Below are 121,896 nucleotides of genomic sequence, written 5' to 3' on the forward strand. Positions count from 1 at the left end.
TAAAATTTAATTATCATCCAGTCATTCAATTTTCTCTTAGGATTATGAAACTAGAGACTCTACATTATGGCGTGTATCCACATATATATGCCTATATATCTGTGCTTCAGTGTAAAAAATATGGGCCTAGCTCTTCTGCTGGTGAAATGCTACTGGACCATTTTCCATTACTTTGAAGGACACACGTCAGCTCACAGTCTTGCAAACACCTACAGCAGCTAATCTCTGTTTACACCAGCAGCCTTTGAGAATGAAGGCAGAAAATACACGAATTGCTGCTGCCCTCCTCAGAAGGTAGAGAACATGTACATACACTAAAGAATCTGGCGAATGCAAGAAATAGGTGAGGTATGTCAAACTGTTTTATTGGGGAGGACTGTGGTAACGGCAGGACTTCCTTCCACTGCCAGAGGGAAATCCTATAATATCAATTGACCCCTGCTGCAGGAAGGTGTGTCTTTGTGTTTTCATTCAGTGGCCAATAACAGTAAGTTAGTTTACAACATTTTGCACAAGGCTGACAGGAAAAAAATGGAACCTGGGAGCTTAATTAAAAAAATTTTAAAAAATAGAGAGAAAGAGAGAAAGAAAGAGGAAGGAAGGAAGGAAGGAAGGAAGGAAGGAAGGAAGGAAGGAAGGAAGATGAGAGAGAGACACAATTATTTAATTTTTATATTTATTTTTCACTTGGTATTTAAGAAGATGTTTTTGTCTTCCACACAGATTAGAAAAGGCACAGTAAATTAAATGAACAATATTCTCATTACTAGTGACATGTGACTGTATGAAATAAATATTTTATTTCTAATATATATCTCATTTATAAAGTTGGCTGGCATTACAGGTGTGACTACCCTAAGGTTATCTGACAACTGCCACAGTACAATCTTACTTTCACTCACTTTGCGAAATACTAACTGGGGCTGAAACCTTCCATCTGGATGGGAGCAGGGGTGATTGCTTTGCATTTCGATCAGATTAGTTTCACTATTTCTAGGCAAAAGATAATGTTCTGCCAATGTTAATGCAATCTGATAACCTTTCTTTGAGAAGATGTACTGTCCCTGTTTCTTTCATGAAGAAGTAAAACACAGCGTTTGAGTGGTTTATGTATCAGGGTTATGCTTTTTTTCTGCGTTTTTGAAAACTTGCCCAAATCTCTCAAAATTTCATAAAATCAGTCTGCACACGTTCATTAAGGCCACCAGATTTTATCAGCTAAAATCTCTGAAGAGTCTTTTTATAGTTTTATGCTAATACTCTACACTGTAAGGGACTAAACAGAAGTTTTCCTGTATCTGTAAACCCGCACACATGTGGGCAGTATTTTTTTTTTTTTTTTAAATAAAAAAGACATGGGCAGAAGGGCTGACTGAGGGGACACACAGGCAAGGGGCAAAGTAGGCTAATGTGAAGTATGGTGCAAGGTGAACCTTGACTGGCCTGGGAAGAAGTGTGGGACAGGACGGCAGTGAGAGCAGCTGAAAGCACTTGCAGAAAGAGAAGGGACACAATGAAGCACAGATGAGCTGGGGCAGAGCTGAGTAGAGGGAACAAGGAGGTTGGGACTGTCATGAAGTTGCATGAGCATCTACACTTTATCACGATGCACAAGTTGCATTTCAATGTCCTTTCAATAACTGTGCCTTTGTGTATACATTCTAACTAAACATGTGAATGTACCAGATGGAACAGTGAAGACTCATGAGAAAGAAAAGAGGACAGAGTGATCACCTTTTGTAACCTAGCTGTCAGAAAATAATAGCAATATTAATTCAGAACATCTTTAATTCAAGCTAAATGTCAAATATTATTGTACACTTCTAAACATTCATTGGTGATTAAATTTTACACAGAAGAACTTGTGTGTTAAAATCTGATGTCTTTTTGTAAAATGTGCCATACGCACAAAATTATTCTCAGAAATTAAGTACCTGAAAAGCCAAGTACCTTATCCTCCCATAAAAGAGCAATCTTCTTCAGTCCAGTGGACCGGCTTCTTATTATTCATATCTCCCTGTTCCTTAAAGGCCCAGGAAAAAAAAAAAAAAAAAAGAAAAGAAAAACAAAAAGAAATAACATGCATTAAAAAAAAAAAAGGGCAAACCAGTGCAGCTACCACACAGCAATCCAAGCCCTTACAGATCAAAGGAGAGAGAGCACATTGCAAAAGTAAAGGGCTACGGTAGGAAAGCCTCTCTCTTCTCATATCAGTGAGACTTGAAATCAGACAGTTCTGCTGGTTGCAATTGTGGCAACATAATGTGAGAGAAAATAGTTGCATAGGTCAAATTATACATCACTGAAATCAGTGAGGCATACAGTAGCACTGAAAGCAAGGCTTCTGCCAAGTATGTTTAAGACCAAGCCAACTAAATACATTCAGACTGTATCCCTATAAATAGTCATTGCTCTTTAAAGGCCCATCATTCTAATAATCTCCCAAATATTTTAATCTTTTTCTTTCTGCTTACGCTATAGTATACCACAGAGAGCAAAGAATCCAATCTAATAGAAAACAGATGAATCTGTAGCCCAGGTTGCTAGATCACTTTTCCCCTGAGGTTTTTCATTTGTAGGCTGAGCATATTTGATCTGGAAGCTACAGAAATCCAAACACAGAATTCTGAAATGCCATTCTTTGAAATCCCTTTTCAAAATACATGTTAGCAAACATGTCTTTCTGCTAGATTTTCCATTCAATGTAAGAGCAATTTCCAAAAGCTTCAAAAAACATATGGTGATCTCCCTCAAACCTACAAGGCTGTGTGTTTGCGTGCCTGTTGCTGTAATAAGAGCTTTTGTGTGGTTCAATATCCAGTTAACACTGGATTTTCAGATCATGACTTAGAGGCAATTACTGTCTGCTCTTAAAAAGTTGGAAGCTGAATGCTATATTCCCTCTGATTATATATCCAGAAAGTATATACCAACAACAATCTGAGCATTGATTTCACATTGATTAATACCAGCAGTGAAATATAAAAGGGCATCACTCAATATGCAAGCTCATCTGTCAGCTTATAACAAAGTGCTGTCTTGAAGAACATCTCAAGAAAAACCTCTAAGTATATGACTATACCACAGGTCTGCTTACAGGTTGATTTTACTGTTAATTTGCAATTTAAGCGTGAAATCCAGAAACTCGGTCCTGTGCCCAGTCAGATGGCAGAAAGAGATGTATAAGTGATCGATAGTTTCCTAATTCATGTTGAAAGTATTGAACATGCTCTGTCTTTTGATATGATGAGAAGTAGCATCTAAAGGGATGAGCATATGGGGAATAATGGATTCTTACATTATTTGGAAGGGCTTTTGGAGCCCAGGGCTTGCCTTCCTTTAATAAGTTCTTACTTATCACTGTGCAGAAAAAAAGAATACTAAACAGGAACCAAACTATGTTTTGGAGCTAACGTGCTCTCTTAATTCAGAACACGTTCTTTTAAAATTTCAAGTTGGTCTTTAAAGCTGTCAAAATAAGTACGATTGACTATCAGAGTCAATCCACATCTCAGAGACTTCATGGGCAGCATGAAGAAGAAAAGGGAGACATTTTCTCTTGTTTGGTCTTTATATGTGAATATTATCTGAATGCATAAAAAAAACAAACAACACTCTGACTTGAATTTTGCCACCATTGCATTGTAAAACTGACAACATTCTCCTGAAACAAGGTAATTCATTTCAGATTGATCTGTCTGTGACAGAACAGAATCTGCAAATCAACACTATTAAATAAGCTTCTATTTAACTTGTCCCTTTGTGCTTCTCTTTACTTTGCATTATACTTAAGAAATTTACGGATTTGTCACAAGAGAGATATATTAAAATTTGAAACAGTGGCATGAAAATCTATTAGTCTACCTTAAAAAGAGCATATTAGGTTGAAAACGTACATAATTTCAGCTTTTCTAGGAATATTTCTAGTACTTCAACCCATTTATTTACATGCTTAACACCAAAGAGGGTATGCAAATCACAATCCATTTCCCAGCCAGCAGAGATGTAGTTAGGTCTTGCTGACCTTTCTTGACTTTGCATCATGAGCATCTGACAGCTGTAGATGCCATGATGTCCTTGTTTCCTCATAATGAGAAACATCTTTTTCTCAGTCAAAGGCCTCAACAAATTTCAAAGCAGTTTATGACCTCAAATACGTATAATGCATTTGTAATTTTGAGTGACCTGCATTTCATACAGCTATATGAAAACTTGTCAGTTCAGTCTCTTTCACAGCTTAAGAGAGATTGGTTTGCCCATTTTATATATTCCAAATGTATGGTGGCTAGACAGGACAATCCTGACCTTAGTATTCAAGCCTTTGAATGTACTGCTGTTAGACTTCTAAACTCCCCTTCCATAAATTAAGACTATGGGAATCCTCTGACTTACAGAGAGAAAGGTGGGACTCGATCAGTCCTCTGACATTTAGCTGTCTGGCCAACTTGGAACCCTTATGATAACAAGTATAATTCCACAGTCACTTGTAATTTCCTTTCCCCTCAAAGCCTTTTCAGTAGAGTCTGATGGAAGAAAGAGCTTTTATAGTTCAAATCTTCACGCTGCCTTTTTCAGTGTATTCATTCTTCCTTCCAAACTCTCATATTTCAGGGTAGAACAGAACTAGAAATGGTACAGAGAAGGGCAATCAGTATGACCAAAGATCATATATGAAGAACAGTCTGCTGTAGACTGCAATAGAAGCAGCTGAGGCAGGACACACTCAGTGCATAAGGAATAATGAATGATGGTGAAAACGTGAATAGGGAGAGCTTATGCAAAGTTTCTCAAAGTACAAAAGCTAGGTAGCATCAAAAACCTGTGGGGAAAAAAAAAAAGAAAGAAGATGGAACTGTAAAAAGAAAAGTATTTTCTTCTGTTTGTGTGCAACTCAGCTGTGGAACTTGCTGCCATAGGATGACTGTGAAAAGGTTCAAAAGGAATTAGATACATTCAAAGAAGAAAAATCTGTCAGGTATTACTGAATCTATGATGACAAAACCACTGTCTCAGGAAGTACCTTGTCTGCAAGTTAACAGAAAATGGGAGAGTTTACCAGAGGAAGGGGCACTATATCCTTTCTACCCTTTGTTTAAGAATCCCCAACTGACTTTTGTCAGAAATAAGCTACTAGGTAAAAAGGACCTTGATCTGACAGAGAATAGCCGTTCTGCATTCTTGATACCCTCTTCGATTGCCTTTGCAATTCCTCAGGGAGAGGAGAAGATTATGGTAGATTGAAGGCAGTCAAGGGGATTTTTGGTTTTCCTCTGTCTTGGCAGAAAGTATGTCTCCGCAGGGCCAGAGAGTCTTGTCTCTTATTTCTGTCTTGGCATGGATCTCAAGACTTTGCTTTTGTTTCAACTGTTCTTTACAGAACAAACGATGCGAGGTTATGTTGAACAGACAGTGCTGAACACATGCTAGCTGTATTCACAGCTCCCACTGCAGAGGGTTTTTCTCCTCACCTCCGTAATCCCTGCACTCAGCAGCACCCATCATTGCTGTGCTTCACCTTTGTTCAGCAAGGTCACACTGTGGAGGCTGCAGAAGGCAGCACCTGCTCTGGAGCGACTTCACTGAGCACTCAGCAAGCCTCTGGTAACTCACTGTGCAGTCAGGCAAACAGTGACAGATGCCACCCTATCAGTGATGATGTGGTTACAGCCTAGACAACCAAAACCACAACCAAACCCTGACAAGGTTCTTGCTTGTCCAAGACTTGCTGCCCTCTGGGAGAGGGTAGGAAGGATACCTGCCTCTGATATCATGTGTCATGAAGGTGCTGATGGGGCCATGTCACCCAAGCTTCTTTTGCAAGTCTGGTCAGTCCAGTCATGGGGGTGCTTCTGGGAAAACAGTAATTTTGAAAAATCTCACTAAGTGCCATTTTTGAACCATGGAACAAGGTGGTTTTCCTGTCATTAAGGGTATCTCCTGGTATTTTGTAATTAAACTGAAAGTTCTCAGGGACACAGCTCATTTCTTTGGTCCACATTGTCCAGCATCCACAGTGTACAATGAGATCCCGACCAAGCACACTGGTAAAATAGCCAAAGCACAGATAATAAATGAGTGATAACTACTAGCAAATATATGCAGTTATCTCACAGCCTAACATGCCCTTGTCTCATACTTTTCCACTGTACATTTGGTTCTTTTTTAGGATCTCAAAGGCTACAGTGACAGGGCAGGTGTGTGCCTGGGCAATATGGCTATATGCTATGGGAAGAGATTTAAAATAGCACCACATCGCCTTCCTTGGCTACAAGAAGGAGCAGAGCCACAGCAGCATGTGGATGTCTGAATGCAAGCATATGCTGCTCCTGAACTCTGCTCACTAGCTTGCAGAGAACTGTACAAGTAGAACTTTGTCACTCTGGGTATCTTGAGTAGTTTGGCTTTGCTTACACGCTTTTTGGCTGTGTTCGGAACTGTAGATAATAGCCTCAGATATAATCTGCATGCCTGTAATGCAAACAATCAGTAGCACTGCCAGGTGAGAGTCCCATCCCGAAAGCACACTGCATATCTCCCACTGCATCTTAGTGATCCATAACCACTGCATCCTGAAGGTACCAGATCTGCACAGGATCCTTCTGACTTCCAGATGGACAAAGTTTGAGCTGTGCAGGGGAACATCAGAGCTGAGTCCTAGGTAGCCCCTACCACTGTAGGAAGCTGCTGGCTTTCAACACCCAGGACATGGCAAGTAGGACTTATGAGCTGTAGGAGTGACTATAGAAGCTTAGTTGTCTCTTCATGGCAGAAGATAGAAGGTTTTTACTCCATCATCTCTACTCTGTAACTAGACCTCCAAACCTTCTAGGCCACTTGTCTTGAAGCGGAGCCCAAATCACACGATTAAATGTGATCTCCTCCCTGTTCAAGGCACATTCAGTGACTGACTTCCAGCAAGACATGACTACTGTGTGTGTATTTATGAGCTTATGACAGACAACAGAGACAAGGACTGATGGACTCTGGTTCATTTGGAGATGGAAGGACTTACCAGAAAAGTGTCAGCAACATGACTCATGGCACTCACACACATGGGCTTGGGAAGATTCATCATGGCCTGCTTGTTTTTCCATCTGCATAATCTTATAGACAGGCCTTAAGATGCTCTAGAGAGCCTGAACATGATTTTTATTTCTCTCACTCTGATGACATAACTACTGGGAAAAAGTGTTAGCAGCACAGAATCCATTTTGCCTGAAGACATTGGACAGTGACTAAAACACACATAAATGCAAATCTTGGCTCAGTGACATCAGCATCTATGAAAACTCTGTAGCTCTGGTGAGGATTTCAGCTACAAAGGGCTTCCTTTAGAGACCACAGAGGCATTAACTAGTGAGTTGATGATGCATGTAGCTATAAAATAATCTCAAATTAGAAATTAATTGACTTTAATCAGTGGCTTCCTGAAAATAAGCAATTAATTATTTACTGTTAATAGATACACATTTATATTTTAGTATTCCACAGGTCCAGATGATCCCTGGTACATAATTTCTACATTAAAAATACCTTAAACACCATCACAACCCTTCTTGTTGTTTTCACACCAAGGAAAAAAATAAAATCAAAGACTTGAACAGACAAAAACCATCCCTATGTTCATTTCCACTAAGCACACCATGGAATACAGAGGAAGAACACAGGTGGGAAATAACTCATCATCACTTCAGTTTTCAAGCCTTGACTTACAGCACCAGGGTTCACTGATAACTGTGGCCACTAACTATTTCCAGTTTTTCATTCCAAGGAAGGTAGCAGAGCACAGTCAGGTAAGAAACTTCGGGAAACTACTTCCAGTTTCTTAGATGTTGGTTTATGCCCTGGAATCTGAATGGTCTATCAGAGTTGTTTGGTTTTTTTTAATCCTCAGTATTGTAGCTCATGGCATTCCCTAACCATCTCCAGACCTTTCTGGCATCATTTTAAATCCTTTTCTTCAGATATGAGTTTTACGCTTTGGCCTTAAAATGCAACTGTGGATTATGCATTCATTATACTTTGAACACAAGCAGGATCAACCCTTGTAAGTATTTGGATAAAGGACAGCCTTTGAAAGCCCAATATCCTATGGGAAATGCTATAAGTGATTCACCAGGTGCCAATATTCTGTCTGGTAATTCACAATTGGTACTCTTCCAATTAGCAGTAGGGGACATAACCGCTAATACTTCCAGCTGCTGCCTGCACTGCCTTTTTTTATCTGTTGTCTTTTTCTTTTCCTAGACTGCTTGTCCTCTTGTATCTTCTGAGAGATATTCTGCAGGGAGACAACGTCATTGAAACACTCAGTTAACATTAACTGATGTAGTTGCAAAAAAAAGACGAAGTAGCATATCCTAGAGATAAGGCACTAAAACAACAAACTAAAGAAGGCAGGAGCTTTGCTGGGTAAAAAGCATTTGGGCTGTGAGGAGGAATGTCTGAGGTAGTAGAGTGTTCTCCCTCCCAGGGATTGCCTTGTTGGGGGAACACAGGTGAGTAGGTTAAGTCAAGACCTTCAGCAAGTGCCAGGTGGGAACGAAGTTGTAGACCCTTTAGGGCACACTGACGTTTATTTGATGTCACTGATTTCAGAGGATGAGTGGCCCCTGCACAGGTGTCGGTGTGCAGGCCTGGTTCCACAGGCTGGAGCGAGGGCTTGCCCTGCAGCAGGACTGCAGGAAAAGGACCGCCGGGCTGCCCCGCCCGGGTGAGAGATCTCCACGCCGCGCTCCGTAGCGGGGCTGGCGGGAGGCCGGGCGGGCCCAGGAACAGGCCCCCACCTCAGCTCCGCAAAGCTCAGACAGCGTCTTCCAGCCCCCGGACGCGGAAACGCCGCCCGACCCCGCAAGGCGCCCGGCTCGAACCGCTCAGCCGCCGCAGGCAGACACCAAGCGCCCTCCCGCACCCTTCCCGGGGCAGGCAGGTCTGCCGGCGCCCCCCGCCCGCCCGTCGCCATGGCAACCGGACAGGCCGCAGCCCGCCAGTGCCGTGTTTCTCCCCAGGGGCGGCTGCCGCCGCAGGGGCCGGGTCTGGCGGCGCCGTTCACCGCTCCGCTCCCCAGGCGCAGCAGCCGCTGCCTCTCCCCGCGGCGCCGGGAAGGGACGCCCTGCGTCCCTGGGGCTGAGAGAAGCCGTGGCCGCCGGGCTGTGCCCGCGGCGGGCGGGGCCAGGCTCGGCCCCAGCCTGGCTGCGCCACCGCGGGGGAGCAGAGGAGGAGGAGGCAGAGGAGGGACTCTGCAGCGGCAACAACTGACGTGTCCCCGCCATGGAACTCGGCGTGATTCATCAGCCGCGGCGGGGCGGCAGCGAGGTGCCGCGCTCCGTCCCCGCGTAGGCACGGCCGCGGCGGGGGCAGCCCCGGCACCGTTCTGCCGCCCGCACCGCCCTCTGCTCCTCGGCGTCTGTCCCTCTGCCCCCGCGGCTACGCGAGGATCCCGGGGGAGGCAAGATGGAAGAAATCCTGCGAAAGCTGCAGAAGGAGGCGTCGGGGAGCAAGCACAGGGCCATCAAGGAGAGCTGCACCTGGGCCATCGGTAAGGGGCGGGGGGCGCAGGCAGCGGCGGCGGGCTGACCCTGCCGCGGCCGGGCTGCTGGCGGGGAGTGGAGCAGAGCACGGCCCGGCCATCCCAGTGCCCTTAGCGGTGCGGGGTAGGAGCCGCCGGCGGGGAGGTTTGATAACGACGGGGGCAGGGGGACCTCAACAAACTTGTTCCGCGCTGGCCGCTGAGCCTCCAGCGGGCGGGGAGGGACCGGAGCGCCTCGGGCGGCTGGAAATACCCGGAGCTCCGCGCTGCTGGGGGGGCTGTGGTCCCGGAGCATCCGCGTCCCCCGCCGCCTTCTGGGTCTTGAGAGGCAGATATGGGTATCAGTGGCTGTCAGTTTCTGTGTATGTTGGGCGTGTGTATGTGTCTTTTCTCTGAAAACCCTCATTCCTTTCCTGAATCTTCATAAAAAAATGTCCAGTACAGTTTTCACTGCTGGCTCACGTTCAGGCACCTATTTTAAAAGCTGGATTTTTTTTTTTAACTGGACTCCATAAGCTCTTTTAACCTTGCTATGTAATGGAAATCATGATCAATAAAATGAGATGTTCTTTTAAGGGAATATGAGTTTAGTTACATTTCAGCATCCACCCATTTTCAGAGATTGACTGAGGCTTAAAGTGCTTTTGATACTAACTGCCTGGAGCATTAGTCAACAAGACCCTTAACTTACATCAGCATAACTGTAGTACTTAAAATTGCTTTAAATTTTTGTTTTTCACCCATACATAGTTACAGCAATCTCTGATAGTTCATACCTGTTGCTGTATCATTACTGCCCTTTCAGCTTGATGTTCCCTGGGCTTCATTTTGTGTTATCCTTGCACAGCAGCCATACTAATACCATCTGTACTGTTCCAGTTTTGGTATATGTGCTGCTGAAGTGCTGATATGTTGAAAGGGAGTTCACTGAGGAGAAGATGGTACCCGGTACCTTCTCATTGGGCATGCAGTGTCCTGATTCATGTAAATCTTTGAAGACTCAGAGCAGCAGTGATTGTTCTTCTGCCAGCTGGAGTAGGTATAAACTTTAGGATTGTTGGTTCAGAGATTGTAGCCAAATGTATTACTATGATTGAACTCAAAAGTTTCTTTTAAAAGCCCAATTTTTTCCTTTGGTTCTACAGAAACGTTGGATTCTCCTGATGCTGCTATCAAGATACCTCCATACCAGCTAAGGTAAGAAGATTTAATGTTGAATCTGTGGAGCTGTGTTACTAAAATTAGAGTAAAATTTTGAATTAAAAATGAGATAGACAGAGGAGAGGGATGAATCTATGTGATTTCTTTAGTTTGTAGATATACATATCTGGGTTGGTAGTAGTCAGTAATTTGCTCATGAGCTTTTGGCCTCTAGCCGTGAATGAAATGTGAGGAAATGTGTTAAAATGGGCATGAGTATGTATAATGGTGACACTTGGTTAGAAAGGAGAGCTGTTTTATGATCTGGAGAGTTTTCCTTCTAAATTACAGCATTCAGTACAAGTGATGATGCTTTTCACTGTGTTTGTTTTCTTTTAAATCCAGATTAGTTTTTGTTTACTGAAAATAAATATTCTCGAAACTGAAAGGTTATATTACGGTAGAGCTAGGACACTGGGTATGAATTAACATAATACAGTTTCTATGCCTATTTCTTCCTTTAGCCTGCTAGATTATCTTAAGTAAGCCTTTTCCCTTCTTCCTGTCTCCATTTGTACACCTGTAAAATGGGGGAGGTGGCACTGCCCTCAGTTTTAGAGCTATTTAAGATCTCATTTTGGAGATTCTCATTGCTATGGAGAAAGTAAATAGTCAAGATTATTCACTGTCTCTTCTGACAGAACGGTTAGGAAGCATCAAAAGAAACTAGCAAGTGCACTGTTCAAAACAGGACGCTATTTCACACAGCTTATAGTTAAGGTGTGAAATGGTTAGGCTTGACTTTAATAAGAATGTAATGGATGCTAAAAATTTGCATGGGTTCAGGAAGCACCTCAACAAATCCATTGAAGAAATTAATTGAAGTCTATCAGATGCAAAGGTATCCCTTCTTATTCAGAAGTACTCTAGTCAGAGGTGATTGAGTTTCTAAGAAAGTATGTAAAAATGTTGCCATAAATTTGGCCTGTCCTGTCCTAGATATCTGCTATTAGGTGCTGACAGAGGTGACACTTTTTTACCACAATATTACTATCTTGAGAGTATTTTTATCACCTCGTTACTCCTCACTGCTCCTTTCAGGTATGCTTGGTGCAGCTTTGTGCAAGGAAAATTAGGGACTGAAGAGCTAGTTATTTCAGAGCGGTCACCAGACAGGGAAGGAATAAGAGCAGTTCTTTTGCTGCTCTAAAAACCTGCCAGCTGCAGCCTGAGGGGGCCTCAAGTCAATGGGGAGTGGATGTAACACAGGTCTGACATGACCAGTGCCTGACATATTCATTTCCAACACAGGCTGGGCAGCTGAGAACAGCTGGAGAAGTAATTCCCAGTAGTTTCATTAGACTTAGATTATGGTTGCTGTTGGCACTGTGGTTGGAGAAAACTGGCTTTTTCTCTTCCTGTTTATCACCCTTCATCTTTACAGTATATGGTCTCTCTGTTTTTAAGTACTATTCTCATTCCCTATGAATTAGTTAGCTAGCTGTTATTACATCTTCCTTTTTCACTGCCTCTTTATAGATATGCCTTTTTCTTTTCTTCATCTAATATTCTTAAAGTTGTATTTGTTTTGTTTGGTTTTTTGTTTTTGTTTTTTTTTTTTCCTACTGTAAATACTCATCTTTCCAAACAAAGCTAATACCTTCACAGGTCTAGCTATGATGAAGTAAGCTCTTAACATTAGATTTGCCAGTAACAATGTACTCAGTATTAGTGGATGTTTTACAAAATTGAGGCTGCACTAGAGAATTTGAATAAAAGCTTTGGTTGTGGGATCCTTGGTAGGGTTCTGCCATACAGCCTCAGACAGTGTGGGAGATGTCACTGTCCCCAGTACTCTGAGCTTATTCTTCATTCTCTGCTAGCAAGCTACTGCAAGACTCCAGATCAGCACACTAGGCTGCATCTTGGGCTGGAGTTTGCCTGCATGATGTGCAAACCAGAAAAAAGTTCATCTTTGCTTAGTATTGTTAAAGAACGGCACCATGACAGCTTGTTTCCTAACACTGGAAAAGAATAGCCTTGAAAACGGAGCAATGGCAAAGACCAGAAATACAGACAAGATGGGTGCAGGATGGGCAATCCTGACCATGTCCTTCTCTTCTTTCGTTTTGATGAGGTGCAGATTGCATCATCTGCTGTAACACATCAAACCCTGGCCGTTCATCCACTTTGAATCTGCCATTCACCCTTTCTGTTGTAATATTTTTGAGGTGTAGTAGCAGAGCTTGGGGATGTGGTCTGGAATATTCTGTGATACTGTAGATAGAGTGAAGGTATGTGGTGTCTTTCTACCAAGTGACCCTAATCCACAACTCTGATCTGAGGTATATAGTGGTAACATACTGGAAGCATTAAAGGCAGCGTGCCAAATTGTTTAGGAGAAAAACAGATATTTGTGAGATTTCTTCCAAGAGCAGCAGCTGAAAAGAGTATTTAGGGTATGTCATGAGGGGGAAAATGTTCCAGCTTGTTTAGTAGGAAAGTTTGCTGTGTCCTTAGAATATGCTGGATAAAACTAAAGTATATCAGCATTTGTCTGCAGTATGTTTGGGGATTTATCTGGGGCACATCTATACTGCATAGGAATGGGGAACAGAGATTTATGATCTCCCCTGTCCAGTTGACGTAAATACTGACTCAGTTTCAGAAATAGTGACTCTAGTAGGTACCCCAATCATTATTGTTTCTGTTTCTCCATGAAGCAGCATCTGGCTTCCACTAGCAAGTTGTGCTGTTTTTACTGCTGTTTAACAGGATGGCTATGCCCTTACTCAGGTCCTTCTTTTCATTCTGGAACTGAAGAATGAAGTCTGCTCATCAGAAGGTGTAAACTGCATACTCCCCTTTTCCCCCTTAAAAAGTAAATGGCCATTTGCTCGTTTCAAAACCGTGGTTCTAGATGAATAGAGGTTCTTCATAATGTATTATTTTAAGACAGTGATCCTAGTGTGAGAATGGGGAGGACAAGTTATCTTTTTTCATTTCCTCAGACTATGACTAGTTGAGTTCAGGCATTGTTATGTGTGTTGTATTAGCCACATACTTATCTTCACCATAGTGTTGGGGTAGATTAATCCTATGTTCTGGCTTGTTCCTGAGCTACTCATAGTATCCTCTCTTGTGTTTGGGTTCTGTTACTGAGCACCAGAGAGGCCACATGGTAGTTTCCTCAAGTCTGTGCTATTAGTTGGGTGGTTCAGCTGTGGCATTTGTCTGGGAACTGTTTCCAGCACTTGTCTGGTAACTGCTTAGACAGCAAGTGCCTGGTATGTTTGAGAGCACCTGGGAGTGCAGTGACCGGACACTCAGCCTGGAATGTTATTCTTTAGTTTGATAGAGATCTGTTGAGTATATCTTCAGGTAGTTAAATGAATGCAAATCCTAGTTGATGACCTAGCATATTGTGTGATTCTGTGATATTGATTCTAGTGGGGGACATTAGTTGAATGTCTCACTTTCTAAAGAAATACAAATCTCCAACAAATACAGACTTCCCTACAGAGTTCTGCCAGCCTCTGCCTGAGGAGGGGTATGAAATAGTAAAGATTAAAGTGAACCAGGATGGAAATAACCTTAAGCTAGTTGAAGGCTTTGCCATAGATGTCCTGTGAATTCTTGAGAAGGGAGAGTCACGTAACCCATTGGAAACTGGTCCGTTGTTGCCTCCCCTAGTATGATGTTTGTCTCTGAACAGGTGTTGTGAAGGTTAGATATATGCTAAGTGCTTGAGGAGGCTGAATGGATGACTTATAAATAATGAATTAGATAAAAAGAAATTGATGTGCTGATGTTTTAATTGGTGAGCTGACCACATGGAAAATAGCTAGAAAGAGCTTAATGTTGTCTGCTAGCAAACAATTGTTTGCTACTAAGTTGAGCTGCATTCACTTCAGTATTTTCAAGTGGACAAATTCTGCCCTAGGGCCAACCACCTACACTGAGCAACTCTCTCTTCTTGGCTAATTCCTGGCCAGTTTCTCCATTGTGGTTTTAGAGGCTGAAATGTGATCCATAAAAGGCAACTGAACAGACAAAAAAATGAGCCTTGAAAGAGAATGTTTGATCAGAGCGGTTTAATACTCATGAGGATTATATACATAGCGGAGAATAAAATAGGAGGCCGGGAAGCACTTGTCAGTCACAGTGTTTTGAAAAAACTTTGGTATACCGGAGTTTCTTGGAATGCTTTATGCAATTAAGTCGTGCCTCATAGGATATATAGAATTTAGTGGCTTTCTGTCAGCATGGTGCTGAAAAGAGGAGGTAGGTTTGGATTTTTGAGGGAGGCTGTGGTTTGGTGGGTAGTTTAGCTGTTGTGTTTTGGTGTTTCTGTCCTTACTGGAACCTGGAGTCTTATCTACAGAATTTCTTACCACGTCCCTACCATTCTTCATTTATGTTTTTATTATCCTAAAGAGGCTTTCTCATAGTTCCAAGAGATTTCCTGTAATTTCCAGGTCTCTCTACTATCCTGTTACTACTTTTCTTCTGACCAGAACATTGACAAGATATGTTTTTTGCTCTTTTGTCAGTATAGCAGGAGCATCGCTGCAGATTTGAGTCTGAGCTGTTCTGTGGAGCTTATGTGGCTATTGTCTCTTTACTCTCAGAGAAATGTGGCTGAGTGCAGAAGATGCTTATGCAAGACTCAGTAGTTTAAATTGCTCTTCATGCCAGCTTAAAGTTTCCCCTGTGGACTTTAAAGTAATGGCCATGAGACATGCTGATGAGTGAAGTGTTCTGGCGTAATAATGTATGTAATTTACATCCCTTCTTAGAGGAAGAGCCAGAAGGGCTTTCCAAATGCTTGCTTATCTGTTCAGCATATCTGTACACTGCACATCTCTGTACCTAAAAGTTGCAGAAAGTAATTGAAATCAAGTGGGGGCACAGGCTCAAGCCTTCCTTTTTGTGTTGGTAGCAGGTCTTGTGTTCGTCACTGCGAAAGCTTGCATCTCTCTGGTATTTCACATCAGCCTTTCAAAAATAACCAGTGTTTCCAGGGATTAGAGCTGGAGAGTCAGAAGTCAGTGGTGAGCAGGGTCCTCAGTAATAACTGGTTTATGTCCAGTTCTGTCTCCCCTGTCTGTGTTCCAGTATTATTCATCTTGGTGCTGGTTTTTGAGGGCAGTTTGTTAACTTCAGGAGCGCAGTGCAATGAAGAGCAGTCAGGAACAGAAGTAAGCCTTAAATTTAGCTGAACTCCAAAATATCTGTCCTCCTAACATTTTTTTTTCCTATAATCATGGGAATTTGGGGATGAAGTTGGTTCTACTCTGCCATTTGTTTTTTCATCTCTAACTTTGCATCTGACCTACTTCTTGGGAAGTAGATACAGCTTACAAACTCTTAAATAAAACAACATGCTCACACATTTTAGCTTGTGCTCAACAAATAATAAAAGCAGTAAGTGCAGTGTGATCATCACCAAACATCCAATGCCATGGAGACTTCCAGTCCACTTAGCTTTGCAGATAATTCACTTAAATAGTCTTGAGGCTTGGAATGAATTTTGACTTCTCCATTGTGAAGAAATATTTGTGATTTCCTGATTTCTTTCTTCTCCCATCTACTTAATTTTGTTCATCATTTCTGTTAGTTTCTTTCCACTGGGAGCAGATAGGGAAGCTTATCTGTCTATCTCTGTATTAATCAGATCCCCTGACGAGAAGAAAGGAGGAGGGAGGGAGGAATGACTGTCTCTGAGTTTTTTGGGGTGGTGTTTTTAGCATACACCTCTCTACTAGATTTTTCTTATTTGTAATGCACTTTGCTTCCTGCTTGTGCTGCCACAGCCACCTGGCATTAAGCACTCCTGTGCTTTCCTCCTGAACCTGACTGCTGGGTATGTGACTCATGCTGCTCAACCATTACACAGTTGCTATCTGGCATTCAGTAAGTGGATGATGAGTTCCCTGGCTGGCACCCGGCCAAGAAGAGATTATAGTGGCGGTGTGGACTGCTGAGCTGCATCTACTCTGCTGGCAGTTTACAGACTGCATCCAGACTTTTGGGGGGGCATTTACGTAGCCTGTTTGGTGTTTTGAATGGTGTACATGCTCTTGTCTTGATTCAAAATGTTGCATTCCTAGTTCTGTTATTGGAGGATGGGTGAGGCGAGGTGATTAATGTTTAGAAAGGCAGGGTGGCACTCTCTAATACAGTATTTGGATCAATCTGCATGTTTAATCTGGTGTATGTAACTGGCCCTATTTCTGTCTGATGGGCGGGTATTTTTATGTCAGCAAGAGCTTCACATCTGCTCTGGGGCCCCAAAGACAGCAGTGTTGGTGAGGAAAGGGGTGTATAGGGCCAGTTTCCATCACGCATGTCTGAACTCTTGCTGCCAAGGAAAGATTCCCAAAGTGTTGGAAGGCCTCTAGATCTAGGAGTCCCTAAAAACCTGTCAGCTGAGGTTATGACTCTTGAAGGTATCGAAGAAGGATTGATACTGTCATGGGAAAAGGTGCATGGTTTCTGAAATATTATTTCTGTCACTCTTTTTTAATGGATTTTTTGGTGTTTGTTTGGCATTTTTGTTTTGGTTTGTGTTTGCTTGTTTGGTTTGGGGGTTTGTTTTGGATTTTGTTGTTGCTGGGGTTTGTTTGGTTGTTTTTTTTTTGTTTGGTTGGGTTTTGTTGTTGTTATTTTGTTGGTTGGTTGGGTTTTTTTAAGGCAGTGCTTGCTGTTTCTGAAACTAACTTTCTACCCCTCCTGACATTCTTTGTAGTAGCAAACCTTAATATTCACCAGTGCTTTGGGTCGTTGTTCATTTTACAGATTCTTCTGAAACTCAATTCTAGATTTGTGAGAAAAGCCTGCTGTATATTGGTTTTGGCTGGGCTAGAGTTGATTTTATTCATAGAAGCTGGTAGATTGGGAGTGCGGAGCAGCTGGGTGAGGCTGAGCTGCCTTTTGAGGTTAACCCCCAACATACGGTTACTGTGCAATGTATGCAATTAATTCAGTACAGGAATAGCACCAATAAAAAATGAGAACCGCCTTAATTTTGAGTGTTTGTTTAATTTCTAACAACAAATGCAGCTACAATCTTGCCCCAAGAGTCTAAGGATGATAGTGGGATAGCTGTGTGTGTGTTTGTTTCAAACATCTGATCGGTTTTAGTGCTTGCAAAGGAGAAGAAAGTGAGAACATCAGGAGGCTGTTGATAATTGCCGTAGAGAATAAAATATGGTTGGGCGGGGAAACCAGGGAATGGAAGAGAAGTGACACTGAAACAGGGAGGATTCTTTTCCTACTAAATGAGGTTGACTCTGCTGTGGTCTTTGTGTGATGCTGTGCAAGTCATGACTTTTCTTTGTTTTGGAATTGAAGGGGTGAGTGGGAATAACAACTCTCTTCTCACAGTTCTTTTATTTATATTCTGTGAAAAGTAACTAAGCTGCAGGAAATAGACTGCCTTTGGTTTCCTTAAGTGTTTGTTTGCTTAAGAAATTGACTATGTTAAGGTGCAGTGAGTATAAAATTACATAATGCATTGCAAATGTAGGGATATTTTTAACAACCGTCCCTTAGGTCTGTCAAGATTTAGCATTACACTGCTGTGAAAGTTGAACAGAATTCCAGATTGCAGCATTAACCTTCAAAACGTAACTAGTAATAACCAGAAATATACCTTATCCTCCTGTTTCTTCATCAAACTGTTTTGTAAATAACTCTAGGCCATCCAACTGTAATGGAGACAATAAGTTCATTTGCAAGATGTCTGTGGTATAGTACCTCTGTCCCTCTTTTCTGTCTCCTCAATCCTACCCTGTTTCAGCGTTGTAAAACTTCTTCTGATGGAAGTTCAGTTCTCGTAAGATGCTTTACTTGTTCTTCTCAGTGTACTGAAATTTTGAAACAAAAATGTTTCCACTAGAAAAATCCTCAGCTTCCCTTCCAGGCTTACCCAATATAGGGAAAAGAGGTTTTGTGGAACAGCTTGATAAGCTTTTGAAATCGTGGGCTGAGCCAAGTCCAGTGTGTGCTCTAATTCAGGCCAGGAGGTGTACACTAGGCATGGATACTCTGCTCCTCACCTCATCTTCATTATGTGTTTCAAATGATAATCAATAAAATAAAATAAAAAAATCGATCAATAAAAAAATAAAGAGTACAGATTGCTTTATAATTAAGACCTTGTGAGGTTTACATGTGTTATTCAATTCCTTAAGAGCAGAGTTAGTAAGTGGCTGTCATACCTTGTGCAAAGGGCAAAAATCTACTGGGGTGGATGTTCTAGGGAGAGTGATGATAATGTGTCACAGATTACGCTACAGCTTTGGAGACTGGAAGCATCTTGATTATTATTTTGGCCTTTTCCACTTTAATATTATGTAGAATCTTTTGTTATCTCTCTTCCTCTTCTCTCAAGCAAAGGTGCATTTTGTTCTGTTTCGGTTTTGCCTTGACAACAGTATCAGGCTCCTATCTAGGAACTTTGTGTTGAAATCAAGATGTTATTAGTGAGTATAGCGAAGAAGCAAATGACTTAAAGTGCTCTCCAGCCGAGTGACTGTGCTGAGCTATTTCATTATGATTGTATGAAGTCTCTGGTCTTGGCTGCATTAGGCTGGGTGGAAGATTAAATTGTTAACATTTGCCTTTCCCATGAGTAGAGCTATACTTCTGCTGCTATGGCAAATCCATGTACCTTGGAAAGTAAGTAAATAAATAAAAAAAAAAATAGAAATGCCACTATGTCACTTTAATACCAAGCAGTATTAAATTGCAATCTCATTCAATATTCTAGGTTGAAAAATTCTTAAAGTCATAGCTAACAAACTGTACAAATTTACATTTAGGCATTATTCCTCACTTGCTTTTTTCCTGTATTGTTAAGTGTCCTCTGATAAGCAACTCTTATGCTTCCCTCCAGAGGCAGGTTTATTTTAGCATTGGGAGAAGTGATTACTTTCTGTCTTGGTTTGAAAAGCAAAGGGAGTCAAGGGAAGAGGGGAATATATGTACATGAAAGAAAGAGGATGGAAAAAGGAAATACTTAGCTGGAAGGGAGACCCAGAGGGAAGTCCAAGAGAGAGCTGATGTTGGCAGCAGAGGTGAGAGAGAATCAGATTCAGAGAGTTAAACCTCAAGTCATATGAAAAGAAGTCTTCCCACTGTAACTGAATAAAAGTGAAGAGTTTTGTACTGTCTGGGGAGAAAAAGAATAAGAGGTTTTGTTTTGTTTAAAAGAAAAAAACAAAACCAAAGTTCCAAGTGATTAGGAAATAAAATAAAAATCATAGAATAGTTTGGGTTGAAAGGGACCTTCAGAAGTGACCTAGTCCAACCCACCTGCAAAGAGCAGGGGCATCTTCAACTAGATCAGGTTGCTCAGAACCTTGTCCAACCTGACCTGGCTTTCAACCAGAAATTATGAAGTTATTAGTAAAGGTGGAACCTCACCTGGTTATGTGAGAGGCAAATCTCTTGACATGGGAAACATGCACACAAGTGTCTCTGTGCTTGTGAGTAACTGGGGTAAAATCTTGCCTCTGCTGAAGCATGTCAGAATTTATATCAACAGTTGATGGTAGGCTCTCAACTGTTTTTGTTTGTTTTTCAAGACCTGAAAACTGCAACGCTAAGTGCTTGTTTGTTCTTATGAAGTGCTGTAGCATCAAAGTTGTATAACAGTGTATGGTTATCTTGCAGTGGTACAGCATCATAAAGATAACTTACTGTTGGGGGAGGGTTTCTTTGGGGTGTTTTTTGTTTTATTTGTTTGGGGTTTTATGTTGTTGTTGTTGTTCTTGAAAAGGATGGTTCTAACTAGAAGGCTTCAGATTTTGTCTTTCGTTATATTGCTCTAAGAAGTCTCTAAGTACTATTAACAAACTTGTATTTGCATAGTGATAGACATTTTAGTGCTGGAGGGCTCTGTTGTAGTCATCTGGTCCAAACTTGCCATATATTTGTACGCTGCAAGCTCCAGACTTCTGAGCTTGACTGTAATACTCTTCATAAGTGGGATGGTCATAATAATTTCTCTAGACTCTGAGCAAGGACTTAAAATCTGCTTTCTTCTTGAAGAGCTTTTGCTTGAAAAAGGATGTATTTATTTCCTGTTCCTCCTCCAAGTTTTAAGTACTTCCATTGTGAACCATAAAGTTGTTGGTGGGTTCTTTTATCAACTTTCTCTAAGCTTAGCACAAGAGAAGAACAGTTACAGATATTTCTACTTTATATGTACATGTGTTCATATATACACTGCTGGATTTGTTTTACACAAATCACACCACTTTGTGGTTTTTTTGTAGAGGGACAGTATTTGCTCCTTTTTGGTTTATTTAAGGGTAGCAGCTGGGAGTACCTCCAGAATTTTGAGAATTCATCTTTCCCATTTATTTTCTCATGGTGGGCCAACTTTTCTGCTTGAATGAGTGAGGCTAATGGAGTTACACACTGTGACACTTTGTTCATTTTAAACAGCCAAGACGGAGCAGCAGTTCTGAACTGTCAGTGTTACTCTGACTGAAAAAGTCAGATTCTGGCTATGACTGTTATCCTGCCTAACAAACAGCGTATCAGAAAATGGCAACAGCCGTGAATCAAATTCTTATCTGTTCTTTGACTGGGCTGTGAATTATGCTATGGAATACAAATTACATGCTGATAAGGCCTTGAGGTTCTGAATTTTGCTTCTGCTATGTAATTTTCAGGGGGAAGATAACGCAGAGAGATGTCTTATTTTTAATCTCTACTTTTAATCCCATTTCTGAAAGTTAATATGGTTATTGCAATTTGCATGAAGGCAAATAACTTCTAGAGTGGTGACAAATACTTCATTTATAGTGCCCCCTTCTCTAAGTCAGAATTGTGGAGGTGAAGCTGGGCCAGGAGACTGTGTTCCAGGCACTAACAAGAAGGAGTTAAGACTGGGCCATTTCCTACCTTCATTATAATTTGTATTATGAGAGTGAATTAATGAACCATTATTCTCCTCTCACTAAAGACTTTTTCTGCTACAATGAGGATAGAAAGATTTTTATTATCTCTTACTTACAATAGTAATCTGTCTTGCTCTGACCTTTTTGGCAGTCTGTTTTGACTGACCTGTCATAGTACCCCTTGTGACAGACCTGCAGGGCAAGAGGTAAGTTGATGAGCCATGGCAAACTCCAGTGACTAGAAAGGTTGTTATAACCCAGTGTGCTGAATATAGAGGGTGTTTAGGTTCTTGTGACTCATTCTGCAGCTTACGAAGCTGACAGTCGTGTAGTGGAGTGGCTCAGGAAGGACAACCTGTGCTCCTGGAGACACTGGTCCTGGATTCTGGGTTCTGTCTCTGACCTTTTTGCTTGATCCTGGGCAGGTGACTTGGGATTCAGTTAAGATACCATGGAGGCCTAGTGACAAAACTCTAGGTAGCTTCAGTAGGAACAGGGCTGAATTTTTGTCCTTGGTGCTCTCTGCTTACTCTGTTTTGCACGTAACAAGGTCTGCACTTAACAAATGCTGTTTTCTCTAATGACGTGCCAGTTAGTGCAAATGGCTACTGGTTTCTAGTGACCTTAGAATATATATTTACATATATATATATATATATATATTTTGTTTGTTTGTTTTTAATTCGCCTTCTGGGTCAGAACAGGAGAGTTGTTGGCACTATTTGTTTTGAAGGGAGGAGACTTCCATCATGTTGTACTCATTCAATATTTGTGTGTTATACCAGATTTTAATGGAAACACTGTGACTAAGAAAGCTGCTTCATGACTCTGCAGTTACTTTCTGTGCATTAAAATAGTTCTTCCAGACTCTCTTGTGCTGTCAGGTAAAGAACACTACATAAAGAACACTACAGCCAGGATCTGTTATTGGCACCTCTCTCTTCTTTGTCTTCCCCCCCAAACCCCCCCTGCTTCTTCCTCTTTGGGAGGGTGGTTCCTTTGGTTTGGTTTGGTTTTTAAACTGAGCTGTCTTTTGAGAGCACTGCTATATGGACATATGCGAACAATGCAATTAGCATGGATTTCAGCATAGTACAGTACTTGGATCTGAACACATCCTTTTTCTTCACTACCATTCCTTCTTTACACCCTCACAACTTCTTCCTTCCCTCTAGATTCTGCTTTAATTGCTTTGTTTCATCTGTCAATGCCCAGCATACCTTATTCCAAAGCTTTTGGCAGCTTCCCCTCTTCTAAGTCAAAGGTGCTCCCTTCCTTTCATACCCACGTTGTGTTGTACTTGACTTGTCTCATGCAGGGTTAAATTGGTATGTGTGCCTAAAACTGTATTTGTATGTGTGTCCCCACCTGCATGGATCAGTATGGAAGTATAAGAGTTCCAGTGTGAAACTAGTTTCTGTACACTAACGTAAATGGAAAACATTCTTCAACTTGAAGTATATGGTTGTGTACTAGTTTATTCCGAGAGCATCACATGGGTGAACTGTGACTTGACAGTATGGAACTGCAAAGAGTGGAGTAAGCAATGAGATCCGATGTTGTGAGACCACTCAAAATTGTAAAAGGAGTAAGGTATTAGAGGAAACCTCAATCCCTTTCTTTATTACATTCCAAGACCAAATTCTGGTCTGCATTATCTCTTGTGCAGCCTTATTTAACCCAGTTCTTAAGTGGCAGACCTTAGCAGGGACCAGTTGTGTTAGTTTACATCATCCTCTCCCATTCTGTCTGAGGATTGTCTGCTGTGTCCTGTGTTCTCATATTAGCAGATGATGCATTTAAATAGCAGGTTGAACTGAAGTGTGGAAGATGCTCAGGCTAATCAGCATTGTGAGGTATCTCTGCAGGTGTTTTATAGCTGTAGCATGGAAATGCTAAAGATTTAATTGACTGAGTGTGTAACAAGAACAGGAAATGACACAATGGCAATTCATTTTCTCCAAGAATACAGTGGAAGCACAGGCTGCAGCAACCTTAATTAGGTTTTCACTTAAACATTTTAAGCAAGGATGGGAAGTTCAGCTAATTGAGTCTGTCCTGATTTCCATCCTCCTGTTTGTCATTGTTTGCTCTTCATTTCGGGAGATATCTCAAGAAACAGCTCTTGTTGTTTTCTGCTCATTACAGTATGTGATGACAGATGGTAGGCAACACACTGATGTGCGGAGTAGCTACACGTAAGCCATAGGAGCTCCAACCTGTCTTCATTATAATGAAACTGAACTGGATCCAGTCCAGTGACTTCTGACTGCCTTCTCTTTCCCCTCTCCTCCCTGTCTCCATCCACTTTAATGTGAGAAGAAATTTGTTGTGCATTAATAATACCCCAAACTTTTACATGCTGTTGCAGTGAACTGTAGAAAGTCTAAAAGAAACATGATGTTCTGCCCTGAAGAGGTGCAGGTCCAAATAAACATCAGCTTTTAGCATCCCTGCAGTTAGTACTATAAGCTATTGTGATTTTTTTTTTTTTCTTCCCTTCTTTTTCTCCTGTGTGTGCCTGACTGACTGACTACCAGTTAATGCACAGGTACCTTGTTTTGGCACCTGTTGATCTACTAATTTCAAATGTGAGTTCTCTCCCAGAGGGTGATAATGACAACTTATTTTAAAAGAGAAGAGGCAGCATAGAAGTTGGCACTTAAAGGTGCTTTGTGGGTTAGAGATGAATTGCTGTGGCACATCTCTAAACTTCAAAGTCCTATCAAAATTGCCTGCATGCTACAAATGTTCCCAGGTCCAGGCAAAGCTGGCAGTAAATACACAGGCAGTAGCCAGCTCTGTACTGGCTAGAGGATTACTGTCTGAACCTGGGAGTCAATGTTTTGGCAGATTCTGTAGATCTGGATCATATGACACTCTATGAGGAAATATTTCCTAGATTTCTGTAATTCAAGCTGTTGGCTGCTAAACTTGCAGGTGTTAAGAGTCCTTTTAGTTAAATTGATTCAAGAAACATTCAAGAAAGGAGCTTCTGAGAAAATCGGGCTTTGTGCCTGTTTGTTTCTCAGAATATCCTAAGTGAAGCAAATGGTTAGCTTTTAGTTAGAAACCTATTTCAAGACACACATGTAGTCATCTTCTAGCTTTTTAGAAGTCTGTATAATTCATGTTTCTTTTAAAAAGCTTCTTGTGGTGTTATGCCGAATGGCCTTTTACAAACCTGGAAATATGAAAAGAACTGCAGATTCTCAAGAGGTCTTTGCCAAGTACAGAAGCTTGCTGGATTGCTTACCTGAGCTTGTGACTCTCAACTCTTTGTCATTAAAGGCAGGGGTTGCATTTCAAAGAGTAAACAGCAGAATTGTGCCCCTTGGGGTAGCTTGTGATTTGTGCTTTTTTGGGAAAGGTGGAGAGAAGGGAATACCAACTGAACACACCCAAAACAGAGTTAACTTTTCAGAGTGGACATTCAGTCTCCTCTGCAAGCAGGATCCACTGAAGGAGTACAAGCCAGGTTCGCCAAAGCTGGGATGGTCAGTGTTTGGTAATTTACATTTAAATTTTTTTAAAAGCAAGTTCTGGTTGTAGACTGCCAGTTTTGGGGGGAGGTTGGCAGGTTATGGGCAAACTGTGATAAAGCATGACTTTAGGCAGCATTGACAGTGCATCTGAAACTCTGGTAATCAGTATTGCTCTAACCCAGGGCTTCTCTTTAGCTAGTTATCGAAGGGAGGATGTGCAAGAGGAGCAGACTGTGCACACTGGTCTACTGCATGTGTTTCATTCATGTCCGAACTTGAACCTTTAAAATTGTAGGAGAGTTAGTCAACTGAAACTAAGTGAATTCAGGTAAAAAGCAGTTCACAGGGGCTAAAGAGGAAAAACTCTTCATTTTGGTATATTTAGAAATTAAACATCTTTGACCCTACTTTGAAAAGACAGGGGGTTTGTATGTTTGTTTGAATGCATTGAGACTTGACAAAGAAGAATAGTTCAAATGGAACAAGTCAGGGCTTTTTGGTTTCCAGTGAGGTAAGAAAAGACTCAACTGGTTCTTCCTTCTTACCTTGCACATACTTGTTTCCATGGGGAGGAAATTAATACAATTCTGAAAGGGCTCCTTGGGGTACAATGCAGATAGCTGGAGAACTAATACTCTTAAGGGCTGGCACAGAATGGTTTGCCAGAAGCAAGTGTGTCTATACAAATGCAAAAATAGACTCTGTATGAAGAGATAAGAGCCTCTTATGATATGTGACCTAATGAAGTGTTGCAAACCTCTAGGGGCACTGTAGTTGGACATCAGCTGAGTATCTCTGATCAGCAATGGGTTCCTTGCCAACTAGCAGGATTTGCTGAAAGGGCTTGTGGTTACTAGGTGCTCCTCAGATGCTGCAGCCCTCCTCTGATAAGGAACAAGGAGTAAAGTGGGAAGTCATAGCTCCAGACACTCTTTGGTTTGGTCGCCAAATTAGAAAAACTCAGTATGTGAGCACTGAGTCGAAAGCATCTAAAATATTATCCTAGTTAGTTATTTTAATATTTTTAAAAAGGTGTTATTCTGTAATCAAAGTGCAGCTTAGTCATAGTTGTTGTGCATGCTACATGTACAGGTGTACATTTGCTTTTGTCTACAGCATTTATAATTGGAGGGAGCTAAAATGACAGGGCATACTGTACTGTAAAGGAGACCATAGACCAAAACTTGACTAATAGAAAGTGAATTATGAAACTACTTTTTTAGCAATTTGAGTATTAAACAGAAGGTGACTGAAGTGTAATGCCCATCATGCTGAGTTGAAGGACCACCATTGATGTGTGAATCCCTTCATTATGCGTTGCACATTCATGTATGCACACAGAGGGCTAACAGTTGGGAAATATTTTGTGGGATTTGAATTAAAAGACCATTCTTAACAGTATGTGAAGAAATATGCCAGCTCTCTTTAGAGGGTAAATGTTCTTCCCTGAGTTGTGAAATTCTCCTTGATTCCTGTATGCATTATCTTACTGAAAACGATACGGCCCTTCTGGAATGTTCCTCCTTTGAATACCAGTTTCAGTTCCATTGTTCCCTCTCATTTTTACTGTTTTTAATTTTCTGCAGGGAGAAGTGTCTCCTTCCTCTCCAACTGGCTCTGGAATCGAAGAGCATGAAACTGGCCCAACAGGCTCTAGCAGGCATGCAGGTATGGCTTTCGAGTGAGTGTGTTAGTGGGTAGTGGGTGTCATGGAAATCTAGGCTTTTCTTTTGAAAAATACTGCAGGAAAAGTGTCTGTCCTCAGGTGGACCTAACAATAATGTTTGTGTTTCTGTAACAGTGTTCAGAAGTTAGGATGCAAGTAAAGGCCAGTGATTCCGCAGAAGCTAAAAATGTTCTGCAGATAGGTGGAAGTTCCTGGCTTTCAGTGCTGAAATGGAGATGTACTCTTCCTTGTATGGCCTTGTGCTACCCTCAGTAAGCCTTGCCACTTCTAAATGTCTTGGAAACTAATCTGAGTCAAGTTTTTTCTGTTTTATTTAATTAGAAGAGAGGACTGCAGTGCTTGAAAGATTGAGAGGCTAACAAAGGATCTGGGAGCTGTGTTCTCTATGTGTGGGCGCTTTCCATGCTTTTTGTACACTGAAAACAGTAGGAGTAGCATCTGATTTGAAAGTTTAAGGAACTGCGAAAGAAAACAGCACTGCAGCATAAGCAATAAAATGACTCTTGGGTTTGACGGTATAAAAACTAAATTAGTTTAGCTTTCTTTTAGTTCAACAAATGAGTATCAGTAAATACTTAGCACTAGGGGAGTGCTAGTTGTGGAAAAAGCTGGTACGCTGCTGGGGTGTAAAATGCATACCACCATTTTCCAAAAAGAAATTTCTCCCTCCAAGGGCAAGCATGAAGTTGTTTTGGGCGTATAAGGATGTAAGCGGTCATTCAAATTCACTTAATTCAGCATAGGATGTGTCAGGCATTTGTTTAGACAGTGCCCCGTACTGGGATGTGACATAGCTGTGGGAGGCTCTAGCTAAGGGAAGAAGATACTTTCTGAAGGGTCACTGCAATTATTGGGCTCTGCCAGAAGACACATGTTGCTTTCTTGCAGCATAGTCCTCTGGTCCCACTTGGAGGTCCTGTGCCCTGTGTTTCAGATATATGAGCAGTGGGAGGACGAGTAGGGGAGGGAGAGGGGGTTGCTTTTAAAATGAAAGCAACAGTAGACTAGTGGGATTTGAACATATGTTTGCTCTTGTACCAGTGCAGGTATGCCTGTTAGAAGAACTCTGTAGAGTGATGATTGACTAAGATTAGTGGAAGAATTATGAATGTCTCCCTATCCGCTCCAGTATAACTTCCTTGAAAACACTCGGTGAAGATAAATTTTATTTTTTTACTCTTCTAACTTGCTGCACATATGCTTGAGTTCTGTAGGAACTGGAATTGCCAAGCTGTGTATTTGCAGCATGGCACCTTAAATGAGTGTTACCTCCTATCTAGAAGCCTAATAAAGTAATCCAGGCAAAAATACAGTCCTTCATCTGCATTTATGGTATGTGAACTTTTAGGAAGGACATAACAGCACGCCATGCAACTGATGTTAGGGAGATAGGTTAAAAAATAGGCTAAAAGACAAAAATGAGATGAAGTACAACTTTCATCTACCAAAAGTAGGTCACAGGATAGTGGAGATTAGGAGATACCTCAGGAAACCATCTGGTCCAGCCCCCCTGCTCAGGTAGGGTCACCTAGAGGAGGTTGCCCAGAACCATATCCAGATGGCTTTTGAATATTTCCAGGGAGGGAGACTCCACAACCTCCCTGGGCAACCTGTGCCAGTGCTCAGTCACCTTCACATTAAAGTGTTTCCTGCTGTTCAGGAGGGACCTTCTGTGCTTCAGTTTGTGCCCATTCCTTCTTGTCCTGTCAGTGGGCACCACTGAAAACAGCCCACCTCGGTTCACTTTGTACCTTCCCTTTAGGTACTTTGATGAGACCCCCCCCCTCCAAACCTTTTCTCCAAGGTAAACAGTCCCAGCTTTGTCAGCCTTTCCTCATGGGAAGCTCCAGTCCCTTCATTATCATAGTGGCCTTTCCTTGGATTCTCTCCAGGAGCTCTATATCTCTCATACCAAACTAAACACTCTCCTTTATATAGAAAAACATATCATTTTCCTTGTAAGTTGAGTTAAGTCTCAACAGGCTGTACAGTGCTAAAGCACTTGCTATATTGCTATGTGGGAAATTCTTAAAATGTTGTTGTGGGTTATCCCTGGCTGTCAGCTCAGCCCTACCCAGCCGCTTACTCGTGCCCTCTTAATGGGGTGGAGGAGAGAATCGGAAGGGTAGATTTGAGAAAACTCATGGTCTAAGACAGAGTTTGATAGGGAAAGCAGAGCTGCATGTGCAAGCACAAGAATATTAGGGATTCATTCACTCCTTCCCATGGGCAGGCAGGTTTTCAGCCATCTCCAGGAAAGCCGGGCTCCATCACATGCAATGGTTACTTGGGAAGACAAATGCCTTAACTCTGAGTGTCTTGATCGCATACCTGATTAGTCAACTTCTGAATGACATAAAAAACATCTTGTCAGTGATCAGAAGTGCCACCTCCACAGTGCTTGTGCTCTGTTGGAGAAAGCAGGATGACAGCTGAGTCTTGTGTCCTGCTGGATAGGGTATCTGATAGCACTAGTTTGAGGCCAGGATACCAGACTGAGTGGGATTTTTTTTGGCATTGTTCTTTGCATTTGCAGGGAGTGTGAGGGTTCCACCCTCTCCCCATTTGTTGAGAGATTTTGCTGAGAGCATTACTTGGAATGGTTTGTGATCTCTCACATCAGTTGCTGATGTCTGCTTTCTTCTGGACACTGGAGAAGTGGGATGGGGAAATGGAATGGCAGCTGATTCAAAAGATGTTAATTGTCTTCATATGGTGGCACAGATCTCCTGGTTTTTGCTGTAGTTTTGTATTTTGTATTATTAGATCAATTTGAAATTTGTACATAGAAAACCTAGCCACCATAGTACCAAACACTAATAGGTTTAGGTGTAGTAGTTTACAGCAGAATTGGGCAGAGGCAATTTTGTCTCAACCTGTACTTTGCCATTTTTTCTCTGCAGAAGCTACTATCTGATGAGAGGTTTGTATCCGTGGAAACAGACTCAGATGAGAAACAGTTGCTTAATCAGATGCTGAATGCCGTCAAAGTGACTCCTTCACTCAACGAAGACCTACAGGTTGAAGTGATGAAGGTTAGTGTTTCACACACATCAGTGCTTGCAACGAAGGCTGCGTGACCAAATGCTGTGGTTAGCAAACAAATTAGCTGTTGCCCTGGAAATCTTCACCTTAGAATGGTATTTGATTCTCTCCTTCCTGCAGGCAGATGTCAGTTGTTTTCATTTCTACTTGGTTTGTTTTTCCCTGGCTTAAATAAGAGACAGTTATATTAAGAGTCAGTGCACTGGTGGTCCCAGTTTTTGCAGACTGAAACAGAACAATCAGTTCACCTCATGAGAGTTCGCAGGTAAATGACTTGTAGATTTGGAAGTTTGTGTTTGGTATTGAGCTTTAGTGCTCATGGAGTGGGGTGTGCAGGTATGTAATTTTGAATTATGTGTGCACAGGTGCTTTCTAGCTTGTTAGTTGTATGTTCTCTTTGTAAAATGCTAATAATGGAGCATGATTTGTTTAGGCACCCAAATGTCCCTAGACTAGTGCATGAGAGAAATTGTTTTCCATACTCAGTGAAAACTTTCATTTTTAGAAATGCTTTAGCATTCTTCTGTGTGTGTTATGAAGTGTAGCTGCTGGGAGATCCTGTTTTGGAGGGGAGTTGCTGTCAAATTTCTTTGCCCTGTTATTGGGTTGATTGTATGACTTGCCAGTGCTGCCATAAAAAAGTGACTTTCAATATCTGTATTTGTGTGAAGCAGTACAGTGGTGTGTAGTTCTCAGATGTTTGGGTGTAAACTCTGTACTACAGGGTTTGTTGTGCTATAGCTGATTTTTGGAACAAACCTGGTGGTCCTTTTTGCATGTTTACTATACCTAGCCCTGACTGATATATTTAAGTCTACTTACTGGACTGTCCTTTACTTCTAAGTGCATAGATTAGGTATTTTATTTCTTTCTTGCATGTGATATCGTTGTTCTAATGAATATATATTATCCACTCTGAAACTGCTCTGGACTAGTTGTTCTTTTTGCCCCTGCAGATGCCTACCTCGGTGCAATATAAACTCTGTGTCAGAACATGCAGAATGGTGGGCCTAGCCGCAGAAAAAAGGGAGGAATATTGGTGTGGACTGTTACACAGTTTATGGGAGCAGGCTTCTGCCCACATAGGGGCTGAACTGGTGACACCCAGATCTGCATCCCTAACCCAGCATGCCTTCTTCCTGCCTTTTGTCTCTCTGGTGGGAAAAGGGAAGAGTTAACTAGTACTACTGAACTAGCAAGTCTCTCTTGCTATGCAGTAATGTTTTGCAAGTCGCTTTTTTTACCTTCTTGAGTGCTTCAGATTCAGAATCTCCCTGCACACAATTTCTTTGAAAGCCATGACATGTATCTGTGATGCGTTTCTCCCACACTGCAAAGAATGTGAGCACTGTATTTTACTACAGTTACAAGTGAATATCTTTTCAAGTTGTCTTGATATGTGAGAAGGAAAAAAAAAATCCAAACCACATAAAACCAAAGCCAACATGTTCAGTTCCATTTTAAGCGCAAAAGAGGGGAACATCGTTCTCATTCAACGAAGTGAAATTTTGATGTACAAATCCTTTTCTGGCTAAAAGCAGAGCATGTATGGTAAAAGTCAGGCTACGTCTTTGTATCCTGAGAACAAAGCAAAACCTCTATTTCGATTTAAGTATTTCAAGAGACAAGAGGATCAAAACATACTGTAATCAGGGCAGTTAAAACTCAGAGGCATTAAATCTGAGCCTTGCCTAAAAGTCAAATCAAGTAGAGAGCTTTTTACATTGTAACCTGGAGGTTTCAGATGCCACTGTAACACTTGAAAATGTTGTAGCTAACCCAGATCTGTTGGAATGGCTGAAGCCTTCAAGGGTTTTTCAAGCAGCTGGTCTCAGCAATGCATTTATACCCCTGGATCTGCTAAAATGTGTCCTCCAGGCAGTGTATGATTGTACATTAAACTCTGTTACTCCATTCCAAGGAGATTAAATACATCTTTATCCAGGGCAGATATTAGACACTACTAAAGATGAGCAGGTTTGTGTGAAACTGGGTCAGCAGTGATACTGGCTGGCTGCTTTGTGACTTGATACACAGTTGCACCAGTCTTGCAGATGTTAAGAATGCAACCATCAAAGAATTCACAAAAGCTTTCAGTTGTGCAAAATAGATGTGAAAATAGAGGTGTGGTAGTACAGACTTTGTTGTAAGTTGCTGGCACGTCAGCTCCTAAATCACTTAAATGTTGTGGTTTGGGTTTGGTGGGGGTTTTTTGTTTTTAATCCTACCCAAAATTTCTGCTGTTGTTCCCAATAATTGTGCACCAGAAATTCACACTTCATGCATTATCCAAAATAAATGTTTTGGATATTTATTTTAATGTTTTATTGTCACCCACCTGTATTGCAGATGTCAATGTGAAGGGATTTGATTAACTCTTTACATTCAGGTAACTGGAAGTTGGAATTGGCAGTGAAAAGAAGAGTGCAGGAAAGAGGCATAAGTGCAGTTAGTTGCCTTGCTTGATAGGCTTTTGGAATCTGTCAAATATTATTGTGACGTGGCAGCATTAGACAGGAAAGACATAGAGTAACTGAAATGGTTACTGTAAATAAATGGAAAGGAGTGCTAGCTGGACCTCCTCTGGAACTGAAAACCATGCAGTTGGGGCCACTGCTGTGGAAGTGAAACAGCACTCGCTAATTTATGCCTAGATGTCAAATCCTATTTATTTTTAAAGGATGAGTGTCATGGCATGTTCTACAGATTCCTGAATTGGAGGATCACAAAACCAGCAAGCTGACAGTGTCCAGGCTGAAGGGCCAGGGCTGGGGATTGTGCTGGAGGGCATCCTGGGCAGCCAGGGAAGATCAATACTGCTGAAATGCAGCTGCCAATATGACCTCAAAGCCTTCATTTTTCACAGTACCTCTCTCCTCTGTGCTAGGTGAGGTACTCCGCATCCTTATTATGAACTTTAAATCAAAGGGGAATTTTACTTTTTGTAATAAGCAAATATTAAACTAAACTCCAAGTTAGGGACTGCTGCCAGTATCTCCAGTTCTTCAGAATACCAGTTGTGAATTGCATCTTTCTCTTAGATGCTCATATAGAGTGCTTATGTAGGGAAATTCCCCCCTTGAATTTCCAGAGTAGAAGTGATAGTCTGAAGTCCTTGTTTATCTTTTTGCAGGACACCCTTATTGTTACTAAGCACTGGGTAATTCTTATGTCATCAGCACTTTTGTGCCCAAAAGAAGGCAGTGGTCTTTTCATTGAGGAAGGGGAAAAGACTGTGGTTTCTCTGAGACATGAATGGGTACCCATAACAAACACAGGTGTACTAACTGTATTTGATTTCTTGCATAATGAAGCAAGCTGTCTGGGCTGTATAAATTTTGCATTCAGAATTGCATGTTATTTAACTGCTGAGCCTAGTATTTCTTTAGAATATCTCAATGACTGTGCTCTGTATTCTCTGTACCTCTGACACATTTTATGACAGAGATTTATTAGTATTTTCACACTGGGGAATTGAGGCTATTTAGATGCTTTAAATCATATTAAGAAATACTGAGAAACCAGGTAGTCCAGGAAGTATAACCAGAGGGAGCAGTGTAGCTGACATAAGGCCACTTTAGCATTCACCTTTGCTGTTGCCATGATACTTTGCTATCACACTGAAAATTCCCACTAACTTATGTAATATCATTTTGTGTCTTTACTATGCTTAGCTGGCTGTACCAAGGGAATGGAAAATCACACAATCATACAGTGCCTTGTTGTTGATCTTGTAATACATCAATAGTTTCATTGCAGTTTCAAACAAAAAATCTAAATATTTTTACTTATGAATATTGTAAAGAAAATACATGTGAGTTGGGAAGGAAGATATATTGATTACTATCAAATTCAGTGTTTAATCAGTGAGGTACCAAAGTGGCTCACTGCTCTATGAAGTTGCCGATATATACAATAAATGGGGAGGCAGTAATTCAGCACTTACCTTAGAGGAACATGATCATGCAATATGGCTTGCCCAGAATTGGGAAGACTTCTGTTGTGTGACATGAGGCCATATTATAACTGAGTGAAATGCAAGGGTATATCTCATGTTGACAAGTAGGGACCTTTTGTTGATCTTAGGCACTAGATTGGCAAGCAAATTGATGGTCTGCAGCAGAAAGGGGTATCAGACGTGTTCTGGATTGAAGATTAATATAATGGGTTTGGGTTTGGTTGTGGAGTGGGGAGGATCTTATTTTCTCTCCTGGTTTGATGCTTTTAAATTCTGGCTTCAGATGTTTTTGAAATGGCTGAAGCACTTCTGCTTCATTCAATTAGACCTTTGTTTGCAGGAACACATATAGTATTGACAAAAGCACTATCAGATATGGTCACAGCAGCAGTGGAAAAATAAACTGATCTATAGCTGAGCCTCTAGATAGAGGTCCCTTTTAGCTTTAACATTTCTGTGGGTTTTACTTTCTCTCTTTGATTTTTGTTTTTTACCCATAACCCTGACTCTAAAATCCAGTTCCTTCAGGAAAGGCTCCTGGAAGAACTGGAACTCAGCTTTGAACATAACTATGGATTTGAAGCCGGTCAAACCAAATACGAAGGAAGTGAGGAGGGTGGAAAGAACAGAGAACAGCAAGGACTTTTTTTTTTTTGTCATCTCACTAATGTTATGGTGACTTTAATTTATAAGTTGACAGCCTTCCTGATAATGCAGTACCCCTCTCTAACTATGAGAACCTTACTTTCAAATAACAAAAAAAAGTAGAGTTTAGTGAATAATTGCAAATTAGTGGATGAGTCCTCACCCAAAAATAAGCTGTCTAGATAAACCGGATACACTGTAATGTAACGGGTTCTGTGAGTAAACTAGTTGTTCTTAAAAAGAAAGGCATGATTGATCATTTAGAATTTTCCTTTCTCCTGCCTCCTTTAGTTCTCTTCAGTCACAGATGAAGCTGTGTCATGTAATCCAGGTCATGTCAGTTCAGTCTGTGCCCAGATTTCCCAACAAATTTACAGCTAGCAAGACAAATTTTCAAGCAAGAATGAGAATAATTGCCTTTTATTAAGGAAACTCAGTGTTCTGATTTGATGTCTTTTAAAATATTTAGCCTTTATTTCACTGTTCTAATTAATGGTGTTATGATATGCTGGACAAGTCACAAATATATATTACATTTCTGTCAGTGGAGCTTCCAAACTTTGTTTCTTATTACCTCAGAGAAGATTTCATAGTATTTATGGCTACTCTACTTGTGGTGTTTTTTGAAATAAACTTGAGGTTTTTCTGAAACCAAAGAATATTCTGCCAAAGTGGCTTGTGAGAGAGAACACTCTTCCAATTCCCATTATTTACCTATTTTCCATGGTGAACAGCTATTTCATTTTTTATTCCCAGTGACTCCAGCTTGCACTTTTTGATGAATTAGGTGTACTTCTTGCTGATGGGCTAAAGTTTTATGGCTTTCTTCTGCAGGCTTTCGGTGAGGAGTCAGCCAGAAGTTGTCTTAATCTGTGAATAAGGCTTAATGATCCATTGCTAAATATGTTGTGTTAAGGCAATTTTTTCTTTGTCTCTTCACTGATCCATTAATACAGTGTTTAGGATCTCTCCATAATAATACTAGACAGCTCTTTTTGTGATTTCAGTTTTTGTTTTGGATATATTCAGAACGGAAATCTGAATTAGAGTTCTGTGGTAAAACTGAGCTTGTGTAAGGTTGGTAAAAAAGGCGAGCAAATAGCTCTGCCTCTGAAATGCTGTCTTTGGGTTGGATATTTGTAATTGTTCTTTTCAAGATTGTAGCAATAATGCTTTAAAGATGCAAAGTGATTCTTTGAGTACTAAAAGCCATCTCCTAGTCCTCATTTTCAGTTTTTTAACAGTCACGGTTGACCTGTTTTAGGTTCTGCACAAACATGCATTACAGGTTCAAGGAGATAGACCTGATCTAATGCAAATATTGGATTAAGCTGGATTGTGCTGGAGCAACCAGGCAAAATTTATTGTTAACTGCTTCAGAAAACTTGGCAGGAACTTTGTTTCTGTTGAACAGGAAGACTAACTGTTTTATTTTTCCAAGATGTGGGATGTTTGATGGGGAACTAGTTAATTTTCTTTCTTTGGCCCTCCATGACAGAGAACAAATTATATGATATATTTGAAAAATAGTTCTAAACTGGTTGATTCGAAATGTTTACAGAACACAACCGTAAAATCCCGCCTCTGTGGATGATTATATTCTGCAGCTTTTTCTTGGATACTGATAAATGAGCTGGTTGCTATAATAAACTCTCAGAAATATATAGATCTTGTCATTGTTTTAAGATTAATGTTTATGAAAAGTGTCTTTCCACATAAAACTTGGTTATGCTTAATAGAATATTATTTGCAACTGTTCTGCTTTGTCTTGAACTGTTAAATTAAATGGAGGAGGAAGCTGAACTTGAAATAACTTGATTTAAAGGTATGTGTAAACTATGTTATTCGCTATGGTGCCTCTTTGAGGCAAGGCATGTATAATAGTTCTGTATAGGAACAAAAAGAGTGATTTCATTGCCCATTAAAAATAATAATGAATTGGTGCAACAGTAAAAATGGAAATGGAGGAGAGAGACATTATCAGGATGAGAATCAGCAACCCAATTGTTGATAATTGCTGTTAATCTACATATTTTATTTACTATATGATTTTGGAATAACAGATCACTTTTTCCCCTCAATATATTTTATGTACTGCGTTATTGCAAACATTTTTCAGCATCATTTGCAATATAAATTTCAATCCAATCTCTTGCTGAGCAAAGAAGGACTATGCTTCAAATAAAGTAAAAAATAAAAGCCATTACTCAACTTTGTATACTTCAATCCAGAACTGGTTTAAAATCTATATTAATACGAAAAAATTAATGAAATGCTGAAAAATTCTGGAAAATGTTTCACCTGAATGTGTTCATTAGTTCTTGTGACAGTGGTGCCTGATAGAAGCTGTCATAGGCAATAACTGATTTTTTTGTCCAGCCCATAGTTCAGAGATGTTTTGGCAGTCTACACTGTCAAAGAGGCCAGTCTGAAAAGACTTGCACAATATAATGCAGATAAGACTCTTTTCTTCATTCCTGCCCAGGAATCTAGCTAGAATTCTTAGTGCTTCCTCTGCTTAGTCTTTTTATAAGTTAAATTGCTATAATGTAGGCCAACTACAAATCCAGACTCTCTTGGGTTTACTTCTTTTTTCTGGTTACTTTTAAAAGTCATGTTATGCATGTGCTTAGTTACAAGTAACCAGGTTAATTCCAATGGATTGAGTGACCTACCTTGTGTGTTTCAAGATGAGCTCAGCCTTTCCCAAATTAATTAGAACTATGGTAAATGCCTACTGCTAATACTTAAGATTGTGATTAAAGAACTCCCCTGGTTCTTAGGTGCCTGGCTGGCATAGCAGAATTCAAAGCCTTGAATTAAATACCTGAGCTTTCGCCTTAATGGGTACAACTGAATGAAGATGGTAGCAGCCTGGATATGGCCGAATGGGTGCTGGATGGGAGCTGCCTTAACCAGTCAGCAGTGAATGCAGTATCTCATAAATCCAGCCTCTTTGCAGGCCTGTGGCTTTTCCTCAGTGCTTGAATTCATAGCCCTGGACAACCTCTGTGGGTCCAGACAGCCATGAGGCTTTAAAAATCTGAGCGAAGGGTCAGTCCTGTCTCTTAAAAGGTTTGCAGGAGTAGAAAAGTAGGCTTAGTTTCTTGCCTGAAGAAATTCTAATGCAAAAATTTTAACTTTCTCAGCACTTCCTCAGCTGCAAGGTTGTGGAAGTGTTTTTGGACAGAGAACATGCTTGTTCTGTCTTATTTCTTAATTTTTAAGCTAACATTCTTTGTAGCATGGACAAAATGAAAATATATCATTTAATATTAAAAAGCATGAAAAATAGTATGAAAAACTAATTTTGCTTATCTGTATGTAAAATGATTGCCTTAAAATATTTTTGTAGTATTTTTGTATACTCCTTAAGTAGATGGATTTTATTTTTTTTTTGAGTTTACTTTTATTTTAAAGATGCTTCCTGAAAATTTCCTTTGTATAATTTTCTTCCTTTTGGTTTATACTACTTTCCTACTTAAGATTTTTATACGGTCATAGTCTTTCTTTTCTCCGCATTTTCTTTACTTTGCTTGTTGCATAATGCTACCCACTTGTATTTCAGGGGAGGTTTCAAGCACTCTGAGCAGACCAAATAGCACTTTATTTCATGACTGATCTACTTGAATCTCCCTTTATTGTGTCATTCTTTGTTAATGAGAAAAGGAGCATTAGAGCTTTAACTTTTTATTTATTTAAGGTTTTAAGCTGTATGTTGGTATTTTTCAATTCTGTATTTCTATGTTTTTTCAGTTTTGTTTTGCTCAGTTATAGATCTTCTAATTCATAAAGTAATGCAGTATACCTAAATAGGCTGTAACTTGTCAAGTGGGAAATGCCATCCGAGCAGTGCTAGTCAGCCTTTTTTTAATCTTACCTGCTTTTAAGTGTTAAATTCTAAAGATAAAAGCCGCTGTCAGAGCTGTTAAGAAAACCTGTTAAATATCTATTAAGCAATTGCTTTAAATCATTTATTTCCCTTCTATAACTGTACTACATAAGCAGAAGTTTCACTTGGTTTCATACCATAAATAGTGTTGAGCGGTAGTTCTGTTTTAGCCTAGTGAACTAATGGGCATTGTCTTCTGGGAGCACTCAGCCTGTCACCGCTGATGATGTGTGAGGTTCTTCTATACCAGATACAGCCCTTCTGTTTGAAGCCCTTGTGCATCCGTAACGCTAAGCACAAGTTGCTGCTGTGATAGCAACACATCTTAGGGGTTTACTGATTCATGGGAGACACTGTCTCCTTTCTCTGTGTAATTAAAATCTGCCATTTTCTACGGTGATACATGGTGACACAATGTACATGAGTTCATTATACACTTCGTTTCTCTTGCCCTTGTTTTCCTTCAAGGCCGAAGCATGCAACATGAGCAGCTTACTAGTTACTCTGCCAAGTGTAAGGATACCTGCTGTTCAAACTGTTTCGCAGAAATACTGGATGCCTGCTTTAAATGTTGAATTACTGAACAAGATAAAAAGTTGTTCTGCCTTGCTTTCTGGCTGGGTTTTTCCTCCTAGGGGTGGGGAGTTGGGTGTGAGAGAGAGGAGGATTTGAGAATCATTCAAGCACACGTTGCATCCACATTTACTAGCCTGCAATTAAAGCAAGTCAGGATTCCTTTATGAATCCCACAAAGGGATTAGAGGTGGCTGTAAAATTCAGCATTCTGAGGACTAAAGTGGCTACATGCATTCCATCTAGAGAAACACAAATGTTCAAAGGATTTTGCCAATGGGACTTTGTGTGTTGCAATAGAAAAAGGAGTGCAGAAGCACGTGGCTGTGCAGTGAGGTGTTGAAGCATCCTCAGGTGATGACAGATTACAGTTGCTTTCAAGTTTTATACCCTTCCCCTTTTTTTCCATCTTGGGGGATACTGCTTGCTTTCTTGTGCACCTTGTTTATTTTATGTGACTTCACCATAAGCTCTTCTGTGTGAGAATTGCCTTTTACTACAGATGTGTACTAAGCACTTGGGGAGCTTGGCTGGCAACACTTCACAGTATTACAATCTAAAATTTTCCCTCTTTAAGAGACCTCTTTTAAGCTATGAGTGGACATTTTAGTGTCAGTTCAATTACATTGCAATTTAAATAATGTACATTTTGTGTCAATTGACCATTATATAATCTGAAACACTTTTCAAGGGGGGGGGGGCGGTTGTGGGGTTTTTTTAATTGTTTTTATTTATCGTGAAAACTGTCTGTACATGCACTCTAATATAAGAGTTGAGACCCTGGGACTCCAGGGAGTAGGAATTGTGTTTCTTGTTCCATGACAGTCAAAGCTTCAACAGTAATTAAAATGAATACTTTCATTATGGATAAGCCATTTATGGAGATGTGATCTCATCTGGGCATTTGCAAGATAGTTCAAACCAATTAAAAGATCCTGGAGGTTGTGTGAGTCTGAATCTATCTCTATAGTCATCTGAGTTTGAGGGTTTTTTTTTTTTAAGAAAAAGAAGGTATGTTTTAAAGTTTGTACCAATTAAGATCTAATCACACAGAGTGAAAACTGATTTTTAGTGGGGTTTTTGTACTACAGGTGTTACTGGGAATTGCTTTGTAATTTTGCTTCTGCTTGCACTACCAGTCATTGCAAAAATAAAATGCCATTGCACAAAAAAATATATATTTCTTGTTTAATTTTTTTTTACATACAGACTACTTGAGTTAGTGTCATGGGTAGTTAAACAGCCTATGGGATATGCTTTCTGGACACTCAATGCTTTTAGTGGATCTGAATGATTATGATTTTGTTTGTTTTTAATCCTGTTTTTCATCCCATGATCTCAAAGAGATGCCTGCTGTCTTACTGTTTGTTTGACGTGAATGGGAAGACACACAAGTTGAGTGTCTGGAACATTGCCAAGACTGTAAACGAGCCCTGCAGTGGAAGTCACAGCTGAGAGCTGTCTTGTGCGGTGGTCAGAGACCATCTTTCGCATCTCACAAATGATTTGTGAGTGAAGACTCTAGCCAGCAGACCAAGCCAAGAATATGCTGGCTGATAACTTCTTATGCTTCTGTGATTTGATTATATCCAATCATTTGCCCTTGCTCTAGCTAGTAAGCTCCCAGATCTCATTTTATTAAAAAGTAGCAGTCAAAACTCAGCAGTCTTTTTGCTGAAATTCTCTATCGCTTTATAGCAAGGTTTTGATCATAATTACTGTGCTTGGTGTTTGACTTTTCTATCATTCTCCTGTCACAAGCAGATTGTTGGCACTTGTGTCAATGGATTAGGCATATATGTGCTAATTTTTCACAGTTCAGCTCTATAAAGGTAGGATTTTTTTCTTAAAAAAAAAAAAAAAAGAGGGAGGGAGGGCTGCTCTCAATACATTCTCCACCCAACCTGTATTTGTGCTTGGGATTAGCCTGACCCATGTGCAGGACCTTGCACTTGGCCTTGCTGAGCTTCATAAGGTTCACACAGTCTTACCACTCAAGTCTGTCAAGGTCCCTCTGGATGGCATCACTTCCTTCCAGCATGTCAACTGCACCACACAGCTTGGTGTCATTGGCAAACTTGCTGATGGTGCTCTCAGTCCCACTGTCCACGTCACCAATGAAGATGTTAAGCAGTGCCAGTCCCAATACCCACCTCTGAGGAATGCCGCTCCTCACTGATCTCCATTTGGACATCGAGCCATTAACTGCAACTCTTTGTGTGCAACCATCCAGCCAATTCCTTATCCACCAAGTGGTCCATCCGTCTAATCCAATTTAGAGACATAGTGTCATGCAGGACAGTGCCAAATACTTTGCACAAGTCCAGGTAGATGACGTCAGTTGCTCTTCCCTTATCCACCAGTGCTGTAACCACTTCATAGGCGGCCACCAAATGTGTCAGGCATGATGTGCCCTTAGCAAAGCCTTGTTGGCTGTCACAGATTGCCTCGTTATTTTCTGTGTGCCTTAGCATAGTTTCCAGAAGGATCTGCACCATGATCTTGCTGGGCGAAGAGGTGAGATTGACTGGTCTGTAGTTCCCTGGGTTCTTCCTTTTTTCCCTTTTGCACAGTGGAAACTGCATGAAGCAATAAAAGGTCAAAAAAATGACACATTACAGGGACCTAAGGGTAATAATCTTCCTCAGCGTATGTATCTTTGGCACCTTTTTTTCTGTTTGTTTAATTTGCAAGCTCTCATCAGAAACACTGTGGCAAAGTTGTTTGTTTGTTTTGCATTCTGGGCTAAGGAGATTACACCATGGTGTCTTGCATTGGTAGCTGTTAAGGAACCTACCCATAAAATAAAAACCTAGTACCACTGAGAAACATGTAATAAATAACAGAGATGGTTAATAGCCAGTAATGCTAACTTATCTAATGCACCAATTTTCCTTGCAAAGCAGAGAACAGTAGTTCTTAGGGGCTGAGAAGATGTAGGGACCAATACATTAGTGTTAATGTGACCGATATTTGCTGGCACACTCTTCCCAAGAAACTCATACTGTTTCTGACCAAGCAAAGCATAAATTCTGGCGATGGGGGTATTTTATGCTTTGAAGGAGAGGACAACAGCTCAGATTCTCTCAGTCTTCTGTGGGTCAGAAAGGACTGGAAAGGAGGATAAGGAAGTAGGACATTTCCAGACACTAAAGGCATCACACCACAGCACCTCTCACCACGTTGCCCTGCTCACCACACTACCCTGGTAGATCACATAAAATTCCCACTCCCCTTCTCTTCAAAGTAAGGTGTTGGACGGGGCTTTTAGTTCCTATTGCTTGTGCTGAGTTCAAGACAGGACAAGCATTCTCTCATGAGCTGGGGGTTATGAATTGTTTTTTAGCTGCTCATTATCAAGTGACTATAATGCGCTTATGGGAGATATCCTAGGCTGGGAAATCCTCATCTCAAGCAGTAATTATGGCTTGTTTCACATAATACATATGTATCTATGTCATCTAAGTAGTAACTTGTATTGTATGCATTTTTCTTTCATCCTCCTCCTTTGTTATACTAATAGAACTGAATTGAAAGACTGATTATAAATCATGCAAAGCTTGTGGATAAAATATGAATGGATTCTGGCTACCGAGCCCAAGGCCAGTGTTGATCACTGGATTGCCTTTGCTTCTGTGGTCAAATGTAGGAGACAGCAGTAACTAATCCATGGGGCTGTACCCCTGGGACAGAAATTGCAACTTTTCAGGAAGAAGTAACTTGATTGTGCCATCTCCTTTATCCCTCACTTTATCCCTCACATGGTGTTAAGAAGCTTCTGATATATGCTCAAAAAATGGAAGGAGCATGGGTGGGAAAGGGAGTCAATAACAGATGAAACTTTTTTTTTCTTTTCTCCCTCTATTTTGATTCAAGGTCTTGCTCTGTATAACATATACCTCCACATTTGAGCTGAATGGGAGTTCAGTATTGAAGATTGCTGAGGTAAGTGCCTCTGTCATACCAGTGCTTGTGTCACTTGATGTTCTCCTGCTACCTAGACTATGTCTTCCACACATACTCTGAAACTGAATTAATCCAAATCATAACTACCGTCTTAAGGACTGGTATTACTTTATGTCCAGTGTGAAGAAATAGCTGCAAGTTGGGCAGGGCTGATGGGCTTGCATGGGAAGGCACTTTTGGAAACTGACTGACAGTTATATATTACAACATTGCACATTTACTACTCCTCATATTTACTTTGCCATGTGCAATAGAAAAATTTCCTTGGGTTCTTTATAAGTCTAAAGTCTAAAGTCTAAAACTAATGAAGTTTCCTCAAGAGAGAGGTGTAGGCCATAATGTGCCTCCTCTGGTGCAACTTGAGGCCATTTCCTCTTGTTCTATCACTTGCTACTTGGGAGAAGAGACCAACATCCTCCATGCTACAACCTCCTTTCAGGTAGTTGTAGACAGCGATAAGGTCTCCCTTCAGCTAAACAGCCCCAGTTCCCTCAATTGCTCCTCATCAGACATGTGCTGCAGACCCTTCACCATCCTTGTAGCCCTCCTCTGCACTCTTTCCAGCACCTCAACGTCTTTCCTATAATGAGGGGCCCAAAAACCAACACAGTATTTGAGGCAGGGCCTCACCAGTGCTGAGTACAGTGGCACAATCACTTCTCTAGTCCTGCTGGCCACACTATTTCTGATACAAGCCAGGATGCTGTTGGCCTTTTTGGCCACCTGGGCACACTGCTGGCTCATATTCAGCCAGCTGTCAATCAACACCCCCAGATTCCTCTCTGCCAGGCAGCTTTCCAGACACTTTTCTCTGAGCCTGTAGCACTGCCTGGGGTTGTTGTGACCCAAGTGCAGGACCTGGCACTTGGTCTTGTTAAACCTCATACAATTGGTCTTGGCCCATCAATCCAAGTGGTCCAGATCCCTCTGTAGAGCCTTCCCATCCTTATGCAGATCAACATTCCCACCCAACTTGGTGTGTCTGCAGGCTGACTGAGGGTGCACTCAATCCCCTCATCCAGATCATTGATAAAGAGATCAAACAGAACTGGCCCCAGTACTGAGCTCTGGGGAACACCACTTGTGACCGACTGCCAACTGGATTTGCCTCTGTTCACCACAACTCTTTGGGCCTGGCCAGCCAGCCAGTTTTTTACCCAGTAAAGCATATGCCTGTCCAAGCCAGTTTCTCCAGGAGAATGCTGTGCGAAACAGTGTCAAAAGCTTTGCTAAAGTCTAGGTAGACATGTACAGCCTTTCGCTCATCCACTAAGCGGGTCACCTTGTCACAGAAGGAGATCAGGTTAGGCAAGCAGGACCTGCCTTTCATAAACCTCTGCTGACTGGGCCTGATTGCCTGGTTGTCCTGGTTTCCCTCGCTGGGAAAAGTATTTAATGGCTCTAAAGCTTTCTGGTTTCAATCTTTAAGAGCACTGCCTAAGACTCGTGGAAAATGATCAGTCATGTTGTGTGTGCTATAAACTGTATCAGAAATAATTTTCTGTTCTCCCAGTAAATTTCAGTAAGAATAGGCCTATTATTCATGTAAAGCATTCTGAATAATGGCAGTTTTCTTTCATAGTCTGGAGTTAAACTCTACTGTTCTTGGTAGTTGCACTTCACTGTCATTCCCAAAAGGCTACCCTGGCTCTTAAAAACCTTTGGGGGTATAGTGGTACAAGTTAGCACAATCATAGTTTGGCCTTTTTCTTTTAAAGTGAACAGTGGCTCTGAAAGCAAACAAAAATTTAATTTCCTTCAGGAAACTGGAACAAGCAGTAATATAGGACATGCGTGTTTCTATTTGGAGTGTTCAGACATACAACTATCTTCCTCATGCTCCCTGAGAAACCATCACTTCAGTGAATACCTAGGTCTTTCTAATTAGCAAGTCCCACTGGGCATGTACATGCTTCCCAGGTTTCTCCTGGCCAGGTTTTAGGTAAGGCAAAGACTTAACAGCTGGACTCAATGTGCCTTTGTATCTGAATTTTGCAATGTATAAGCAGTAGGAAACATAAAGTTATTTCTGAGTTCAGTATTTGCTTAGCCTTAGCATTTATTTTTCTGATGTGCTTTAATGGAAAGGTGGCAAAGAGGAGCTTTCTGCTCCAGTGCCCCTGCTATTTGGCATTTCTTTCCAAGTCAGTCCCTTAGTTTTCCTAGCCTGCCCTCTATAGCAAAGTGGAGCTACTGCAGAATTGTCAAGGTGCTGCCTGTGTTAGTGGTAGAACTTTCCGAGGACCCTGACAAACAAGGCTATGGTCTGGCTGTTTTGTGCTATCTGATTGTTCTAAATTCATGTGTACAAAATAATGGCACCCCAAATCTTTCTGAATATTATCAGCTTCAAATTAAGAAAGCATCCAACACAAAGAGTGCTCTATTTTGTGGGTTGAGTATTAATAGTATTGAAGTATTAGTAGTATTGAAGTATTGAATAGTATTGAAGACAAACTAAACCTTGCTCTGTGCACCTTCCCATGCTTGCCTAGACCTACACAAGAAAGTTTAGTTCATGCTGTTGCTTGGTTTTGTGTGTGTATTTGTTACTCTCATCTACCTTATGGAGGTTTGCTTTGTTTGACTCTGTTGTGTTTATTGGCTAACCCTTCTGTGTTTTGCTCGTAGTTGTGTTTTGCATGCCATAGAGCTGGAAGTCCCCGAATGCATGAAATGATCAAAATGTCCATTGCACACCTCCTTGGGGCCCTGAGCTCTCGCATTTTTACTGGTGCTTCTTCATCAATGGCTTTTCACAAGGTACCTTGCCCAGCCATTTTAGAACACAGGCCTTCTGTAAGACTGGAGCTCAGGTGGCTGGTACTGTTTCTTATTAGCTGGCATGGGGAGGGGAGACAAGAAGGAGATACCAACCATGCTCTTTCCAGAAAGTCAGCCTACCTCTAAAAATGGTATTTCATCAATTAATTCATGTACTCTAGAAAAGACTTACACAACAACAGAATGATATCAGCAGCACTGGAATGGTTTGGCCTCTGCAAATGGCTGTACCTGTTTAACAGACTTCAGGGGTTTTTTGTGCATTGGAGTTCAGGTGAATGATAGGCAAAGTTGGTTGGGGCCTTCTTTTAACTGATAAGACCATCTTCATCACTGACTGATTGATCTCAAGCTATATAAAATCCTGTGGATTTGGAGGTTATTAATGGGTGAGGGGGAAGATCTTGGACTCTTGAAGAAGGGCAACAAGAATGAGATATGCAGTCAATTCAGTCCCTTTTATTCTGCAAATGTGTATAACTGTGACCTGTTCTAGTGTATTGTCAAAAGACATATAATCAGTCTGAGTTTGATGTTTGCATAGTGTTTCTAGCTTAACAAGTTATATACATGCACTTAAAAAGCTCCCTATTGATGTCTCTCAGTGTAGTTGGGAAATAGGGACAAATAAGGCAAGAGCCATAATTAAATAACTTTCGTGTGTGATGTCTTAGATCTCCCACTTAAGATACAGTTTGTATCTGAGAAAGTAATGTTTTCTTGTGTTTGTGGCTTTATTGAAATGCTGAGATGTGAGGTCACCCAATGTAAGGAGGTCAAAAGGGTCTTAGGAACATACTTACATTGTTTTCCACTCTACTCTAACAAATGCAGAATTGTGCCACATTCATCTTAAACTTTATAGCCTGTAGCCCACAGGCTTTGTCTTAGTCAATGGAATAGCTTGGTTTCGTTTCAGTAGGAGTTAGAAACAATCAAGAGTTTTGTCCATCTGCCTGTTCCAGTACTGATTAGCCTGTGTATTTAGATCACTTTAATCTTTTCCTCTTAAAACCTCATCCTCACTGGGGAACTATAAAAATGTCTTTACATCATATAATATCCTTCTCATTCGAAAACATACACCAGATGAATTTATGTATACTCCTCATGCATATCATTTATACTATATTTTTTCACAGTTTATTCATTGTTCTTCTCACTAGCTATAGATCTGAATGATGGCAGAATAAATAAAAAAAAGACTGAGAAGTATATGAATAGTCATTCTTTTTTTTTTTTTAATAGTCATTGTTAATGACAAAGCTCAGTGTGGGCCAAAGGACCAAAACTGCTTCTTCAGATTACAGTCTGAGAATATTGTACAGTATGTACAATCTGTACAATACAAATTGTATTGTACAGTTCTGTTGCAAACCCACTCAGCTCCATCAAGACTGTTACCCACTTAGTAGCTCCTGTGCAGTAGTTACAGTGGTTACTACAGTTCTAGACGCTCTTGCAGAGACCGACACCTCCCACTGAAAATCTGATCAAGGATAGAAACTGTGTCTTTTGGTGTGTTGTCCCCAGCATCCTAGCTGCATTACACTTTGGCATCTACTTGGATAACATGATCTGGGAACTGAATGATCCATCAGTTGCCTTGGCTCCTCTGGGATCTCAGAGTTGAGGAGCCCTCAGGTTGATTGCCAGTTATTGAAAGGCAATCATCTGTGTGTTATTTATGGTAAAATGCTATGGTATTTTTCTGTATTAGGAAAGGTCTTCAGAGGCTTTCAGATGTGCTGCAGCATATGATAATTAATTGTAGAAAAAGTGGCAAATGCCTATACAACAGAAGCAACAACTTTAAAGAACTGGAGAGTATTCACATTGCAGATACTGACTTGCAGAGTCATAGTTAAAAATAAGAATCCAGAATTGAACAATCAAAGCTGCATTTAGGGAATTAACTACGGAGCAACAGAAGTGCCAGAAATCACCTGTGACAGAAGGGGAAGATTTTGCCAATTTTGCCTCACCATTACTGCAGCTGTGAGCCTGATGAATTGAGTGCTGCTTCTAAATGCTACTTACTCGGTTTTCCATGTTGCCGAAAACTTTTAATGTGCTAATAAAGCAATATGAAATAGTAAGCAAGGCTGACTATCTGTATGCAAGAGACTTTGGTATCCTCCTAAAATGCGCTACTGGTAAGTGACAGTTCATATCTATGTATTGCTATCTTGTTTCCTCATCAGGTTTGCATTGAGACATATGTATCTAGCTATCACCAGCGGAGCATTAACACCGCTGTGCGGGCAACCCTCAGCCAAATGTTGAGTGACTTGACTTTACAGTTACGACAAAAGCAAGAAAATATGGTGAGCCTTCTGGCATCAACAAATGGTTCCATGTCCATGGCTGCCTACTTTTTGTTTCTCTGAATGCCGTGTATTGTGCTGGCTTGTTGTGCCTTATGGCTTTTATTTGACACTTCCACAATTAATCGTGTTTAGAAGCTTTTTTGGGCTCTGACTCCGTGCCTGCCTCAGAGCCATGTATCGGAAATGCAGCTCTCACATTGTCAGCTCTATTTGGCTGTTCATTATTTTTCTCCTTCCATTAACCAAAAGAGGCTTTGTTCTGCTGTCAGGCTGCCTTGGTCTTTTCCTTTTCCATTCTTTATTTTGTTTGCTTGTTTTCGTAAGGTTCATTGAAATCCTTTTGCCAATGGTTTTTTGCATGACAAAAATTCACATAAACAAAACAAATTCTCAACCAAGAAAGTGTAACTGAGGTTTTCTTCTACTTTTTTTTGGAGAAGATCATTTAAGATCATGAGATTCTTTGCTTGATTTTTAGCAAAAAAGTAAATTCTGTTTATTGAATTATTATAATCCATGATAGCTGCTGTTTAGATGAAATCCCAGCACATCATCAGCAAAACTGTAAATGTCCTGGGCACATGTGAAATTACATTGGCTTCTTATGTTCATTTGTGCTCCTTTGTTTATTATCATATTATCAAAAAAGTAGTCTTTGTAAAAGTCTGTTTCTATTTTTTAGGAAATTTTAAGGACTTTAGTTTTACAGATTATTTTCCTTGCATCTGTTTTGGGTTAAGATGATCACCTCTATTTTGGATTATTAGACTAGATTACTTTCATCCTAATGAGCAACTGCAGAACAAAATTAATTGGTTTACTTAAACTTACCTTCTGTCTGTGCTAAGTAGGTTCATTTTACAAGCCAAAACATTTAAAGAAAAAAAAAAGTTTTGAAATTTCATTTTGGGTCTGAAAGCTGAATTCTTTTAGTTCCATTCTTAGCTGAGGAGTAGGAGAAAGCATATGAGAGCTGCATTTGATTCCTGGCAGTTTGTTGTTTACGCTAGAGAGAAGAATTTGGCTTGACCCCTTTGTGCACTGATAGGAAGAATCCTATACCACAGCTGAACCAAATTATGCAAGAGGTCTTTTCCATTTCCTGACTGCCATTAATTTTATTGGCACTGTGACATTAACAGTGACAATGTGATAAAATCTCTAACACCCAAATGATTTTGTTTTTTTAGTACTTTGTGAAATCTAGACTGTGGTTTCCTCTGTTATTTTCAGTGCGACTTACATGTCTAGTTATTGCTGAGTTCTTTTAGGTGTAGAAAATCCCTTAGGGACTTAAAAAATCCTAATTCAATTCAATGAGATGTGAGTTCTTTTAAGTCTACAAGACTGTTAAAACAGATTTTAAGGGAATTTTGAAAACGTTTTGCAAAGGCTTCACCTAAAAAAAAAAAAAAATACAAACAAAAAACCCAAAACAGAGGACATGGATATGTTAAGAAAGGTCTGCTGTTCAAGTATTACTTCTACAGTGGTTTTCCACCCCTTGCACCAATTGTATCACCTTTGTCTTTTCTCAACAGACAATTGAAAACCATGACACCTTGCAGAAATTCAAGAGTCAAGGTATTTGTAACACTTTTTTAATGACTCCTTCAAATTCAGCTTTTTTACTCTTCACTTTCCTTTCATCAGCACAATACTGTTTGATGTCACAGGAATTGCATATTCAGGACTTCTTACATTCTCCGTAGCTTGATGTTCTCTGTGTTACCCGTGGTAAGAACTGGGACAGCCCTGTTAGCTCCTGACATTTTCAGTCATGTCTTAATTTGAGACATAGTAATGGTGTTGCACTCAACGTAGTAATAAATGTTTGTTTTGAGGTGCTAACTTCTGTAATTAAGGAGTTTCAGTGCTCTGGAGAAAGCCTTAGTAAGTGGCTTTCTTTCTTAAATTGAAACAGATTCTTGGAGGAGGATGTGGAATCAGGAAATGATTGTGTTACTGTATTTCAGGCCAGAGACATGGTTTATATAATGGCAGCTTTTGAAAGTGCATCACTAGCAAAGGTGTGTTCATGCTTACCAAATTATTGTATTACAAGAGAATATTTTCTGCTCCCATCCTGGCCTAACTTCCAAGATCTTCCCTGGTAGGTAAAAATAATCTCTGCTTTTGACCTTCTCACTGGATTTCTGCAGGAGAACTTGTGTGGATGAAGGATAAAATCTTTGAAGTGCACAAGCATCCTCTTTTAAGATCAGAACCTGATCAGACATCAGAAGCTGCATAGTGGAGACAAAATGCAGGGAGAGATATAGAAATTTTAGCTGCCTTTTAGAAGTACTGGAGACAGTTCTCTTTTATTTATTTGTATACTTATTATCTGAATTGAATTTCACCTAAACTTCTATGTAAGCAATTAATGCTTTCTCTGGATTTAATGCTACTGCTTTTTCATTGTGTGGAGATCACTTTCTGATCTAGGACTTGGCCTGCTGCATCTTCTCTATGAATTTTGGCAGCCCTGCTCATTGTTTAGAAGCACTGACCATCTCTGAAAGTCCATAAAGTAAACTGAGGTTGTAATCCAGCTGCACATACGTAATGCCTCTGATCTCTGTCCTTTTTGGAGGTACTGCAACTGAGTCTCTTTGTGATGATGTTGTATCTGTCCTCACTGTGCTCTGTGAGAAGCTCCAGGCTGTCATAAAGTGAGTTACTTCAGTTTATAATTTGAATGTATTAGCTGGAGATTGATAGTTTCACTGATACTTGTGATTGTACTGTTGTAGTGCTGGGATTATGGAGCAAAACTGTGCTTAAATGAAGTGTTTATTAGAGGAAATATTGTTCTTGATTTGAGATGAGAAGCTAATTTGCCTTCTTTGTGCACCATTGGGCTTTAAAGAGCTTCCAGTAAATCTAATCTATAAGTAATTTCCATACAGCAGCAAAACACTTGTCAAAGGATAAATTTTCTGGTTTGAAAGCAACCGCTGCAGAAAGAACAATTACAATAGACATGGAAAAGCCCAGAGGAAACAATATGTGAAATGAATTAATATGTCCTTAGAAAAGCAGCATTTATCCAACTCAAATAATTTGCATTACCAAACATTCCTTAAATTTAGGAATATCATACACTCTACCTACTTGGAAATGCACGAGCCTAACTTTTAAAATGCAGATATTATGGGCAGTAATAGAGTGTTACTCTGTTCTATACACTGCATTAAAATACTGGAGTCTCTTGTTGGCCAGTACTGTAAGATTAAATGTTTACTCATGAGTTAAAAATTACTTGCTGTGGCATTCCAGCATAGCTCAACTAATGGTCTGTTAAGAAATGAGCCAAAAAAAAGCCTTAGGTCTTGAAGAGGTAACAAAGCAACCAAAAGCTGTGCAAACACAGCAATTATTTAAAAAATAGAAATATAGCAAGCCAGAAAAAATTAGAAACTTCTAAGGGAAAAACAAGCTCTCACTTTACAACATTGTTTCTGTATCAGTGAAATAAGATTTAAATTGCTGCTACTGCCAGTTGCAAATCACCTGAGTTGTAGTGGAAACCCAATCTGAAACTATTTTAAATGTAGCGTAATGTCTCTTAGGTTGGATCGCATGTCTGTGGAAGTAGCCTGTGATGAACTTGAGGAAATGGGAGATACACAAAACAAGCATGTGTTGGTGTTTTCCTTTTTCTACCACTTTGAGAAAAACTATGGCGTAGGAACTACCAGAGCCATAGACAGCACAGACGTCTTTGTGTGCAGTTCTCCTATAAAATGCCCTGCCATGACTATCTCTAATTACAACAAGATTTGAAAGGGAAGAGTGCCTCGCTTAGCATTATTTGATCAGTGTTAGCATTTGGGGAAAAAAAAAAGCTTGTTTCTGAATCTTCTAAAGGAATATTTATTTTCTTTTAGTTGTGTGCATAGATACAGAACAGTAAGAAGAGACCTTCAAAAGTGTGTGTCTAACAATATCAAGTGGCAAAACCAGTTTAAAGATTAATTATTTATATCCAATTTTGCCCACATGTAAAGCTATAAACAGCTATCATCTGATAAGCATTGTCCACCAAATGTTAATGACTTTGGAATACTGGATATGAAATATCAAAACTAAACTACCTAACAAGATCTCTCAAAAATCACTGAAAGTCTTTTAAAAATTATCTGCTATCCCAGCTCCCCATAAAACTGTACTAAATTAGAACAGTTTGAGTCATGCTGTAAATAAAGTATAGTAAGAAATTCAGAAGACTTAAAAATACTCACTGAGCCATAATTTACTTCATGCTTGTAATTAGGTACCCAGACTGTTAGAATCTCTATGAGCAAAGCATTGTAAAGCATTCTGATTGAATCTGAGGGAGATAAATTTAATTAGGGTGGCTTGTTAAAGAACTAACTCCATGAATGAAAAGCCTTTATTTTTTTCAAGGCAAATTTTGGTATCTCCTTCAAAACACTTTGTTGTCAGCAACTTAACTTTTGAACCTCCAGGTCAGTGAGGTGAGGTTTTAGTTTGCTATACTGGAGTGCTGGAATGGAAGGGTACAGGCTTTTTAGGAAGGACAGACCTGGAAGACAAGGAGAGGGCATCACCCAGTATGTCAGTGACCAGCTGGAGTGCGTGGAGCTCTGCCTCAGGATGGATGAGAAGCTTACAGGTCAGGTTTAAAGGGCGGGCAGGCACAGGTGACATTATAGTGGGGGTCTGCTACAGGCCCCCCAACCAGGAAGAGAATTGGGGTTGTTCAGCCTGGAGATGAGAAGGCTCCAGGGAGACCTTAGAGGAGCCTTCCACTGCCTAAAAGAGACCTACAAAAAGGCTGAAGAGAGACATTTTACAAGGGCATGTAGCGATAGAAGAAGGGGTAATGGTTTTAAACTGAATGAGAATAGATTTAAATTAGATATCAGGAAGAAATTCTTCACCATGCGGGTGGTGAGGCACAGGAACAGGCTGCCCAGAGAAGCTGTGGATCCCCCATCCCTGGGAGTGTTCAAGGCCAGGTTGGATGGGGCTTTGAGCAGCCTGCTCTAGTGGAAGGTGTCCCTGCCCATGGCAGCGGGCTTGGAACTAGATGATCTTTAAGGTCCCTTCCAACCCAAACCATTCTATGGTATTGCCATGTTCTAATTTCTTAGTCTGAAGACTGCACTAATTTAAATTTTAAGCTCACTAGAATTTGTGTTTGAGGGAGGCACAGCTATGTGTGATGAAGAAGAGTTCAGGAAGACAAGTTTTGCATCAGAACCTCTGGATTTTGTGGCAGCAGTGATGTGAACACGACAGCTACGCTGAGTTGTGCAGGAGTGCAGTATTAATTTGTTACCTGCAGGAAAAGAATTGGTAGTAAGAGGCATCAGAGCAGTCAAGAGTGGAGGGACAGCCTGTACATGCCCATGCAAGTGTCAACTGCAAGATGTTGATGATATACATTAAGATACGTTGTAAGAAAAGCTGTCAAGAAATAAGGCAATTGTATCTGGAATGTGTACATTTTTCCATATAGGTGTGGACTGTTCTGAGGAAGAGGCTATTACCTTTAAAATGTATAACCAACCAGCAGTTTTAAAGCCTCCATAGCATGTAGTTATAATAGAAATCTAGCTTTGAGCCTTGGAATTCACTATTTTCTGCATGTCATGTGAAACAGATACTGTTCTACTTGGATGAAAATTCATCTATGTGAACAAAAGGAATTCAGGCAGTGACAGAAGAACAGACATTTCTCATTCCTTAATTTCAGTTAAGATAAATCCATTCTTTACAGCTTCCTTTACGTACCATCATACATCAGAAAATACATTCCTCTAGTTCTTACCTTGAAACAAAAAAATAATGATTAAATCCTAGCTGTCTTAGGAATAAAAAACAGAATGTGAATGCAGTTGACATGGGGAGATCCTTTCATAAGGCAGAGCTCAGCTTTACTTGTCTCCTGAATCCCGCAGCTAATTCTATGAGTAGGTACAAGCACGTTGTACATTACAAGTGTGTTAGTTCCAGGTGTCCACAGGATCTTGGACATTCTTTCTCATGAAACTCGCTTTGTATTTATGGTTTTGACAGAGTAACTGTCAAGGCCCTGAAAGGTAGCTATGTCATCAGGCAACTTTCTGCCTGTAGACATTGACTTTTGACCATGGTGGCTGTCACCGAGAAAAGAGAAAAAATAACCAGAAGAGAGCAGCTTAAATGCCCTTCAGAGTGCCCAAAGAGACGACCCAATTTGAATGATTATTTCTGTTTTCTTCCTTCTCTTTTTTCACATGGATTTTTTATTTAATTCCTTACTCTGAAATTTGATCGATTAAATCTATTTTCTTTCTATTACTTACAAAAAGTAGCAGATCACTGCATGCGAACAGTACAAAATGAATGGGATGATAAGGGTGACCACACCATTGTAAATCCGTAGGAAGAAGCAAAATAAATCACTTCTGTAAATTGTGGTGTGATTTTCAAGTGAACTAATGTAATTATTTTAGAAAATTAAATAATCTTTGTTTTAATGTGACATGAATGGCATATTTTCTCTTTGCCAGTGACAATCGGCAACTTCAGCTTCTTTACTTGGAGTGCATCCTCTCCATGTTAAACAGCTCCTCTCCCAGCATGCACCAGCACAAAGGGTTCACTGATCTCATATGGTGAGTACATTGGCAAACTAATGCATATATTCAGTTTGTAAGTATTAAAAGGACCTTCTCCCCTCAGCCATGCAAACAAATCTGTAATAAATCTCCAGACGTGAGAAGAGCTTGCTGTTAACCTACTATTAGTTCATTCTGTGCATCATATAAGGTTGGTTAGGACCTCATGCTCAGCTAGCACATTAAATCCCTGTAGTGAATTATCACTGTAATGAAGTCTAATGTACTTAGCCAGAACAGAAAATCTCTTAGGCTTTCTGCAATAGTTTGAATTTGTGTGTGGCTTTAAACACACACAAATATTCTGCTTGCCGTGGGAGGGTGCTGTAGAGATTCATAGGATCATGTTACTGCTCTGATGCAGTAATACAGGAAGATAAGCAGAATTAATGTCAGATGCTGTGCTGGTGACCAGAAATGCTCATGACCTGCATTGTATAAGGACTGAGGCTAAATGATCTTTTTAGTGATTCCACTTTATCAAAAAATCCTCTTTTTAATACACTTCGCCAGAAAGGCTTCACGCCTTTAGTGTTCATATCTGCCTCTAAATTGTTCGATACCATCACCTCAGAGCACCTGAAATAATCCTTTTCCCTCTTTTTGTTTGCAATTGTGCTTTTTTTTTTTTTTAGTAGCATATGGATAACAGAGTCTTAGTAACAAAGCAAGAATGTAACTGATACGCAATTCCTTGTGATCCATGCCCATCCTGTGACCTTTATGGGTGATTTTGTTAAGAAAAGATATACATGACTGTTAATGACAAATGTATTTCTTGTGCTCTTACCCTGTAATTTTTGAAGTGGAACTGTTTGACTTAGTCCCAATTCTAAGGATGCACTATGTAGAGGCACCTGTAACTTCCCTTGCTGTCCCAGGAAAATCAGTGGCTGCGGGACTGGGAGGTCTTCAGGTTCATAATACTTGGCAGGGTTGCACAGGGACCCTGTGCTGGGGTGTCTGGGAGCTCTAATGTCAAAGCAGAATTCTCTCTCTCACGGCAAACCCATTTCAGGAGTTTCTGTTCTTGAATTTCACCCAACCCTTTGTTTATGCTTGTGTGACTGACTGTGGGGCCATCCTATAAGCAAGGTCACTGAAATGATCTCTGTTAAAAGAAAACAATTCCCGTTTTATTTTCAATTTACATCATTTTGATGATCCAGCTTACGCTGCAAATCTATAGATGTTTATATTTGTATCTATGTGTCATTGGGGCAAGACTTCTTAACCTGCATTGCTGCCAAGGAATATGCATCCTCCAGATACATGCTTAAGATGAAGTGGAACAAAAAAAAAAAAAAGGAAGACATGAAACAGTTTAAACTGCAAACATCATTTTGAATATATAGCAGTGTAAGTACAGACTAATCCAGTAGCTGTCTAGTGAAGTTGTGAACCAAACTGATAGTTGTCTTTGTTCTTTAAGGAGCTCTTGCCTACAGGCACAGAACTTTTTCCTCTGTCTGGCACTTTGTAGTCAGTTCTCAACAGAAGACAAAGAAGGGAGCAGACAGAAGATTTAGCCCTATGTTCTTCTGACAGTGTTCTCCATAGTTTAATACAGAAGCACTTTGATGGGACTAACGTGTGTGCAATATATTGCTGTTGCAACCTGTGATTATGCCTGCTTAGAGGCAAGCACATTTCTTAAGCAGTGAATTGATATGTTTTGAAGCATACCTGATTGGAGAAAGAAATGGAATAAGCAGACTCAAAGTTATTATCTGGTATCTGATTAAAAGACAGTTTTCTTTCTCTGACTTCAGGAAGCTGAGCTGTTTTAGCAAGCACATTAAGAGAAGCAATGAAAGTTCTGAGCTACATAAAAATCTTGAGAAAATAAGATGTACTTACCTATGAGGATGTAATTAATACTTTTCATGCCAAGTCATTACTTGTTATGGGTGCTTGCTCTGGGTGCCAGCTTGAACCTCTGAGGCATAGGGGTGAAAATCAGGTTTGGGACTACATTCTCATGCAACACTTGGCTTTTAAATTAGGGTCTTGCAGACTGAAGTAAAATGTTGAGTGCGTGAGTGCAAAGCTGAAATAACAGCTAATGAAGCAACGTGCTGCGTTGCTTTTGGCTGTTGCTTCACAGAAGAGTGATCTGCTGGTGTGGAATCACTTGAGTGTTCATGCAGAAAGCCAGTTGAAGGAATGATGATGTTTTTAGTGTGTAGTGGCATTATGAGGAGTTACAACGCACACTTTGAGTTACTGTGAATGGCTTTAATTATTTTCTCAAAAGCCAGTGAAACAGAGGTTCACAGCTAAGGGTACTTACAAAAATAAATCATGTGCAGTTCAGTAATGGAACCGCAGACCTTCTAGTTAACATAGATTGAGGGGTTTTGTCAGTTTTTTTTAAAGCTCCCAAGCTGGACTGAAGAAGAAACACTTGGCAGTAGAAACCTAGCATTTCTACCTTGTGAGAGGTTGCAGCCAATGAAAGAGGCAAGCATGCTATCCTGCAAAGGGCAGCACTCTGCAGCAACATGAACTTGCAAGATCAGTACCATGTTTTTAAAGCACCCAAAAGTATTTCCTTATGCACTAGCATGCTGATGCTTGGGACATGAAAAAAAAAAAAATATGTGATTTGATATTCGATCTAACCACTGCTGTTGACTGATCATTAAAACAAGAATGTGTATCTCATTTAACTGTGGGCTATTTGCAATCTGTTCCTGTGAGATTATTTTTTTCAGTTACCATCTGCTGCTTTTCTCTTTTTCTCAGGAAGCAACTGTGTCCAGCCCTAGTAGTAATCCTGGGAAATCCAATCCATGACAAAACTATCACCTCTGCTCACAGCAACATCTGCCTTGAGGCTGATTCACCTTCCTCAGGGATCTCTGATCATGGCCGGGGTTCAGGTTGTTCCTCCACAGCACCTGCCCTGAGTGGGCCCGTTGCACGGACCATATATTACATTGCAGCAGAACTGGTTCGACTGGTGGGGTCAGTGGAATCCATGAAGCCTGTGCTGCAGTCTCTTTATCACCGGATATTACTTTACCCACCACCTCAGCACCGAGTAGAGGCCATCAAAATCATGAAAGAGGTAGGATAATCTCGTGCAAATGCAGGCATGTAAAGCAAAATATTTATATAACAGTATATGTTGTTGGGTATACCATCCCATACCTTAGCAATAGGGATGTTGAAACTGCCCATTCTGAGCAGAGCTGTTGCATCAAAGCTACTCTGACAAGTATTTTTAGTTTTACAAAGTCATAATAGTTATATTTGTCTCCATAATGCAAGCTGCTATGGCAACTCCTCAGTGTTCATGCTGTGATACTGCATGGAGCAGATCTTATCACTGAGTCATGACTGCTCTTTTGGAGGAGATGAAGTACAGTGATTCAGTTCTCAATTTCTTTGGCATCTTTCCTTACTCTCTGCTGTTGCTAGAAGAAGACATTCATCCTCACAGTGTAGTATTCCAGGCATTAAGGTGAACCTGTGCCTTGATTATGTGCCAGGTTTTTAAAATACCGTTTTCTTGAGCTTTATTAGAATAGCCACAAGGAAGCTGCAAATGTCTTAAGTGGCCTTGTCAAGACCAGTCCATTCTGGCCTCTCGCCCAGTGCCTCTGACAGCACTAGAGCTGGAGCATTGTGAGACTTCTTTGAGCAGCAGCTGAAATCGTGGGCTCTTGCATTTCAGATGTGCAGCTTACTTCTAACATTGTGGAACAGGAGGCAACTGACAGAATTTGTAGGAACGGTGGTCTTTGTTCAGGTTTTGTTCTACCTTGTGCCTGCCTAGGCTGTTCTGTGTCTAAAGATGTCTCCTAACACCACACAGCCAACCCACTGGGTTTTTGTCTGAACCAGCACTTGTCTTCTTCTAATTTCAAACAATATGAAGATGACAAGTGAACATTTAGGAAAAGCTCAGTCTAATGTTTCCTGTAGGATTTATCTGTTGCCTCTTTCTGGTTATTAATATGGGCTTGTTTGTAAAGGTGCCTCCTTGTATTTCATGGTGGGCATTAACAGGACACCACTTGGCAGGTTGAGTTGGAAGGAAAGACTTTGCCTATCTTTGCATGATTCCTGTCATTTTGTAACTCGGTCACTGAACAGAAAGGCCCTCTTTGGTATATAATATGATGCAAGATTCTTGCTCTGTATTTAGGCATAAAGATAGTTTTGTGTGCAGTATCAGTTGAAACATATTCAGTCAAAATAGAATGCTCTCCAGTGCTTTACATATGAGATTCTTGTTGAATACTCTGCTCTTCTCTATCTGCTTTTATGCCTTTAAGAAGATGAAAGGTAGCTTTAATAAGTAGAACATCAGTGTGCTGTTTTCCTTTGCTGTGAGAAATTACAGCACTGGGTTCCAGGGCTTGACAAAATCATGACTCATTTATTGTATTTAAATAATGCTTAGATAATCCTCTATTAAGTTCTGTTTCCTTTCCTTTCAGATACTTGGTAGTCCTCGGCGGCTTTGTGATTTGGCAGGGCCCTGCTCTTCTGAGTCAGAATGCAGGAAGAGGTCTATTTCTAAAAGGAAGTCACATCTGGATCTCCTCAAGCTGTATGCTTTGTTTCCTCCTTTAGCCTCTTCTCTCTTAAACCTGTGCACCCAGGACACTTAAACAGTTATACCTTCAGAAGCGTACCCAAATATGAGGCAGGGTATCTCCCTGGTTAAATAAGCTGTGAAAATGGAAGAGGAGTGAAAGCTCTTACTGGTTTGTTGTCAGTCTGGACCTGTTTGTAAAAGCATAGATAACTCCCCTGTGGAGTTTGCCAAAATACCCAAATATGGTGGTTTGCACCTGGAAATTCTTGTGTTTGGGTCCCTAACCTTGCAATAAAATAACTATGTGCTTATTTAGAGGTACATTTCCACGATGAAGTCAAAAGAGGTAACTGAAAGTTTATACATTGTCAGATTGAGCAAAAAGGATTCTCAGTTCTTATAAAGATCATATCTTGCAGATAAGAAAAGATAATTTTCAGGACACAGATGGCTTCTGTTGGGTGTTGAGGTTTTTTTTCAGTGTAAGTGCTTGTCCGTAAGGGAAAACATGCTGTGCATGCTGGTATAAATGCATGGTAGCTGTTTCCCTGGGTGGCACTTTCTTTACAGAATGGCAATGTCCACATGGGAGACATAAAAATTTGTTCTAATACTAGTTGTCTTTCTCAGGAGTAGTCTTACAGGATAATTTCACCTATTTTTTTCCTGGCTATGGAAGGATGGTGTTGGATGACAGTGACATGTGCTCACTATATGTGCTGCATCACTTAAATAAACTCTGTTTTAATTGTAGTATCATGGACGGCATGACGGAAGCCTGCATCAAAGGTGGTATTGAGGCATGTTACGCTTCGGTGTCCTGCGTCTTTGCCCTGCTTGGGGCATTAGATGAGCTGAGCCAAGGGAGGGGTCTTAGTGAAGAGCAGATCCAGCTGCTACTCCAGCGCGCAGAAGAATTGAAGGATGGGACTGAGACAAGCAGAGACTCCATGGAGATCAATGATGCTGACTTTCGGTGGCAGAGGCGCATCCTGTCCTCAGAAAATCCTGCCTGGGAATCAGGAAATGAGAAGAGTCCTGATATTAGCATTAGTGTTACCACAGACACTGGTCAGACCACTTTGGAAGGGGATATGGGACAGACAACTCCAGAGGATAATCCAGAAAGTCAGAAAAACTCACTGCCATCTCCAGCTGGACATGAAAGCAAAGAGATTCATTACAGAGAACCGGAGTCAGAAACCATCGACCAGCCAGATGTTGTTCAGAGAAGCCACACCATAGTCTATCCAGATATAACTAACTTCTTATCAGTTGACTGCAAGACCCGGTCCTATGGATCCAGATACAGTGAAAGTAACTTCAGTGTAGATGACCAGGACCTTTCTAGGACTGAATTTGATTCATGTGATCAGTATTCCATGGCAGCAGAGAAGGACTCTGGCAGGTCAGATGTCTCAGACATAGGCTCTGACAATTGCTCCTTGGCTGATGAGGAGCAGACACCACGGGACTGTCCAGGCCACAGGTCCTTACGTACTGCTGCTCTCTCTCTGAAATTGCTGAAAAACCAAGAAGCAGACCAGCACAGTGCACGGCTGTTCATCCAGTCACTTGAAGCTCTTCTTCCTCGGCTTATAGCTCTTCCCAGCATAGAGGAGGTGGATGGAGCACTGCAGAGCTTCTCTTCGACCTTCTGCTCAGGTTTGCAAGCCAATATTTACTGTCCAATGAGCATGGACACTGTGACAACACTGTACATAGATTCTCTTGTAGGATTTCATATTCAGAGAACATGTCCAGAATAAGGAGGTTTGTTCTTTACAAAGCACATTCCTCCACAGCAGCACACTTCATTTAGGGCAAAGCAAATTGAATCTGCAGGCACTGATTCAAAGGGAGGTCAATCCATTGACTCGTAACGGGATCTGGATTACATCCTCAGTCAATAGAGAAATCAAATTTTTTCCAGAAATATACCTCTTCACAGGTTTGTGAAGATCTGTTGAGATTTGTGCATGCTGTCATTAGAGAGAGGTTGGGGTTGCCCCTTAGCATGATAGGGGCTGTGGGGGGACCATCACCTGTTTTGAAAGAGGTTTAAGTAGCTTACTACATCACTGCATTACCGTTAGTAATGCCAGCCTTGCAAAGAAGGTGATAAAAATTCCACATGAGTAAGCTCCTGAAAGGATAAGAAAAGAGAAGCGACTCTCTTCTTCTTCTTCACTCTTTTGTTTATCTTAATATTGCTGTCTATCATGACAAGAAATGCAAAGCTCAAAGCTCAGACCAAGTGAAAAGTAGATAAAGATCTTACCTTTTAAGAAATGAAGAACCTGCAGTCTTTCAGGATTAGAACCTTTGGGATCTTGACTTGGTCAATCAAACAAAAAATACCATGCAAAGGCTAGTTTGTCCTGTTGATAATATGTTTAAAATGTGTATAAATGTATGTATTTTTGGAAGGGTTTCTTTTTGCTGACAGTGGCCAAGTAGAAGTGTTTGTTAAACTATATTTTTCTGTTTCTTTAACTTAATTCACATACAGTTGCCTTTCCTGTTGCTCCTCTCCTAATCATTGCTTCATTCATTTGTGCTCTCTCACACACATTAAACTCATACAGAGTCAGAAGGGATGCCTCCCATCATCATACAGCATAATTTAGATATGAAGCTGAGTGAATAAGCTGATATTCCTGTTATCCTGTTTAAATGCTGACCAAATAAGCCTTAACTCAGGAAGATGGTAGATTCCTAATTAAGGTGCTCAAAAGCATCTTTTCTGTCACAAGGGTTTTCTTTTTCCTAAAAAAGAGTGATCTTGAGGTTAGGCCAAAAGACCAGGACTAGAACTCTGCCTCAGACTTTTGTGAACCTCTTCCCTCATGCATGACTATACCACTTCTTTTGTCTTTTATCTGTCAAATCTCTTTAGAATGTTTTAAAGCACTGGAAGAGGAAGACCTAGCAGACTTCTAGATTTTAAGGCTAAATGTGGCTTTTGTCATCATTCAGTACGGCTAATACAGTGAGAAAGAGGCTGTAGTATGGAGGGTATTGATCTTTTCTCCCAAATAGCAAGTGATAGGACAAGAGGAAATGGCCTCAAGTTGGCAAGGGGAGGTTTAGATTGGATATTAGGAAATAATTCTTCACGGGAAGGGTTGCCAGGCAGGGAAGTGGTGGAGTCACCATCCCTGGAGAGGTTTAAAAGGCATTTAGACGAGGTTCTTAGGGACGTGGTTTAGTGCTAGAGTTGGTTAGGTTATGGTTGGACTTGATGATCCTGAGGGTCTCTTCCAACTGAAACTATTCTATGAATCTATAAAAGACTAAGTTTGCGTTTTTTTCAGGACCTCCTTTTACCTGACCAATTTGATTGAACTGTTCTCTCTGTTAAGACAGTGCACTAACCTCATTGGTTATTATAGCTGGCAGAGTTTTATAAAGTTGATGATCAGTATTGTCTTAATTCAGACATAACTATTCTCATTAACTGCAGTGTCAAGGCATTCATTCTAAAAATTGTGTGCAACTGTGTGAATATCATAGCAAATGTTTTTAGCACCTCCTTTCAGTTTTGATTCCATAGCTTTTAGTGGCAAGGGTTTTGTGTTGTTAAGCATCATTGCAAGATTGCATATGAGCTAATCTTCTGCTTTTGAGATCTGAGCATCTCTCAAATGCAGTTGTTTATTTTCCCATATTTTAGAGGAAATTAGGGACAATATTTTTCCCAAACACTTTTGGGTGCTCAAATACATTCCAAATATGTAGTAGCCACTTCCAAACACCTTTTTAATTGTAGCCTTGTATAGGAGGTTGCACATTTAAAAAAAATATTTTAATGCAAAATTCAGTGGGCTTTTTTTTTCTTTTACATACCTCTTTGCCTTGAGGTTTTTATTACCCTATCAGATTCTAGTCCCCAAGGTACATATTTAAGAGAAATAAGGCATCAAATCAGTATATTCCAGCTACATCAATGTCATGATCCTCCATCCAACAAAGTGTTAAGATGCATCTTTGACTTCAGTGGTGGAGCCACTGGAGCTACTCACAGGCTACTTTCAGGCTTGTAGTTGCAGTTTTGGTACTAGGTAAAGATTTTCTGTTAACATTCACCAGGAAAAATCTACCCCAAGCACAGGCCAGCCTGTGTGGGTGTGGTTTGTGGCCAGCCCTGTCACTCCTCTTCCACAAAGGTTGCTCCTTTGAACAGCTATTCATTTTTTAGACCCACCCTGGAACAGTTACTCTCTTTCTAAATCCGCCCTCAAACAGTTACTCACCTTATCCACGCCCCCAAAGTGACGACAGTGGAAAGTCCGAGAAGGCAGCAACACAGAGCTTGCAAACCCTCACGAGGCAAGAAAAACATTTGCTTCTTTTCTGTGTGTGGATTTTTTTTTTTTGTCAATGGTTTATTGTGTTTTGTCTAAGAAGAGGCATGAGCTTTATGGTGGGAGGAATATGTTCACAGTAAACCACTGCGGCAGTTAACAAATGACACAGCTTTGCTTCATCATGTAGCTAACCTTGGAAGCTGTTTTTTTGTTTCATGTCAAACATTCCTCTAGGATAAAGCTTAGACCTTAATCTTTCCTAATTGACATTATATGAATGGATTTCGCACTTGACGTGAAAACCATGAAATAGTTGGAGTCATGTGGGGGGGGGTCTTAATATTTATGGTTTTTTTCATGGCTCAAACTACAGATCATGGGGATTCATTTAGGTATTGCTCATACTTGTTTTGTGTGTTTCTACCAGTAGATCAGCTAACTAGAAGGAACATGTACATACTGTCCATCCTACCTGGGGGGGAAGGGATTGTGCCACTAGGCATGGTTGTAGGCTGGCATTTGATACAAATAATGTTTTCAGGAGTACTGAGTACTTACAGGTGGCTTCTGGGCCTGACAGAGCTGCAAATGCTCAGCTGTCTAGAAAGCAGATCTTGCAAAAATTCAACAGGGCTTGGAGTTGTAATGACTTCCAGCCAGCTTGGCTCCAGGTATTTGACCACATAGGTCATGGAGAGAATGATGGTCACAGCCTGATTACCCTGCAAGGTGCTGAGCACTCCAGTCCCCATCCAACAGCTCACTTAGCCAAGGCAGATTTGATAGGGGGTTTAAAAGGGCTGTCACCCTCATTAAGCCATGGGGTACAATCTATGCTCAGTTAAGTACGGAGGCTTTGCCTCCCCTCTCCAGTTAGCATTGCTTTGGACCTGGCAGTCATCCCAATGAATGCTAGTGCTCCTTGGGTATTTCAAATTTAGCATGTTGCTTTTCCGGACTGCGACTGGAGTGTTCAGTTTGCCTTGCAGCACTGCATTCTAGATGGACTACTTATTTTTCTATTCTCTATTCTAGTACATTTAGTAGAGTAATTTCTACTGACAATTCATTAACTGTCTTAGCAATCTGTTACTGCTGAAATGCTAGGGTTAGTTTCTGATTTTGTTTTTCCCAGGCAAAATCTGTGTAAAATGTGAGAGCTCACATGGTGTTTTTGTTAGGTATGATGCACTCACCGGGATTTGAGGGAAACCTAAATTTCAGCTTCCAGACTCTAATGAATGCAGACAGTCTCTACATGGTCTCACATTACACTTTGCTGCTGAACCTAAAATTGGCCAACTCGGATTACTACCGGAAGAAGCCTGCCCAAGCCCCTGTGTTGCTGGTGAGCTGGGGAATATGGGAAAACTGTTAAAAAAAGAAAATTTGTTTTGCTTCCTTTCATGTAAAACAGCCCACATGTAAAGCCTTCAGGCTGCTTGCTAAGTGGAGAAATAATAATTGCAAATCAAGTGTTCTCCAAGCTACTTATGAATCTTGCATGATATATGTCATGCATCTGAATTACACAGCTTCTCTGTAATTCAGGGAGGAATGAATGCTGCTTACTGATTATCATTGAAGTCATTTTAATGGATACTCTATCTTCAGATCAGATCTTCATTAGCATCATGTGATGCAGCACGTATTGTTTGTGCATGTTATCAAGTGACATACCTTCATCTTGCAACTACTTTTGAGCATAATGACAAATTTCCTGCTTAATACTTGATGTGTATTTATGCAGGTGAAGACATGAGAAGTTAAGAGTGAAAAATAATTAGGTTTTAGTAATATGAACTGATTATTTTTGTGTCACCTGGGATTCCTCAGATTTTTGGGCTTTTTTAAAATTGTTTCGTAGGCTGCAGGAGTTATAAAATATGAATCTGTGTATTTCAACTAAGTTGACCAAGAGAAATAATCTCAGAGTTTTCCTAAACATTAAAAAATAAATAAATAAAAAAATCAGCAGCTGCCAAAGCAATTCTGTGTGTCAGAACCTTCCCTAGGTGTAACACTGTGCACAGTGGGCCTGAGCATGACCTAAGTATTATTGAAAATAATTCAGATATCTAATTGGGCCCCAGTTTGTCTGTGGTGACTTCAAGCCAGAGGGCCCGATTGCTGAACAGGCAGCATTAAGTGCCACAACTTCTTTTTATTGGAATTTACACTCTACCCCTGCCTTATGGAAATAGTGAGAGATCAGCATGTCCCATTGTTACTATGCAAGACCTGTCGTTTTGATTTGCATCTTGCATGAGCTGCAGTGAGAGAAGGGAAAGCTCCTTGTTTGTGTCATTCTTCATTGTGATCCTTGGTTAATTCTTACATTTGCATAACTTCATTTCTACTCCTGCATTCCCTCAAGCTGAGGAGTAGATCTGGGGGCTGATGCTCATGCTGTAGGGCTTACTGTTATCTTACATCTGGCTTTTATGGCTCTCTGCAGAAGGAATTCATGAAGCAGGTCCAGTCCAGTGGAGTGTTGATGGTATTTTCCCAGGCCTGGGTTGAAGAACTGTACCACCAGGTACTAGAAAGGAACATGCTGGGGGAAGCTGGATACTGGGGAAGCCCCGAGGAGCACAGCCTTCCACTTATCACCATGCTGACCGGTCAGTGCTGTGTTATGGTGGCAAGGCTAACTTCCAAACCTGTCTAAGACAAGCTACAATAATATGCTGCTGCTTTGCATTACATATAGAACAGCATGTCGTCATGCAACATGTGGTGTTTCACAAAATTACCAGTAGAGAAGGAATCAGACTTAACTGTGGCAGGTACTTAAGTGTTTGTTTTGGATCAGACAGAAAGATTTTGAAACGTGGGTTTAAAAACAAACTCTCCCTGGAGACAGGGAGAGTAGGTTTGTTCACTGAACCAAAACATCTCTTAGCTTCAATTCTGGTAGACTTGGTAGCTGTTAATGATAGGTGGTAAGGCTGCTGTTTTCTTGATGTCATAGCAAAGCCATTTCAGCGTGCCTGTGGTGCAGTGCATATAAAAATAGCAGCTTCTGATCCTGGAAGCCTTCCACAGATTGAGCTCCCCTTGGTTCAGATTTGTGCTATGCCAGGGATATGCCAAATGGCACTGGAGAGAAGCTGAAAACCTGGAGCACCTCTGACAAATTCTTAAAAACAATCCTTAGCTTCATTTGAGGGAAAAAATCAAATGGTATCAGCTGAAAGGCAGTAGGATGTCTATGATATTGTATTGATATAAAATGCACTGTCTGCTTGAATGTGTATGCTGTGTGATTATGAAGAGGTAATTAAAACTGTGTATGCAGGAAGAACACTGGCTTCAACTGAGCCATTAACTGGTAATCAAAGGGCATTGCTCTGAAAGTTTCTTTGCTAATGGTATTGAGCTGAGTGTTGCTTTTAGCTATTGAGTGGAGAGCAGAAAGAAGCACTTTGGAAAAACAACAGCCATGAAGTATGTGGAGAAGAGACAGACGGACAGGGGCTTCTAGAAGGGAAATCAATCTGATGTCCCTAACATTAAACTCTCTGTGAGAAGCTGGTCTTTTGTTGCATTGGAGAAAGGGTTGTATTTCTTTGGCTGAGACTGAGCCTACATAGGTCTACTAAAAATTTCATTTAGGAAGTTCTGAACTGCAAAAAATATCATTAAATCCTTGCTGAGAGTTCTCTTGAATGCATAACTTCAGGGGAAGAGGTTTAGGGGCTGATGCTTCTGAGAGTGGGATATTTGCCCTCTTCAAGAAAACATTAGTTATACTGGGTTAAGCATGAGATGCCACAGCTCTTGTTTATGCCAAGGCTTCAGAAGGCTGCCAGAAAAGAGCAACTAAAAAACATACCTGAGAAGTCAGGCGCACTAGTACTTAATTTGAGTGAAGAGCCAGTAGGAGACACTTTCCTTGTACTATCTCTGTGTCAAATAGTAATCTGTTATTTTTTTAATGTTCTGGCAGACATCGATGGCTTGGGAAGCAGTGCAGTTGGTGGCCAATTGATGGCATCTGCTTCAGCTCAATCTCCTCTTTCCCAAAACCAGAAGACAGATGATTCTGTTGTTGCAGGTATTAAGACTGTATTATAAGCATAAACGTATCTATCAGCAGCGGGTTGTTATATACCATAAGAATATTTAGATAAATTGTGTTTTAGAACAACAATGTAAGGGTTGTCAGTACATCCTATATGTTAATTGGTAACCCCGACATGCAGATGACAAATATCACTTGTTTTCTTACCACTGATGATAAAGCCGCTGTTGTGTCATTTTCCAGGAGTAGTAGTAATGCATTTCTCACTCCAGGAGTTGCTTTTGCCCGATACCTTTTAATCGGCTGTTGGAAGAACTTGATTGACACTTTGTCCACACCACTGACTGGCCGCATGGCAGGCAGCTCAAAGGGGCTCGCCTTCATCTTGGGAGCAGAAGGAGCCAAGGAGCAGAACCAAAAGGAGAAGGACTCCATCTGCGTGAGCCTGGATGGACTGAGGAGGGCAGCCCGGCTGAGCTGTGCTCTAGGTACTGTTGCATGTGGGATGTCATAGCAGACTCATAAAATAGGATGCTAACTTTCCTTGAAAGAATTTAGGAGAGAGAAAAGCAGCATCCTGTTCCAGTCTTGGATAGGAACCTAGACTGTAGGACTCCCCATAGAGCGTACTTGCCCTAGAGCCAGCTTTCCTTGACACAACCTGTTGTTGAGATTGCATGGGACTAGGGAGGAAATGCTGGTTAAACAGTAATTGTGTTGTTGCTTTCCAGGAGTTGCTGCTAACTGTGCATCTGCTCTTGCCCAAATGGCTGCTGCCTCCTGTGTCCAAGAAGAGAAAGATGAAAAAGAAATCCAAGAGCCCAGTGATACTATAGCTCAAGGTAACTACGTGATTAAATTACCTACCTTATTTCATATTGCCTGCGAAGATGCAACTGGAAAGTACTTTGCTACACACAGAAGGACAGAAGGGAATGCTAGTACTGTGCACCACTCACTTGTAGGCATATGGGTTGTATGTCTAGAGGCTTCAGTGCGTGTTGTGCTGTCCTAGGTTCTTAACAGTATGTCACATTAATTATATTTTATATGGAACTGAAATCAGTGGAACAACAGATGAGCCAACAGCATTTTTGAAATGTGAACTTTTTAAGCGTTGTGATACTAGTATGAGTACTAGAGAGCATCAGAGAAACAATTTTTTTTAGTATTCTGGGTGGTAATATAAGCTGAGTTTGCATCTCTCTCCCTCTGTCTTGTGTATACATCCTTTGTTGTCTTTGTCATCATCAGATATTTAAAACTGTTTCTGAATCAAGTTAAATGAAGCTGGAATGAAAACATGATAAATGTATAACATGTAAAAAGTTCTGCATCTCTACACCACTACTTCAAACCCAGTGGTAGTCAATAAAGCCAACTGTTGTCTCCGATGTCTGAAATGTGAAATGTGTCTGACATCAGATTTCTAGTGGCAAGAAGCCCATAACAAAACACAGTGTTGCACAAATGACCCTGCTTGGCACTTAAATTTGGTGTCTCAGTAGAGAAAACAAAATTGAATAGGCCTGAGCACAAACTAGCTTTTGGCCACTCTGCCAGATGTGACTGAAGTGAGTTGGCCAGGCAACGCTGAAGCAAGAGGAGGCAGTAGCAGTGGCCAGGGGCCAACAGATCTGTTCTATGAAAGCTTGCAAAGCTTCAAAATTTGTTTCCATTCCAATGCAGCATGAAAATTAAGCTTTTCAGAGATTCTCAGGAAAAGAATGAAGGCCAAATGCTTGTAGTTCAGCTCAGGATTAGTTTTGCTTTGGCAAGTGTACATTAACAAAAGCTCTTTGGTGGAACTTTTGTGTGGAAATAGATGTGAAATCTGCAAACTCTTTTTTTTTTTTTTTTTTTTTTTGTTTCTCTCACTAGCAAGGGAGATTTTGGTAAAAATAAATATCTAGTTCCAAAGAGAAACATCTATTATCACTGGCAGTCTGCATCTGTTCTGTGGGCAACAAGATGTGAATTTGGGGGTGGAGGGTGTCAATCCGGCATTGATTTTTTTTCATGCATATAAGATCAATCAAAAGGGATTTTAATTTTAAAACTGCCTTATGTATATTAGGAAGAAATGTGTTTCTCTGATTTTTTGTGGGTTTTTTTGTCTAAAAGCCATGTTCTTTTATAGCTTTCAGACTGTATACCTTTGCCATCACCCTATATACAAACCAGTGTTTGTTTAAAAGATGGAGAAGCTAACGTTGGTATTTTTTATTATTTATTTTTTGTGCTGCAGTGAAACAGAAAGTGGAGCAGAAACTGGAGCAGATGGGGAAAGTGCAGGGAGTCTGCCTGCACACTGCTCATGTTTTGTGCATGGATGCAGTCCTTAATGTGGGCCTGGAGATGGGAAGCCACAATCAGGACTGTTGGCCTCATGTGTTCAGGTACCCGCCAGCATTCCCAAAATAAACAGAATTTATACCACACTGCCTGAAAGTAATGGACTGAGAAAAAGGACTTTACATGCTCTACGAGTATTCTGTATAAAGTGTCAAGAGTGAATTAACCACCAGTATCTGTAAGAGAAAAGATTATGCTGTTTTCCACCACTATTCAGAGGCAAAATCAATGCTTAGAAACTTCAAAGTTACCAGAAAATTGTGGCAGACGCAGGTACCTAAGTGGGCTTTTCATACACCACCACTAAACTATTTGCTATCTAAGCACACGGGAGGCCAAACAGTGTAAGAAAACACATTATCTATGTGTAGTCTGAAAATTACAGGTCAACTGATGATGGTTTGAGGAAGATATCCTGTACATCATACCTACTTCAGATGTAGAAATCAGTGCCTGTGAGTTGGCAGCAGGTTTCCATGTAAGGTGGCTTCTCAGAGTGAAGGCACTGTGAGGCAGCCAACAGCTGTAATTGCACTGTCCTCCTGACTCCCCTCTGAAGTACAGACCCATGCTTTTCTTCAGCGAACCTGGTGATTAGTGGGGGGCGGAGCTGTTGTTTTGGGGGCTTTTATTCATCTTTTGCTTCTCCTGTTTGTTCTCAGGGTGTGTGAGTACATCAGCACACTGGAGCACACCCACTTCAGTGACGGTGTTTCCCAGCCCTCCCTTACCATCACCCAGTCACAGCAGGCACCTGGAGGGCTGCACCCGGACTCTGAGCCTGGAGAGTCTCCCCAGGCACTGACCCCTGAGCAGGAAACCACCCTCAGCAGCAATCCTGTCATTCAGCCGGTTTCTATTCAGGAACTCGTCAAGGAGAGCAGTAAGGGCAGAGCTTTTGACTTCCGGGGAGGCAGCCTGCTATGTGGGACCAGTGCTGCCAAGGCTGTTCTCACACTCTCCACACAAGCTGACAGGTAAAAGCAGCGCTGTCAGGAGCCAGAGTCCCTGTTCCCAAAACAGGAGCAAAATGGACATTTCTGTGGTTCAGTTGGGCTTGATTTTGCCTGTTGCAGCTACTTGCTTCAGCTGAGTTTCACAAAACAGCTGCATGTGTGTCACAAACAGCAGTTCCTAAAATATCTGTTTATCTCTGCAGTACCTGCCGTGCAGGTACAGGGCTGAGTATGTCTGTGCACAACAGTGAATACAACAAGTAAATGAAATGCATCCTGAGAGTGGTGGATTTATTGCTTGCATGTAAATTAATCTGTCGTGTTCATTAAAGCAGATGAAATAAATGTCTTGTCCTGACAGGAAGGGACTGAATCACAAGACTGGTGTCAGTTAGAAAGCAGCTGCTTCTGTCAGGACCGTGTGGACAGCTTGTCAGCCTACCCCAAGGTGTCCAAAGGAGGAAAGGCCACCACACATGGTCACAGAACGGCTAGGTTACATGTCCCTACAACACAGTCTGCAGACTGATACGTCAGAGACTTCTTCACTTTTTCTGCTATTCTTTCAGCAGCCCAGGCCAGAGTTGAATAATTTTTTGGATTTGCATGCTTTTGATACCTTTTTCTCTCCAGCTGATATTTTGCATTCTTGATCTCTGCTAATAGAAGGCCGTTATTTGTAAATGCAGAAGAAAAAGTAATGCATACTGGCTCTACTCATAAGAATTAGACCTTGTGCATGGAAAGTACCTTTTATTCAGGAAACTCACAATACAACTTGGTTCCAAGCATGAGAGAATAGCAGTACTGTAATTTTAACAATGCAGGTTTGATTTCCACACTCTTACTTCAATATGGATGTTATTAGGACCCAATCCACAGTTTTCCAGGGCTATAGTAAGTTTTTCATGGAGAGCAGTGTCAGAAAATCATATTTGTGTCAACTTGTGGCTGCACCCTGTGAAGTCTCACTGTGATCTCTCTGGAGCTCATCTCCTATGTAAGCATAAATTTACTGCTTTAAGGGTATTGATTTTAACTCTTAAATCTTCAGAGCTCATTGCAGCTGAAGATAACATCTTGTGTTTAGATTCCTAAATAGGAATTCAGGTACAGCGACTTTAGGTTTAAGACCTGAATTAATTTTTCATGGAAGGATTTGTAACTTCAGATGGAGCAAACTGGTGTAACTCTCAAGTCAGTGAAGCTATGATGATACGTGTTGTGAGGACTGGGCATATTCTTACTGTTTTTTTTATTACTGGTTCATGAACTTCTTAAGTATTAAGATACCTTAATGGGAAAGCATTGATTCCTTGAAAAAGTGGCTTTTTATTTTATTACCACAGTTTTATCTTGGAAGGGTACTGGTTGGTCCTACAGCACTCTACTTTCCCACCCTCCAATCAATAAAGCTTCTAGATCAAAGTCTTTCTGTAGCACTGTATAAATGAAAAAGTCCTCAGTAAACCGGTGTGTCACCAGAGGCAACACATAGCAGCCATGTAGAGATAAGAGATTTCCTCTTACATACACATTTAAGTCTGCATCTCATGAATTTTCCAATTAGATTCTGTTCTTTTACTCACAGGCTCTTTGAAGATGCTGCTGACAAGCTAAACCTGATGGCATTGGCAGGCTTCCTTTACCAGCTCAAGAAGGCTTCTCAGGCCCAGCTTTTCCATTCAGTCACAGATACAGTTGATTACTCCCTTGCAATGCCAGGTAAATTGCCTGCAGATCCCTTACAGGCTTCTGTGTTTCATATACACCTGTACTGCTTACAGGACTTGCTTTGTATTCTTACGGTTTAAATTTTTCTGATTTAGTGTAATGAGATCTTTCTGTAGGAATATTTCAAAGTCTTTAGAAAAGGTGAGCGCTTTTTTTGGCAGGCACTACATCCATACCTGCTATGAAACACTTCAGAGGACACTGATTTGTGTTTTGAACTTTTTGGGTGTTAATTATCCACAGACATCTAATCACAGCCCTATTTTTGGAGCCCAATCCAGTAAGGAAACTTGAGTGAATGTAGACCTAAGACAGTGGATTTAGGTTAGACATTTGACAGTGGGATAACCTCCGAAATGTTCAGAAAATAGATGATAGCAAACAAAGCACACAACTGAAGAATATTGATTAACGCAGTGGGATTTGTCCTGCTTGCTCTTCCCCAGCAGAGTGGAGAACATACAAACAAAAGCCTGTAAATTGTCATTTCCACCACTGTCTCAATTGGTGGACTGGACCCAAAGGAAGATAATTTGCTTGAATTTTACAGTGCCTTTAGAAGTTACATTAATCATATGGGATTTGTTCTGTCCCATGGCAGACGTGGATTTTATCTGGTATATATCTCCAATTTAATCAGTTTCCTCTCTCCCTGAAGTGTTACTTGTCATTTTCTCAATGTGACACTTCAAGTTGTTTGGTTTTTGCTCTTGCTTGTCTCCAGACCTCAACATTCATCACTTTATTTTTAATAAATAGTGACCCTGTTATGTATTTAGTAGGCAATCAACAATAGTTAGTAATAATGAAACTAAAATTAGGATAGAGCAATTAAATGCTTTTTTTAATATTAAAAGTGATGTGCTCCCTGTTTACATCTTTCATTAGAGATAAAAGCACCAGCGTATTTTAGATGAGAGAATTAATGTCTTTCTAAATGTTGTAAGAGCAGTGGAAAATTAATCCCTTTCAGTACAAAATAACGCATATTACTGGCTGGGGAACGGAAAAGTATTTTCTCACAGTCTTTGCTTCACATGCTCTGCTTGATAAATACAAAAGGACAAACTAAAACTACATAAACTGCAGTTTTTATTCTTTCCTGTAGATGTCACCAAAGGTTTTTGCAACTATTATTTCGAGTCTTGTTACCAATTTTTTAACTACTTGCTTAACTTTTCCAAGCCTTTGTCTTTAAAATGTTTCCAAAAAAAAAAAAATCACTTAAATCAAAATAAAATGTGTTTAATAAGTTGTTCTTAAAACTTGGGTCTATCTCCTGTTCTTTTACCTGCACAGACACAGGCTGTGTTTTACATTGATTTTTTTCTCTTTCTTTTTTTCCTTTTTTTAACTCCACCACCCCGCTCCCCCTGACTTAATACTTCTACCTTGATTTATATTCCAATTTAGACATCTAGAGATGAAGGAGCTGCTGTTGCGTAGATTCAATTTATTTTCTTATACTTCCTTGTAGGTGAAGTAAAATCTACCCAGGACAGGAGAAGTGCACTTCACTTGTTCAGACTCGGTGATGCTATGCTCAGAATTGTAAGGAGTAAATCTCGCCCATTGCTCCACCTCATGCGCTGCTGGAGCCTGGTGGCACCTCACCTTGTAGAGGTAGGAGCGAGGGAGAAAGTGGGAGTGTGTGCAAGAAATGGCAAAGCTGAAACAGCTGGAGAAGGCTTGGTAGCTCTTAAAACGTATATCAACCCTTAAAGTTGTCAATTCTGGTTATACTCTTGTTGGGGTATTGTATATGCTGTTTCATATATTGTGATACTGGCATTGAGGAGTGCACTTTTAAATAACTGAAATGGGCAGGCCCAGGGACATTGTGTTCGATTTTTGCAATACAATACTTACTGTGTGTCCGTGGTGAAAAAAATGAAGCCACCCTAAAAGGTTACAAGTAACTCCACCATCTACCTATTTGCTAAGTAAAGGTCTGCATCCTTACAAGTCTTCCCATTAAAGGATGCAGGCTTTCTTTTCCCACATAAAACCAGCTCAACTGGGAAGATAGTGACATATTTTCCTTTCCTTCTCCTTTCCTAATAGCCCATTATGTGGAAAACTAGTGTCTCGCCTTTGCCTACCAATCTGATATGACTTTAAATACTTTTTATGTTTTGAACATTTTTAAGTCTTTTGAGATCCCAAGCCAGTTTAAACTCAAGTACTTTCCATGTTTTTAGAATGCAGTGCTGCTCAGTCTTTTTTGTTGACTTCAGTGCAGACAAGGGCATTACTGGGAAGGAGCAATATCAGGGAAAGGACAGAATTTAGCATAACCTGCATAGTTACTCAAAACAGTAACTTCGTATCCAGATTTATTAGTGTTTAATTCTTTAATAGCTCCTCCAAAAGTGATGAGAACCTTCTCACTTTAAGCTCCATAAATAGCCAAATAAAAAGTGATATTGGGTCATGCATAGATAGGTATGGTCAATATATGCACAAACTACATTTTTTAAGGGAAGAATGGTCACACAGTAGAAACAAAAGATATTTCACATGAGCTCTGTTCTGTGGGGTTAACTTATTTATTTTTAGCTCTGTGCTTTTTGAATCATCATCAGACCTTCCTGCATCTGTGAGACTCCAAGCAGCTCAGAGTCTCAGTCACCTATTTCCATGGCAGTACTCTCCCATTTTCATGGCAGTAGGGTCCCTAGTCTTGTTAACAGTGAAGCTGGTTTTAGGGTTCAGCAGCATGAAGTGCCTACCTCCCTTAAAAATGTTTTGCTAATAGCAAATTTTTTGCTTGGACAAACTGTAATACTCCTCCTTTCCCTGCAGGCTGCTTGTCATAAGGAGAGACATGTGTCTCGGAAGGCTGTCTCCTTCATCCATGACATCCTCACTGAAGTGCTGACGGACTGGAATGAGCCTTCTCATTTTCACTTTAATGAGGCACTTTTCCGCCCCTTTGAGCGTATCATGCAGCTAGAGCTGTGTGATGAGGATGTCCAAGACCAGGCAAGTCAGCCCTGATCAGGGTGTCTGTATCTGACTACCATGCCCATAAGAAGGATGGTCTCCAGAGTGCACTTGCTCCACTTGAGAGCATTTCCAATGTGTCCTTCATTATCTTCAAGGAATCAGGAGGGATCTGCTTACATAAGCCAGCATTGTGGCAGAGCATGGAGACAGTACACATGGCTTTAAAGCAATTAAATAAAACTTTTTATTATCTAAAAAAAAAAGTAATAAATTACTCCAGACTGACATAGTGAAATCTAGGAATGTGTTTAAAGCCATTCTCATTTCTTCCGAAGTTCTATCTATGTATCAGTTCTGTTTTTTTGTTTTTTCTTTTAACCTCTCCTACACGGTCTGCAGGTGGTCACCTCTATAGGAGAATTGGTGGAAATGTGTTCTACCCAGATCCAGTCAGGATGGAGACCCCTGTTCAGTGCTCTGGAAACAGTGCACAGCAGCAGCAAGTCCGAGGTTAAAGAGTACCTCGTAGGAGAATATTCTATGGGTAAGGACTTACTGAACTGACTGTTTCATATGTGCTTTTGTTTCCATGTGTTATTCCTTGGTGCCACAACAACTGACTCAATATATTAAAGTGTCCTACCTGAACGGTGGCACTTAACAGTGGCACTGCAACAGTCCAGAACTGCACTGAAGTATCTGCTTTATTCGTTGTGGTGGGAGAGAGAGCAGAGGTATTTTTCTGACTTTTTATCTGTTAGATTCTGGCAGATGACTAGAATTAAAAATAAATGTTTTGAATATTCTTGAGCAAAACAGTAGTGCAGGAGTACTGACCTTGGCTGGGCCCTTGTCACTGTCCTGCTAAAGAAAGGAAAGTATAGTTTTTGCAGCCACCACACCTTATGTGGAGTGTCTTTCTTACGATATGAAATATATTGCTCTTATACATGAGGGTAAGTTAGTGTGGTAATCTAGGCAAGTGCTTGTCCAGGTACTTAATCACAAGGTTTCAAATTGCTAGCACCATTACGAACCATGTTTGCCCTAAGAATGATTCTGTATCTCTCCCAAAGGTTGCTTGTATGAGTAATATAGGAAAATCACTTTAATCTTTTCTTTTGCCCCATTCGAAGGCATTTTTAAGTGTTACAAGTCATGTGTAAGGGATATGATTTTCCTCCTAAATTCTGTCTTTCAGATCTGTTATGATCAATGGCAAAATGCAAGTGTATACAGCTTTTGAAGACTGATAATCTACTTAGGAAAAGCAGGGATATTTTGCCACTGTATAGACTGAATACTTTTCCAAGTGACTGCTCTCATCTTGGCAGTTATCAAGTACTAAACCAGAAACCTCCACAAAACAGAACTGTTAGCTACTGAGCTGAGTTCAAGAGCTCAAACCTGCCCTTAGCATTTGGGCAGGCATAAGCTGATATTTTTCACAGATCAGGCAAATGAAGATGTCTCTCTTACTTGCTGTGAAGGGCTATACCAGTTACCTCATGAGCAAGAGAAGGTTTTACTTCAAATATCATTTCTCCCTCTGCCCAGAACAGAAGAGATTCTCCAGATTCAGTTAAATTGTTGAAAAACAATTGGAAAATCACCTTTATGGGGGATGGCGAAGAGTTCTCATCTTGTTATTTCCCCAGGGAAACGCCAGGCTCCGGTGTTTGACGTCTTTGAAGCATTTCTAAATACAGACAGCATCCAAGTCTTTGCTAATGCTGCCACCAGTTATATTATGTGCCTTATGAAGTTTGTCAAAGGACTGGGTAAATATTTTTATTTTTCTTTTATCCTCTTAAGTCATGATATTTAAAATTTGATCTTGCAGAAGAGGATAATTCAGTTATGTAATACATAGTATGGTAGGGAAGAGAGACGCAGTGTAGAAATCAAGTCCAGAATGAAAACCAACCAAAAAAAAAAAAGCCACCTTGCACAGACTATTGTAGAAATGGCCTGGCATTGTGCCAGCATGGATTGTCTGCAGCAGAATGGGGTACGTTTTTATACTCAGCAGTTGAAGACACATGGCTCCTTTCTACCCCTGCTCACCTCAGCAGCAGTAGTTTAGCGTATGCTGTGCTGAAAACCTGCTGAACCTGCAGTGAGATCGTGAGCCTTACGAATAACAACACTGTCCCCATTCTTAGGCTTTTTTGTTCTGTTACTGAGGGCAGCAGAGACCAGGTGTGTCAAGTCAAGGTGGCCCAGCAAAGTAATGGTGGTGATTCACCCAACTTCAGAACAAAGGCAGATGGGCTTGGGTCATTTTGCCCTCGTGTTCACGTTCCCTGGCTTGCCTTGATCATTAGACCTTAACACTTTTCATTGAACTGTGGCAATGATTTTTTTTTTTCCTTATGTAAATTGCAAAACTTCTAGCGAGTGGTAAAATGGGGTGGTTTTATATGTATATTAATTCACAGAAGTATCTAGGTCTGTAAGTGACTCCCTTTGATTTAAATGATCACCTAACTGCAGCAGATCTGGTCTTCAATGTTATTCTCATCTTGTTAAGCTATTTCACCCCATCGATTCCAATGGGGGCAGAATTCAGCTTGTGATGACAGACCGGAATTGTAATTATTACTACAAAAGAGAAACAAACTTGCGTTTCCAGCACCGGTAGAGGGAACTCCTTCCTTCTGGAGATCTTAAAAGCCTGTCTTGCATTTCTTTAGGTTCCTTACTTCCATGAGATAAATTTGTCTCCTTTATGGTTACATGTCAAAAAGCAATATAGTTTTTTGTATTAAAGGTAGTAGGACTTGGGTTACTTCAGCAATGAGCAACAGCAAATACACTACTGTTTATATGCATTCTAACAAAAAACTAAAGGATCCAAACTTCGTTGTCTGACTTGGCTGATCCTAATAGTAGACAAGACTTAAATACCTTATGGAGATAATACTTAAAGGCATAGAAGAAGTAAATAAATGTATTAAAAGGATAATAAAGTAGGATTTAATAAAAGGATTTCATATTTATCTTGTGGGTTTTAGGAGAGGAATAACTTTTAAGGCAATAAAATGTTAATGTATACAAGCATTTAGTAAAGCTTCAGATTTGACACTGAATGGGAAGTGTTTGGCTGAACTGGAGAAATGGTTACGAATGAAGTCTTCTAGCATGGGCAGAACATCGGCTGAGAGGGGAGGAAAACAGTCTGTGCAGACAGGAAAGATGCTGGTGTGAATAGAGTCAACCAGGGAGGAGCTCTGCAACAGCGTGCCTTGGAACTGATTTGCTTATTTAATACACTGACCTGCAAGTAGGAGTCTGCTGATACCACAGAGCCAGTAATACCTGCGATACTGAAACACTGGAGCCCAAGGATATCATATAGTCGATACTGTGAGACCTTGACACCTGAATTAGATAGCAGAAGGAAATATTGTAGCAGAAAATATTTAATGCTGTATTTAAGGAATAAATGAACTTAAAGGAAGAACTTGTGGTAGAATCATTTTCCAGGGCACTGAGGTGCAAATGAATAGAAAAACGTCAGTGAATAAATTGAGCAAAGGGTCAATATGAGCAAGGAATTAATACATCCATAGAAAAAAGTGGAGTCAATATGACAGATGACTATAAGGTAGGATTATAAGAACTCCCAGAGATTCTACTAAAGCGTTAGTAAATAGGCATGTATTTATTAAAGCATTTATTCATATAAAATATTACCATTTTGTTTGCATGAGAATCATCTGGTTGTCACGTAATAAGATCAAACAAAGGATGTTTCCTGGATTCTCTTCAGACATTAGGCACAACCGAATGAAAAAATGAAAACTAATGCTTTGGTTGTTTCTTCTGTCCTTCCCGATGCTGCCTTTCCTGTTCCCAGGGGAAGTAGATTGTAAGGAGATGGGTGACTGTGTGCCAGGATCAGGATCTGCATCTACAGACTTGTGCCTTCCCGCGCTTGATTACCTCAGGAGATGTTCTCAGGTACGATGAACAATCTTACACAGGTACTAACCTGGCCTAGGAAACGGTTCTAACCTCCAGGCTTGGCATCAATGTTTAGATGGTTTGCCTGAACACAAGAAAATCTGCGGTAAGCCTGATGGTAATAACCTGCACTGCCAGGTGGAGAGTGGGAGTCTGAAGGAATCTCATACCTTCTAAGCCAGCTAATGGTGGGAAAACCGGGAAGATAAAAACACTCAGACCCAAGGAGCATGTGGGAAAATGTGAATGTTCAAAACCTGGTAGTAACATATTCAAACCTACATTCATTCTTATTTAAACTGTTACAGTAAAAAGTGTTGGGAATGAAGGACAAAAAAAATCCCTGAGAATTCTCAGATGTGAAGAAGAGCAACAGGATACTCCCTCTAAAATGCAGCAGCAGCTTATCTGTACCATGAAAACATATCTGAAGCTCAGGGCAAATCTCTTAACAATTAGAATGCTGGCATGTTTCCTGTAATCTCCTTAAACACAGCACAGATTAATATCCAGAGTTATTAGGACATTTTTTTGTCTGATTTTATAACATTGTTTGTATTTCTGTAGTACCTGCAGGTCTTTTTGTTGGACCCAGGCCATGTTTTTTCTGAGTACAATACAAATGCATAACAAAAGATATTACCATAGCTGAAAGGACTTAATATCTAAATTCAGAGGTAACGGGTAGATTCAGTACACAGACTGAGAGGAGAAGGAAACAATAAAGCAGCTCAGAGTAATAAACAGCAGACACATCAAACTGTCCTTGCTATCTGGTTCACATAAAAAAACTTAGTGAATGGCTATGCGTGTACCTAGCATATGTTCTGTCTACACACTATGTGCATCATATCACTCTTCCTTATTCTTATAACCCCCAGTCAACAGTGAGGCAGAAATATTTTCTTCTTTTTTAAAAAAGCAGCCATTTTTATCTTGTTATACCTTTTAACTTGCCAGAAGAACAAGAATAACTAAAAAGAGATCTTGTCTATATACTGCAAATACATGGTGTATTTTAGAAAGGCCTGGCAAAATACTGGTAGCATCCCAGCAGTATTACAATTCTGCCAAGTTTGTATTTGTTCGGTAATAGACAACCCAGGCAATGAAGCTCTGAGATAAAACTGTACAGGTACTTTTATCAGTGTTTAATTAGTCCTCCAGCGCTCCAGAATATTCTGTGTACATCTAATGAAGCATCTTAGGTCATAGGTGCAATCAGTAAGTAGCAACATTTGACTTTCACAAATGAGGAGGGAGCACACATCCTTCCTAAAAATGTGTTATTTAAACTGCTTTTCTCCCTTTCTTTCTCCCCTCTGCCCCTTACTTGTCAGTGAGCAGAAGACTTCTGCCCTCTAGTTACGTTTTTCATTTACATTTTTACTGGATGAACAGAACAGATGCTGACATTATGCTGCTTTCTTAACTTGTATGTTATTTTACATACCTGTGTTGCATATGATAGTTTTACAAACTTTACTACTTTTTTTTTTCTTCTCTTTTTTTTTTTTCCTCTCTCCCCTCCCCACACTGTCTTCAGTTGTTAGCCAAAATCTATAAAATGCCCTTGAAACCCATCTTCCTCAGTGGCCGGCTGGTTAACTTGCCCCGAAGAGTGCAGGAACAGTCAGCCAGCAGTGAGGATGGTATTGAGTGCATCCTTTCTGACTTTGATGATGACACTGGTAAGTGCATTGAAAGTAGTAAATGCAGAATGGATCAACTGCTTCTTCCACATTTCACTGTCATTTTTGCCAACTGCTGAAAGCAAAAAGGAAGGGAAAATCTTCATAATTTACTGTCTTCCTATTGTCTACACACACACGAGCACACACAGAGCTTGGAAGTTCAGGTCACGTCACCTTATTTCTGTTAGAAGATACAGATTATATATGAGAAAAATACAGCCCCTCTCTTGGCACAATATAATATTTGAATTAATAATATTTTTATTATCCTGATATTACTGATGATACTTCATGAGGCATTATTGGTGTTCAGTTTTAGGTACCAAATAGAGACAGTTAAACAATGGCTAGTCATCTTAGGGTCCTTGCCTTTTAGGTAAGCCAAAATGATTACAAACCATTGTGGGCAGCATTTGCAATGGTAGTGAGATGTGTAAAGTGTTTCATTAAAAAATAAAAAAAAAAAAAATTAAAAAAAAAGGTTAAAGAGACTGGACTAGTGGGAGTCCTAAACTCAGAAAGAAGACCAGAACAAGACGTACATGGAAGAGGAAGGATGAGACAAAACACAAACTTTTATTAAAGAGGGAAGGAAAAGGAGACCACTATGTCAAAAATTGATACTGCCCACAACTATTACACAGCAAGAGTGAACATGCAAGAACCCATGATCTTTAATTAATTTCCCAGCCTCTGTCATTTTCTGTGGGCAAGTTCCAGCTGTGGTCAATGCAGAATCTCACTCTTTTAATCTTCATTCCCTTATTTGTAGGCCTTATCAATGTCTGGATTATTCTGCTGGAAGAATTAACAACTGCCATATCCAACTGTCCCCGCCAGCACCAGCCTCCTACTCTGGATCTGCTCTTTGAATTGCTGAGGGACGTTGCCAAGACACCCGGTAATGAAAAGGCTTGATAACTTGTGTAACTCACGCTAGAGCAGCCCAGAGACATTCTCAAGTAGAAAGGGTTTTTCTCAGAGTGTGATCTGTTGTTCCAGTTAGTGCATTGTTCCGTGTTGACAAAAGGTATCTTGTGAGAGTATGTTGAACATACTCTTACATTTACTGCACAAAGAGGTGCAGTACTCTGTCTTAGCCACAGAAAACACTTGTCTGGTGTCCAGGAAATAGGAAAAGAAAATTATATAGTCCTGTAGACCCGCTGGGAAAGACAGCAGGTAAACACCTGACTAAATGTTCATATACTACCTCACCACTAGATCTGAAACTGCCTTCCCCTCTTGTCCCACAAAGGTTTCAGCACCTGCTTTCTTTAGCACCACCCCTGGCCTCAAGCATGGAACAACTTAGGAAATTTACTGTGCACGTAGGCTTTGTAAGCAAAAACATACAACCATCATTGTGTTTATTTTAAGGCCCGGGATTTGGCATTTACGCAGTTGTACATCTTCTTCTTCCCGCGATGTCTCTTTGGCTCCATCGCAGCCATGGTGACCATTCTTACTGGGATGTGGCATCTGCTAATTTCAAGCATGCCATTGGCCTTTCCTGTGAACTTGTAGTGGAACACATTCAAAATTTCATACACTCAGGTATGTCATTGCACTGTCACATCTACTGACAGTCATCAGTGGCATGTTACTTAATAGCTACTTGGGGAGATGGTTTCATTGCTTTTTCGGTTACTGAAGCATAGAATAAGAGAAAGAGGGTTGAAATTTTCTGTTTGTATTTTTTTTTTCTTTAGGGGGTTCAGAATTATGGAAAAAAATAACTTGTAAGGAACCTAGGGAAGTTAGTCCAGCCTCTGCTCAGAGCAGGGCTATCTTCACAATTAAGTCATCACAGTCTATAGTATACTTTCCAAAAGAATATACTAAGACTTTGATCATAAAGAACTAGAATATTCGAAAATGGGATCTAACATAATTTCTCCAGTACCACTTAAGCCCAGACATTTTATATTGTTAACATCAAAAGGACTGTTTTCACTTCAGCTTGATGTGATGCATGTTTCAAAATTTAACTGTAGTGATAGCTGCATAAAAAGATTTGGCTTTGCAAAGTGTAGCAAGACTGTTTAATTATAATGAAAAGGCAATGATGTTAAAACCAGTCTGTATCTTTTCCTTATAGATATTGGTTATGAAAATATGATCAATACTATGCTGAAAGATCTTTTCAAGTTGCTGGTAGCCTGTGTAGCAGAACCAACAGAAATTATTTCCAGAGTTGGCTGCTCTTGTATCAGGTAACACAGTCTATTCGTTCTGTTAGTATATTAAAAAAAAAAAAAAAAAAAGCATGTCTTTATGTCTTTGAAGAACTTGTGAACTGATTACGTTGGCTAACATCTCTAAAGAAGACTACAATATATCTATCTCTTGTTATTTGAATAATGAACTTTAGACTTACTAACGTTTTCTTGCTGTTTCTTGTCTGCTTCAGAACCTGGTATTTTACACATTGTTATGTGTATCTTTCCCATAAAAAGCACTTGTGCATTCCTTATATGTAGTTAGTCAATAATTAACCCTTAGGAAAAATAATCAAGGGTCTTTCTGTTGGAATTCCCAGGTCTTTAGAGGTAATTGATACCTTTCACAGTCATCAGGTTATTAGAGTCATAATCAAAGTAAGCACTGCATTATATACTTACACAATGTGTGGTTCTTTTACTGGCAAGATGACTACTTAACTAAGAAAAGCAAAGAAAAAAAAAAAAGTCAAAACTACACTATAATTACAAAAATAGGTCAGGGTAACAACCGAGGAGACTGGTTATCATTAGCTAGCTACCGAGTAGGTCTTTTGTTCTGTTTTGAAACTTCTCCCATTACAAGTAACGATTGTCTAGTTCCATCTTGAACGTGGTAACATTTTCCTGTGTCCTTGCAGGTATGTGTTAGTGACAGCAGGGCCTGTTTTCACTGAAGAGATGTGGAGGCTTGCATGTTGTGCCTTGCAGGATGCGTTCTCTGCCACTCTGGAGCCAGTAAAGGTAAACTGCCTTTTTGCTGACAGACAAAATGTAATCACAGCAGTTATAGACTCAGTAACTTTTGGCAGGTTGCTTCCTTGGCAGAAGCATAAGGATTATGTGGTAGCTTTTGTTATTTTGTCAATTCACTCACAATGAAAGGTGTTGGATCAGCAATGCAGATTTAAATCAGCTTTTCTAAACATGTGCAGACAGCACTAGTCACTAATAATCCAGACTTAGTTTAAATTGCCCTGCCAGCATGAAATCAGAAGAGTTTAGTAGGTGAAAACTTAACCTATTGATCTGTTTCTTCCTCTGGAGTGGCTAAAACTGGACAGAAGAGGAAGTTGCTTACTTGATCCTGTAGCTGCATGCTCCCCATAGATTATTTCTCAACCTGCTATCTTTCTTGTAGCAAAAAAATCCAGTCACAGACCAGACTACATAAAAAGTTGTCGTGCCCTTGCATCAAATACGTCAAATGCTAAAAAAGCAGGTGACTGGCTGATGGTAATCAGACAGATCACTCTGAATCTGGTATGAACATGAACAGGCTGGACAACGCTGCAGTCACTGACTTCATTTAACGCACAGTGAAAGTCTGATGTTGTGTCTCTCTATAGAACCTGTTGGGCTATTTCCACAGTGGTTCTGAAAGCTTTAGTGGAGATGCCTGTGAAGTGAAAGTGGCAGCCCCCTCCCTCTCGCCAAGCGCTGAAGCTGAATACTGGAGAATCAGAGCAATGGCACAACAGGTACTGACTGGTGTTTCAGGGGAACTCAGAGAACCTTTTAAACTTGGGGCTTTTCTTTATGAAAGTACATCTTTACCAATATCTTCCTCACAAACCCTACGGGCAAAGACTTCCTCATCACCAGAATGACATTTTTATCAATACTACTGTTAGTCAAATAAAAGTAATAAAAATGGGGGGAAACAACCACACCAAAAAAAAAAACCAAACCACAACCACACCTTAAAACTGTCCCCCTGTAAGTGGGAATTAGGAATGCCTAGCATGGGGGAAGATCTGTAGGTACCTGAGGCAGACTGATGATAAGCCTGTTGTGTAATGTAACTTTAAAAAAGGCAGCTCTAGCATACATCAATGGAAATGTTTCTGGTAGAGAAAATGAAATAGTAGTGGCACTATGAATTCTCACCTAGAATGTCATATACATTTTTAATTACTCTGTTAAAGAATGATAATTTTAAAGGTCAAAAAATGCACTAGAACAGAGACTGTGATATGAAACAAAAACAATATTTGTTCAACCTATCAAAGCAGAGTTTGAAGAGGAATGGAGATTTTGTCTCTATAAATACCTGGGTATATATTGCTGAGAAGAAGAGTTACTGAGAACTACATGATAATGCTGACATTTAACAAATTATTTTAAACTCACCACTAGCTCCTAATCAGCAGAGCAAGCTTGGAGACAACCTTCTCGGGGTCTTTTTGACTACAATGGAGATTGATCATTTTATGAAAGTGGTTATATGAAACAAGTTCCTTGAAATACAGCAGACTGAACCTAATGACCTGCAAGGTACCTTAAAACTGTAAATATGACATATGTCATACGACAGTTTTAGCCTAGGAAAGTAGCTGGATTGAAAGAACCAACAGATGTTTAGTGTCAAATTCTGACTTGATTAATCATACCCTGATGCTGCTTGAAAATCTGAGACCCACAGACCAGGACTTGTGATCACAACTAATGTGTCAGTGGCAGACTGTTTGAAGAGGAAAAAAATGCATAAGTTTTAAAGGCAGAGAACTCAAGAAAGCAGGGAATGTGACATTTATACTTCTCTTATAGATCCTATGAGTGGCACTCCCCAAGTCCTTCTCGGGGGGAATTTGATGCAGCTACTAAGCTACAGCAACTTAGAGTTGTTTCATTTCCCATCCAAATAATTGCAAGTTAGGTGTCTGTTGTGTCTTCATGGCTGAAAATAATCCAACAGCCAACCTTTCTAGGTACTACAGGCTAACTATGTAAACAGGTCTTGTCTCCACCATACATTATGTTTTCTGATAGTAGTATACAGACAGCAGAAAGCTTGTTTTGGTGTTTGGTATTCTGCCTTGCGTGAGTTCAAAGAAAAAAGATGTCTGTCCTTTGCCTTGTGCTCTGCTGGGTGTCTGCAAGCAGCCCACGGCTCTGAGGCTGTTTTACCAAATCAGCGTGTTCCAGGTAAGGTCTGCCTGGGGGGATACTTTGCATTCTCTCCATCACTATAAAATAAGTTATCATAACAGATCTTTCACAGTGCAGGAATTCCTATTCTCAGGCTCCCCAAGAACCCAGTGCAAGTGCTAAACTGATTGTTTCATGTAACTTGTTGTTTTCTAGGTCTTCATGCTGGAGACTCAGTGCTCCCCAAAGACCCCTAGCAACAAGGAAGGGTTTGAACACGCCCAGTCGTGCGTGCTCATCATTGACCTGCCACCAGATAAGAAACCAAATGGGCATACCCAGAGAAGGTAAAATATCTTCTCAGTAAAATATTGTGTCATTAAAAGCCAGATAAAAATATTGTTAGGCTGGCGGAGATGTGAACAGAGCACGACAACCCATGCCTCTCCATAGCGCTCACCAAAAAAAATGAAATACACCAATCCGATAAAAATTAAGTTTTGTGACACAGGAGACAATAGTTTAATACTGTCTGCTCTCCAGATGTTCTCATGGTCTTACACTGGTGAGCAGGCAGAAAGCTAGATAAGGAAAACACTTCTAGTAGAAAGTAAAGATTGATAGGTTATAAATGCCTGAAGGATACATAAGGTCACACAAAACCTTCAAGTAGAGGAAGTGCAGATTAAATTAAGGAAAGAATTTTTGTAGGAAAAACTGGGAAAATGTTTCCAATATTGAGATTATTTTCTTTAAGAAGAAGAGTTAAAAGTATCTGTTTGAAGAAAGCTTTGGAAGTACTTCTATGTTTGTAATAATACCTAGAAATTATGTCTGCTTCACTAATGGTCTTCTAAATTCAGTATTACTGGATTAAGAAGGTAGAAAAATTTAATGGATAAACTGGAGCAGTATAAATCAGAGACCACATCCAAAGCTGTGAAATTTTGAACACATTGATCTAGGGAACATCATATTTGCTTAGCACTTTATTTTTGTGGAAGTCCTTCTTCGTTTTACCACCTCAGAAACTCATGCATTTGCATGACAATCTGATCCTGTCAAAGAATGTTTCTTTCTGCTTGCACTCAGTGGTTTAAGCAACTGCTGTAACATCAGTAGGGCCAAGAATTAGAATTCTGCATTCAGGGTTTGTGTTTGTATTGCAAGGTACGTAATACATGGCATGAAATTGTCTTTTACTAGATACCAAATCTGCTTTAGTCGTTCTTATTCAAAACTAAATTACTGCTTGCAATGAGGAGCCAGAAAGACCCTGCAGGATTTCCTTATTCATACACAGCTGTGCAGATGTTTCCCTCAAGAGCAGGTGCTCTGTTGCCCCACATTAAGAGAACCTTAAGGGCCCCTTAAGGGCCCTGCGCAGATGAAGAAAGGTTGAGATCACAGTCTAAACCCTTCCTTCATGGTGGGGAAATATCTGCTTTTTCCGAAGGTTTGCAGATCATTCTTCTTGCTGTAATGAACACAAAGCAAAAGGCTGGAGGACTCCCCTCTCATGGCACAGAAGGCCATGCAATCTAACAGGCTGCATTCATAAAGGTAGTGCGGGTCTTGCTTGTCTTGCAACAAGTAAGTAAATCAAGCTTGCAATTAACACAAACTCTCAATGCTCTCACACTGCACTTTGTCTAAACAACTGCAGAAAGTGTATATGCTGATAGGCAAATGTCACTCCAGCAATGCTCATTTTTCACCAAAACAGGGCTCAAAAGTTGACTGTGCCACTGTTTTTCATATTATTTGCTACAGCAGTGCAGTAATATGCCAGTCTTGCATGCTAGTAACTGTGGCCTTTCAAAAGTTTTATTTTAACCTTTGTGGGGTTTCTCTTCTCCCTTTTTGCTTTTGTTTCCTTAATGCTGCATCGTTTCACAGGAAGCTGGGGTAAGGGAGCTTTTCTTCTTAAAAAATAATATATTTCAGTTGGAAACTTTGGGCAGAATAAGAAAATACTATCCATCCTTAACCAGCTTTGGTAGTGTGTGCTTTCACCTATAGTTCTGTACTACTTTCTTTTGGAATTAAGCAGTACTTTAAACTGTCCTTGGCAATAGACTTTTTGGCTATTACAAGGAAAAGCAGATCTGCTTTGTGATCCTGCTTTTGAAACAGGATAAGTCTCTTGCAATCAATGCAAGCACTCATTTAACTTTATACATGCTCTTAAAGGCTTTTCTGAGTCAGAGCTTATAATGATTTTTACAGTGGAAAACTACTTCCCCATACAGAGTTCCAATGTGTGTATTAATCATCAAGATTTTTAGCACTGTCAGAAAATAAGACTATTACATTTTACTGATCTATTAGCACTGGCAGCTGTGTCATGGTAAGTAAACTGACATAGGTAAATTAACCTTAGAAGCACAATTCTGTTTGACCCATAGATTCTACATGGCCAAGCATATAGTAGTCCCAGGAGTATCAGGACTTTTTTTTTTTAATCAATCAGGACCATTTGTGTGCTTTTATAAGTCAGTTAACATAAGGCAAAATTTTGAGAGTTAAGACATGTTTTTCTTGATTATTTTTTTTTTTAAGAGTTGCATTCTCAAACCTGACTTTTGGTTTTGGTATTTTGAAAACACTTTTAAAGTTGTTTAATGAAAGTAGAATAATTTTTGAAAAAAAAAAAATATTAAAGGTCCACACTTGAACTTCTCATGTTACATGAATATTTACTTTGACTTAGACCTGAAACCGCAGTATTTCAAGCAAACTGAAAAATCTCTTCCACACTAGACAGCAGTGCTAGTTAAAATGCGACCCATCATAGTTCCCTAAATCAAAACAAGTATTACCAAGTGTACCAGAGCATCAGCTCAATTTAAAACATCACCATTGCAATCTTACGGAAAGCCTATTTTTAAATGCCTTAAGATAGGTTCCAGAGTTTTTAGTTTTAAATCCAAACAACAATCTCATCCCACCCCTTCTTCCTAGCCTCCCTGGCCTGCAAGCCTCCCAATGTTATTTACTAGTCAATTACCTGGAAACTCTGCCTGGGGGAATTTGCTATTCCTTGGTTCCCTGTGCAAATCAAAAATCAGTGAGATCTAGAACAACGCACAGCACACAGCCAAGCGTCACCCAGGATTACTTGTGGGAAACAGGGTTAGGAACAGATATGTCCATGCTGGGTTCTCAGTGTTTAAGTTGAAGTCTTAAAAGCAAACAGTGCAATGTGCCTTCAGCAAGACTTCAGCTTCTTTGCATGCTCCACTGAACTGCTGATGGTTCTGTAGATGTTTGTTTGTCGGTTGGTTCGCTCTTTTTGTGTTTTGTTTTTAAGAAGTACTCCTGGCATTACTGGAAATGGAAACCAAGTGGCGAACTAGCTTTGGCCTCGATTTGTCAAGGCAAAGTTAAGCTTGGCTGAAATGCTGGTGCAGAAATTTTAAGGATATTTCAATTTAGCCAAAGTTCAGCAACTACAATAGAAATTAGAGTCAGGGATCAGAGTTAGTGCTGCACAGCTTGTATGTTAACAAACTCCTTGGTTATAGCAGGCTGAAATATTGAGAGTACCTTCAGCTGCCATTAAATTGAAACACAGAGTATTTAATCTCTCAATTGTAGACATCTCCAGACAAAAGGACAAAAATTATAAGAGAGATTTAATACCACCTCCACACAAGTGCCACTAGTGTGCTCGCTGTGGGCAGTTATTTTTTCTTAACCTTCTTCAATCCTAGGAAAGTGTTTGAAAGAGTAGCTGAAAGACCGTTCTAGAAAACTTTATGTTCCTGCACTGTTTTGTAACAAGGCTCTGAAAATTGGGCCCTCCATTTGCATCTTCCTTGTTAGATTCGGAAATATGAAGTATTCCTGTACTTCTACATTCTTCCATTTTAATTTTATTTTATTTTTGTCTTTCTCATGCTTGGTTTACCAAGTATTCCTTTCAGGACCATAGTGGTGAGCTTGCTGTCTCACCAAGTACTGCTCCAGAATTTATATGACATCTTACTGGAAGAATTTGTGAAAGGCCCTTATAACATGGAGGAGAAAATGACAATACAAGTACCAGAAAACAAGTTGGCTGGTTTTCTCAGGTACATCTCCATGCAAAACCTGGCTGTCATCTTCGACTTACTGCTGGACTCCTACAGAACAGCCAGAGAGTTTGACACTAGACCTGGGTTGAAGTGTTTGCTGAAAAAAGTGTCTGGCATTGGTGGAGCTGCCAACTTATATCGCCAGTCAGCCATGAGCTTCAACATCTACTTCCATGCTTTGATTTGTGCAATCCTGACAAACCAGGAGAACATCACTGCAGAACAAGTGAAGAAGATCCTCTTTGAAGATGATGAGAGAAGCACAGACTCATCACAGCAGTGTTCTTCAGAAGATGAAGACATTTTTGAAGAAACTGCCCAGGTCAGTCCCCCACGAGGGAAAGAGAAGAGACAGTGGAGGGCTCGAATACCATCCCTGAGTGTACAGCCTGTCAGCAATGCAGACTGGGGATGGCTAATCAAGCGGCTTCATAAGCTCTGTATGGAACTGTGCAACAACTATATCCAGATGCATCTGGACCTGGAGAATAATGTAGAGGAGCCTCCAGTGTTCAAAGGTGACCCTTTCTTCATTTTACCATCCTTTCATTCAGAAACCTCCACCCCATCGACCGGAGGGCAATCTGGGAAGAACACACCATCAGAAGATGACCGCAGTCAAATCAGGGACCAGCTGGGGGACAGCCTGACACCCCGAGGAGAAATGTTGCTACTTCCCCCACCCCTAAGTCCTAAACCAGAGAAGAAAGAGCAAACCAGGAAAAAAGAATGGTGGGAGAGTGCTGGCAACAAGATCTACACCATAGCCACGGACAAAACTATCTCCAAGCTCATGACAGAATACAAGAAAAGAAAGCAGCAACAGGCCATGACATCCTTCACCAAAGAGGTCAAAGTGGAAAAGAAAGGGGAGCTCCTGGGTTCAAGAGGGTCAGACTCACCCATACTCCAGCGGCCACAACATCTTATAGATCAAGGTCAAATGAGGCATTCATTCAGTGCTGGTCCAGAGATCCTGAGACAAGAGAAGAGACCGCGCTCAGGATCCACAGTCAGTTCGCTGAATATATCTGTTAGGGATGCCGAGGCTCAGATACAGGTAGGACATATTTGTAGAGTACTAATAATAATAGCAATAATTAAAATGATACCTATAAGTATTTTTCTGTTGCTTTTATTATAATGATTATAATCTCTTCATTAAATGTTGTCATTACATAAAGAAGTCATCATGATGAGGACTGAATATTTCAGCAGCTTGTGCTGATAAAAGCCTGATTCTGTCCTGCCAAAGAATATCAGTGGACGTGTAATCAGGCATATACTGCTCAAGCTTTGAAGAGTGCTTCTGCAGCTGGGGCCAAAGCTGCACTTAGTGCTAAGAACTAGCGGCCTACAATGAACTCATTGGTTACTACTAAGGGCTCTCGCCCACTTCAGGGCCTTTGAAAATGTGCTGTTGTTTGTCACAATGCTTTTGTACTTAAGAAGGTTTCTTTGTTAATTCGACAGCAGAAATAGTGGGCTCTGCTGCTAAACAGAAACTTGCTGCTTGCATCTCCAAGGGAACAAATCAGTGAAAGCACCAAACTTGAAAGTCTTTGTTCACTGCAGGATGAAATAAAAGGGTGGGCATGATACCTGCAATACAAAGTCAATAAGGACTTGGAGTACTGCATGTGAATTAGGAAGACACAGTGAACATGAAATGAAGATTCTAGCGTTACTAAACCTCCTCATGAGGCTGAAACCCCCAGATATCTTATTTTCTGCTGCAGTTGATGGGCTCATCTATTTAGAAAGGTCTTCTAAGGAGTCTTTTCTTGTATCCAATTTGTTTGTAGGCATGGACCAACATGGTGCTGACAGTTCTCAATCAGATTCAGGCCCTGCCAGACCAAATGTTCACAGCCCTGCAGCCAGCGGTGTTCCCCTGCATCAGCCAGCTGACCTGCCACGTGACAGATATCCGCGTCCGCCAGGCAGTGCGGGAATGGCTGGGAAGAGTGGGCCGAGTTTACGACATCATCATTTAAACCGAGGTGTGCTCTGTTGCAAAGGGGAGACGATATCCAAGGTATACAGCAAAGAAGTATTTGGGGTTCATTAATTGCCTGTTTGTTGGTGATCAATTAAGAAACAATGAGCTTGTTGATGTATATCCTCTATCCACTTGAGACTGTGTGTCCCTCACTCACACTAGCAAAGGAGGCAAAGCATGAGTGTGTCCAGGGGGGTCTGGAATGGCCCCAGAAACTGCCAGTAAGTCAGCCTAGTACCTGAAGGGGTGATACATTTCAGTAGCCTTCATTTTAATTGAAATGTGCAATAGTGGAGCCACATGAAACTGCAGCTGAACTTCCACACTTCCAGTTAGCTGTGAACACCACTGTCATCTGGATGTCAAACCAGGCCAGTAGCCTATGTATCTTTAAAAATATAAATAAAAGTCAGGAAAAAAGTGAGGCTATAGGACAAGTAAAAAGGTGACACTTGTTTAGGGTAACTTTTTTCCCTTCTGAAATTAGCATGAGAGAGGAAAGCCAAAAAATATTATTGTGCTAACTATGCCTCACTGACTAGAGAAAGTGGAAATTTAATTTGCTCTGAGAAGAGCCTTTGAAGTCTGGTCACATTTGGGGTAGCTAAAAAGTGACTATATAAAACATCCCAGGTCTAAAACTGGTGAACCAAGCACAGACTATTCATCCTTTCATCGCTTTTGTGGAGTATTGCTTGAAGAGAAATGGCACAGTCAAGCTGCCCTCTCTACAACACTACGCTGGCTGCCTCTTCTGCTGATCGTTTTCCACGTGTCTAATTCCCCTTAAGGGCAACAGGGAAGTTTGTTTTGCTGTTTCCAGTGAAGCTGAGGGGAAGACGCACCACAGAGCAAATACCAGCATGTGCCAATATCCAGCACTCACCTAAACATAGTAAAGTGTTCCAGTTTAAGCAACACTACAGCTAAGTTAGCTTATGCTTTTACTGGAAACGTATATGTTCACTTATTTAGAGCAGCTGTAGCCAGGAGCACCCTTCTCTCCTATGATGAACTTAGCCTATTACTCCACAATGAGCTGAATCGAGGTGGAAAATAGTCTGAAAGGATCTTTCCTATTTCTCTCCCATTTCTAGTCTGCTGATGTAAACAGGAGGAGACAGATCCTCACAGAGGTACAACCCCTCTGTGCAGCCATTTGATAGCAACTACAACAATTTGCTGGTATTTTTAGGGTTGGGAGAAGGGGAAAGATTTTGTATTGTCAGATACATATGTGACACTGTTCACAGTGGACACAGCAAAGGGTTACCTTGCTGCACAAGTTATGTCACAGCCCCTGGGACATTCCATCTCATTTGTTGATTAGAAGGCAAAATAATTTGTTGAAAATAAGCTGATTTTAATCTTGGCTGACCCCTTAATGACATTCTCCCAAGGCTTTTGAAATGTGCACACCAACTAAATATACAGCTTCAGTCCCTGCTCCAAAGCATCCTCAAAATGGCATCTCTTTATATCAGGTCTGCATTTTGCACAACTTTTAGCATCTTAAACTAAGCAAACAGAGGGAGCCAGGAGGCTTCACTGAACAGCCATCACACAAGCTGATGTGTTTACAAAGAGTCTGCCACCATCCTCCTGCCTCTTTCCCTCCTGTCCCATTTGTCACCTGCTAGACTTGTGCAGGGAATATTTCTCCCGTAACCTTCCGTAGCATCGGTCACCCTGTTTCCTTTTCTTTCAAAACTTGCCTTTGCTTCATTGTTTCACAGACATAAAAATTCCTGAAAACCAACTCTTTCTTGCTGCCTACATTGACTTTATAAAGGAGTAATTTAACTATTTCATCAACTGTCATTTTTCCCCCAACAGCAGTAATACTTGGTTGGAGATAGGTGAGATCAGCCCTTGGTATATAGGAGAGTAGTGGCGTGGTTTGATTTCTGTTGGCGTGTCTTTCTTACACATCTTTAGGTAGGGTAAAAGGGTGGTTATATTTTTTTGTTTAAGTTTTTATTGGGCATCTATACAGAACTGCTTTTAAAGCAGTGCATTAATTAGGCAGCAACAGAAATCAGAATAATTAACTGTATGCAAAACCCCCAAATCTTTTTCATTATACACGCATCAAATGGATGCAGATCCTTGTTGCACTAGTCTTAAAACTAAAGCAAATCCCTAAATTATGTTGAAGGAGCAAAATTGATAGCAGTACCACTGGAATCACTCAAGACTCCAGAAGAGGGCCTACTATCCCAGAAATATGGTGGATATGTGTCTTGGTTGTAATACCAAGATCCTTCTGTAAAATAAAAAGAAAAGCTCTAGGAGTGACAATGCCACCACCCCTACCACCCCCTCTGAAGCCCATGAACACAGCACAGCTTAATGATATTTGATTAGCCACCATCTTGTCCCAAAGTACCATTTCAACTTTTCACACTAGAAATACCATATTGGAAATGAGTAGGAGTAAGATTTCTGTATTGCTGTTGCCCTGTTTTAAACTTTGCTCTCGAAATTATGCACTAAGTGCCCATTGTCACCGTTAATGCCTCTGCACATTAACACCGCTCCATAAGAACTCATGAGTAACATCTTAAAATCTTGCAGGCAACCACGAACAGAGCAAGTTGCTGTTGGCCAGCATCAACTGCTTTTTCTCACATGGAACAGCTCATCACCATGTAAATATTTAAAGCTGAAAAAAAAGCAGCCTACACATCAATGGAGTGCTACTTGTCTTGTATAACAGGAGGAGGGTCTGACCCCAATTGATATGGTTTCAGGCCATTGTATATGTTTGCACTTTATCCTGTAGTGTGAATATATGCAGAAATGAGAGACTATTTATGTATTTCTGTATAGATTCCTTTAGCTCCTGTCACTACCATACTCTGAGCATTTTGCATTTTTACAGAGCAATATCCACATTCGTAGTATGTTTATCATCTTCTGTGAATATTTGTGTCACACCAGCAATGGTTAGCACAGTTGTTCTGGTACCTTCCCCATAGCAGTCTTTTCTGAGCGTTTAGCAGCCACAGAATTACCACCGTCTCTTGGTCAAAATGCTTTCATGTCTTTAAGCTGTTAAAATACAGATTTTTATATTCTCCTAGGGATGAACGCTCACTTGAGAATAGCTGACTTAGTTTAGCATCCAGAAAAAATTATTAGGAAAAGATTTACACAGACCTGGGCAAAACTTTCCCTGTAAAACTCCAAGCACGGGCAACACAGCTTTTGTGTCATCGCAGATAAAAAAAATTCATTCTGGACAATAGCTGGCTCATGTCAACACCAAGCAGCATTTACACCCATGACCTGTAAGGTACTTTGCCTTTGAATTTGAGTTTAAAGTTTTGTTTAAAACCTAAACCTTCCTGTAAAATTCACTGAGAAATCCTCACCTGCCAAAGATACAACCCCCACCTCTAAATACCTTGTGTTACCGTATGTCATCTCCATCTGCACTTGATATAGTAGCATCTGCGTTTTGGTGTCTGCACTGCAGAGCTCAGCGCAGCATCAGAGTGAAACCGAGCGGCAAACACGTTAGCAAGCAGAGAGGTCCCACTCCCTGTGCTGCCTGCACTTTGTGCCTCTCCCCACAGCTCAGGCCCACCATCAGAGTGCCCAGACGGTGGAAATCAATGCAGGTTACCTACCTGGATATCTTTAATACTCAGGACTCAATCCTTCAATCCCTACATGCAAGTTCACAAGTTCTCAGTAAGGGGAAAGCCCTGTACAGTTCCTGATGTTGCCCTCAATGCACCTCCTGCTTGAAAAAACATCTACAGGAACCAGCGCGTATTCCAATACATCCCAATGCCTCAAAACTAGAACCTTCACTTTTGCACAGATCCAGTTTTAACATGTAAGAGGCTGACCACAGCAAGCCAAAGTAATTTATTTCTACCTAGCCCTTCTGTGTAGGAGCTTATCTGGAAATTGAGCATGTGGTTTGGCTATTGTCAACTTTAGTAATCCATTCAGTGATAAATAGCTTTTAATTCACCAAAAAAAAAAAAGTTAAGTCCTTTCTTCCCTTGCCCCTGTTTCTGTGAGGGTGTTCTGATACGTTTATGATTAATCAAGCTATTTACTCATTACTGTAGTTATAGTCATTTCAGGGAAGATACAAAATAGAGTTAGGTTTTTCTCCATTTCGGATCATTCCACAATTGTTTGAAGAAATGATGCAATACCATCAGTTAAAAATAATTTTAAAAAAAGTTAATTTTCTTTTTAGTATAAAAGGACCAAGTTACCATAGCACAGAAGCACAACCGTTGGATTTTTATGCAATGTAGATAACAGCATCTGGCAGCTAGAGACCCCTCTTCTCTGAACCTTCCTTTTTGAGTAGAGCTTCTGTAGGGATACAATGTCAGGGTCTCTTGGCAGCCCTCACCAGCAGCACACCTGGGACTTCAGGAAATTGTACGGCTGCAAAGAAGAAGTCGTAGCTCCTCTTTCTGTTGTTTCCTCTAATCCCCTTCAGAACATATACTTTATATGTGACACTAGCTGTATCATACTATACAAACGGCTTTGGCCACACATGGCGGGCTGCCTATGTAAAAAGAAAATATAAAAGCATGTGGTGCAAGTATTCATCAGTCTTTTTCACTTAGTGCTCAGAGGTCTCCAAGCTAAGAACTAAAAGCAGAGGGAAGAAGAAATGCCCTAATTCTGTGGATATTGGTGGAGCTACGCTCTATGATCCTGGATTAATGCAAAAATGAGCTCACCTATGGGACAAGATCCCTCAAATCCCCTTTATTTTTGGCAGATGATACACAAGTTGAGGTTTGCAAAGTCTCCACTGCCACATTGAACCAGGGAACTGAGTTTATGGAGGGCATTTTTTTTGTTAAGAAACATGGCAACAGGATCTATTTCAATTCTTTTACCTAATGTCCCACTTTTCCATAAATTTCATCCAAATGCTGTGGAACACCAGGGCCCTATTTCCTGTCTGTGCATTTGGTTCACCTGGGTTGCAGGGCAGTGCCAATGCTTCCACAAGCAAGAGCTAAAACAAGAGAGCTGAGCTAGTGGAGAGGCACAGGTACATGGGTTCAAGCATGGGACAAATATCACCTGCACAAGCAGGCTGTGGCGCCTGAGCCCCTGCTCTGCAGAGCAAAGCAGGATTCGATACCAAAGGGACAACAGCCAGGAAGGGCAGAGCACCATGGTGACAGAGCCCTGTGCTGCACAGTGCTTGCTGAGTAGACGGGAGCGAGAGATTGAAAAGTATGCAATGACAGCAGCGAGCACCTTCTTTCTGTTCCCCTCACTTTCTCTCCCTCACCCCTTTAATTGTCATTATTTGTGAGACTGTACGCATACTTCCATGGGCCCTTCAACCAGAAGTGAAAACTGAAAGCAAGCCAAAGGGAGTGGACACTCCATTTTGCCAAAGATCTAATACTTTCCTGTTCAAAAAGGAAAAAGAAAAAAAAAAATAAATCAAATTCTATTTCCATGATGATGGTTGTCATAGGAAGCATTTTCCCACAAAACATCATTCCCAGGACTTCATGTCTCTAGCTGTATATTCAGGAGGAGCCATTAATACTTTCTAAGAGAGACTGTAAATCACCTTGTCAAGCAAGTGCTTACATTGGCTTTACCTTCTACTGAGTTCATACTGAGCTGCAGTTCCCCAGTCTCATCCATTTTTCCTCCCTCTACCCTTCTGCTGTTCTTTAGAAAAAACACCTCCCTGTGTCTGCCGCGTCCTGTTGTGCTGCTAGCTTTGTTTGGTCCTTGGGTGTCCAGTGGTCAGGCAGTCACTGTAAGCTGGCTTGCAAATTGTATTTTGTGTATATTTTATTCTGACTGAATTCTGAAATGGAAATATTTTAAAACAAAAATGATAAACTATTTATGTTGCTTGTGTTGTAGAATAAAGGGGCAAATGCAAAATAAATCATGCTTTGTTTTTGTCTGAAGATGGTTATTTTACATTTACTGATGAAGCAAAGGAGCAGAACTGAGAAGTGGCCTGAAATATTTGGTACCTACCAGCAGGGACTGCAGTTTTCACAGATGACCTGGGGAATTTCGCCACATTGAACTGCGGGGTTGTTGTTTTTTTTTTTCAGTGGGAGCTGAGATGTAAACACATTAATAAACGAGCCCTATAGGACTGACTAAGCAGAGTCCAGGCCAGATTTGGGGAGAAGGACGATGAAGCTGCTGAGACAACTAAAGGTACAAGTAGGCGCTCTGCAGAACTGTGACATGTCTAAACAGTTGAAGCACTTCTCCCCCCATTAAAACATTACAATGAGGAAAATACTTTTGGCTTTGATGTCACTGGAGATGGGGGGAAAAGAATGGCAGAAAAGGCACCTACTTTCAATTACAGAGATAACTGAAAACTGTCCTAAAAGGCAACTTCAGTAGCACAGCAACAAAGGAAACTTCCAGCCGCACACCAAAGTACACCACCTTCCTGCCACTGGAACCCGGGCTGACCTCTGCCCCAGCCCCGCAGCGTGGCAGCCGCTGCTTGTGAACACTACTGGGGACAAGCAGGCACCACAGCGCTCCTCAGACCACTGTCACAGCCAAACTTTTGTTGGGTTTTCCAGCCAGGCATCTGCCAGCTGTGTTTACCTGCCCCACTCAGTTCAGCTGGCACCCAGTGTTCCAAATGTACAGGTGCATGCAAGTGCCTTCATCCCTCTGAAAAGCTAGGCAAGGACTCTCCCCTGCCACCTAAATCCCTCTTTTGATTAAAGTTGGATCAATGATCATTCCTGTTGCAGGGAAAAAATAACAATGGAAACATTTAAGGAAAACCTTCTTCACAGCAGCCACACACGCTTCCATATGCAACCAACATTTAGATGCAGAAGAAGAAAGGTTTGACCAGTACCCTGTCAAGAGAATGGTCATGGGGGGGCTCCCTGAAGGCAGGAGTGTGTCAGCAACAGGACAGCAGCACAGAGTAACCTTTCCACACCATCTCAAGAGTGAAAATGCTGCAGCGGGAATTCCCACCTGGGATCTCTGGGCATGGGTTTCTTCCCACGCACCAAAGCAACACAAGGTCTGGCTTTCAGCATCTGTTACACAACCACCTCACCACCACAAAGGTTAAGAGAAACGTATTAGAGCAGATTACAAAGCCACTAAATGAGGTTGTGATGCTTTAATAATCTTGCAGCACTTCTGGTGAAAGAGTGTATGTTGAATCCCAACAGTCAGATCTAATTCCGTTCCAGGAAACTACCTTCTGCTGCTCGTCTCATTTAAATCCCATTAGAAGGACTTTCATTTCCTCCTAACCAGCATTCATTAATGTAAAACAGCAACTGGGTAAATACAGAAAGTATTATTCCACTATTTCTCTAACTCTTTACATATTCAAATTCCCAACTGCCTTCTCACTTAACAGTGGGGTCAGACTAGCGCAGCTTCTGCTGCCACTGCTGTGAGGGAAATAGGTGGAAGTGGTGAACTTTCTTTGTAGACACTTGAGCAGCCGTTGAACACATTGCTTTGTAGCCAAAATTTAACAAACGGCTCTTGGGTTTTTTAATGCCCAGTGATGAAAACTTCCCATAGAAGTTGTTACCAAAACATATTTATCAGAAGAAAGTGACCACGGTTCAATTTTGAGAGGCTGACTTTCTTATCCAGGCAGGTCAGCTCTCTCAAGTCCCCCTAGAGCTTCCTAAAAGACATTCACCCTCCCAGGAGGAACAGAGGAGGAACACCACCCACCAAACCACGCAAAGCCACACATTCTCTCCATAGCTTTGGGAAACCTCTTCCTTCCTCTGCCATTACAAGAAGCACCAAAGATACATGTGTGGAGTTACCCTGATCTCCCTCCATTATATACATTTGTTTTTTACAACAAACATTTGTTTATAACAAGATTTCAGAACTGATGATTTTTCACAATGTGGCTACACCGTGTTCATCTGTGGTCAACTATAACAGAAGTTAAAAAGCTCCCCTCATAACAAGTCAGACATCTTTCCTAATTATTATTTTTTGACATGGTGCCAAGAGTGCCCAGTGACACGAGTACCATTGCATATGGGATGAAAACAAACTGAGCAAGTCAAAAATTTGTCCTTGACATCAAGAGGGCCCAAAGTATCTACAGCACGTGCCCTGGCCTCTTGTTTATTCCAGGGACTTAGGTCTGTGGGATACAGGCAGATCCGGCAAGAGGGAGAGAAAAAAGTAACTGTAAAGACAGTTTATGGGAGGGATAACAAATGCAAATTAGAAATGCAAGCAGATACTTCAGGTAAAAGACTAAAGGGAAGGGAAACGTGCTTCGATTGCAACAGCTAATGCACAAGAGGGCTGCAGAGGAGACCACTGGCACATCTGTACACCGAAACACTCAGAAGTACCAGCACGGCGATCCTGGGACAATACTTTCAGTAATCCTGCTGGAAGCATGCTCTCTCCAAGAAAGGTGTTTCTTGATCCACATTTTGCAGACTGGGAAAACTTTTTTAACCCACTGAGTGAGGCTGTGACAGAAGTAGAAAGAACAGGTAGAACCAGGCCCGGGTTCTGTCTGCTGAGCCACATGAAACACAGGGTGAGCTCTGATTTCTGAGCTTTTGGCAAAGCACCGAGCATCAGGATAAACCTCTTAACATCTAATATCACCATAAACAAACACGACTTGAACTCTTTATCCAAATACCTGACACAATGTCCTAGAACAGTGCACTCAGCATCCAGGTTTCAAAACCCAACAGAATCCCAAATAAATCAAAACAAGTTAGAAGCAAGCATTGGGTCAATTAGGTCCTAGACTTATTATGTAGGAAAAAAAAAAAGACACAACAAAAAAAATCACACACTGAAAACAACGCACCACACATTAGTCAGGCTGCATGTGCCATTTTCAGACTCCTGACAGAAATCCATGGCAGTAAATCTGGTTTGGTTGTTTTGTTTTTACAAGAGAATTGCACCTCTTTCTACACTGTATTTCCCAGGAGATCTGTATCCATAAAGTAGAGACAATACTTCTGGTTTGCCAGCTCTGAGGAAATATGCCCAAGCTGAATAATTTTTTATTATGCTTAGCGTGACCACTTCTCAGGAGGTCTAATTTCCCACCACAGTCAAACAAAATTACTTAAGATTAAAATAATTTAAAATACTTCTCCTGCGTGGCATTTCAGAATTATTTACTATGTTTTTGAGTGCTACATTACATTCCTGTCAGCCTGCTTTGTACTTCAAAAGAAGTTCCCTTTGTGCCAGATATTATGGGGAGAGGAACAGATGAAAATAAAACTGGATAAGATGCCATACTGAAATCTATCCCGATAAGTAAGTATGCCCAGGAGGTTGGAAACAGACACATCTTAAAGCTTGGGAAACAAGAACGTCAAACATAATGAGAAAGTGAAAAATGGTTTTGTAGTAACTCATGTAAGGCGAGGAAAGTGGCAAGACTCTTGGCTGGTTCGAAACGCTTCCCTGCAAAACCAATTAATCTTTCCTTGAGAAAACATGGGAATTGTTTCCTGGGTAGGATTGCAATGGTTGCACCGCAAGAACAAGCACCCTGATAAAAATACTCTTTTAAAGTCTCAGCTGCAGGGACGCTCATCAGAGCAGATCTTACATCTCTCTTGCGTATTCTTTTAAAAGGATGCTAAATAATTGAATATCTCAGTGCAGGCTCTTCTGACCAGCCCCAGGCCCAAGAGAATAAAGATTATTAGTTTGCAAAACCAACCATGAAAAAAGAAAAAAAAAGAAAATAAAAAAGTGAAGGTTAAATCTAGCTTGCTAATATTTTTTTTCTTACAAGTTTTCAATCAAATCTCCTTTAGCATTTCAGGGGAACAAGAGCAGCAAGAGGGATGGAATGAATGTCCTGCCACAGAGTTTTTTAGGCAGAGATGTACTGAGGGTAGGACAAGAAGGGTGACCACCATTAAATGTCCCCCAGGGATAGTGGGGGGCATAGGGTAAACTGTGCCATCCTAGACAACGGCATGGATCTGCAGTGATTGCTGAAGAAAAACAGCATGAGAAAGATGAGCCCAGGGCAGGGCACAAGTGCCAAACAATTTCACTTTTACTCTCTCTTGAAGAGCCTGAGCCATTGAACCAAGCCAGGCTGCCAGCATCCCTTTCAACAAAGCATCATCCTGCACACGGCAAAAAGCAAATGTCTGGAGCCAAATACAGTTAGGAAAAAAAACCTTGAATAGCAACAAGCACTGACTCTACAACCTGGGACCACTTAACTGCTCACCTGGGCAGGTCCCAATGCCCCACAGCAGCCACCTGGTTCCTCCTGCCATGATACCCCTCGTCACTTGACCTTGAAAGCATGAGGCTATGCCTGGAAATGGGGTGAGAGGATCCCCATCGTGCAGCAGACACCAAATTGAATAATTGCCTCAGCTGTTGTGTTTCACAGCTGATTGTGTTTGTACATCACTGCCCCAAGCAAGATCTAGTTGTTCTTTAAAAATAAAATCCACGTGTAACCAGCCTGGACCCAAGGCTTCCCCACTGTAGCAGTGTTCCCACAGAGCAGTGCTGGGGTGTCGCACAGGAACAACATTTTGCACAGCAGCACACTTCCACTCACACCTCCACGCTCTCATCAACCCAGCCCGAGGACACTGTGGCAGTGCCTTTACCCTCTTATCCTTAGAGCCTTGCACTGGTCAATTCTGAAACATTTTTATAACCCCTGCATTGGAAAATGTATTTCATTTCTACAGCAAACTTTATTTTACAGGTTGCAGGAAGCTGTGCATCTTGCCTATAAGCTGGTAACAGAAATCTCCAGATTCACAACAGAGGACTTGGCTTCAAGATGTGAACTCTGAATTACAACGGTACACAAAACGTGTGTTATTTCAAGCATAGTTCACCTAAATTAAAACAATACAAAATGTGTTTTATTTCAAGCAAAGGGACGTTCCAGTTCACCTAAATTAAAACAGCACAAAATTGCCCAAAACCTCTCAGATGATGCTCTGTTAAATAATGCACACTTCAATTCAAGGAGTTTCCTGCAGATTTAAAGTCCACAGATGGGAACAATTTTCTCCCTTGTCCTGAAGAAGGGCCTTTCCTTGACAAGACAACGGAGCACAATGCTGAACAAGCATCTCCCGATTTACAGCCCCTGTTCTCGCAGGGATGCAGCTGCACAGAAGCCACCCATGGCGAGCAAATAACCTGCCTGACCCATGTGAGAGGCCGGTCAATGAGGAGTGGGTAACCACCACTACCTGAGCTTGTCCTCCAGCCAACCACAGCTTTCTCCTTGCAGTTTCTCCATTGGATCTCCAAGAGGCCACTCGAGGACCCAGCAGTACCCAGCCTTTAACCTTCCGTCTACAGAGCCTGAAGGGCCACTGCTACCACGTCTTTGGTCCAGTTTGTCACACTGCTCGTCCTCACACGTATAAAGGCAATTGGAACCCACTACAAGCTTACCTACTACATCAATTGGTTTAGTTTATACAAATAATTTTCAACTCACTCATTCTTACTCTTACTGTTACAGCTAAGTATGTTTCAGAGCATGGATTTCAAAAGCTGTATTTCCTCAAGCTTTCAAATGTTTCAAGCATTTTAACAATAACAAATGAAGATTCACTGATTAGTGACAGGAAAGATACAAGGACTTCTCTAAACCTGGAATTGGAGGCATTAACCTGTAAGAGACCATGTTTATACCTACAGTTCTCCTGCTCTGGAGCTGCACTTGGCCTTAAAGCAATGACAAAAGAGTAGTTTAAAAAAACCACACACAACAGGGTAAGGATGACCAACTGTAAATGAAGGGGATTAAATCTAGATTGACAGAAATAAAATAAAATCAAAAAACACAAAAAAAAAAAAAAAAAACAAAAAACAAACAAACAAACAAAAACCAACAACAACAACAAACCTTTGTGGAGCTTGTCCACAAATGCTGCTCTCCAGAATCCTGCTTTTCACTGGGGTTATACCAACCTGTATCTACCCTTTCAAGTGACAGTGATTTTAGTTTGATGCGGGGGGGAAGGAGACTGCTCTTCAGAAGGTGTTTTGTTTTGGAAAAACAAAGGTACTGATATTTAACAAAAAAGCAAAGCCAAAATCTCAATATCATGAAAAATTTCTCAAAAAAAAGAGCCAATCATTATGAATTGCTTAATTACCCAAGAGAAAGGGAATGGACAGGAGCCAACACCACTCCTGCCTGAAGGACAGAGAAGCACCTACCAGCTGGTTATAGGCAAGAGACAGGATCTCCCTTCACTTCATCCAATGAATCTACACCTGACAATGCGGTACAGTTTACGCTGGTAACACCTCACCCACTACAATTCCTAGTTTTGCACCGTTCACACATGAGAGCACAGCCATTCCAGCAGGGATGGTCCACCACTGTCTGTAGAAAGCAGCAAAAGCAACTGGTGGAAGAAAGCAGCAAGAAATTTGAAAGGCACCTAGGGCACTATGGTCTGTTCCCTATCAGTGCTAGTGGTAACACAGCCTGGACTTGCACTGCTGGCCTCGAACATCTCAGCAAATCAGAAAGATGACATTTTTTTGACAAACAGTTTGGGCTTCGTACTGAGGACAGTGGAGGTGCCTATTTTCTGCAGTGCCTTCCTCAGAAAGTCTCTTCCTGCCCCCCTGCTAGAATATTGGAAGTGATATCAGCAATACTGCCTCAGTTAAAAGCATCAAGTTGCGTTTGTTTACAAACCTATAGCAAACTTCAGTCCATCTGGTGGCACCATTCCATGCCAGCTGTTTTCTCCAGATTATTTGAGAGGGCAATTGTTAAATTAAACTGTTTCAAATAACAAAGCCAGTGTGGGGAGAGGGAGCAAGTTTTGTCCACGTCAAGGTCTGAAGACCTCCAAAGGTCTAACTCTCCCATGTGTCACAGCAGCAAGCCTGACGTCTGGCCATGGGGCTTGGATTCAAGGACGTTCCTCCTCCCAGCTTCCACACTGCAGCATGCCCAAGCTATGGTGGTATTTATGAACTCTTTGTGGGAAGGAGAAATCAGTGTTATGTGTGCCAGAAATCTGCAATAGATTTGTCATCACAAACACAGCCTTGAGTGGTGCTGGTTTAGTTCTGCAGAAAAGCAGATGATCTCTACACAGGCAGTGTGTCAAGTGGGCGTCCAACCACTGGGAGCAGAGAGACAGTATCTCTACTGCTCTCAGTAATCTTCCTGCTGGGCCCACTAATTATAAAGTGAGAATGACAATTGTTATTTCATATTCTAATTACCTGCATGATAAAGGTCACCACATTTCACTAAATTCCCATTTGGCCTCAGCTCTACAAAATTAAATCATTCTTAAACATTTGCCAGAGGTCAAAAATTCAAAGCAGATTTGGTAAATCAGGTCAGTGAGTCTTAAAAGAGCACACCTTATTTTGGCTACAGTTCATCTAACTACAACCTAAGGATGCCAAATAGGGTGTTTATGCTGCAAGGGGACATAATTTTTTACTTTTCGTCATTATTCATGGCACAGTCCCAAAGCAAATTTACAGCAAGCTTTTAAAAATAGCGTTAATCATCTTAGGGGCTGTATCAAGACCCTAATTAAGATGGTATATGAATGTTTCCTGCTTGCACATGAGATGACAGATTTAAGCTACGCAATCACTAGGCTCCTTAAAGAATTTATTTTCTTAACACCGCATTCAGAAAGATGGTCACCATTCTTGCTTCCATCCACAGTGCAAAGACAAAGTCAAAAGTCTTGGTGCGACCTGGTAAGTCATGTTTAGGACCCAGCTTCTCGTGGGACACGGTAATTCACAACACAACTCCCCCAGGCTCTGGCTGCAGCACCTCTGACAGTGCTTTCCCAGGTCGCAAGCCCAGGAAAGTAGGAATCTTCTCACAAGCACGCAAAAGCTTTTCTAGCTTCACGCAGGACCTTTCAGCAGAAACAGGAGCGGGATCCAGTTTCCAACGAATGATGCAGCTGCTTCAGCACCAAGGCTGACCCTTCATTCAAAATTCCTGCTCCCTATCGACTGCTCAGATGGCAACTTTGGTAACAAAACAGGACAGATTTATCAAAAAATCCCCTATTTTTCCCACAGCCCAGGTTCACCTGTGGGGTAAATCCCCATTGCACGCTGCAGCCACAGGGACCATATCCAGCCTTGGAACGGGCTCTTCCAGAGTCCTCTCCTCAGGAACAGCCAGTGCTGGCACCTACAGCTGCTGTTGTTGGAGCTGTCAGAGGCCAGCCTGCTGCCCCTTAGGCCTGCAATTTTCTGGGAGCTGTGAGCTCAGAAGAAGAGTTCATAGAAGGACATCCAATCAGGAAAGAAGAGGTCACAATTCTGACTCCAGTTTTCTATCCTAAGTCCAGAACAGAACTTTTGCTTGAACACGTTTAGCCTTGAGAAACCATGCCAAATACACCACAGTTGAATGGGGTGTTACCAATGGCCTCTCCTCCTGCTCACAGCAAGGCTGAAAAATGCACAGGTTTTCAGTGAGAGTTAAACTTTGATTCAACTTTCAACTTAAATACTCCTCCCTTCAGAGGTTAGCAACCATCACGGATTTTATTTTTTTCTTCATAAACAGCACAAAGGCCTCTCGCTGGAAACAACTGCCATTTAACAACATGTATCCTAGAAAGCTGTGGATGAGTCCTGATTTAACTGAACTGATAACTCATAACTACTGAAAGCAATTGTATGATCTCAGTGACCAAAGCTTTCCTGGCAGAGCTCCCTCTCTGGATTTATCATTAACATCTACATCCTAACGCTGCTAAATAATTCAGCACAGCATTTAGCCTCATGTCCTTGCCTCCCTACCAGAAACCACCCTCACTATTTACTGTATGTTCCAGCAATAAGGAGAAAAAACCTGCCTGCATTGTGGTTCCTCTTCGTGCTGCGTAACCAAGGGTGGACCTTCGCTCTCAGCATAGAAGCACGGGTTTTATTTATTTTATTTTGTTGGAAAAGAGTGTTCATTAGATCCCTAAATACAGAGTGTTACTTATCCACATGGAGTCATGACCATGTGGGCTCAGATTCACATGCAAATTCCCCTTTTAATAATCCTAATGCAGGGAGCGCTCCAATCAGAGCACTATCAGCCCCGGCTCCCAGATACCTGATGCCAGCTTTGCTGGCAATGTAGGCCACCGAAGCAAATCCAGAGAGATTGAGTTGGAAGTGGAGAGACAGGCTCTGAAATCTATTTGCTTGGCTTCCTGACAAGGGGAGGGGGGGTGTCTAATTTCTTTTTTTCCACTGTAAACGGGATATCATTTAAGAGGGATCCTTAGCTGCGAGCAGCCCAGCTGGGGCAAGGCTGGGAGGCGGGGACGCAGTTGCAAGCAGTGAAGCAAGGTGGAGGCACGAAGAAAGAAGACCAGGTTAATGAAAGCATGAGGTGGCTCTTGGGCAGCAGCTGGAGGAAATTTGGACATGCTGACAGGGGAAACTATGACTGGCTAAACAGTGAACCGGGTGGGCCACTTCTGGAAACTGAGCTTCAGGTCTGTACCCCTCTGCTCGTCTCTGTGGCATGTCCTTCAACTTTGCATGTGTGTGTATGTCTGTGTAATGCCTCAATGTGTAGCACAGAGTAAATACCTGGTGTTTGAGATATATCATTAAAGCAGTACCTCTCAATTACAGAGAGTCAGAGCATGTATTTATTGCTGTTAAGTTGTTTTAAACACATTTGTGGTGAAAAGAAAACTTTAGATGGAAAAATCCTGCTGGAGTGGCAAGTAAAGAAGTTTAATTATTTCTTTTAAGCATAATGCATTCTGCTGTTCCTTGATTTCCTTTCTTTTAAATGCACATTTACACTTTGGATCTGGTCCCATGAAGCCTTTCTACAGATGTTAAGAGTCGGTAGCAGTCAGGAATGAACTCTGGTTCCCTAAGCTGTGCACTGATTACTTCTCCGAGAGAGGATCACATGCAGGCAAGTGGGGGGAGGAAAGAGGCCCTCGGAGATGAAAATCCACAGCCTGCCTTTCTGGCTTTGTCTGGGAGACAGCAAAAGGGTTTCTCCTATCACAAATAACAATTTAAGGTGCATACATATCCCCAGTAAATGTCTGAGTCAAGTAGTATTAGCAAATGAACTGGCTGTGCTACACAGCTGAGATATCAAGTGTATTGTTGTAAAAGAAAAGGGGATAGGAGGTGTGGGGGTCAAAACAGGAGAAAAAGTAGTTTTTAAATGCCTCTACAATTTTAACAGTCTACCTCATCAGTAACATTGCCAGAGTTAGAACGCAAATGGCAATGTCTTCACACCTCGAGACTGGTTTTGTCTGACAGTGGGCAATAAACAGCACCAGAGTCACATTCTAACAAGTATTTGAAAATTCAATGTAAATATAGGCTCACTTTAAAATTATTAATGTACACAAAACCACATTAAAATGTTTACCTGTTTGCCAGAGTTATATGATTTTGCTTTTTACCAGCGATAACAAATCAGCTTTAAGAAGTAGGATGGAGTTTGGAAAAGCACCTATGTGTGGACCACAGCTTAACAACTTCAAAGTAGACTTTGTTCCAAATTCACTTTAAACATTTCAGAAGTATCAGTTTCCTGATACAACTTCAAAAGATATTAGCATAAATATATGGTATATTAATAAAAATAATTTTAATAAAGTGCTAAGTACCCTAACAAATCATTAACAACATAATAAATCCTAGCACCAATGAAAAAAACACTTCAATGGGAATTTAAGCAAGCCAAATAAACTTTCATTTTCCCATCCTTACACAAAAGTTTCCTTCAAATTCATGTTTGGCCTTATTAGGTCATTCCCTTTAAAGCCAGGAACGAGGCTTCTTTGGTCTAGACAAAGAGCTCAATTCTAAACCCATTCCATTACTCATCATGGAAATACTACAGAACTGGGCTGCACTTTGCATTTCATTCCTTTATCAACAGGCATGAGTAAAAGCTCATCTAAACTGATATGGGTCACGTAATCTGTAAGCTGGCAATTCTACGTGCTCAACACATTAAAAAAATGCAGGCAGACAGATTACTAACGAAAGGCTTTACTACTTCTAGCCTGTGCCCAGTGTTTTGGAAAACTGATCCTCTGCTTCAGTTCCTACAAAGATATAAATGAAAGGAAGAGAATAAACATGAGCCTACAATGGCCAAGTCATCCTACTAAAAATCAGTTCTAGGAAAACAGAGGACTTTTTAGAAACATAATCCCTTTTACCACCATGTCCCTTTCTGCCTTTCTCTTTATAAAGGATATTTTTCCTGTATTTATGTGTCTGTAACTTATTTCATGCTGGAAGCCAGAGCCTTTGTTTTGTCAATTATAAACCCAACAATAGCTGCTTGTGATAATATGGGCAGACCACTCGGACCTCCAGTGAAGCAGCAGCATCAAAATCAAACCAGTTAAGAAAACACAAACAAATAATTCCCTCAGTCACTTCATATGCTTGGTTCAGAAATTCCAGTTGTTAAACAGTAGATGATCTTATTTTATATATGTTCTTCAGCTGGTTTATTTGCTTACACTTCCATTTCAATTACTCAAGATTCAATCTCATTTCTAGATCATTTTATTCTCCAGTTCTGGCAGTTATTTCTGATACTTACACACACTGGTTCCTGTTCTCATTTCAGAGTTTCAGTTTTAAAAGTTAATTTTAGAACTTCAGAGCAAATATATTTTTTTTCCTCAGTGATCTTTGTTTAATTTCATTAAAATTATTTCTATTTTTTGTATAATCTGGGTTTTTATGGCTAAAAGATTTTTCCAAGTCCTAATGTCAAGACCTTTGCAACATTCTTCAGTAGCCCCTTAGCCACTCATCCCAGAAACAGGCACAAAACCACAACAGAAAAAGAGACTGATACTGCTCAGTTGTCTCCCAATACATTCTATAGATAGATAGATAGATATACCTACAATAAGTTAATCAGATTTTCGAAATACATCTGAACGTAAAATGAGTTCCTGTAAAATGTTTGGCAGGAGGCAGTAATAAAACAGATATGTAACTTCCTGTGATTTATGCTTCAGGTTCTGGGCATTTATGGGGCAGTATTAATTTGTTTAAAACTATTTCAACTCAAATACTCTAAGTAGCCTATGGATTATTTCACCCAAATAGGACAGCTAAGGCTTAATGTTAGCTGTGTTTAAAAAGCTATGGACACTTTGAAACACAGACTGGGGAAAACTGGTCCTTAATGTCACCTGTTAGCATACAAAAAGACATATTACCCAATCCTTAATCCTACCTGCTTCACATGCTGCTATTTTGCAGACTGTAGTAAGACGTACTTACTGTTCTTTCACAACTGCATGGAACACAGCATTCACTTCATTACTAGCCACTCAATGTGTTACTCTCCCCACATTTCTCAGCATACAGCCCAGGGTCGTCTTTACCGCATCTTCTTCAAATTACGAATTTCTTATGTCTTGTTTTATACACATTGCTTGGCACGTGTGGAAAATGGAATCCCTAACCAGCAGGCAATCCTCTCTCTTCCCTCAGTCTCCTGACTCAGTCACTACATACTCTACACATCCTGCAACACATTACACTGAGCTACTGTGGTCTCCTTCCCTAAGGAATCTATCACAACCCGACAGTAGGCACCTTGTACACAATAATGTAATTAAAAATTAGGTGCATTGTGGTTCAAATTAAAGATTCACAGATTTCCAAAACACTTACATTTACTCAGCCTTGAGGGCTTGAGTTAGCAACTTTTTTAAGTTTTCAGCCCAGTAACCATGCTGACACCCAAATGAATCTAGGTTGTCCTTTTATACCTGCTTCATAGACTGTGGTACTCTAAGCTAGCTCATACTACAAATATAATAGCTTCTCTTCTTCCATTTCCTTACCATTAGATACACACTGGCCCTTCCAACAAGAATACATCTTACATATTTGCATGGGCAGATAGTTCTTTGCAAGGCCTGACTGCTGGCTTCCAAATGAGGCTTTGGAGCAAAGCATTCCCCTGATATCCAAGACCATTTGTTCGTTTCTTCTGTCAAGCTTAACTTTGCCTTCCCCTGTCTCCCAGTTCAGCACTAGCCTTTTTTCTTCTTCTGCAAGAAGAATGGGATTAGTGCAGTGAGAGAGAAGCCTCAACATTTGCTCCCCAGACTTCTCAGTCCCACCCAGCCCTACTGCACTCATTCTCAGATCCCTTTTGGCTTTCGCCCCCACGGCTTTACGTCTTGTGTTCCCTCCTCACAAGCCGAAGTTCTCCATCCACACTGGTGCACAATTCTGATCAACACTCTTCTCCACTCCTCCCTCCCCTGATGAGTCCCCAGCTCTTCACTTCAGGAACATCAGTTCTTCTTTTGTGCTTCAAATCCACATCCAACCCACCACTCCCTCCCTCTGTCTCCTCACCATCCTGCGGATTCTCAGACAACCAGCCTTTGTGTGAGGCCCTGTCTCATAACAGGACATGTCGTTGCCTGACACTGCCATGACCTTAACACTCACCTGTGTTTCCATCAGCATACAAAGGATACATCATCCTTGGCCATTATTTAAAACACAAACTTCCTCTCAGTGAAATTCAAAGGCAAGTTGCACTGAATTTAAAGGTAAGAGAATCAGGGCTTTCCATACTATTTACTAGTCTCGTGTAGGAAACACTGACAATCTCACCTTCTGTCCTCACAAAAAAAAGACACTAGTGTGCAACTCACAGATCCAAAAAATACCACCTCAACCCAACTTAAAAGCTTGCTCCCTACAAATTAAACCCAAAACTTACATTTGGATCTCAAAAATGTGCTCTTCATTGAATTATTCATTATCATGAAAAATGCTGTCTAATAGAAGCTCAGCTTTTCTAAATCTTCATTATAAAAGTATTGATAACGTAACAGTATCAGTGAGTACCAATATACATAGTGCGCAAACGTGGTAATCATGTTTTAATTCATTTTTCCTGGGAAGTGTCTTATGCATGTCACAAGATACAATAACAAAGCGTTAAAGATTTTTTTAAACAAAACACCATTTTAAAAATATTATGTAATGCCTTCATTAGAATAATAGCTGAAGAGTTTCTTCCAACTCTGCTGTTTCCTGTAGCTCATTTAATGGTCAGGGAAGACAACAGCTTGTACTGCCAGAAACTCTTTAATAAGAAATGATCAGTAAATACAAGATAGCTCTTTAGTATGCATTTCTGTGGAAAAAGACAGCTGGAAAAGAAGAGGAAAAAAAAAAAAGCTTAATGACTAATCCACAATAGTTTCAGTGTATTTTAAGATTACTATAATGGCTTTGGCCTCAGACATACATTACCTCAAGAAAGAAAAGCAGAATTCTCCCCTACACTATTTGTCAGAAATCAAAACCTATTTACTTTATTTTTCGTAGGCATGACTGCACACTAAGAATTTCATAACATGACACAAAATTGGAGAGGTAAAAATTGCCTGGTAAATAATGAGTTGACTGTAGGTTACAGTGCGATTTTGCAGTTAAAAGAATGACCATGATTCTTGGAAGAATAAGCAAAGAAAGTTTTCATAGACTAGGAAGGGGGCACTGGAGCTACTGGCCCTTTTCACAAAGCCCTTATTGCAAACAGACCATTTGCATCCCTGCTTCCAGATGCTTTAAGGAAAGAACCACTTGAGTTCTCCAAGCTCTAAAAGCTGTTTTCTTTCAAATTAAAGGAAATTTGATCCATTGATCTGTTTAGTCTCACTATAAAAATATGAAAAAGCCATCTGATTACAGTCTTCAAGTACTTACAAAGTGAATGATTTGATAATAAGCAGCATTTTAGGGTTTGGGGTTTTTCCTGCCTCTCTAGACTAGACTCTGAATGACAGACAGTTACTAAAAGCTACAGCTAGACAGAGTCAGACTGGAAATAGGATAGATTACATTTCAGAAGTGAAGCTAACACAACAGAAGAGCATGAATGTTATTTAAAAAAACTAGCTTATAACTCCTGTTAATACTACAGCATAATTCAAAAGCTGTAAGACTGAGGCTTTTTGTGTTGTATTTTGCAGGAGGCTAAGCTGAACAGTCACAGCTGCTTTTACTCTTATAACAGAAGTTATTTTTCCAGGGAAAATGATTCTATGATTCTTGAATAGCTGGCAGAACAATCTCAAGAAAGAGCCCAGTCCAGTCTGTCCTGACATACTATGTTTTATTTGAGGCTGGCCTTTAAGGTTAGAACAGCCCACAGAAGTACTGTAGGCAGTGGGTCCTGAAGAAAGGGATAGCTGTTGTAATATTTTTTTCTTTAAAGTAGAGTTTTCCAAATTGAAAGATACAACACTAGATGGTGGATCAACAGCCCTATTCCTCTGCAATTCAGTGTTCTCCCAGGTTTTAAAAGCTTAATGAATCTCTCACAGAGAGGACTAGTCCCAGCATAATCCAAGAGTAACAAAATCTCATACAAAAATACATACAGTTCTATGTTGTTGGGTTTTTTGACCCATGGAGACAGGGTTTTCTAGAAACCCACCACTCTTCGACAACTAGAGACAACAGAAGTGGGAGATTTGCAAACTATTTTGTTTTAATGGATAACCAAATACAATTTGACAAATCACAAGCTTCCAAAATATATTAAGTGCCACTAATGCAGACAGAAAGTAATTTGAAAAGGCAATGGCCAGGTGATAGCAGGGGGAGGTAGAGAATGTGCATTTGATCTCCGATTAAGAGGTCTCCAGGAATCCAATACTCTACCTATTTGCTTTAATTACAGAGCAGACAACAGACAACTTCAACCAAAGACGACATAGAACCATTTCTGTGCATCATATTGCCTGCCACCATGATGCTCTTCCTGGCATTCCTGCTGCTCTTCCTGTACCGCCGCTGCCAGCGCCCCGCTCCGCAGGGGCAGATCTTCAGCATCGACCTCCCCGAGGCCCTGCCCGAGCACGACGTGGCCAATTTCCTTTCCGTGCTGCCCTGGAACAGCGAGCAGAGGTTCCACTACTCCACCCTGCTCCCTGACGCCACGTTCCTCACCGTGTGTTTGCCTCCCTCCTACGAGGAGGCCACCATGAAGACTTCTCTGGAGGAGGCTCACATTGAGCTCTCTCCAGACCCAGTGCCTCCTTACGAAGAGAGCGCGCTGCAGGCCAGCAGCACCAAATCAACTTCCTAGGGAAGCACCTCAGCTGAAGCATGCAGCCTCTCAAGGCACAACCGTGGAACTGCTATGGCCTTTAGAACGAGCAGAAGGACCCTAGATGAGGCACCAAACCAATGAGTTAATGAGGGAAGAAATGTGGAGTGACAGGGAATGAGTGTCTTCACCTCATCCTAGGATTCTCCACCTTCCATTTGTAGTGAGCATACACACACAGCCTAGCACCAGATCCGTCCCAGGCTGGTAATGCAGAAATTCCAGGTAACAAAGCGTGTCATGCCAGGATTAAACTTGAGGACAGGTGGGAATCTGTCCCTCTGCAATCCCTCAGCTACAAGGAAACACGAATTATGCTATAGATTCTCCAGTCGCTAAAAGGGCTTTTAGCACATACCTATTCCAGTCCGGCTTTTTCTTTTTTTATGTGTTTATTTTTAACAGAGTTTCTAACAAGCTGATCTACTCAGCCTGCGTGTGTCAATACCACAACATTCTGCAGTACTCTGGAATGATCACAACAGCTCTCAGGAAAGCAAATAAATGTATGACTTCTACCAGATTTCCAGCAACTGTCCCAAAGTTTCAAATGTGCACTGCGGATAAAGGCTGCCTTTTATCACAGCGGAACAATGAGGACAACAAGGGAAGACTTGAGCATTCTGGGTGAGGAAAACTCCAGGAGCACCACACAAGAGCACACTCGCACTGTTGCTGCAAGCTACTTGCCAAAGTCTTCAAGGTACACAGCCTGCAGACTACTGGCTTGACTTCTTTTCCAATTTACAAGTCTACAACAATAAACCCTGTGACCTATTTGGTGCAGCCTGTAAAAGAATTGGGGGAAAATAAAATCAAATGCACAAGAAAAAAATAAAATCTGGTCTGTATTTCAAAATGGCAATATACTCCCTTTCCCTTCATCACTACAGCAAAGTAAGTCTAATTCAAGTGCATTGGGGACAGTGGTTCAGCTTCTCAGGAGAGTTTGCACACACTCTTAGACAATGACATTATCTGTAATTTTTTCTTACAGGATAGCATTTTCACTATGTTGACAGATTCTCTTGTTATGGAATCCTGACAGCCTCAAAACTTATGACGGCTTCTTCCTTGCAGGTGTCAGTTATTCCAGGACATTACATTAGTCTGTGGCTTCCCAACATTAACAAGTATAATACTACATACTATTGTGTGCAGGCTTGACAGAACTCCTAAACCCAAAGGCTGTCCTGAATTGCACATTGCGATTCCAACAATTCTGATGATGTGTCAATGTCAGCCAATCCTGCTTTATGAATGTACCACATTCCTTAAAAAACAACAACAACACACACCAGAATAATGGAAGAAGAAACAATCACTATACAGCAGAAGAAAGGCCACTTTTGAGCTGCAGGTAGTTAAATTTCATGTTGTTAAGTTGACAGTGGCAAAATCACATCACCACAGTAACCAAGTAGTCCAGGTCAAAATGGATGATCCCACTCATACATTTCCCATAAAATCAGAAAGAAAATATCTGCCTTTTGTAATTCAGAAATGGGATTATTTTCTTGAACTATACTTTTGAGATCATTACCTTTTCTAATGTTCCCTTTTGGTCACCCAACTGTACGAAAAGCAGCAGCTTTTGGACAAAACTAAATACAATCAACCATTTTTCTTTTCAGATCGTGTCTGCGATGAGTTCTTGGTATTTGCTGATGCATTCAAAAGTATTTTACTGTTTCCCTGCATTTTGTTTACCTCCTTAATATCTGGTACATGCAGCTGTTGCCAGCTACAAGCAAAGCTGGAAAATGCAAGAGCCCCAAACAACATTCTACCTAATCAGCAAGGCACAACGGTTTGAGGTTGAAAGATAAATCACTTCTGCCTCTGGTGTCTGTATATGCCACTAACTTCAGCAGAATTGTACAGGTATGCTTGATAATTCAGCTGTTGTCATATTGAATTGAGCATATTTTGCCTTAAAAGATCTGCTGTGTTCTGAAACAAGTTACACTGTTCTTCAGCACAATTTCTTGTTTACCCTTACCAGGGCAGCTCCCGAAACACAACCCCTGGGCTCATCACTCTAAACTGCTCTCCAGTTACCTTAGTTCCAACTAAGTTCCAACTAAGGTAACTTCTTGAGTTATATTTGTTGTGACCAAGACCGATACACTTCTAGAACTAGTCCAGAATTGCTATATCTCAAAAAATATGGAGGGTGATTATCTCTGACACAGTATGTATTGGATAACTCTCAAATCCTGCCTTACACAAGTAGTTTACATTTGTTTGAATTACCATAGACTATTAAAACCCAATACTTGCTCAAATACGAATGAGCAGGTACATCCTCATGCCTGAAATTATGCTTTTTAATAGACTGCTTTTTATTCCATCTGGAATTAGTATCCCTTACCTCATTCCAACACAGATTTGTCTAGTCTTGCATGTTAATTGTCCCTAGTGGGTTTTAATCTAACCAGCATCTCACTCTTAAACCTCCACTCCAAAAAAAAGGTCCAGTAGGACAAAAAAAGAGGATATTTCTCATGCAAACATATTGAAATTCATCTCCGTTGCCTAAAAGCTACCTCTGATCATATCAGCCTGCAGTGACATACATGCCAGTAACCACAGTATTGGTATTAGTGCTACTGGTGTGGACCAGCTATCAGGCCCCTGGGGCAAACACCTTCCACGTCCAAGAGGAGACCTCTCCATCTGAAAGGAACTTGTGTCTGGCAATACAGCGACCATAAGCATAGGGGGAAAAAACCTTTCATTTCAGCTCCACTAATCTGAAACTTCAAGGCCTAGAGCACATCATCTAAAAGAAAGATGTAGGAGTTGAGGCCATAGACAAGAAGACTGGGGAGAGACATTAAGAGAGACAGAAAAGGCAACTGCAAACAAAGTAAAATAAACAGCCTTCAAGCCTGCAGCAAACTGGACTGGTGCTAGTGAGATTAAAGTGCTGGAAGATTAAGTCAGAAAATAAATTCTTAAAAGTGAAATACAGTCTAAAAGTACCATAAAGCACTGACAGCGTCATCTGGACACATTAAGAAGTTAGACAAACACCTGTCAGGAGTGATGAAGGATGCTAGTTGGAGCAAGGAATGGATTAGATGTCTTCTCTGTATCCTTCCCTGTTCCTGTGCCCTAAAGCTATATCAAAGTAAATTTTGTTCATTATACCAAGTTTTGTAAGAAATCAAATGTCTGTTTCTTTGAAAATTTGATACCACAAAATTTCACATGCATCCAGAGATCACTGTAACCTAGGCACTGTACTTTATAACCACAAGGTCCTTATATACATTTTTCTTTGTTTAAATCTGGTAAAGATCAGGACTTACTAAATATTAATGTCTGCTAATACACACGTAAAGACTTACAAGTTGTGAACTCACTGTGATGCGAAGGATAATTGTATTTCAGTTTTCCATTAAGCATTACAAGACTCATTATGTATATACAACCCCTTGTTTATACTTAGTACAAAGCTATGGAACAATACAGGCCTCCTTTATTAAAGAGGCTTTCAAAAGCTTAGGGGGCAATCCCTGTGGCCTGGCGCCTCTGTAAGGGCTGTCAATCTCTTACTGACACGGGTCCATTACTCTGTAGACCAAGATGCACATACATCTCACACACACGCAAGTTATTTGTTCAGAAGACATTAAAAGGAAGACACCACAGGTAGTTTATACAAAGGGGTTCTAGTAAATAACCACTGGAAGTATGCAGCACGTATCTTCCATAATAATGCATTGGTTTAACATTGGTAAGAGTATCCTCTCTTCTTTTACTTGAAGGGGAAAGAAAACACATCTCTTTTTAGCCACAGTAGGAGCTCAGAAACTAAAAATCTTGGAGAAAATTTTTCCACGCTTGTACACAAACTGAGCATCTGTCACCTACTCCTTGCTGTGCTGAAATCTAAATGGCGACTCGCTGGTTTGCACTTGCCAGGCCACCGCGCCTGCTCCAGAGCAGACCCCGCGCTGAGAAAGCACCGCCTGCGCCCAAGGGCTAAATATGAGCCAACCGACGAGCGGCAGTGTTTTTGGGGGAGCAGCCAGCGCCGGGGAAGGCGGCGGCCGCTCACGCCGGGGCGGAGGGCGCGGAGCAGCACTGGTGGTGCCCGGGACGGACCCGGCTCTGCCGGCCCCCGCCCGGCAGGAGCGGCGCGGCTCCGCCCCATCGCAGCAAGCAGCCAATGGCGAGCCAGCCCGGCACTGCCGGCACGTAGCAGCCGGGAGCGGTGGCTGCGGCTGCTGTCTGCACATACCTTCCCCCCCTCCCCCCCCGCAACTAAGCCTCTTAATGCACTTTTTCAGCCCCCCCATAGTCTCACCGCTCGTTGTGACAATTGCCGTGAAGGTTTCTCTCCCCTCGTGCGTACCCCGGGCAGCGAAACAGCTGCCGCCGGCTGAGCACCGGCACCGTGGGCCGGTGTGGGAGCAGCCGCCCGCACCCGTACAAGGGCTTCCCCCCCACCCCTTAAACGTGGTTTCCGACTGAGGCCGTCAAGCGGTGTTTCCCTGTGTGCCTCAGGGTGCTGGAAATGATAACAACGTGCCAAAGCCACTCAGCAGCTCCAGGGGCGCCCGCGGGAGCGCTGGACCAAGCAGCAGCCTCGTCCAAAACCCCCAGTGACAATTTAACAGCGCTATATTGAGCCATTTAGCGCTTGTTACGTCCGCGTAGCTGTAAATATTTGGTAACAGATATTTGGCTCTGAGCAGACTAGCGCTTAATAATTTTTGCCTCAGTTTCCCTCACTAAAAACTCTGCACAGAGGGGTCGGGCAGGTTCCAAGCCCCGTCGGTGTTTGCTGCCGCCGCCGGGGCTGCCCGTGACCAGCAGGTTCCCTAGCGAGGTGACAGCATGAGGAGGCACAAGGCCCTGCAAGCAGCAAATGGCGAGAAATGCGAATGTAGTAGGACCAGGAGTCCCTTCCCCAACACCGAGGTGAGAGCTTGGACACTCCAACAGCTTCCTATAAAGGGTCACCAAGTACCTGCTGAATCACAGAGTTTGCTGCACAGCCACATGGGCTGCCCAGCGCTGATTTTTCACAACCTTAACTCACTGAACACAAAACTGCAGCAGCCCAGAAGCAGATTCCATAGGTCTGGCTCTGGAGAGGGCAGGGAGTTTGTCTTGCAGAGAGTCTGGTCATTAGCAGGGCTGAGACCTACAGCTGTCCAGTTTCAATCCACAGCCTCCATATATCTGACAGTCAGGGCACCCTTAATCTGGCTGTGAGGTAGGCAATTAGCTAATAGGTAGTAGTAGTAATAGTCCTTTCAGCAGTCAGCTTAAAGTCAAGAACTAAAAGAGGCAGCTTTCTTTTAAAGCCACAGCCTGTTCACCAAAGGAAGCATTTAACACATAGCTTCCTCTTAATCTGCTTTCCAGTTTCCTCTTGAAGGCCTTCTGTATTGCATACTCTGGTTTCACTGCTTTTACCACTCAAAGTTATAACTTAAGATAAAAAACTTAAGATTTACTGAAAAATGAACATTGGTAGGACAATGTCTGTAATATGTAACACAACCTGAACATTTAACTTGAACCTGCTTGATTACAAACATTTTGAGAGGATTTCCATGGCTGTTTTTCATACTGTACAAGTTCTTTCTTCAGTTTTTTTTATAGCTCCCTGAGCAACAAATTTTCCCTGACACAGTATTATGAAGGCAGGTATCCTTCCAACAGAAGGAATTACTTCTGCTCTGGGTCACAGTCAATAAAACCACAACAAATATTGTAATGTAACTAAACACTCTGCACTTACCAAAATACCTGGAACAAACAGTGCCTGACCAGCCATAGGAAAATAAATTTCAGCTCTGGTCCAGCACTGCAGATGTCTTCAGATACAACTGCCACCTGCATTGAGCTTTTCAAAGCTCATATCAAAACTAACTTCAACTCTTAAGAACATTTCACCTGTGGCCTGTTTTTTGCAGAGCAATCAAGGAGTTCCCAGGATTTAAAGGAACCCTTAAGCAATCTTTATGCAACCAAAATATAAGTTAAGCTAGTCTGGCTAGTTTCAGTTAGATGCTAGTGCTGCTCTTGGCTTCCTTCAGAATTACCCAGCTGCTGCCACCTGGCCCAGCCTTTCCAATCCCCCAGACAGCTGTGGTCTTCTCTCCTGCCTATCTGTGAGTAAATTTAACTCTTTCCAGTCATCAGAGAGGATATAACTGTGCCAAATAAACACCTCCTAGGGAGAGGAATACTCTTTTTGTCAGGTCTGGAAAGTGCTTGGCCCACAGAGGCCTGTCCTTGTTCCTAACAGGCTTGCTACAAAACAATGTTCAGTGCCAGTAGTGATCCTTCAGGCATTCTCTGTCAGATCACAGTGCTAGGAGCCTACTGCATAGCTGAGGAGAAAGGGTGTGCTGGGTAACAAAGTTTCCTCAGGAAATTAGTCTAATATAATATGATTATGTTGCATGTCATCTCAGAGTCCTTCCTTCTCCTCCTACCGGCTTTTCCGCCCTGTTATGGCCTCTCTGCGAAATCTATATGAACTTAGATAATTTCAACAGTATAAAGTTTCTTTCAGTTTCATGGAAACTCAGTTTTCAAGGAAAGTGACCATAATACTAAGGGAAAGACTAATAGTATTAGGTCATCTCTTGTAAGACGCTAAGAAAATCCACATAGAAGAAAGACTCCATAAATACAGTGAGCATGTTACTGCTGCGTGCACTGTGCGATGGAGCAGAGAATCCAACAAGACGTGAAGGTACAGAAAAACAGGTGTTCCTGCTTGGTTGCCCACAGAACTATGGCAGAACAATGGAGTTATATGACATTTATTTGCGGTGTTACTGCCCTTTGTACAGAATTAAAGGAGCAAACGCAGCCTTTGAACAAGCCACCAAGATAGATGCTTTCTTAAATTTCATGGTCTTTAGCTGACCTGCTGGAGTTTCTGTGTGCCATTTAGCTGTTTTTACTTATCTGGTTTTCTGAAGGGATGAAAATACAGGTGGTGCCCCAGTGAGCCCAGTGCATATCCACTCTGCATCCACCTTTGCCATCTCCCGTTGATGCTACTCAAAACACCAGGGTGATCGAGTTAATCTACTGGAATTGGTTATTTTCACTGAAGAAAGAGCAGAAATTAATGCAACTGCCAGGTGTGGATTAATTCGTGTGGTGCTGCCAAATGGTTTGTGTCCCTATAATCCAAAGAGAATTTCCAGAATAATAAAGTTAGTAAACTAGTACCTACTTGCCTGCCAAAACCTGGTCTGAATGGGCCTGTAATACAGAAAAATTCATTACCCTCTTATCATAGGTATTCACTGGGGTGAATCTTATGCTTAACCCCCACATTTTTCCTTGTTTTTTTTCTTACAAAGGCCACAATTTATGCAGAATATATCACATCAGATTACATATTATTCTTTTATAATCACACGTTTTTCCCTATTTG

At 40.9% G+C, this 121,896-nt stretch overlaps 2 protein-coding genes across 12 annotated transcripts; both read left to right on the top strand.

Moving 5' to 3' along the window:
• The first annotated feature begins 8,893 nt into the window (after positions 1 to 8,893).
• On the top strand, positions 8,894 to 98,238 carry ARFGEF3 (ARFGEF family member 3). Of its 11 annotated transcripts, XM_065057138.1 has the most exons (37): positions 8,908 to 9,538; positions 10,675 to 10,726; positions 26,657 to 26,738; positions 29,661 to 29,792; positions 42,747 to 42,815; positions 45,468 to 45,599; positions 47,825 to 47,947; positions 49,492 to 49,534; positions 50,547 to 50,625; positions 54,478 to 54,582; positions 57,334 to 57,658; positions 59,037 to 59,149; positions 59,892 to 60,802; positions 63,386 to 63,469; positions 64,629 to 64,795; positions 65,906 to 66,071; positions 67,400 to 67,507; positions 67,747 to 67,962; positions 68,206 to 68,316; positions 69,723 to 69,873; positions 70,492 to 70,806; positions 72,377 to 72,510; positions 73,997 to 74,142; positions 75,325 to 75,504; positions 75,868 to 76,012; positions 77,127 to 77,249; positions 79,331 to 79,434; positions 80,984 to 81,128; positions 81,904 to 82,032; positions 82,512 to 82,688; positions 83,233 to 83,347; positions 83,995 to 84,097; positions 84,703 to 84,834; positions 86,441 to 86,571; positions 90,142 to 91,363; positions 92,109 to 92,341; positions 94,883 to 98,238. In XM_065057138.1, exons 1-36 carry the CDS (start codon positions 9,454 to 9,456, stop codon positions 92,298 to 92,300), a joined length of 6,747 nt encoding a protein of 2,248 aa, XP_064913210.1. In that variant the 5' UTR covers positions 8,908 to 9,453; the 3' UTR covers positions 92,301 to 92,341; positions 94,883 to 98,238. The 11 variants fall into 11 exon arrangements, 10 of the variants coding, with proteins under 10 accessions (XP_064913216.1, XP_064913217.1, XP_064913218.1 ...); XM_065057144.1 differs by lacking the exons at positions 92,109 to 92,341; positions 94,883 to 98,238 and adding an exon at positions 87,681 to 87,817 and having other exon boundaries at positions 8,894 to 9,538; positions 90,142 to 90,382; XM_065057145.1 differs by lacking the exons at positions 92,109 to 92,341; positions 94,883 to 98,238 and adding an exon at positions 87,681 to 87,787 and having other exon boundaries at positions 8,894 to 9,538; positions 90,142 to 90,382.
• A 9,242-nt stretch (positions 98,239 to 107,480) lies between these two features.
• On the top strand, positions 107,481 to 115,313 carry SMIM28 (small integral membrane protein 28). Its single transcript, XM_065057147.1, has 2 exons — positions 107,481 to 107,805; positions 114,045 to 115,313. Exons 1-2 carry the CDS (start codon positions 107,695 to 107,697, stop codon positions 114,450 to 114,452), a joined length of 519 nt encoding a protein of 172 aa, XP_064913219.1. The 5' UTR covers positions 107,481 to 107,694; the 3' UTR covers positions 114,453 to 115,313.
• The last annotated feature ends 6,583 nt before the right edge of the window (positions 115,314 to 121,896 follow it).

This window comes from Columba livia, chromosome 3 (genome assembly GCF_036013475.1).
Source record: "Columba livia isolate bColLiv1 breed racing homer chromosome 3, bColLiv1.pat.W.v2, whole genome shotgun sequence".
NCBI classification, from domain to species: Eukaryota; Metazoa; Chordata; class Aves; order Columbiformes; family Columbidae; genus Columba; species Columba livia.

What these genes read in the sequence shown, in the direction of transcription:
- ARFGEF3 (XM_065057138.1), top strand. Translation starts at nt 9,454, where the DNA reads ATGGAAGAAATCCTGCGAAAGCTGCAGAAGGAGGCGTCGGGGAGCAAG. An exon ending in CTCTTCGACCTTCTGCTCAG is followed by an intron (nt 60,803 to 63,385) that starts GTTTGCAAGCCA and finishes GCCCTCAAACAG; the next exon opens with TTACTCACCTTATCCACGCC. An exon ending in ATGAGGATGTCCAAGACCAG is followed by an intron (nt 75,505 to 75,867) that starts GCAAGTCAGCCC and finishes CACGGTCTGCAG; the next exon opens with GTGGTCACCTCTATAGGAGA.
- SMIM28 (XM_065057147.1), top strand. Translation starts at nt 107,695, where the DNA reads ATGAGGTGGCTCTTGGGCAGCAGCTGGAGGAAATTTGGACATGCTGAC. An exon ending in TTCTGGAAACTGAGCTTCAG is followed by an intron (nt 107,806 to 114,044) that starts GTCTGTACCCCT and finishes CTTTAATTACAG; the next exon opens with AGCAGACAACAGACAACTTC.